This window comes from Quercus lobata, chromosome 2 (assembly GCF_001633185.2).
Source record: "Quercus lobata isolate SW786 chromosome 2, ValleyOak3.0 Primary Assembly, whole genome shotgun sequence".
Lineage (NCBI taxonomy): Eukaryota > Viridiplantae > Streptophyta > Magnoliopsida > Fagales > Fagaceae > Quercus > Quercus lobata.
In genome coordinates, this window is record NC_044905.1 from 103,062,012 (window position 1) to 103,206,190 (window position 144,179).

Genomic DNA, 144,179 nt, shown 5'->3' on the forward strand with positions numbered 1-144,179 from the left:
TGCCTTGGTGGCTGAAACCTGTTTTATAGGCGGGTAATTCATGCTTCTTAGCTGTTGATGTTAGGTTTTGATTCTAGCTTATGCTAATCAAAACACCAAAAGAAAGTTCTCCAAGAATCCCCTTTTCCCTGTCTTTAGTCTGATATTAAAATTATAATCCAATATTAAGTATATAAATTGCATGATCAGCTATTTTGGCTTGCTTAGAGGTTAAAAATGTTTAGATGTGGGTTACCAATTAGTGGGATAAACTATGGCCTGGTGGCTTTTTTCTAAGATTTATATAGTAGCATTCATCTCCTAGATCAAGTCCTTCTTCATACTCTTACATGGAAGATAACAGAATGAACTGAATATAATGCTTTAATGGAAAATGATAGAATCATAGAAGTATTATTTATTTTACTACTGCCTTACAAAATGACTTGGCAACTTATATGTTGTTTAAAAGGCTTGAATGGAGAATCTCACGGATTAAATGAATTTAGGAATTATTAGACAGCTTTGATTTTATATATTTTTTTGACAAACAAAAGGTCAAATCTCACTAACTCATGAGATTATAAGAAATAAACAAATATTTGAACTGGCGAACTCACAAACTTCAAAGTTAAGTGAGTATTTGGGTATCCATAGTTTTCGATGGTTTATTTTTACTCTTTTTATAAATAAAAAATATATAGTTTTTAGGATGAATGTGTGGCAAAAAGTTAAAAAATAGCTTATTTAAAATAAAATAAAATAAAACTAATTTTGATGTATTTTAAAATAATAATAAAATTGAGACAAAGAAACAAACTAAAATTTAATACTTGTTGTCTTCTTACATAAAATTAAACTAGACCAATTCGATCGAGTCTACGAGATCTTTGTTTCCTATTAGCTATGAATTGAGCACAATACAGTACTGCTATTCTTTCACTCAAGATGTACTCTAGTTTAGTTGTTATTTGATATTTCACTACACACAAGATTAATCATTAACACATCTTTAAATTTGAAAGACAGAATTGTATTAGCTGTCTTTGGGTATGCTTAACCTGATGTCTCAGTTATTTAAGGAGCATTTTGCATAAAAAAAATTATAGGCATGCTTTGCTTTGAATTAATCAAATGGGAATATATATATATATAAGCATATTACTCTTGAAATTATTATTTGCTTTCTTTGACTTACAAAATATTTCTATTGGCGAGTTCAGCTCTACTAACTTACCTAGTGATACTATCCATCTGATGCAAACAAATCATCTATACAACTACACCCAGAAAAAATTAATGGCTATCATGTAGATGGTCGTCAATCGGTGAGGTAATCCACAACATTGATTTCTGTAATTATGGCATTGTATATCTTACTCAAGAAACCAAAATCAATTATAATTTGTCTGGATATATATATGACCCAGAGTTCTCAGCTTCTTCTACAGCAGAGGGCATTAATTAAGGAATAGATGGAATTGGTCTCACTTCCATTTTGTTACAAGGTCTTGTTCTAATTTGCAGTTGTCTCCTTTTGTACCCCAATTCTCTTTGACATCTATATCGGTTTGGATAGATGCTTCAAAGGAAATTATTTATTATGTTCAGCTATTGAATTTCTCTGCAGTTGATTCTCTAAGACATGTTTGTACCAAGAGGCCAATACGCCCAAAGGCTCTCTTATAAAACATACTTGGATTTTGATAAGGTTCTTATAGAAAATTTCACTATTGAGGATTGGGACGTAAACTACTGCTGAAGAAAGAATGAATATCCATAATACATTAATACATACAGAACAAGAAGGCCAAAATGGATAAACAGGGGCACCCTAACAAGTATAGAAAAGAATGCTTATCGAATTTTATCAAGCCAACAACAACGATTATTCCAAAGACTAAAACTTGACCAAACCACAATATATACAAGATTAATTGCTTAAAAAAACTAGTGTTAAAAAAACAAAAACAAAACAAAAGATATTTTCAGTTAACGATGTATATTACAATAGGAATAACAATAAATCGTCCAATAGTTAAGGAAAGAAAAGATGAATCTAATATGTTTTTTTCCTAGCAAGATTAATGTGCCGTTTGCAGAACACAAAAATTGAACTTCGAATGGCATGGATCCCAGTAAAGCCCAATGATATCTCCTACCTTCAATTTCCTCCTAGCCACAAAATCCTCGTGCCACTTTCCATTGAAAACATAGCTCTTAGATGAAGGCCACTTCTTGAAAACCAACTCGTAATCGGACTTTGAATCTTGATCGAAAACTGTTACACTCAATCCGTTACTCTCGATCTTCTTAACCGAGTCTGCACTAAAGAATGCCATAATATGGGTGCGGACAAGACTTTGATGCAGTAAGAGCCGGCTCGAACTACCAATATCACTCTTCGTGAGCGTCTTCGTGATTTTCCAGGGAGAAACAGCGCTCAGCGCCGTCATGGACGACGTACCCTCCTCTTCTTGTGCGTTGGAGGCCACTATGATATTGTGAGAAACGGAAGTAGCAGTAGCAGTAGCGTATTCGTCTTTTTGCGTGCTTTTCCTCTTATTATTGGAAGAAACCCATGATTTATCAAACAGCGTCAGTGCCGTCGAAACCGCTTTTTGTTCTCGTTTGGTGCGAAACTCACAAGAGAGCGTTTGGGTGTTTTGGTTTTGGAGAGTTTGTAGCAGATTCTGAGTGCCGTCGTCGTCAGGTATCATGGCTTCTTCTTCTTCTTCTTCTTCTTCTTCGTTGCACTTGTTGGCGTTGAGTTCGGTGTGAAGCTCACAAGAAAGCGTTAAGTCGGTGGAATTCTGAGTGTTCTGGTTTTCCAGAGTTTGCAGCAGATTCTGAGTGATGGGTATCATGGCTGCTTCTTCTTCTTCTTCTGCTAGTGGTCGTGCGGTCTTGGGTTTAGAGAAAAAAAAAATCAATGAATGAATAAAAAGACGATAGAGATAGAAGAAAATCTTAAAACAGAAAACAAAGAGCACTCTTTAATTGGTGTAGTGAGAAAAAAGAAAAGAAAGGGAAAGATTGTATATATAGAAAAAATAGAATTTCTAAACCTCGTCGGACTCGGTTTATTTATTTATTTTGTTTTTACGTAAATCTTGTTTGAGAAAGCAGTCCGAATTGCTAAGGAAAACGCAACCTCAACTTTCTCTTCTCAAATAATTACGTTTTTCTGATAGGAACGAACAAGCCGCGGTTACCGCACGTGTGTGTGTGTGTGTGGTTGTGGACTGCGGAGCGTTAGTACGGTGCCGCTTTTGTGGCAGAAGAAACTGGTTGGGATATCTGTGGGCCTTAAGTTCCAATGTGGACCATAACTTGAAAACTAAACTTGGATTTTGTTTTTTTTAAAGTGTGGACCAAGACTAACGAATCGTTTTCGAACAAAAACAAGTTTTTGGTCCAGTGAGGTCTAAATGGTTTTTCTTACATCCTACCATATACCATGTAAGTTGGTTGTTTTTTTTTTTTTTTTTTTAGATGTTTTATTAGTTGTATTAGTATGTAAGTTTATAATAATTTTTAAAAATTACTTCTTATAAACTATTTAAAAAATTGTTTTATGTAATAAGGGTATGAAAGTAAATTTATATAAATTACATATTCTATCCTTTAATTTTTCTTTTCAACTAAACAAAAGAGTTTACAATTTATTCATTTTTCCATTCTCCCAACCAAATACACATGAAGGAAAACTAAATATATTTTATTTTATTTTTATCTTAGCAATTTCCATCCTTCCACTGTTCTATCCTTCAACCAAACAGAGTATAAGGTTTTGTTGATATTGTTGTTGTGTTTGTGATAGATGGTGTAAATGATAGTACTAAAAAATTTAACAATTTCTGAAAAAAATATGATAAGGTGAAATGATTGAAATATAACAATAATTTGGAGGAATGACTAAATACATGCATGCAAAATAAGAGTTTGTACAAAGTAATTAAATTAAATGGTTTAAAAATGAACACAAAAAATAATAATGATACTGAGTAACAAAGCTTGTTGATTATGATCATCCCCTTGCTTCAACTCATTTGTGCTTTCAACTCTTTGTCTTCTTTGTTTGACTGCAATAATGGAATTGGATAAAATATTTCTATTTGTTTTATAACAAATAGTGGCAGCTCTATAATTTTTTTAGAGGGGTCAATAAGAAGATGTATCTTGGGTAGGAGATATATCTTGTGGTCTACTTGGGTAGGATAAACTATAAGTTCTCTAGGCATATTGTTTCTTAGTACAATGAACATACTAATTATTGCTTCTAAGATTAAATATTGGAAATCATCTAATGTTTCTAAATACAATAAACATGTTAAGTATTGTTGTTAAGTGAATTTTAATTATTAAAACTTAGAATGTTTTTATTTATTAGTTTATGTCTATACTCTTACAATTATTTTATTTAACAATTCAACTTCACATTGATAACAATTGGTCATTGTAATTGTATTAAGAAAATTTTTGTTGTGTTAACATTTGCTTTTATTTTCACCCAATCAACTCCTATCCCATACCCCTTGTCTATTTTTATTTTTTTTTTTTTTTATTTAAAGAATCACCATCTATCTAATTGTTTGATTCTCTTTTAGTGTTAACATTTGTTACCTACTAACTGATTGTCTCACGCCCCCAGTCCCCACTCAAGAAATAACAAATTAAAAGTAAATTCAAATTCAGCCACTCTAGTTACATATTTGGTCAAAAGTATAAATTACCTGAGAATTGTTATGTCCACAACATTTTTATAATAAATCCTAGGTGCTAAGTTGTTACTGATTATAATTTGAACCACCACTGAAATTACTTTTTTACCCAATAGTAATAGCTAGTAACAACATGTCACTTAAAATTTGTTGTAAATGTGCTGTGAAAATGTTGTGAATATAGAATTTCTCAAATTAATTATAACGCTATTTGCAAGAATAGATCATTAATAGGGTTATTTTCAAGCTTATATCAGTTGAGCCTAAAAAAAATTAGAGTCAACGTGTTCAAAATTTTATTTTAGAAAGTCAAAAGTCACTCAAAACAAATTTTTAAAAAATATATATATTATATATAAAAAAGTAAAGTGGCCATCTTAGGGGTTCATTTGAACCTCTGAACTAAAGGTGGTGCCGCCATTGATAACAAAACATGATGTTGAGCATTTAGAAATATGTTATTGTATATAACTTATTGTCATTAGTGTCAAGATTTATATCACATGCTTCAACCTCAAATTTTTTTAACATATATTTGGAAAAGTTAGAAGAAAGCATGAACTTATCATAAACAGTTAGTAATATTCTTGACATTGAGACCAATAAACTGTACCCCATCACATTGTTTGAAGACAATATTTCTGGCTATTCGACGGATATTGGTTGGTTGAAGTCTTTGTGCTACGTACCTCAATGTTAATTGATTCAGTCGATTCACTTGTCAATATGATTTGTAACAATTAAAATTTGGAATAAATGTGAATATGTTTTTGTTTTTCCAAACATGTTTTAAATGGATTCAAATGATGTAAACAAAATTTTTTGATTCAATAAATTCCAACCAATTAATGAAGTCTAGTTAAAGATATGAAACTATATATTCTCACCATTACTATATATGTTGTATAGCCTTTTGCTCAATTGACGTATTTCGAGCCAAATGATGGGCATGTTGGTGGTATTAGTAATGGGCATGTTGTTGTAGCATTAGAATGCAAAGTAGTGAAACTGAAACTCCAAAATGTATCTATCTCTGTCGTTTTAAAAATTTGATGAAGGAAAAGAGATGTTGGTAAGGATGGTGAGATGTGTTTTTGTGGGATGTTTTGGATTTGTTCACGTTGAAGGATGGGATCATGGGAACGGATGAATTCATCCGTTCCCAGAGCTATTGCTTTTTGAGTGATATTTTTATTTATTCATATTTGTACACGCATTTGGTATACAATAATTTTTAATTTTTAATTTTTAATTTTTTAAAGATGAAGAGGCATATAATATAATTTTATTTTAATGATAAATCCATAAAAATGAGATTGCACTATTGAAGATTATTAGATTATGATCTGAGATATTTTTTAATAAATAATAATAATCCCTTAAATTAAAATTTGATAGGTTTTTTACAAGAAAAATTAGAAAGGGATAATGATAAGTTAATGAATAATAATCGTAACCTAAAAAATAAAACTAGGCAAAAAAATTAATGAACTTTGTAGAGAAAAAGTAATGAATAATTTCATTCCAAATTATATAGATATGATCAATTTCAAATTAAAATGTTACCAAAAATGACAACCTTGGGAGATTTAAAAAATATAGTGGTTGAGAATTTGAAATATATAGTTGCTAGAAATGAAAAAATGAAAAAAAAAATTACAAAAGAAAAAAAAAAATTATTCAGTACTTGATTTCTTGAAAGTAAAGTACCATACAAAAAGAAAAAAAAAAAAAGATAAAGATAAATCATTCCATAGTCTACACTCTAAATATTAATTACTATTTTAAATATTTACTAGCCTCTAAGTACGCGCTCACGCACGTGCTCAAAGGTTCTTCTATTTTTTTAGATAAAATTTAAGAATTTGCATCAATTATAATTTTAATATTTGGTATAAACGTTTAACACTTATCACACTCCTAAGTTTTTTTATGATTGGAGAATGTAGTAATCCCAAATTAAAATTGGCGCAAATTATTAAATTTTACCCAAAAAATAGTAACTTTTTAAAGTGGGTTTCTAAAATAAATAATTAAAAAAAAAAACTTTTTAACATGTGTCTAAAAAAAAATTTGGCCAATTAAAAAAAATAAAGAAAGAGAAAAGTTTATACGTGAAGTTTGTTTCTAAATAAGTGGATTAGTGGGAGAGTGATCCTATTTTGTAGGCAATGTTTCAGTGAGAGTTAAAGATGTATTTTTACTTTGTTGTCCTTTAATTCTGTCTCTACTTAAATCTAGGAAAATAGGGGTATTTTGGAAAAAACAAATCTGGTCCAAACAAGAAAAGCCCCTTAAATAATAGTATAGATAGATAATCCACTTAAAAATATAAAATTTACAAAAGAAAAAAAAAGACCCAATACTTGATTTCTTGAAAGTAGAGTATCATACAAAAAGAAAAAATTAAAGATAAAGATAAATCACTCCACAGTCCACAATCTAAATACTAATTATTATCTTAAATATTTATAATCCACTTAATAATATAAAATTTACAAAAGAAAAAAAAAGTGAAAAAAATACCTAGTACTTGATTTCTTGAAAGTAAAGTACCAAAAAAAAAAAAAGAAAAAAAAAGAGAGAATAAGATAAAGGTAAATCACTCCACAATCTAAATACTAATTTCTATATTGAATATTTATAATCCACTTAATAATATAAAATTTACAAAAGAAAAAAAAAAAGTGAAAAAAATTACACAGTACTTGATTTCTTGAAAGTAAAGTACTATACAAAAAGAAAAAAAGAAGATAAAGATAAATCAGTCCACAGTTCACACTCTAAATATTAATTATTATCTTAAATATTTATAATCCACTTAATAATATAAAATTTACAAAAGAAAATAAAAGTGAAAAAAATTACATAGTACTTGATTTCTTGAGAGTAAAGTACCATACAAAAAGGGAAAAAAAAAAAAGATAAAGGTAAATCACTCCAAAGTCCACACTCTAAATACTAATTACTATCTTAAATATTTATAATTCACTTAATAATATAAAAGTTACAAAAGAAAAAAAAAAGTGAAAAAAAAATACTCAATACTTGATTTCTTAAAAGTAAAGTACCATACAAAAAGAAAAAATATATATAAATAAATTACTCCACACTTCACAGTCCACAATCTAAATACAAATTATTATCTTAAATATTTATAATTCACTTAATAATTTAAAATTTACAAAAAAAAAAAAAGTGAAAAAAAAAAATTACACAGTACTTGATTTCTTGAAAGTAAAGTACTATACAAAAAGAAAAAAAAAAGATAAAAATAAATCACTCCATAGCCCACATTTTAAATACTAATTAATATTCTAAATATTTATAATCCACTTAATAATATAAAATTTATAAATAAAAAAAGTGAAAAAAATACTCAGTACTTGATTTCTTGAAAGTAAAGTATCATATAAAAAGAAAAAGAAAAAGAAAAAGATAAATTACTCGATACTCCATAGTCTACAATCTAAATACTAATTATTATCTTAAATATTTATAATCTACTTAATAATATAAAATTTACAAAAGAAAAAAAAGTGAAAAAAATTACACAGTATTTGATTTCTTGAAAGTAAAGTACCATACAAAAAGGATAAAAAAAGAAAAAAGATAAAGATAAATTACTCCATACTCCATAGTCTACACTCTAAATACTAATTACTATCTTAAATATTTATAATCCACTTAATAATATAAAATCTACAAAAGAAAAAAAAATGAAAAAAATATCTAATACTTGATTTCTTAAAAGTAAAGTATCATACTAAAAAAAAAAAAAAAAAAAAGATAAATCACTCCACAGTTTACAATCTAAATAAAGATAAATCACTCCACAATCTACAATCTAAATACTAATTATTATCTTAAATATTTATAATCCGCTTAATAATATTGAATGGTGAGATGTTGGTTACCAATTAGTGGCCGGGATAAACTATGGCATGGTAGCTTCTTTCTAAGATTAATATAGTAGCATTCATCTCCTAGATCAAGTCCTTCTTAATACTCTTACATGGAAGATGACAGAATGAACTGAATATAATGCTTTAATGGAAAATGATAGAATCATAGAAGTAGTATTTATTTTACTACTGCCTTACAAAATGACTTGGCAACTTATATGTTGTCTAAAAGGCTTGAAGGGAGAATCTCACGTATTAAATGAATTTAGGAAAAGACAACTTTTTTTTATATTTTTTTGACAAACAAAAGGACAAATCTTACTAACTCATGAGATTATAAGAAATAAACAAATAAAAAGAATTATGATAAGGCAATTTCTTTTTTTCTTTTTTTTTTTTCTTTTTTTTTGATAGAATAAGGCAATTTCTTATTAGGATCGTTTCTATTTGAAATTTTACTATTGTTGTGGGTTTGGTTAATTTAATTGATAATGTTGATTTGGAATTGAATTTCATCCATAACACTACAACATAATAGTTTAGCGGTACTTCTTAAATTGCCTCACGTTTATATTTATGGAGGTGGACTTTATTGTTAGGATATACCATATGCCTTAAATATGAATGATAAATAGCTATATAGCTATTTTAGCTCCACCGAAACACTAAAACATAAAACAGCGGAGCTAAAGGTATGTTTTTTTTTTTTAACTTCATTGCTACAATGCACAGTTATCTATGGTTGTGCATTGTAGCTAAGAGCTAAAAAAAAATTAATTTTTTAATCCCAGCCTAGATTAAAATAATAAAAGTTGGTTCATCTCTCTCTCTCAGTCACTCACACACCGTGCCTCTCTCTCTTAGTCACCCTCATCTCATTTGAAGCTCTCATCTCCCAAAACTCTCTCAAGCTCACTCTTTCACCGCCATCGGCCTAACTCATCCTCAACGTCGCTGCCATCGAAGCTTGACATCACCGACCCACTAGCCAACCCACGCTGCCATCAGCCTTAAACCCACAACGCCATCCGCCTCAGACCCCCGTTTTGTCCTTTTCTCACACGCTCTCTCTCTTTATGTCATTTCTGATACGTTTCGTTTTCTCTCTCTCTCTCTCTCTTTCTCTCTCTGTTTTTAGCTCCGATCAGGTCCCACATTACCCGACTCACCTTAAATCAAAGCATTCATTTTCGCTTTGCACTCATCATCACTGTCTATGATCACTGATTGATGATCGGCGCAAGTCTCGTCAGCCAGTACTGAATCGGACAAAGTATCAAGCATGGGTTTTTGTTTGGCTATATTGATTTTTTTGGGTTTTTGTTTTGTTCTTTTTCACTGGTTTTGATGGGCACGGTGGGGCTGTGGCTATGCAGTGATTTTAATGGGTTTGATGATGGTTGAATAAAATATTATTTTATTATAGTGTTTATATTATTTTATTATGTTAAAAACTAAAATAGCTCCACTGTTGTAGGATGTGAGAAGGTAAAATAGATAATATGACTTTTTGTGTAGTTAAAAAGCTAAAAATTTAGCTCCACTTTTGTAGATGCTCTAAGTTGGTAACAGTTTAGGATGGGGAAGAAAAAAGTCTTTCCAATCCCAAGCTTAATTTATATCATTAACTCGACCCTTTTTCCCCCACTTAATTAAGTTATATTATAAGAGAGAAACAAAGGCACACTTACTTCTATTAAACGTACCCTACTTTTTAGTGTAAAGAAAATTACAAATGGAGCTATTCTGGTCATTTAAAATTTAAATTAATAAGCGAGCTAGATTCAGGTATCTAAGATACAAAATCATTCCCAAACCTTTGCAAGTTTACAAATGTGAACCCAAATTTATCCTAAAGTCATTTAAAAAACACCAACTCATTACCTAGTGATACTATCCATCTGATGCAAACAAATCATCTATACAACTACACCCAGAAAAAAATTAACGGCTATCATGTAGATGGTCGTCAATCGGTGAGATAATCCACAAATTGATTTCTGTAATTATGGCATTGTATATCTTACTCAAGAAACCAAAATCAATTATAATTTGTCTGGATGTATATATGACCCAGAGTTCTCAGCTTCTTCTACAGCAGAGGGCATTAATTAAGGAATAGATGGAATTGGTCTCACTTCCATTTTGTTACAAGGTCTTGTTCTAATTTGCAGTTGTCTCCTTTTGTACCCCAATTCTCTTTGACATCTATATCGGTTTGGATAGATACTTCAAAGGAAATTATTTATTATGTTCAGCTATTGAATTTCTCTGCAGTTGATTCTCTAAGACATGTTTGTACCAAGAGGCCAATACGCCCAAAGGTTCTCTTATAAAACATACTTGGATTTTGATAAGGTTCTTATAGAAAGTTTCACTTTAGAGGATTGGGACGCGAACTACTGCTGATGAAAGAATGAATATCCATAATACATTAATACATACAGAACAAGAAGGCCAAAATTGATAAACAGGGGCACCCTAACAAGTATAGAAAAGAATGCTTATCGAATTTTATCAAGCCAACAACAACGATTATTCCAAAGACTAAAACTAGGGGTGGCAATGTTCGACCCAACCCGCGAACACGACACGAACCCAACACGGGTTTTTTCGGGTTAGGGTTGGGCCTTAATGGGTTTGGGTCATAAACGAGTTGACTCGAAAGCGACACGATAAGAAACGTGTCATAAGCGGGTCAACCCGCGTAACCCGTAATAGACACGTTTAATACACCAATTTATTTGTGTCAACCCGAAATGATCCACTTAACACAACCCGTTTAACTCGTATAACAAATAAATATTTATTTTATTTTAGATTTGTCAAATAACTTTTATATCCAGCATATATTTTAAATTTAGAAAGAAAAGTGAGTAATTATAAAAATTTACAAAGGATATAATTGGAAATTGAAACTTTCAAACCCTAGAACTACTAATACTTTTTTTTTTTTTGGCATAAAACTCGCACAAATAAAATTGGATGAGCTTGTGGAAGATGTTATGAATTTGGACATCAACAAAGAATCTATGGATTATAATCGTGGTCATAGTCAGGATTAGTCTACCATTTGCTCAAATTCTTTCAAAATTGATACTTAACATTTGACGAGTTTCAAGGATATTATATTTTTGTTAAACTTTGTTATTTTGAATTTGGATTGAAGTGTATGCACTTTTTTTGGAGTGTGAAGAACTTATTTCTAGATGAATGTTATAATTCTGTTGAACTATATTATTTTGAATGTGGGTTGAAGACTTGAAGTGTATGCATTTCTCTTTAGGATGTAAAAAAAAATTATTCCTAGATAGATGTTATATTTAATATTATGCAAGTTGAAATGGGTTGTGTTACATTCGTGTCAACCTAACACGACTTGTTTATTAAGTGTGTCAAATGGATTCGGTCAGGTTAACTCGTCTTATTAACAAATCGGGTTAGGGTTGAAGGATCATGACACGATTATTAAATAGGTCGGGTTAGGGTTGAGTCATTTAGTCGAATACACCTACCTCGACAAGACACGAACCCAACACGCTAACCTGAATTGACACCCCTAACTAAAACCACAATATATACAAGATTAATTGCTTAAAAAAACTAGTGTTAAAAAAACAAAAACAATACCTTGGTTCTGTCCAAAACTCAAATATTTTCTTTAAGTAGTTGGTTTCCCCATAGGTTTGAGTCCGAGGACCATACAATACCTTAGTTTTGTCCAAAACTTAGCTTTTTGAGTAGTTGGTTTCCCCATAGGTTTGAGTCCGAGGACCATACAATACCTTGGTTCTGTCCAAAACTTAGCTTTTTGAGTAGTTGGTTTCCCCATAGGTTTAAGTCCGAGGACCATACAATACCTTGGTTCTGTCCAAAACTTAGCTTTTTGAGTAGTTGGTTTCCCCATAGGTTTAAGTCCGAGGACCATACAATACCTTGGTTCTGTCCAAAACTCAGATATTTTCTTTAAGTAGTTGGTTTCCCCATAGGTTTGAGTCCGAGGACCATACAATACCTTGGTTCTGTCCAAAACTTAGATATTTTCTTTAAGTGGGGGGGAGATTAGCCCCTCGGCCAAGCCCCTAAAACCATCTGCGCTACTGACGCTTCGAAGCGTAGCCCCTAATGGAACAGCGTAGCCCCTAATGGAACTTTATTTTAGAACACTACAACGAGCTGTTGGAAGTGATGGGGGGACTTTCTCGACCCACCGCCTGTGCCAACACACAAGCCTTCCCACAGACGGCGCCAATTGTAAGGACTCGATTCGTAATGACCCCAAACTGATGTTGGGTTCATACGTTAAAAGGCCCAAACAATATAATTTGTAGAGCGTGGGTTTGAAAGGTTAGACCTTGGTCACCGAACGGTGGTTAATCAGGGTTTCGATAGCGATTTGCACAAGGATGAACCTGACGTGTTTAATAATAGTCTATTCCGGTACACCATGAGTGGCTCCGATTCTTAGACCCCGTCCAAGGAGCTTCATCTCCTTATTATTCTTTCTTTTCTTTTAGAACAGGACTCCAGCCTCTGGGAGCCCCCCCCCCCCCTTTTTGGCGCATAAGTCCTCACATTATATAGTCCTTCTCGGTTGATCCTATCCCTCCACTTGTTTATCAGACAGGTACCTATTTAAATAGCTATCCCATCAGCTGCCTCCCCCTGCCTTTTGTTAGTTGCACTAACCGAAACCACACTGTTCAGGCGTCTTTTCTCATTAATATAGTTAGAACGTTTGTGGGCGCATTCAATACGGAGGTGATGTGTTTACCTTGAACCACCCCCACTCCGTACCCCCATGTGGGTCCCATTCTACTCGCCTCTTCTTCTGGGGGCATTTTGGAGGTTGCCTTTGGCGACATGCCGCTCTTCTTTTTGAAGTTTTGGGATGCCGAGGACAGGATCGTCATCGGCTGCCTCTATAGGCTATTTGGTCTTTCCCTACTCGTCCTCGGCAACTACTCTCCTCAGCACGGGCCCTGGGCCCTAGTGGAAAGTGGGTCAGGTCGTAAGTTCTCTAGCCCCACAGTGGGTTTCTAAAATAAATAATAATAAAAACTTTTTAACATGTGTCTAAAAAAAAAATTTGGCCAATTAAAAAAATAAAGAAAGAGAAAAGTTTATACGTGAAGTTTGTTTCTAAATAAGTGGATTAGTGGGAGAGTGATCCTATTTTGTAGGCAATGTTTTAGTGGGAGTTAAAGATGTATTTTTACTTTGTTGTCCTTTAATTCTGTCTCTACTTAAATCTAGGAAAATAGGGATATTTTGGAAAAAAAAAAAATCTGGTCCAAACAAGAGAAGCCCCTTAAATAATAGTATAGATAGATAATCCACTTAATAATATAAAATTTACAAAAGAAAAAAAAAATGAAAAAAATGACCCAATACTTGATTTCTTGAAAGTAAAGTATTATACAAAAAGAAAAAATTAAAGATAAAGATAAATCACTCCACAATTCACAATCTAAATACTATTTACTATCTTAAATATTTATAATCCACTTAATAATATAAAATTTACAAAAGAAAAAAAATACTATAAGGACTCGATTCGTAATGACCCCAAACTGATGTTGGGTTCATACGTTAAAAGGCCCAAACAATATAATTTGTAGAGCATGGGTTTGAAAGGCTAAACCTTAGTCATCGAACGGTGGTTGGTCATGGTGTTCATGCAGAATTAAACCATGTTCGTTCGAAGAGTCTTTCTCCTCGATACGGTCTGGGAGGCTCTGGTTCTTGGCCTTTTTTCCCAGCCCCTTTTCTGGATTGCTTACTTTTCCTTTTATATTAGCCTGTACCCCTTATCCAACGTCCACGTGTGGGTTCGACTTTCCAGGAATGATACTTATCCTATCAGCCCATACCCAGAGTGGTTGGGGGTGGTTGTAAAAGCTGAAGAGTATGGTCCTGTCAGGTGCAGAGTGCTTTATTGCAGTACTAGCAGCCTTTTACTTGGGCCGCTCCTGCACTGTGCTCGCCCTTTCTTTTTAGGAGCGCTCGGGGATGCCGAGGACGAGCGCTCTGGGATGCCGAGGACAAAATCGTCCTCGGCTATATCCATAGGCCATTTGGACTTTCATTGTACGTCCTCGACAATGCCTCTTCTCGGCTCAGGCCTTAGGCCTTAATATAAAATAGGCCGGGGTCATAAATTCTCTGACCCCACAAATACTTAGTACTTGATTTCTTGAAAGTAAAGTACCATACAAAACGGAAAAAGAAAAAAAAAAAAAAAAAGGTAAATCACTCCACAATCTAAATACTAATTTCTATATTGAATATTTATAATCCATTTAATATCATAAAATTTACAAAAGAAAAAAGAAAGTGAAAAAAATTACACAGTACTTGATTTCTTGAAAGTAAAGTACCATACAAAAAGAAAAAATATATATAAAGATCAATCACTCTACAGTCTACACTCTAAATATTAATTACTATCTTAAATATTTATAATCCACTTAATAATATAAAATTTACAAAAAAAAAAAATTACATTGTACTTGATTTCTTGATAGTAAAGTACCATACAAAAAGGGAAAGAAAAAAAAAAGATAAAGATAAATCACTCCACAGTCCACACTCTAAATACTAATTACTATCTTAAATATTTATAATTCACTTAATAATATAAAAGTTACAAAAGAAAAAAAAAAGTGAAAAAAAAAATACCCAGTACTTGATTTTTTAAAAGTAAAGTACCATACAAAAAAAAAAAAGATACAAATAAATTACTCCACACTTCACAGTCCATAATCTAAATGCTAATTACTATCTTAAATATTTATAATTTATTTAATGATATAAAATTTACAAAAAAAAAAAGTGAAAAAAAATTACACAGTACTTGATTTCTTGAAAGTAAAGTACCATACAAAAAGAAAAGAAAAAGATAAAGATAAATCATTCCACAGCCCACACTTTAAATATTAATTAATATCCTAAATATTTATAATCCACTTAATAATATAATTTTTTTTTTTTTAAAAAGTGAAAAAAATACCTAGTACTTGATTTCTTGAAAGTAAAATACCATATAAAAAGGAAAAAAAAAAAAAAAAGATAAAAGAAAAATCACTCCATACTCCATAGTCTACAATCTAAATACTAATTACTATCTTAATATTTATAATCCACTTAATAATATAAAATTTACAAAAAAAAAAAAAAAAAAAAAGCGAAAAAATATTACATAGTATTTGATTTCTTGAAAGTAAAGTACCATAAAAAAAAAAAGATAAAGATAAATCACTTCACAATTCACACTCTAAATACTAATTACTATCTTAAATATTTATAATCCACTTAATACTATAAAATTTACAAAAGAAAAAAAAAAGTGAAAAAAATATCTAGTACTTGATTTCTTAAAAGTAAAGTATCATATTATAATCCGCTTAATAATATTGAATGTTGAGATGTTGGTTACCAATTAGTGGGATAAACTATGACATGGTAGCTTCTTTCTAAGATTTATATAGTAGCATTCATCTCCTAGATCAAGTCCTTGATACTCTTACATGGAAGATAACAGAATGAACTGAATATAATGCTTTAATGGAAAATGATAGAATCATAGAAGTACTATTTATTTTACTACTGCCTTACAAAATGACATGGCAACTTATATGTTGTCTAAAAGGCTTGAAGGGAGAATCTCACGGATTAAATGAATTTAGGAAAAGACAACTTTTTTTTTTTTTTTTTTTGACGAACGAAAGGTCAAATCTTACTAACTCATGAGATTATAAGAAATAAACAAATAAAAAGAATTATGATAAGGCAATTTCTTATTAGGATCGTTTCTATTTGAAATTTTACTATTGTTGTGGGTTTGGTTAATTTAATTGATAATGTTGATTTGGAATTGAATTTCATCCATAACGCTACAACATAATAGTTTAGTGGTACTTCTTAAATTGCCGCACGTTTATATTTATGGAGGTGGACTTTATTGTTACGATATTCCATATGCCTTAAATATGAATGATAAATAGCTATATAGCTATTTTAACTCCATCAAAACACTAAAAATAGTTATATAGCAGCGGAGTTAAAGGTATTTTTTTTAGCTTCATTGCTACTTTGCACAGCTATGCACTGTAGCTAAGAGCTAAAAAAAACTAATTTTTTAATCCCAGCCCAGATTAAAATAATACAAGTTAGTTCATCTCTCTCTCTCAGTCACTCACACACCGTGCCTTTCTCTCTTAGTCACTCTCATCTCAACTGAAGCTCTCATCTCTCAAAACTCTCTCAAGCTCACTCTTTCAACGTCACTCTCTCAAGCTCACTCTTTCACCGTCGCCGGCCCAACTCATTCTCAACATCGCCGCCATTGAAGCTCGACGTCACCAACCTACCAGCCGTTCCAAGCCACCGATCAGCCTTAGACCCACGCCGCCATCCGCCTCAGACCCTTGTTTTGTCCTTTTCACACACACTCTCTCTCTTTATGTCATTTCCGATACGTTTCGTTTTCTCTCTCTCTCTCTCCGTTTTTAGCTCCAATCAGATCCCACATTACCCGACTCACCTCAAATTAGAGCATTCATTTTCGCTTTGCACTCATCATCACTGTCTATGATCACTGATCGATGATCGGCGCAGGTCTTGTCGGCCAGTACCGAATTGGACAGAGTATCGGGCATGGGTTTCTGTTTGGCTATGTTGATTTTTTTGGGTTTTTGTTTTGTTCTTCTTCACTGGTTTTGATGGGCATGGTGGGGTTGTGGCTGTGCAGTGATTTTAATGGATTTGATGGTGGTTGAATAAAATATTATTTTATTGTAGTGTTTATATTATTTTATTATGTTAAAAACTAAAATAGCTCCACTGCTGTAAGATATAAGAAGATAAAATAAATAAAATGACATTTTGTGTAGTTAAAAAGCTAAAAATTTAGCTCCACTTTTGTGAATGCTCTAAGTTGGTAAAGTTAGTTTACAAATGTGAACCCAAATTTATCCTAAAGTCATTTAAAAAACACCAACTCATCACCTAGTGATACTATCCATCTGATGCAAACAAATCATCTATACAACTACACCCAGAAAAAATTAATGGCTATCATGTAGATGGTCGTCAATCGGTGAGGTAATCCACAACATTGATTTCTGTAATTATGGCATTGTATATCTTACTCAAGAAACCAAAATCAATTATAATTTGTCTGGATATATATATGACCCAGAGTTCTCAGCTTCTTCTACAGCAGAGGGCATTAATTAAGGAATAGATGGAATTGGTCTCACTTCCATTTTGTTACAAGGTCTTGTTCTAATTTGCAGTTGTCTCCTTTTGTACCCCAATTCTCTTTGACATCTATATCGGTTTGGATAGATGCTTCAAAGGAAATTATTTATTATGTTCAGCTATTGAATTTCTCTGCAGTTGATTCTCTAAGACATGTTTGTACCAAGAGGCCAATACGCCCAAAGGCTCTCTTATAAAACATACTTGGATTTTGATAAGGTTCTTATAGAAAATTTCACTATTGAGGATTGGGACGTAAACTACTGCTGAAGAAAGAATGAATATCCATAATACATTAATACATACAGAACAAGAAGGCCAAAATGGATAAACAGGGGCACCCTAACAAGTATAGAAAAGAATGCTTATCGAATTTTATCAAGCCAACAACAACGATTATTCCAAAGACTAAAACTTGACCAAACCACAATATATACAAGATTAATTGCTTAAAAAAACTAGTGTTAAAAAAACAAAAACAAAACAAAAGATATTTTCAGTTAACGATGTATATTACAATAGGAATAACAATAAATCGTCCAATAGTTAAGGAAAGAAAAGATGAATCTAATATGTTTTTTTCCTAGCAAGATTAATGTGCCGTTTGCAGAACACAAAAATTGAACTTCGAATGGCATGGATCCCAGTAAAGCCCAATGATATCTCCTACCTTCAATTTCCTCCTAGCCACAAAATCCTCGTGCCACTTTCCATTGAAAACATAGCTCTTAGATGAAGGCCACTTCTTGAAAACCAACTCGTAATCGGACTTTGAATCTTGATCGAAAACTGTTACACTCAATCCGTTACTCTCGATCTTCTTAACCGAGTCTGCACTAAAGAATGCCATAATATGGGTGCGGACAAGACTTTGATGCAGTAAGAGCCGGCTCGAACTACCAATATCACTCTTCGTGAGCGTCTTCGTGATTTTCCAGGGAGAAACAGCGCTCAGCGCCGTCATGGACGACGTACCCTCCTCTTCTTGTGCGTTGGAGGCCACTATGATATTGTGAGAAACGGAAGTAGCAGTAGCAGTAGCGTATTCGTCTTTTTGCGTGCTTTTCCTCTTATTATTGGAAGAAACCCATGATTTATCAAACAGCGTCAGTGCCGTCGAAACCGCTTTTTGTTCTCGTTTGGTGCGAAACTCACAAGAGAGCGTTTGGGTGTTTTGGTTTTGGAGAGTTTGTAGCAGATTCTGAGTGCCGTCGTCGTCAGGTATCATGGCTTCTTCTTCTTCTTCTTCTTCTTCTTCGTTGCACTTGTTGGCGTTGAGTTCGGTGTGAAGCTCACAAGAAAGCGTTAAGTCGGTGGAATTCTGAGTGTTCTGGTTTTCCAGAGTTTGCAGCAGATTCTGAGTGATGGGTATCATGGCTGCTTCTTCTTCTTCTTCTGCTAGTGGTCGTGCGGTCTTGGGTTTAGAGAAAAAAAAAATCAATGAATGAATAAAAAGACGATAGAGATAGAAGAAAATCTTAAAACAGAAAACAAAGAGCACTCTTTAATTGGTGTAGTGAGAAAAAAGAAAAGAAAGGGAAAGATTGTATATATAGAAAAAATAGAATTTCTAAACCTCGTCGGACTCGGTTTATTTATTTATTTTGTTTTTACGTAAATCTTGTTTGAGAAAGCAGTCCGAATTGCTAAGGAAAACGCAACCTCAACTTTCTCTTCTCAAATAATTACGTTTTTCTGATAGGAACGACTGCGTTACGCACCTGTGCATGTTGTGGACTATGGACGGTGCCGTTTTGGGGCAAGAAGAGAATGGGTTGGGAGTATTGTGGGCCGGGCCCGGACCCGGGGCCTAAGTTCAATGGTGGACCAGAACAAAGACAAGATTTTTGGTCCAGTGAGGTCTAAGTGGTTTTTTCTTACAATCCTACAATATACTATGTAAGTTGGTTGGTTGTTTTGTTTTGTTTTTTTTTTTTTTTTTTTAATATTGAAAGACAAGTTTTTTTTTTTTTTTTTTGCCTTTTCTTTTGCTAGATGTTTTATTAGTTGTATTAGTATGTGTAGGGACCAGATTCGGCTCTTAGCTCAAATGATATATGGACTGAAGCCCAAAAAACCCAAAATAATGAATTTGTAGAGAGTGGGTTAGAAAACTGGGCTTAAGCGAGTTGGATGACAAATAAAGTGGGTTCTAATGAAATAAGACAAATTGATTCAACTAAACAAAATCGTCCTCAGCACTGTCCGAGGAGATCAGTTCTTATGTATTTCTCTTAAATTTGATTACAAGTTTGTTTCTTGATTGCTACAGTATTTTTCTCTTCATTCCGAAACCTCTCTCTCACTGCTTGCTTCCCTTTCTATACTCTCTTCCTCTTTCATCCTTACCCTCCACGTGCAGACCAAATGGTTAGTGCTTGATACTTGTTTCATCAGTACCTTCCTAAAATCTTTAGGTAGTAGCTGTAAGGCTGAAAACTACTGTTCAGGTATCACTTACACATTAATGCGGCCAAAGAGTTAGCTGTAGAACATTTAATGTGATGGTAGCAGCTTTTTCCTTAGATATTTTAGGACTCCCCTTTGTCCTTTGTTTCTGCAATATTTATCCGTGCCAACAGAACTTCCTAGGACATTCCTTTAGACAGCAGACCACCTCTACTACCCTCGACTTTGGTTGGTTGAGGAGGCATTCATCTCAGCCCAACCTCTTGGGCCATTATGATCAAAACTAACTTCTTCATTTACCAGCACCAGCTTCCTTGACAATATTTACCTGCTCAGACGACCCCTTATTCTCGGATTGGGCCTCAGACACAATATAAACACTGATAATGAGCTCCTGGGTCCAACACCCCTACAGTATGTAAGTTTATAATTATTTTTAAAAATTTCTTCTTATAAACTATTTAAAAATTTGTTTTATGTAATAAGAGTATGAAAGTAAATTTATATAAATTATATATTCTATTTTTCAATTTTTCTTCTCAACCAAATAAAAGAGTTTTTCATTCATTCTCAAAACCAAACACACATGAAAGAAAAATAAATATAGTATATTTTATTTTTATCCCACCAATTTCCATTCTTCCACTTTTCTATTCTTCAACCAAACAGAGTATAAGGTTTTGTTGATATTGTTGTTGTATTTGTGATAGATGGTGTAAATGATAGTACTAAAAATTTTAACAATTTCCGAAAAAATATGATAATGTGAAATGATTGAAATCTAACAATAATTTGGAGGAATGACTAAATACATGCATGCAAAATAAGAGTTTGCACAAAGTAATTAAATTATATGGTTTAAAAATGATCACAAACAAAAATAATGATATTGAGTAACAAACCTTGTTGATTATGATCATCCCCTTGCTTCAACATCATTTGTGCTTTCAACTCTTTGTCTTCTTTGTTTGACTGCAATAATGGAATTGGATAAAATATTTCTATTTGTTTTATAACAAAACATGATGTTGAGCGTTTAGAAATATGTTATTGTATATAACTTATTGTCATTAGTGTCATGATTTATATCACATGCCTCAACCTCAACATTTTTTAACATTATATTTGAAAAAGTTAGAAGAAAGCATGAACAAACTTGCTATGTAGCATAAAGATGATGGATGGTTTAATATATTAGTATACCAATAAATTGTCCCATCACATTGTTCGAAGACAAAATATTTCTGGCAATTCGACGGATATTGGTTAGTCGAAGTCTTGATGCTACCTCAATGTTAATTGATTCAGTCGATTCACCTGTCAATATGATTTGTAACAGTTAAAATTTGGAATAAATGTGAATATTTTTTTGTTTTTCCAAACATGTTTTAAATGGATTCAAATGATACAAACAAAATTTTTTGATTCAATAAAATTCCAACCAATGAAGACTAGTTAAAGATATGAAACTATATTCTCACCATTACTATGTTGTATAGTCTTTTGCTTAATTGACGTATTTCGAGCCAAATGATGAACCTCGCCATTTGGTTGCATTAGTAATGGGCATGTTTTGTTGTAGCATTAGAATGCAAAATATATTCATTTAAATTTGCTTGATTTCCCACTAAAATATTTTTGCCTTGCTCAATTTTTTGTCTTTGTCTTGCATAATTGGCACGATGTCTTGCCAAGCGTTCTTCTTTCTGATCATTTCCTTCTCTTTCTCTTCTAAGTTGCGCATAAAGCCCATGTTGTTTTTGTCGGTGTTCTCTCTCATTGATGATTGATATGATCTGTTGGTGTATTTGCAAAACTCATCCCTACATTAAAATATTACACAATTTCAAGTTTTTGTAACATATTTGTGTAGGGTTTTTGAAAAATTTCTTCGTTATTAAACTAAACACTTCAATTTTCCAATGAACACATTTTTCTTTCCACTTTTACTTTTTTACCTAATAATAATTAAATCAATCTAAACAATAAAAATTTATGTAAAGTTTCTCATTAGATTTTGCCATGTTATTAAATAAGGATTAGAGAAGACACCAAAAGTACTTTATATTTTGGATTAATTTGGTTTGCTTTCGAGAACAATATAAGTCTTTTGTTATTTTTTTACATGAATATCTGTGTTTAAGCTCTTAGTTGGAATACAATTATTTCTTGCATAAATTAGCTAGACGTGTGAAAAATATAATTTACATTTTGTTTATGAAATATTAAATGTAGTTTATTTTTTTTTGATAAATACAATAGAATTTCAACATATGGCATCTACAGACTCCATGATGATTACTCTTTATCATCAGATAAATATACTAATTAATTTGTGGTGAAACGACAAAAGAGTAAGAGACTTTACTACTTAATAGTTGATTTTTTTTTTTTTTTTTTTTTGAGAAACTATTAATTGAGCTAATTGAAATCTACATATTTACTAGTTCATGAAATACATATTTTTCGGAAAACGTTTTACAGCAACCAAACACAGCCTTAGTTCATGAAATTTCAATAATTATGGACCTACACATGATAAAGATCATGGACTAACAATATTAATATGTAGATGTGTGAGTAATTGAAGCCACTTTTTTGTGATGCCTATGTTTTTTTTTTTTTTTTTTTAAATGACTCTTAGTCTTAGCACGATCGGGTGTGTGTGAATAGGCTAGTCTAGGTATATTTCAATTTTACGTTGGCACTGTGGCTGTGCTAGGCTAGCTGAACCATATCTCAAGTGTCATTTCATTTTCACATCACCATCTAAATCAACCACAATTAAATAATGATGACCCATATTATACTCTTGTAAATTTCATTTAATATTTATTATTTCTTATAATGATTCTTAACATGGGAAACACCCATTTACTGGAATGACCCACTTATTCATTTTTTATGTGTACCTTTCTTGTTTCCAATCCTTTATATAGGAAACGTACCTAATTTTATGCATGTGTTGGCATTAGCGAGAACATGGGGAATAGATTTACGAGATATGAGTTTTTCTCTGTGTCAAAAATATGAGTAGTAAACTTTTTCAAATTATATTTTAATTATGGGTTAATTTTGTGTTATGTGTCCACTTAAATTTAATATTTGTACAAAATGAGTTAATGAGCACAAAATACTAAAAGTCCTAATACATATTAAAGTTAATACATATTAACTTTTTTTTTTTATGGGAACTATTTTTTTTTTACTTTATATTATTAAAAAAAGCTTTTATTTTTGAAGAAAAAAATAATACTTTTACTTTATTATTAGGAAATAGATGGTGTAGGATAAATGTTTATCCAAAAAAAAAAAAAAATTACTAACATAAGCATAAGAGTAAAATTGTTACTTTATAAAATTAAAAAAGAAGAAGAAGAAGCTAATACAAACACTAATTGTCACTTTATCCAAAGAAGTTGATAAGATCATTTTTTTTTTTTTTTTGGTTTTTACCTAAAAACTTACTGCAATTGGGTGGAACTACTTGGCACAACCAATTATATATAAATATATATTTATTTAATTTTAAAAAAAATTTTGCAATTTAGTGAAGTCACTTGGTGTAACCATAGTTTTTAAGCCTAACTTTTACCCAACTTTTATTATATAATGTAAGGACACGATTCGTAACGAACCGTAACAGCGTTGGGTTCGCACGTAAAAAGGCCCAAACAATATCATTTGTAGAGCGTGGGTTTGAAAGACTAGGCCTTGGTCACCAGGCGGTGGGTTTTTCGTGGAGTTCATACATGGTTCAGTTTTCTTCACCCCTGGAGTCTTTCTTCTGGAGGTGGGCTGGGAGGCTCTGGTTTTTAGCCATTTTTCCCAGCCTCTTCCCTAGATTACTTACTTTTCCTTTTATACTAGCCTTCGTTAACTGTCCTTCGTCCACGCGTAGGGTCAAACTTTCCAAGACTGATACTTGTCCCATCAGCCCATACCCAAAGTCGTTGGGGGGTGATTGTAAAAGCCGAAGAATACGGCTCTGTCAGGTGCAGAGTATTAAATGGCAGTAAGGGCAGCTTTCCCTGAATATTTTAGATTTTCTTTCAAGCTTAGTCCTATACCGTTTTTGCCCCTCTTTCTGGTAAGACTTTGGGTCTGCCAAGGACTGGGCGATCCCCGGCTGTATCCCAAGGCTATCTTGTGCTTTATATTATTGAGTTAGGGCCATGGCCCTCCTCGGCTTGGGCCATCGGACTTTCCACGAGTAAATGGGCCTATCCCATAAAATATTGGGCCCCACAATAGCCCCTCAAAACCCTGCTGTCCGACCTCCTGGTTGGAAAGGGGGGTTTTGGTAATACCGAGCCTTTATCATGGCTCATTTAATTCAGCCTTCCATTGATGTTGGCGGTTCTCCACCTGCCCAGGAAATGTTCCGGTCTACGAGATGTTCCTCTTAATTTACTCACGACGCGCTCATGCCGTTTGGCTATCCAAAGCGTGTCTTTAATAGTTTCCCTTTACGAGACCTTTCAGATCTAACGGTTATTGATGATGTGGGGAAGCAGAACGGTCATATTCTCGTTTGCAAATTTCCTTGGAGGTCTGAACGCATTAAGTTCCTTCCGCTTCGCCCCTCATATAAAAAGAAAAGGCGAGGGTTGTTTCTTCCATACACGAACCCCTTTAATCCCCCCAAAATCTGAAACCCTTAGACTCTTCCCAGAGTTTACTTTCACCCTCTGGTTATACCTTAAATTATGATACGTTCACCATAATAATAAGCAATGAAGGAACCACACCCCTCCCAAAAGCACCATGTTCTAATAAAACTCGAAATGGCTCGGTCAGGGCAAGGATGGCGGAGACTCAAGATTTGTCTCACCTTCCTTTCAGTCAAAATCCGAAGCAGGGACTCGTCACGTCAAACTTTCGGTGTGACTGAGTCGAGGACACCCATTATCAGTACTAACCGCTCTCTCATGAGCATACCTAACATGGCACTAGTGTGTTAGGAGTTAGGACTGAGGCAGGGACTAAGTGCCCCTGCTTCTTCCTCTCTTCGTTTACTGGTGCCTCCTTTTGCCTCTCTTTCTTCTTCTTTCCACCACCAGATCCATCCTGGTGCTTTTCCTTCTCCCTCTTTTGCTTCTTTTTCTTTCTTTTCATCTCTTCCCTCTTCTTCTCCTCCTTCTTTTCATTCATCTCCTCCATCTTCTTCATTCATCTCCTCCATCTTCTTCTGAAGAAGGTCCTTCTCTCGATATGGGCGCTACTGAGGCAGAGTTTGGAAGGACTTCGGAGACGAGTTTAAAAAGAGATCCGATTGTCTACTTAATGTATTGTTGTGTGTGTGTGTTTTTTTTTTTTTTGGCAATCTACCTTTTGTATAGGCTTGTTTAAGCCCCTCTTTGTACGTTGTAATACATCTTTATATTAATAAAAATTGGTATCACTTTACTTCACATGTTCTATCTCTATATTTTCGAAATGATAGCGCAATGCATAGACATACAATCTTGTAAATTCTTTTTATTTTTAAACCGTGACCGATGTCTAGGACCAAAGTCCCAGTTAATAAAAAGATCTTGCTCTGTGTTTATAAAAACAATCCGACTTAATAATACTGAATCGAACAAATGATACTTAGGATTGAAACTCCTATTAGGCAGGAAAAGAAAGGACATTATGATGAGCTTACTGAGTCGGCCTGGCATAATACCACCGACCTTAGAGTACAATACCTGGGGCCCTAATCCTTTATCAAAGAGAAGGACGCTATTATGAATTTGCAAGTGCTGTTCAGCACAATAATATTGCATTTGAATCAATGACACTTAGGGCCAAAATGCTTGCTAAGAAAAAGATATCACCATAACTTTAATAGAGTTGTTTGGCACAACAATGCCGACCTGTGAAAAACGATACTTACCCCAAAACTAGCCGAGATGATAGCTCAATGCTCGATGCGGTGTAGGAAGTAACCATCCGAGAACATATCACCCACAAAATGAATAGCCCCCCTAGGCTATTGAATAGTGGGGCGTTTCACCATCTTCTTAACACTCCTATTAGCATTGACCTTTTACAGTATTTGAGCCGAGGATTGAGTAACTTTAGAATTGTTATTAAGTAGCCAACCTTACAAAACTCAATCTTTTTCTCATCTAAGTAGTTGGTTTCCCCATAGGCTTGAGTCCGAGGACCATGCAATGCCCTGGTTCTGTCCAAAACCCAGTTTTCTCATCCAAGTAGTTGGTTTCCCCATAGGCTTGAGTCCGAGGACCATGCAATGCCTTAGTTCTGTCCAAAACCCAGTTTTCTCATCCAAGTAGTTGGTTTCCCCATAGGCTTGAGTCCGAGGACCATGCAATGCCTTGGTTCTGTCCAAAACCCAGTTTCTCATCCAAGTAGTTGGTTTCCCCATAGGCTTGAGTCCGAGGACCATGCAATGTGGTTCTGTCCAAAACCCAGTTTTCTTATCCAAGTAGTTGGTTTCCCCATAGGCTTGAGTCCGAGGACCATGCAATGCCTTGGTTCTGTCCAAAACCCAGTTTTCTCATCCAAGTAGTTGGTTTCCCCATAGGCTTGAGTCCGAGACCATGCAATGCCTTGGTTCTGTCCAAAACCCAGTTTTCTCATCCAAGTAGTTGGTTCCCTATAGGCTTGAGTCCGAGGACCATGCAATGCCTTAGTTCTGTCCAAAACCCAGTTTTCTCATCCAAGTAGTTGGTTTCCCCATAGGCTTGAGTCCGAGGACCATGCAATGCCTTGGTTCTGTCCAAAATCCAGTTTTCTCTTTGCGTGGGACCTTGGCTTTAGGGGAGTTAACTCCTCGGCCAAGCCCCTAGAGTTATCCATGCGATTAACGCTACCTAGCGTAGCCCCTAGTCAAGAAGCGTAGCCCCTAGCGGAACTTTACACCAAAACTCTATAACCAGTTGTTAGAAATGACAAAGGAACTCTCTCGACCTATCGCCTATGCCAACACACAAGCCTTTCCCACAGACGGCGCCAATTGTAAGGACACGATTCGTAACGAACCATAACAACGTTGGGTTCGCACATAAAAAGGCCCAAACAATATCATTTGTAGAGCGTGGGTTTGAAAGGCTAGGCCTTGGTCACCAGGCGGTGGGTTTTTCGTGGAGTTCATACATGGTTCAGTTTTCTTCACCCCTGGAGTCTTTCTCCTGGAGGTGGGCTGGGAGGCTCTGGTTTTTGGCCATTTTTCCCAGCCTCTTCCCTAGATTACTTACTTTTCCTTTTATACTAGCCTTCGTTCACTGTCCTTCGTCCACGCGTAGGGTCAAACTTTCCAAGACTGATACTTGTCCCATCAGCCCATACCCAAAGTCGTTGGGGGGTGGTTGTAAAAGCCGAAGAATACGGCTCTGTCAGGTGCAGAGTATTAAATGGCAGTAAGGGCAGCTTTCCCTGGATATTTTAGATTTTCTTTCAAGCTTAGTCCTATACCGTTTTTGCCCCTCTTTCTAGTAAGACTTTGGGTCTGCCGAGGACTGGGCGATCCCCGGCTGTATCCCAAGGCTATCTTGTGCTTTATATTATTGAGCTAGGGCCATGGCCCTCCTCGGCTTGGGCCATCGGACTTCCCACGAGTAAATGGGCCTGGCCCATAAATATTGGGCCCCACATATAATATATTAGTTGTTAACCAGTGCAATGCATGGGAAAGCTATTGTGTATGAAGATGTAAACTATTTTTTTTTTCTCTTCTTATTTGATTATATATTAGGATTCTAGTCTTATAATTTCCAATCCTTGATATGAAATATTTGAAACATTAATTTACATAATAAAAAATAGATCAATTTAGTTTAGATATAAATAAATAAATAAATAAATCTTTCTATTTAAATATTGATTGGCAACACATGCAATAACTCTAAAATTGAGACCTAATTATTCAAAGAAGCATCACTTACTCTTACCAACGAAGATGATTCACTCCTCTAAGTCTTGCTTTAACAACCAGCTTGAAATAAAATAAAAATTATACATATATATAAATATATATAAAACCATCAAACAAAAAAAATTACATATTTACAGCTCTATACACAGCCACCTTGAAGATTCAAGACAAACTGACATTAACAAAACCTTTCCAGTTGGAGCGAATGCTTCAAATCCCAAAAAGAATATTACTCTTGGTTCTTGAAATATATATATATATATATATATTAACAACCAATGTTTTCATTATATTTTCAATAAGATATATATATATATATATATGTTAAGTTGTTAACCATCAAAATAACTAAAAATTGTTTACCAAACATAAGAGAAGCCATAACCTTGATATTCTTCTGTATTTTCAATAAAAAGAGAGTGTAAACTCTAAACCCAAATTGAATAACTATTTTGATAAAATCATAGAACACACTAATCAGTTTATATTGACTTAGGCTAAAAGAGTTCTATCATACTACTACTACTACATTTTTTTTTTAATTTGAGTTTATTAGGATTTGGATATTTGAGTCCTATACTGACTTAGTTTTAATTTTTTTAAAGAATCTTATTTAAATATTTTTTATGTGTAAAAATGTGGGAACTTTAAAAAAAAGTCAAAAATTAAATTAAAGGTTTCAGTTAGAGAGAGAGAGAGAGAGAGGGAGGTTGTGTTAACGGGTAAGGTTCCTGTCAACAACAACCTTTTACAGATTTTTATAGCATTAATTTACTTTTTACAGCTTTTTATTCATTTTGATAATTTTTTAATAATTTTTTTTATCTTTTTTGGTAACATTTTTATTAACTTTTTGTCCTTTTTATTAACACAACCCATTAAGAGAAATCTTAACAAACACTGCATCACAGTCGTTAACATTTCCAATACGTATATATATATATATATATATTTTTTTTTTTTTTGGGTTAAACAAAAAAAGAAGAAAACTACCAAATATAAATAATAATAAAAAAACAAAAAACAAGACCAAAGAAAAAAAAAAAAAAAATCATGAAGGTTCATTTCAGCCAGTTCACCCTTCAAAGTCTATTTGTTTCGCTGTTGTCCTAAGTCCCAATTCCCAAACCTCCCATCCCCTGTCTCCTAGGGTTTAAGCCCACATTTCATTTCTCTGTGCTTCACACACAGAGATCACCATGTCTCTCTATCGTCTCCTCCTCCGTTCTCTCCGCCGCCCTTCCACCACCACATCCCAAACTCTAACCCCACTCCTCCTCCTCCAAACCAACCAACCCTCCCGCCGTGGCTTCGCCTTCTCCTCCGCCGAAGAAGCTGCGGCCGAACGACGCCGTCGCAAGCGCCGCCTCCGCATCGAGCCGCCTCTCCATGCACTTCGCCGTGACCCCTCCCAACCGCCACCGCAGCGAGACCCGAACGCTCCTCGGCTTCCGGACTCCACCTCAGCTCTGGTGGGTCCCAGGCTGAACCTCCACAACAGGGTGCAGTCTCTGATCAGAGCCGGTGACCTGGATGCTGCTTCGGCGGTGGCGAGACACTCTGTGTTTTCGAATACGAGGCCTACTGTCTTCACTTGCAATGCTATCATCGCCGCCATGTACCGTGCCAAGAGGTTGAAGCTTACTCTTTTTTCAGTTTCTTCTTCCCTTTTTGCCCTTCGTGTTTTCGTGTTTTTATGATTCTGCCACTGGCTCTTTTGGGTTTTTTTAGCTGATTACTATATCTTTCACTTTGGTGATTTTCTGAAACATATATGTTTGTCTGTGTGTGTGTTCTGATTGTAGATTTTAACGAAATACCCAATATTGGTTTCTTAGAATAGCTTGGTTAATTAAGGTAAATGTGTGTGTGTGTGTGAGAGAGAGTGAACATTGATTGTAGATTCTAACAAAAGACCCATGATTGTTTCTTAATTGGATACTGTAAATTTTAAAATTTGGAGTTTTTGTGTGAGGGAGTGTGTGTGTGTGTGTGTGTGTGTACACGTGCACTCTCATTGTAGATTTTAACAAAAAGACCAGGATTGTTTCTTACAGTATCTTGATTAGATATGGTCTAGGAAGCATAGACACTTCATTTAGGTTAGGGTGTTGTACCCATGTCATACAGGTGTTGTACCTGCCGTGTTATGTTATAATTTTCAGAAAAATTTCTTGTGCCACCATGTTGTACTGTACCCGTGTCCGTGCTTCCTAGGATACGGTACAGTGAGTGTGTGTGTGCAAGTGCAAGAGAGAGAGTGGGTTTCTCCTCTCCCTAGTTTTACTTAATGTTGTGTCTCTGAGAGAGAGAGAGAGAGAGAGAGAGAGAGAGAGGTCATACATGCTTGTTCATTGTAGATGTTATCAAAAGATCCAAGATCATTTCTTTCTATAGCTTGATTAGATAAGGTACAGATTGAGTGAGTGTGCACACATGCTCTGATTGTAGATTTTGATGAAAGACCCAAATTTGGTTCTTTGTAGATTTTAATGGAACACCCTAATGTTGGAACTTAGAAAAAGTTTGGTTTTTGATGCTATTTTTCTCTTCTAATTCTTGTTTAACCAATCCAGCATATTGCCAAACGAGTCACTGTTTTAGATTCAATTACATCTGTTTTCTATTAGCCGATTCTTAAGTTTTATTTAATAACCCAATTAGTTTTAGGGAAATTTGAAACACTGTTTTGTTTCTGATGATATGATTGATACAGGTACAATGATGCTGTTGCCCTCTTCCACTTCTTCTTCAACCAATCAAATATTGTTCCTAATGTTGTATCTTATAATAATTTGATTAATACTCATTGTGATGAGGGGAGGGTTGATCAGGGGTTGGAAGTGTATCGCCATATTATTGCGAGTGCACCATTTAGTCCATCGTCGGTTACATACCGGCATTTGACAAAAGGGTTGATTGATGCAGGGCGGATTCAAGAGGCGGTGGATCTCTTGAGGGAAATGTTGAATAAGGGGCACGGTGCAGACTCATTGGTTTATAACAATGTGATCAAGGGGTTTCTAGATTTGGAAAATTTGGAGAAGGCTAATGAGCTTTTTGATGAGCTGAAGGAGCGGTGTCTGGTGTATGATGGGGTTGTGAATGCGACATTTATGAACTGGTTTTTTAATCAGGGGAAAGATAAGGAGGCAATGGAGTCATATAAGTCCTTGCTTGATCGCCAGTTTAAGATGGTGCCTGCGACTTGCAATGTTCTTTTGGAGGTATTGCTTAAGCACGGGAAGAAGAAGGAAGCTTTGGCATTGTTTGATTCAATGTTGGATAATCACACCCCGCCAACTTTCCAAGCAGTGAATTCAGAAACATTTAACATAATGGTTAATGAATGCTTTAAGCTTGGCAAGTTTGAGGAGGTAATTCCCACATTTAAGAAAGTTGGGACAAAATCAAATTCAAAGGCTTTTCAAATGGATGTTGCAGGTTATAATAATATCATTGCTCGGTTTTGTGAGAATGAGATGTTATCAGAGGCAGAGATGCTGTTTACAGAATTATCCTCAAAGTCATTGTCCCCTGATGTCACTACTCATAGGACTTTGATTGATGCATTTTTGAAAGCGAACAGGATTGATGATGCATTGAAGGTGTTGAACAAAATGGTGGATGCTGGTTTGAGGGTAGTTGCCAGTTTTGGTAATAGGGTGTTCGATGAATTGATCAAGAATGGCAAGGCAGCAGACTGTGCCCAGATTTTGTCTAAAATGGGAGAAAAAGAACCTAAACCAGACCCTACTTGTTATGAGGTTGTGATTAAGGGACTTTGCAATGAAGGTGCATTGGACAGGAGCTGGGATCTAATGGGCGAGGTGATGAGGTATGGTGTTGGTGTTACTCCTGCATTGCAGGAAACTGTAAATGAGGCATTTACAAAAGCTGGTCGGGGTGAAGAGATTGAAAGACTGTTGGGCATGAATAGGTGGGGATATGCACACATGCCATCAAGACCACCTCCTCGAATGGCAGGACCTTCTCACCCACCATCCGGACCCCCTCAAATGGTAAGGCCACAATACCCACCATCTGGATACCCTCAAATGGCCAGACCCCAGCAGACACCATCAGGGCCCACACAAATGGGTTGGCAGCAGTACCAACCATCTGGACCCTCTCAAATGTCCGGACCACAGTACCCACCATCTGGATCCCCTCAAATGGCTGGACCACATTACCCACCGTCTGGATCCCCTCAAGTGGCATGGCAGCAGCACACACCATCTGGACTTGCTCAAATTGCCAGACCACCACAGCCACCATCAGGAATCAACCCACAGTCTCAAATGACCGGACCCCAGCAGACACCATCGGGGCCCACACAAATGGGATGGCAACAGCACCCACCATCTGGACCCTCTCAAATGTCCGGACCACAGTACCCACCATCTGGATCCCCTCAAATTGCCGGACCACATTACCCATCATCTGGATCCTCTCAAATGTCATGGCAGCAGCACACGCCATCTGGACTTGCTCAAATGGCCAGACCACCGCAACCACCATCTCCCCCTCCAATGACAGGATTCCATCACCCACCATCTGGCCCATCTCAAACAGAAGGGCTGCAGCACCCACCACCAGGATCTCAAACAAATGAATCACATAACTCACCCTCAGCACTTCCTCAAACAACGGAACAGGTAGCAACGGGTTAGTTTGATTCTTTGATACCAGGTCATTGATAGAGATGCTGGTTCTCTCTTGTTCTGATTTTGAATTGGGCAAGGAGAGTGCTACCTCATTCTTATAAGCTGAGTGTCTCTTTGTGCTACAAGTCTCTGTATTGGTTAGTTTCACTTGAGTATAATAATGACGTAGTTTTTGGTAGGGGTGTCTTAATATTATACGGAACTGTTGTGACCCTCAATGTGTTAGCTGATATGATGAGCCAATTAATTTTGTATTCAGACATATACATATTTATTCAAGACATTTTTAATCTGAATAATCTTGACGCTCATATTGCTTGTGTTAGAAACCTACAATATGTGAAAAATCTAGAGGGCACATCCGATGCAGATATTTTTGGAAAAAGTAGCTTTCAAAGAAGCCACATAGCATTGATTATATATAATATATTACTTAGGTTGCATGGTGTTTTAGATTTTGTATGATTATGCAGGTTCTTTACCTGCAATATAAGTTCAAAATAATAGAGGTCCAAAAGCAACTTGGAGGTGACATAAGAGCTATGAAGCACGGGTGCGTTTCGGGACTCGGGTGCGGGTGCGGGTGCGGGTGCGGGACTCGGCAATTTTTGAAAAAGTAGGGTGCGGGTGCGGCGGGACTCGGCGATTAAAAAATTATTAAAAATATTTTTATTTATATTTTCTATATATTTTTACTATTAAAATATTCTTAAAAAACACATTAATATACTTGATTCATAAAACAAAGAAAGAAGAAGGCAAAAAAACACATCTGAGGTCAGAATTTCGGCTTCTCCGGCGAGTTTTAAGGCCAATTTCGGCCGATTTCGGCCTGTTTCGGCCTATTTCGGCCGATTTCGGCCGTATCGGCCGTATCGGTCGCCGGCCGATACGACCCGATATTGCCGATACGGCCCGATTCTGGCCGAAATCGGCCCGATTCGGCGCGAATCGAAGCCGATTCGGCGCGAATCGAGCCGCGTCGGCGCGAATCCAGCCGATTCGGCTCGAATCCGAGAAAAAAAAAAAAAAAAAAAACTCAGACGCGGCCGGACTCGCGGTCAACCGCGTCGGACGCCGCGTCCCGCGTCGCGCCGCGTCGGACTCGGGTGCGCCACCCTCCCAGCCGCGTCCGTGCTTTCTAGCATAAGAGTGAGAAACAAATTAAAAAGAACTCATATCTACTATTGAATTTGCTAACCTTTTTCTTGTAGGTCTCAGTCTGAGTTTTGATAACGTGGTACTGTGTAAAGGATACACGAAGATTTATAATGTTAGCTTAACGAAAGACTTTTATAAATTGTATCCGTTTTAAGTTTAGAGTGTTCACCATTGTGAACATGATGTCCTTTTTTTATGCAATAAATTTTTGATTACCTATCCAAAAAAAAAAAAAACTGTCTGAAGTGACTGTTGGTTTAACAATATATATGCTGCATTTGTCTTGAATAAGTGCACAGTTTCTAGAAAATTTCCATGCGCTATGGACCCCATGCCTTTGATTGTAAAATCAAAGTGCTTTTCATGCCCACCATCAACTTGATATTTTATTTTGTGGTTTTACAAGCTGGTTTTCCTTTATGTAGATTTATAAATTTACAGTTTTTGCATGAAGGTGTTGTTGTGTGTGTCTGTGTGTGTTGCACACCACAAATGTGAGGAAACAATCAAGAAAGAAAAAAGATTTTGCTTTGATACATTTTAATTATGTTTCTTTAATTAAATAATATATTTGTGCACCCTAGGACAAAAAAAAAAAAGTAGTAGCAATGGATAAATATTTTATCAAAAAAGGGGGGCGGGGGGGGGGGGGGGGGTGGTGTGGGGGGTTGTGACACTTCTCACCACTTTGAAGAGCGGTCGTGTGTGTTTGTATTTATTGTGTGGTTTTCATACAAGTCTTTCACGAGGTGTGGATGCTACATCATAGACGTCTGAGATGAGTATAACTTCTGGCCTTTTCTTTTTTTGGCATAATTTTACGAATAGGAACATCTTTTGGAGTCATCTGCATGCTAGTTTTTATCATGCCCTGCTGTCAGTGGTTTGTTTTGGGATAATCTAGGTTTGTCAGGATTATTTTTATGTCAGGTTAGTTCATTAGATTCTCTTAGTTTTTTGCTTTGGATCCATGCATATGGGTTTATGTAAGATATGCAGGAAACTTTTGTATCAATGCTTAGAGTTCAGGATACCTAGACATGAGTTTCCACTAATAATTGTAATGCATCCCATAAAGCTTGTGCAATTTTGGATACATTACTTATGATTGCAATAAATCTGCATTGAAGAGGATATTTTGCTTATACCTAATTTCAACGTTTGTGCATGTTTGTCTGAATCCTGAAGTCAATTTGTTTTGATGTTTGATCTTTCGATGCAGAATGTGCTAAATTAAAACATGATTTTGACTGCCTTGGTAACTTTGTTTGATGTGGTTATGTTTGTTCTGATGTTAGTAGCAGTATGCTGCCAGTAGGGAGGGAAAAATAGTCAAGTACTGTTTCCTTTCCAATACTCTCTCTCTCTCTCTCTCTCTCCAATTTTGCAATTATATTCGAATCCTCCATTTTAGTGCTTGAGTTTGTCCTACACTCCTACTGCATAATTCTTATTCATGGTCTTTGTTCAAAATTAATATCTCCATAAAGATTGAAAATAAAATTGACATCTCATTAATATTAATATTAATGCTTTGGCTGTTTCGATGGAAAATACTTTTTAAAAAATGATATGTTTTAGGAAGTGTAAGAAAATGGACTCTTTTTTTGTGTTTAGTTGCGACCCTCAAAATATTATGCATATGAATCATTAAAAAGAAAATCCATTTTTTGGCCATTAGAAGCCTCAAATATATAAATAAATAAAACATCTTTAATTTAGATTAAGTGGAAAAGCAATTGGTTTAAGTAAAAATGAGTGTGCGTGTGTTATCCTAAAAATGTGCTCCAAAAAATTCTATTGTTCGGCTTATAGGGATTTTTTTTTTTTTTTTTGAGTCATTTGGGAGTGCCTCAAATTTGGAGTTAGGTGAAAATTCTATTGTTCGGCTTATAGGGATTTTTTTTTTTTTTTTTTGAGTCATTTGGGAGTGCCTCAAATTTGGAGTTAGGTGAAAAATTAAGTGGGAAAGCAAATGGTTTGGGTAGAAAAATGTCATTTTGAAAAAAGTCAATGGCCGGTCAATGGTTGTTACAACCCAAAAAAAGTGCTAGTCATGTACTACACCTCAAAAAGAAAAAAAAAAAATGAAGTTACAATTAAAGCTTATTGTAATGATTCACGATCTTATTCGACCAAGCACATATCCGACATGTGACTCAACAAATGTTTATGCAAAAAATAACTACACGCTCATACAATCTAATGAAATCCAAACAATTTGAGTTACTACAACTTTTCTCACTTAAATCCCCGACGTTCTCATCATAGTTTGTGATGTGTTGCAATGCATTGCAATGCGTCTCTCTAGTAACATTTGTCATGACTGGAGAAAAGCACATAAGATTAAAATATGATATTTTATATTGGATGGGAGGACTACTAAACCTTACTCGGGCATCGAATAATTTCTCATTTTTCAAGGAGACAAGCAATGTTCATACCATCTAACATAATCTTTTGTTCTAGCAAAAAGGGGTTGTGCTTAATAGGAAGACTGTAATTTTTTAAGCCACCCCCCCACCCCCTTCTCTTCCTCCTCTTTGATGCTCTCTCTAATTTTTAAAGCTTTGATGCTTCTAGGTTTTTTTTTTTTTTTTTTTTTTTTGAGAAACCCCCTTTGTTGATCTCTCTAATTTTTTAAGCTTTGATGCTTCTATTTTGTTCTTTCATAGGCTTTCTTCAGCTATGCCCTCTGTTTTGGCTAGTTAGCTTTGTTATGCAACTTCCCTCTAACCAAAAAAGAAAAGATTATGTTAGCGAGTCCGCCCAGAGCAACTAACCAAGAAATGGTCAGCTTTCGTGATGGTCAAGTGGGGCCTTTTAGCCCAACCTGTATTTTTTGCCCACCCAAACCGACCAGCTTACTTGCCAGTTGCCACCTCTACAAAGAATAAAATATAGAGTGGACTAGAGGCGCAAGCAAGTTGAAATGGAAAGCTAAAATAAAATTGAAAGCCACTTCTCACAACATCATGAAGTTCGAGCATTTAATGCTTGTTTTGACTTCAGATAAGGGTTACCATACCCTCTCTTCTTTTTTTTCATTTTTTTTTTTTTTTTTTTTTGAGCAAGGTACTATACCCTTAACACCTAACAAATTTCACCTATAATTAGTAATTAAGGGTATGTTTAGATATCGTTTATTTTATTGAAACTGAAAACTTATTACTAAAATTACTGTAAATAAAGGTAAAAAATAGTTGAAATAATACAGTGAAACTCATGAATAGTATCAAAAAGTACAATGGAACCCATGAATAATAGTAAAAATAAACTAAATAATGAAATAATTTATAATTTTAATTACAATCTAAACGCACGCTAATAACAGAAGTAATTTCATGCCCAATGAACATAAACAAAAAATAAATAAATGCTAACATTAATTTGTAAAATTAATGCTTTCTTTCCAAAATGGACCTGATAATTCTCCTCTCAAAATATGTGCAACAATAATCTCTCAATGGTAGAGAACCCAATTTCTCTAACAAAACTACCTGTACATCTGTACCAGAATAAAAATCAATGAGCCAAACAGTACTACAATTGGCAAACTAAGAATAATGTCCTAACAAAATGTAAAAAAAATGTCAAAATTTCTAAAAGAATCTCGTCTCTGCTGAATCAAAATTTTCAAAATTCCATTACTGTTGAGCTAAGGTCAAGCAAAGGCCCCAGTGCACTTGGAGCAAACTTCCGGGCAAAGAGGTAACAAACAGATGTCATCTCAGAATTATATTGACAAAGTGTGTGGTTATTCCTTATAGACTGGATAAAATCCTTGGTAATATTAGCTTCTCCATACATTGCCGGGTGTGGACCTCCCAGCGACCAGTCAACCCAAGTCACAGTCCGATTTGAATTCTGTGAACCATGGAACATGTTCAGGAAAGTTGGAATGTAATGTTCATCTGGGTAGCAAGCAGGCGTGCAATATTTCCTGAAGAGAGTGTAGTACTGGGTGTCACCAACTATATAAACAGCTAGTTCACGGTTAACTTCAAACCACTGGGACCCTTTCCGCCAATGATAGAGCTTTATATGAGGATGCATATGGCGGCTGTAGCGGCCACGTCCATATCGAGAGGGGTCATCATATGACTCAACAAAACTGTAGGTAGAATCGGTGAGATATTTGTAAACTTTTCGGAAGTTATAGACTGGGATGCAGCTCTCAGAAAGAAGTACAAATCGCTCATTTGAAAAGTCAAGCAGAGCATTGGCTAGAAGGCGCCTCTCAGCATCAGACAGTTTCACGGATCCCCACGAAACACTCTGAAGAAGAAAAAAGAAACGGTTCATGTGGATAATACATGCAATTAAATACTTAATTTTTAAAGTAAAGGTAAATTCTATATTGCATTAGAGAATAATCTGGAAACTGCTTTTTACTGATATGAAAAAACAAAAACAAAAATACAAGAGGCCTTATATATTATCTCATTACGCAGTAGAAAAAAATCATATTTCCTGTGTGTTGGTGTGGATGTGGGTGTGGGTGTGTTTCTCAGAGAGAGATGCTTCTGCCTAGAGAAAATAGGTAGACATCACTTCTAAGTTTTCACTCCAAAGGCACAAAATTTATTAAAACTGCATACAATTTATTTTACAGATGACAATATAAATTCTGAAACTTCTGCCTATCAATGGTTTTATGATGCATAGATAAAAATGTACCATGCAGTTGTCATGAATTTTGGCAAAAGGACCTTTCTTTTGAACTATTACAAGAAACCATTGAGTTCTGTAATTCCAAAGCAAAAGTATTAGATAAAAAATGCATGTTACAGGTTAATTTGTAACAACACAAAGGGGCCTCTTCTATTACTATCCATGATTCCAATAGTGCATAAAAAACTCATGCATATTATGTGTTTAAGAAAAGTGTGTGTGTATGTGTGTGTGTGAGAGAGAGAGAGAGAGGTTGCAAGGAAGAGTGTCTATGAATGAAGCAACAATAGCCATTCCTAGATAATTAGCATCTCAATAAAATGTAAAGTCCTACGCATAATGATACACACGCACACACAGTAGAATGTAGATAATTTCAAATCTTTTGGTACTCTTTGCTAACTTAAACCCTTGCGATCTAAAAAGGACTTCCAAAGTAGTATCATATAAAGGAATGTCCAATGGAAAGCTAAATGAAGACTAAGGCTCTCATGAAATCTTGCTCTTTATAATTTAAATCCTTTACTGCAGGAAATCAACATTTCTTGTCATATCCACAAAGTATTTGAGCCAATGTTTGCCACATGTTGGCCATCCCTTCTTTTTCTTTTTCTTTTTCTTCATGGTCTGGATGCCATGAGTGGTGGTGGTAAATGGTGATCTACTAGTATGAACACCATATACACGGAATAAAACTTGTCTGAACACCGTAAATATTGGTCGGTCAAAATGGGACACCACCTTTTTCTAGCACCCCTAGTTCATGCTACATTAAAATCAAGCTGTCACCAAGGCTCCCAAACAACTTACTGCATACCTTCATTCCTAGGTATCAAATGGTATCTAGAGAATGACAGTTTTTAGTCCAAGTGATCACCTAGTATATTTTTTATTAAAGCTTGCATGGGTAGTCCAACACTCTGCCTGGACTCTGACATATGGTAACATCAATTTGTGCTGATGCTGCCTTGAACCTTAATATATATGTTGATTTGAAAAATGACTTCTCCATATTTGTACAATTCAATTTGCTCTAAATCTTCTCCACATGGATGGCATTGGCATTCTTTGTCGATGTCTAATTATGCAAATCAGTGCCCTCCAATTTATTGTCACAAATCTTCTGGTTTCAGCAACACACTCAGTTTCAATCTCAAGCCAAGCACTTCTACCATGATTGTCCACTCAGCATGTCATTTCCTTGGAAGTTTAACTTTCCATTCCAAATCCCTACCATTATTATCTACCACACTTAAGGTTTCTCCAATGCACTTAGCAACTGTAAAGAAACATTTTTTACAGGATTGAAGGAAACTCAACCACCACATAATACTTCAGAATCAGATGTCCAACTTCAGCTTTCAATATCAATAATTGACCATCCCCACACACCAGAAGCAGTTGGAGGCATCCTATTTCGTTCAAAAATTAACCATTGCTAACTGTTAATCCTCAGTCTTAAAAAACTGAATTTTAGTACTTTGCATAGCCCACCCCCCCCCCCCCCCCCCCCCCAACCCTACTATTTCATTCATCCTTTGTCAAGCTTTATGACCAACAAATAGCAGTAAAAGATGACTTTTTTAAGCAACAATTCAATATAGGCTTCATATTACTAAACGTACCCCATATTTCCATGCCATAAACCACATCAAATATAAGCTTCTCTTGACATTCCTTTTCCTGATAGATAACTTGTCCTGCTTTTATGGCCCCCAATCAATTCCAATCTCATGAACTCTCTAAATCAATTTAATCGCAAGACAAATCCGGTGACACTTTCTTTTTCCCCAATTTTTTTACTTGCAAAAGCTTTCATGATCCTATAAGAAATACATAGACAAGTTTCATGTTTTCTACTTCCATCCTCAAATCCAAGAATCATTGATTCCATTTCCAACCCTATAGATTTCCCATACCTAAAGCAACTTCAAAAGCCAGCAATCTCATCACTGTCAAACCCCACCAACTTCTACATCAAACTAAACCAAACCACATTACAATAACACCTCAACTAACACACAAAAAAACAAAACTCAACTATTAAACATTACAACTAACATAAAGCAACGCAACATAACATAAACAGCAATAAAACAAAGCCAAGTACCAAACTACACACCTTGCTGGGGATTTCCCGATGATAAAAAGGCGAATCCTTAGACACATTGAGGTCAAACCCGGGAGGAGCATGGACATAAACGGAGAACAAGTCTGGATCCTGTCCATCAAAGAACTTCTCCCACAAAGGCAACATGGGTAAGGGCCCTCTAGTCAAGAACATGAAAGCCACTTTAGGGACTCTCTTGTAAGGGTACTCCTCTTTCTTGGGCATCAAGGAAGCTCTCCACAGCAACTCCTCATCCGACATCGAATGACTCACGTTTTTGGTCCTCAAATACCCCTTCAAGCTCCCACAAAAACACTCCTCGTTAACATTGTTGTTGTCGCATGATTTGCGGACAGGCACGAAGGAAGAAGAGAAGGATTGGCGGTTGTTGATGAAGTGGCGGTTTATGTTCGAGGTTGTCACCAATCCGATCACGATTCCGGCCACGAAAACTACGAGGAACGAGAGGATTTGTACTAGTTTGTGTAAACATGTGAAGTTTTTCTCTGTTGTTGTTGTTGTTGTTGTTTCGTCTTTGTTGCACCAACGAGCCATTGCTGATTCAATCAAATCATTGAGACAAAGAAGAAAACCAATATATCTGTGTGAGTTTTTTTTTTGTTTTCTTGAATTTGAATTTGAAATCTTGGGAAAAAAAAAAGATTGAATTTCAAAGGTGGGAAATTTATGAGAGAGATGGGAATTGATTTTGAAGAAATGGGAAAATGGGATCTGTCGGAGAATTGAAGAACCAGGGTTGTGGAAAAGTGGGGGAGGTGAGAATGAAGGACGAAACGTTTTTTAGATCAGAGCGATAGTCGAAACGCGATAAGAGTGGTGATGAAGAGGGGAGAGGAGGTGGAGGTGAGAAGGAAATTAGGAACGAAACGTTTCGCGGGGGGAGTTTGATAGAAAAAGGCTTTTCGGATTATTCGGAGAGGGAGAGAGAGAAGTGGGGTAGTTGACGATGTTGAATGAATCGTGTGTGTTTGATAGAAAACAAAGTGGGAGATTTGGAGAGAGAAAGCGAAAGACAGAGAGAGAGAGAGAGAGCAAAGAGCAAACTGCGAGTGCAAGAAATGGCACACGGAAAGCAAAGAACCAGAATCACCGACCAGTGTTACACAACAACACACATCTCATTGGATCTTTGCTAAAACTACCGTCCATGACACAAATGTGTGTGTGTGTTTTTTTTTTAATAACTGAAAAATAAGGGGCTCGCAAGTATGTACAAAAAACCACTTCAACCGCACCTAAACTAATAGCAAAATGTGGTTTTGTGGACCGCGGATGTGCAAAAATTGCACCTACTCATGGCACAATTTGTATGGTGCGGTGCAGATTGCGATTCTATTTTTAAGAAAACCGAACATATTAATATATATAAGTTTTATTTTATATTTAATATATATGAAAACTGAGCGCACCGTAAGATGATTATCTATTAAGGTGAGATATGGTAAGAGTTTTGGAACACTCATTAACTGGAACTATTATTTAATACTCATGGCACAATTTGTTTATTGACTTTTTGAAAAGATCTACATGTTGAGATATTACAAAATAATAAATAAATAAAAGACCAACCATTTGGAACGGAGAAGAATATTAAGTTACAAATTGAGTTTTTATATAGGCAGATATATAATAATATATAATTATTATGATATAATATTTTTTAATATTTTTATAGACATAATACAATAGGGTAAAACTTAGATATAATAAAGTAACAAAGAGTGTCATCATGTTTAAGGACAATTCATTTTAATGCAATTATGAGTTTGTATCTAATTAGGAAATTTAATGTTTTGTATGATTGCGATTACCACATTGTATTTAAGAGCCATGCCATACTCTATTTGGCCACATCATTGAAGAAATATGGAGCGGTACTACATCTCTAGTGACATGTAATTTCCAACATGTGAGAAGGGAGGGAAATAAGTTGGCACATGCCTTAGCCAGAAGAGCAATTGTATCTGCAGACACTGATGTATGGGTAGAAGAACTACCCTCGGACTTGGATGATGTATTCAATTTTGACTTAGTTTAATAAAGTTTCACTTACTTGTTCCTCCAAAAAAAAAAAAAAAAAAAGTTTTATCAATTAATACACTTTTTTTTTCACCCTCAAAAAAAAATTATTACACTTTTTTTTTTCTTGGATGAAACACCAATATGGTATTAGCTGATTGGTTTGTATACTATTAGTTGGTCAGTTGGTCGTCTTCTTCTTCTTCTTCTTTATTTATTTTATTTTATTTTATTTTCTTGGAAGGAGGAGTGAAGGAGACATATAGTGGATATAATATAAACACTATTGGACCGTTGGTTTTAAGTTTTAACTAAGCTAGGTGCTAACTGTTAGACTTAAATAGAATATACCTTTCCCTCAAAAAAAAAAAAAAAAAAAAGATTTTACCTATGAACCTGTCTATGGGAGGTGGGAACTGGGGTTGTATCATGTATGTGTTATGTGATGGCGACGAGCATTATAGATTTATGGGCTTTGTGATAATTGTTTTAAGGACTTCAAGCCAACTGATACAGAGATTCAGATAACATGTTGTCATTTTCGATGACATCCATGTAATAGATCCAATATATTTATAGAGATTCATATTTTTAAATTTCAAGCACTGCAAATACTTATTGCATAGAAGAATACTATAATCCAACTTTGGCCTAACTAAAGTCGAACTCTTTTTCATTTTATAGATTTACCATTTGTCGGGGGCGGAAAAGTATTCTTTCCAACAAAGGAGATTTATGTTGGGTTAGGGGCCTAGACCGAAACTCGACGATGGGTTTGAAGCACGGCCCAAAAGCTATTGGTGAAGATTTGAAAAATTCGTCTTATTTTATGCCTTGGGCTTAGGATGAGACTGACAAGGGTTATGAGATAGCCCAAAAAACACTTCCTACAGCAGACACGTTAGCTCAATAAAAATATACTGCAATAAAGAAATAGCCCAGCAGTAAAATAATTCAGCAGTAAATATTCCAGCGGTAAAATGAAACAAAGCAGAATGAACTTTCAGCCGTTAATTATTTTACAGATTGTTGACACCCTATTTTGCAACCAGTATTTAACCTCACATGAAGGGTAAAAGGATAATTTCACATTGGAAATATGCATCTTGATTCTGGTCATTAGATCCTTAATCTTATTTCACCAAAATGATCTTGATGTTGTAACGATCAAATCGACTGGTCATAAGCCCTAATCGGACCATTAGATTGAAAGTTATCATCAAATCAAGTTTTAATGACTGAGATGCACTATTACAAATTGAGTCTGACTATATATGATTATGAACAATTGATTTCAATTGTTTATAAATATAATCAATTTGAGATCGTTGATGTGTCATAATTTGATTGGTTAGGACTACATTTTATGGTAGAGTTGCATACACCTAATTAACTAGATAGTTAAACATTAATTATTCAATGAGTAATTTGTACAATTATCTTTTAATTAGAGTAAATTTAGAGCCAATTAAGTCTGAAATGGGAGTGATTGGAGCCATTTAATGTTAATTGGGAGCTAATTTGGGGACCTATTAATGTTAATTGTGCTGAAACCATTTTCTAACAAATGACATCTGCTTACCATTTCATTGATATCTCTCAGAATATTTTGAATTTGTGAATGAGGTTATTTTTCCTAGAAACTAGACATCCGGGGCTTCAATTTGAGCACAAGAATGAGATAATTTCGATCAGAATTGGGGCAGATATGATTTTTCAAAGTTGGCTCTATAGGCTGTGACAACAGCTACAGGAAAACCGAATTTTGGCTTACTCCTCACTCCCACCAATCTTTCCATTTAATGCACCAGATTTTCCCAAAGGCTAAAATGAGGTCTAGGTTCATGATTCCTTGTCAACTCTCATTAAATGGCCTTCCATTCATATTTTCTCCACCACTACTATATAAACCCCCCTCTCCTTCATTCCAAAGACACAAAAAAAAAAATCCCCCTCTCTTCTCTTCTCTTGAGTTCTAGTGAAGTTGAGTAGTCTTGTTATATCTTGGTCTTCCTAAGACTCAAGGTATTGAGTGAGACTCACTCTCCCTCTCTTAGTTCTTATTTTCCTCCACCCTTAGGACCTCCATCAAGAATCTCCTTCTCCATTACATGGATCTTGCATGAAGGTATAATCCCCTTCCCTAACTGTTTGCTTATATTGTCATGATGAGAATTTAAGATTAAAGCATGATAATTCTCTTGAATATGTTTGAATTTTCTTAATTGTTCTTATGTGTTCTTCACATGTTCTTAGTTGTTCATCACATGTTCATGCATATCACTAGATTTAATCTTAAATCCACATCAAAAATATAAAAAACATGTTTGTTTAGTAATTCTTTCAAATCCTTGAATCTAGGTTATCACTATCCACACACATTCACTAGAGTTCATTTTTTAATCCAAACGTCATGCTTAATAAATTGAATTAGGGTTTATCACATGCACACACATTAAATTCAACATACAAATTGATTGATATATTGGATGATGCGATATGAAGGTTGGCCATCATAGTCTAGCAGACCAGTTTCACCGGGCAAGGTGGGTGCCTAACACCTTCCCATCTTGTAACATAGCCTCCGAGCTTAGATCAAGGGTTAGTAGATCAAATACTTATCCATGTAATTTTTTATTTTTAGATTGTAACTAGGAAATAAAGCCATGTACTTTATCTTAGATTGTATCTAGGACCAAAGCCATGTAATTTTCCTATGATCAATGTAAATTCAATTTCAAATTAATAAAATGAGGAATTTTTCATTCATGGTTTTCTTATTTTTCCAATAATTAAATAAGTGGCGACTCCATTATAAAACCCTTAATCTAAAGGGAAAAATATAACTAGTCGAATCTCCATTTTGAGAGACAATAACATGACTCCACCCATTCACGTGGATTTGGCCCAACATCCTATAAAAACGAGCCGAGGGCGCGGTCTCTCACACAGATTAAGGAAAGTATCTGCATCTTCAGAATTATCATCCACTAGTTATGGAGAAGAGTCCTCTAATACAATAACATGAGGGAAAATTCTATAGTGACAATTACATCATAGCTTTCAATAGTAAACGAATAAACAAACAACATGGGCTCCATTATAACAAATAATGAAGAAACTTAATGTAAGATGAAGGGAGAGAGAGAGAGATTCCAGCTAGCATAGCAAGATCATCATGATGCCAGGGTATGCTCATTGATATGGTATATGTAGTGAATAGTAAGGGTCATTTTGGGTAGTATGAGTAGTGAGAGAGAGTGTTTAGTAAAGCTACTAGGGCTTTCTGTTGGGGATAAATAAGAGCTTATAAGTGGAGATGTGAGGAGTATTTGTGAGCTTAGGGTTGAAGAACTCAGTTTCTAAGTTTGAAACTAAGACTTCAAAGACTTAAAACCTCACTAAGTACTTAAAGAAGATTAGAGATGGAGATAACAGAGAAGTTTAAGGGAGAGTTCTTCTCTATTAGTGTGTCTATTGGTCTATATTGAAGTATTAGTGGAGAGTTTCATTTATAGTTGAGTTTGAGGGGGTAATTAGCAAATAATCTCTACTAAATCATCCTCAATCTTTCAGAAAATCATTGGAGATTCGTTCCTAGGATTTGGTCAAGAGTGGTAAGTTCAGCTTTAGAATGTTCTTTATTGTTTTGGGTAATGGCAGCTGGAGTTCTGACTTAGCATTAAATGCTGATTGTCCTCAGTTAATGGGATTAGAGCATGTATTAGGTTAATGATCTTGGTTTTGCTGTTGCTAGAATCAGAGCTCCCTAGGGCAAATTGTATCACCCCAAGCCAGGTGTCAATATTGAAGTCCTTTGCTGAGAACTCTGCTGAGATCCCTTTGGTGCCCTCCAAATCACATTTTCCTAAGTTTCCCCATTTGGATTCATGTGGTTGGTCCATGAACCAGAAAGTACACATTTTGGCATGATAATGAGTTATTTTCAAGTTATTTTAGAAACTTTCAGGGTCTGGTTATGGCTGCCCTTAGTCCTTGACCAAATGGGTTGGAGAAGAAAGGGAAGATAGCTAGTTGAAACTTCCTACCTTTATGTCATGTCATCCCAAGTTTGTGTCACATGAGAAATGATGAAAATTAGCTTGGCAAGGAAGGATTTAACCCCTGTTAGACATATGTCCTCTTTTGATCTGATTTGACAAGTTGGAACTGATGATAATGGGCCCCAGCTATCAGGTTGTGCTGGAACTTGACTTGACAGCTCACATAAGCTTCATCTGCTGCGATTTGCATGTGAGCTGGGCTGGCTTAGCTAGGCCTTGTAGTTGAGTTTCTTTGGGCTTGTTCATTTCTACAAAATGAATAGTTTTGCTATGGGTGATATACATGGGCTTTTGTAGTTAGTTGATTATGGAAAAACTAAGCATAATTCCCATAAATTTTGTAAAAGAAGTATTTTTGAGGGATGAGTAATTTATATTTCCCAAGAGTTAGGGACTTTAGTATATGAAAATATGTTTTTGCCAATGAATAGTTTTGGGCTTTGTAAATATGTACCAAAATAATATTGGGCTTTATATGAAATTATTTTTGCCAAAATAGTATTTGGGATTTTATAAATAGAAGCCGAAGTATTATTGGGCTTTATGAGTAGTTGCCAAAATAATATTTGGGTTTTGTAAATATATGTTAAAATAGTATTTGGGCTTTTTAAGTAGTTGCCAAAATAATATTTGGGCTTTGTAAATATGTGCCAAAATAGTATTTGGGCCTTGTAAATATGTGCCAAAATAGTATTTGGGCTTTTTGAGATTTTGTAAAAATATTGCCGTGTACGGGCTTTTAGAGGTGCTGTGTAGTAACGAGTTTTAAAAGGTGTCATGTAGCAACGAGCTTTAGGGAGCTGTGTAGCAACGAGCTTTAGAGGTGTTGTGTAGCAACGGGCTTTAGGGGTTTCATGTAGCAACGGGTTTTGTAACAAGGTTTTGTTGGGCTTTTTGGGTTTTGCCCACAAGGTAAATGAGTTTGAGCCTTTTTGTGGAGATAGTTTAACTTTGTGGCCCAATTTTGGTAGTAGCGTGATATGTATTTTTGTGAAAACCCAAGTTGGATAATATATGGGATGTAATGGGTAATATTTGTGAGAGCCCAAGTTAGGTAATAATATGGAGAATATTTGGGTAATATGTGTGTGTAAGAAATATTTACGTGGGCCCAAAATAGTTTATGGGCTTGTATGAGTATTTTTTAGTGAGTGGGCTAATGAGATTGGGGCCCGAAAATTTGTACCTCAACACCATTTAAGCCCAATCCTTATATAATGCTTATGATAAATTCAATTCATACTCCCTGATATTTGGGTTAATGCCAACTAGGTCCAATATTTTTCAAAACTAACCAATTTGGTCCTTAAAACCAATTTAGTTCCTAAAACAGTTGAGAAAAAATAACTAACTGGTTAGAGACTAAATTGGCTTTAGGAACTAGATTGGCTAGTTTTGAAAAGTCTTGGTCTTAGTTGGTATTAACCTAAATCTCAAGATATGTTAGTAGAATTTACCCTAATACTTATTATTCAAGTTGGGCATAATTAATGTCAAGTCTTTTTTCGCCCACTAGATTTAAGTCCAATCTTACTCGCTCCAATTTGGTGGTGGGCAACAGTTTTAGCAGCTGCATTGATGAGGAAATGACCTGAATAGTGCAAGTTATAGCTAAGCAAGCTCCTTCCACCATCTTCTTTAGATGTAAAAAAAGACAAGTGTCATGAGAGGAAGCTAGTTAGGTAGGAATGGATGGTTGAGATATAAAGAAATGAGAAGTATATAAGAAAATGGGGGTTTACAGAAAAAGAGATCTGAAACACAAGTATCTAAAAATAGAAGTACTAAAGAAAAACAAGAAGAACATAGAAAGAGGAGAGTGAATAGTGTAACTTTTTGTACAATCTTAGCCTCCTCGAGCAAGCTTGTGGAGGGATATATGCTCTTCTATTCTATAAAATTAACCTTTTCTTCTCTATCTTCATCCTCGGGCAGAGCCCCCTCTTGTTGTTCGTCTCCCTCTCTTACAAATTTTATTGATTTGGGCCAAGATTGAACTGTATAACTCACTGTTCTAAGTGGGCTTGGACTGCAAGATCTTTTAGTCCTTACAAGAACGATCAAACTCATTCCATATTTCATATTAAGAAATTAACACAAAATCCAAAGAGAATTTTAAAATATAAAAATAGATAAACATTGATAAAGTCTAAACTCTAAACAATCAAAACTTAAAGTAGTTTTTTTATTAAAATTATTTACTAATTTGATAATTTATTATTACTATTTATTTAATAATTCAATTTTAATTATTTAAAATTTTTGACCTTACATATGAATCCTTATCAAGCTGTGCATCACATGGAAATAATACTAATTTGAAACAAAAGTTAAACATTAAATTTCTGTATTTTTATTATGGATCAATCAATTGTTTCCACCGTAAAACAAGAGAATAGAGATGAGATTTAGTATTTGCTTGTTTCAAAAGAGTATACGCTAACGTCCTTCTCCAAGCGGATGCGTAAGAGATGGACTCAACTTTAAATCGATAATCTTTAAGAGAGATTCCTTGGTTTTCCTCAAAGCGATAAGAAACCAAGCCCAAGAAATGCACTAGAGAATCAAAAACAAAATCCTAGAGATAATTACTTCGGCTAAGCTAACTCCTAATCCTTCGTTCAGTAGGATTTCGAGAAGAGCAAAACAAAAAGATAAAGTTTAGCTACAAACTTTTTTTTTTTAAATTTTTTTATACAAGATAGAATTTTTATTTTAGCCAAATCTAAGTGTAAATGTACTTTAAGATTATAACTCCCACTAAAAAAACTAATATAATTACATTTTTTGAAAACCTAACTGTTAAATTACATATTTTTTCATGTTTTAACATATATGTCAAATTTCACACAAATTGGATGTTATTTACTATTTGATCCATAAAATTAATTTTTATGCATAATTTTAGACTACAAAAATTTGAAATTTAAACATGTGATTGATAACATAGCTATTGATATTTGATTTTTTGGAAATTTTGTAAGTATGAAGGATATAAGGAGAAAATATAATCCAATGGTAGATTTGCTAAAAATCACATCTAACAAAAATATAGTTAGTAAAGTTGTAAGTTACAATTAAGTTTGTAATCAAATTTTGTCAACAAAGAAAAAAAAAGTTTGATACATAGGAGGACACCTCCCATTACCTAGTTTATAGGATGGAAATACAACGAAATGCCGCCACACAAAATAAAGCTCTTGATTGGTAGATTTTATGGATTAGTTTTTAGCCTTTTTTTTTTCCTTTGGTAGGGGATGTTTGAGACAAATTAAACCTACAATACAAAGACTATAAATGCTCATTTGGATTGAAGGAGAGGGATGGAGAGTGAAAAAGAATAGATTAGAGTTGACAAGAAATTAACCTTATTTTTGGCCAACTCTAGTCCACTTCTCATCTCCCATCCCTCAATTCAAACAGGCCATAAATGGGGTAGGTGCTAATTGGGCTCACATCAATGGGACAAATCAAACCCACAATTTGAAGACTAGGGAGTGGGGTAAGTGCTAATTGGGCTTGTTGGCGATCTTATGGAATTCACTATGATAGTGCTTTATTGCTATTGTTTGTTGTTTCCACATGACCAAAAATAAAAAAGTTTCTATGATTTCTAATGTTGGAATTTTAGAGTTAACTAGTTAATGATAATATTAATTAAGAAGTAATTTTACAAATTTTACTACATAAACTTTATAAATAATGTGTCACTAATTATTAAAAATGTAATTCACCTATATTTATTATGTTATTGAAATGGTATCAAATTTATTTATTTTTGTAAAGTTGTGATTTACAACTATGTTTTTGTTGGTTTTTAATTCTGTGTCAAATTTGATTGTAATTCTGTTCAATCATTTCCCTATATTTTTTTTGGGATTTAATGTAAGAGTTTAATGTGAGAGTTTGGTGAAAATTTGTAAAGAAGAAGAATTCGTGACTGGCTCGCAACTGGCTCGTGAGTGACAGCCCGTGAAAGGCCACGTGAGAAGCAAATGCTAAAATCTGAACAGTCTCATGTCAGACTGGATTTCACGAGTCACTTCATAACTCAAGTCAAGTTGCGAGTGACCCACGAAACTCACTACTTGAACTTTTTAAGTGTGCTTTTTCTCATTCCTTTATCAACGCTATATAAACCCACATTACCCACGAAATTGTAAAGAGTTTTTCTAAGAAACTTTTGAGTGAGAAAACCCTAGATATACAGTTGAGAGTCAGAAATTGTAAACCCAAAATCATCTACACCATTTTTCTAAAATTTTCCTCTACTCCTACCTCTCCATTTACACATCCTTGAGAGGTTCTTAGCATAAACATTTACCTCACCCATTCTAAGTGTTGAGAGAAGTTTTGATGCGTATGAGAATATTGGAAGAAGCCATTGATTGGTAGATGGAATTTGGAGCTAATTGTGGGATTTGGATAACTAGTGAAGACATGGCTCCGTGAAGCCTATTGGTAGTTGGAACTTGGAGGGTTCAAGTATATTGGGTAGATTAGGCTTGGAGGGTCTTTTTGATATTCGTGTACTCCAACTTTATTCACTAGTGGATCGATTTCGGCTTGAAAGGCTGCAGAGAGGTTTTTCGCCGAGTACTTCGGTTTTCTCTTCGATAACACATCTTAGTATTATCTTGTGTTTGCATCTCTCTTCCCTTACTTTTTAAGCTTTATATTTGTTATTACTTGCTTGTGGTTATAGCTTAGAGAGTAGTTTTGGTTATTGTGTATCATTTACTCTTGTTCCACACTTCGATAAGTTAGAGTAAAAGCAATTAGGCCATAATTTAAAATTGGGGTCTAAACAAGTTTAAGTGTTTTATACTATTTGAGCTTTCAATTTTCACAACTCATATTTATTGTTATATCAATTTTTTTTTTTTTTTGAGAAACAAGACTTCCATGATTATTTAAACCAAGTTAGCTTTATCCATGATAAATAGGTGGTAGAATATCCTCCATCCATACGACACAATCTAAAAAATTAATTGACAATTTAGTCAAAATGTGAGCTACCTTGTTACATCAATTTTCGAAAGTAATACTATAACATTTTTCTTGATTAATTGCTGATGTGAAATAGGACATTACCGAAGTGTAAAATCACAACAAACAACAACGGGCTTGGTGCTCAGGGTTAAACCTTAAGAATGGTCCCTGAAAGCCCATATTTGCTTATGTGGGCTTTTTTGGTTGCTGGTTGCGAATAGTATACTTCAAGTTGGACCTGCCCCAAGTATTCTATCCAAGCCGAGTCAGTCATTTGTGATTGTGGGCCATTTCAGGCCATTAAAACAAATGTTTCGTTTGGATTAAATGGGAGTGAGGGTCTGTCAACTGTGATTAGAGTTATCAGAAAATTAGTTTATTTCTCGTTAATTTTACTTTACTCTTCTCTATTTTTCATCCCTTCTTCTTAATCTAAACAGACTATTTTGGGGGCATTTGGTTCACTATGATGTTATATTACGCCGTAACATTATGTTATTGTAATTTTATATTAATATAATCTTAATACAAGAATACAACATTACATTATTTAGATATGTGATGATATTAAAATTATGTGATATATTTTATAATATTAAATTATGGTAATGTTAGAAAAAATAAAATAAACCAAAAATCTTAATATCACATTATTGTAATGTGTGTCACATAAAAAACACATCACAATAAACTGAACCTAAAAGTGATAAAAGCCAGCAATTTTGTGTCTTGTTTTAGTAGTTGTTATGGTTTTGGGACTAGAGTTTTGGTGCAGTAAATTGTAAGAGTAGATTATGGTTTCAGATTCTTAAAAAAAAGTTATTATTATTTCAATTCCCATGACGATAAAAAATTATATAATACGTGTACATCTAATATGTTTTGCTTACAATAGCAAGGGGAAAGGGAAATTCGAAACCACGTAATATTCCATTAAAAAGTGGAACAATGCCCTGCACCATAAAACTCTTGATTTTTGACAACTACGATATAAATATTGGAATTTAAAGTTCTCCATTACATCATGATAATATTTATTTATTTACTGATATAAACACAGAAAACATTACACACTAGCGAAGTATTCTTACACAGTAAATTAGAATGGGCAGAGTGTGTTTCCATGATCAATAATATATAATTATATTCATTAATTAAAAATTTGAAGAAATAATGCTAGGCCTAGAAGGTTGCATGGTGACGTAAAGCTAAGTGGTTGGTAGATAATTGGTGTTGGGGTATTTTCGCATAAGACATATCTGTAATCATGATCTCTACCGTGTATAGCCCAACAATGGTTATTCGCCTCCATGATTGGTGTTGGTTCTTTGGAACTTAATTTTCTCTTTTGAGTTCTATCGAATCAAGAGGTCGTAACTCTTCTTTGAATTTGTTCTCAACATTCTTTTGCAATGTTGAAACCTCTTCTTTCATAGCCTTGACTTTTTTTGAAAATTCATCAACCATCTGCTGTAATTCTTTCAAGATTTCTCGTTGATCACAATATTTTTCCATCTTAAGATCGACAGCTCTAATACCAAATGATGAGAACCTGCTAGAATATGAATATGAATTGTGGAAGAGTAAGAATGGTAAATGGGAATAATAGTTATTGTAGGCCACTTTAAGGAGACCTAGACCTCCATAGAGAAAGAGAGAGATTAAGAGAGAGATGCACAAAGTAATTGGTTTATTTTTTAATATCTAACGTTGAATTACAATCATATATTTATAAGAGACTATTTCTAATCTTATTGGTCCACATGGTTCAAGATAATTGGCTAATTAATTTAACACGTGCTTTATGAGTTAAGCCATAAGTTAACTCAAATTTTAACTAACTTATCCTAATCTCAACTAACTAACTAACTAACTTACTAACTAAAGGGATTACAACAATTGTTTCCTATTCCTAACATTCATTGTGATGAAAATCAACAACCTTAAGTAAGACACTGCTAAAATTTTATGAAAAATAGATAAATAAATAAAATCAACAATCTTCAAAATCAGTGTTTTGATGAAACTAACCTGAAACATCCATCCCAAAACTTTTCTTAAATATATATATATACACAGTCAACAATCTTCAATATCATGATGTTTTATGAAACTAATCTGACATATCCAACGTCCCAAAATCATACACAAATGAATAATCACACAACACGAAATCCAAATTGTTCAATAAACTTCTTTCTAAAATAAATAAAAATTGTCCATTCCAAATATTGAAGGTGTGTTCAATCTTCAATGTACTTGAAAACCGTACCGTAAATCCTAAGATCTTAGGTTTTATCCATTTTGTGGGATGTCTTATGAATAGAAAGTGAATTAATTTGGTTCATCAAAAAAAAAAAAAAAAGTGAATTAATTTAGCAACGTCACTTTGTTGTCTAAAAAAGAAAAATAGACAATAAAAGATAAAATTGATGACTATAATTAAAAATTAACTAAAATACAAAACTTATCATTTCATTAGAATTTATTTAAATTCTCTAATTTTCAAGTTTATCCAATTAAAGTATCTTCATCAACTATTGTATGATGTTAAAATTAACTCTCCAAATTTTTACCTATTTTTTCAAAAAATTTTAAATTAAAAAAAAAAATCCAATTAATGATTGAATAATATTTTTCAGATTAAAAAAAAAAAGAATTTAAAGGAATTTGACTAAGATATACTACATGAATAACAAAGTTAGATAACTAAAACGAATTCGGTTCAAATATAAGGTAAATTTTACATTTTATCCTTAAAAAATAAACCACAACCCAAAAAAAAAGCAAAAACAGAACACAAAACTCTCACGTTCACTGGATATTAAAAGTAAAGCCTTTCCAAAACGGTCAGAATCCAACGAAGCATTTAACAACAACAACAACAACAAACAAACAATCCTCACCTTTCCATTGCTCCTCCACAGTACTGGAGAGAAAAATGGAATGAAATGAGAGTAGTGTTTTAGAGAGAGAGAGAAATAGAGAGATGGGAGAGAGAGAAGAGGTCCAGAATAATACTGATATAGAGATAGGTGTGGAGAGAAGGGGACCATCATCGTCGTCATCATCATCAAGAAGTGCATCACCTGAGTCGAGAAGAATCACGTCGTCTTCACTGAAAGAACCGCTGCTTCTTCCTCATGATGCCAAGAGAATCAACCAGACCTCTCACCTCGCCATTATTGGCGCCAATGTCTGTCCCATTGAAAGCCTCGACTACGAGTACCATTCTACTCTCTCTTATCAACCCCGTTTCTTATATATATACACATATACAGAGAGAGATATTTCACCTTGTGTAGCTTTTACTTTTACGTAATATTGCATTACTTAGGGTATGTTTGGATAGAACTTATTTTGCTGAAACTGAAAACTTAAAACTGAAAACACTGTAGCAAAATAATTTTTAAATGTGTGAATAGTGCTGTGGGACCCATTTTTAATGAAAAAGTTGATAAAAAGTGGAGTTTGTGAGACCCGTGAACAGTGCACTTGTGCACTGTTCACAGAGGACCGGTCAACAATTGCTGCTGGGGAGAATAAAAAAAAAAAAAAAAAAAACGCAGAAAACGTGAAACGTAGACGCGCAACGCTCTATACAAACACACACTTAATATAATAACTTTTTATTAAAATGGTATCTGTTATAGTTTTTGGGTTCTTAACAAGCATGTTAAATTTTGTGTTAATGGGGTGATATATATTATATGATCGTTAAACTCATGTTTGATTTATATAATTTTACAATTCAAAGAATTTAAATAAAAACATTTTTTGGATGGCATGTTATATATTCATCTTTGATTATTTTAATATTTTGTGAGTATGTAGGGTATATGAAGAAAATATAATTAATTCAATGGTGGGTTTAAAAAAAAAAGAAAAAGAAATCAATTAGAAAGTTATTGATGGGTGTAAGTTATAACATTGATAAAAGTTATACCTATTCCAAGTGTAATTTGGATCTTTAAAAGGTTAAGCATCTCTTTTATACAATACTTGCATATATGCATCTACATATACATATGTATATATATACATGTATGTCAGTGTGTGTACATAGTTTTCTTTGCATAGGAATAAATTGCCTTTTTGTTGAATGTGTGATATGGTTGGCTGGGGAGAAAATGAAGGAAAAAAGAAGAAAGTTTTGACTTTTGGCTGCCATTATCTATTATTTTAGCGAGTCTTTGGGTGCCTACCTAGGAAGTGAAGATGTGTAAAAGAAACATAATTGAGTCTACTGTGTTATCATGGTATTTTGGTTTTTAAAGACCAAGCTAAGAAGAAGTTGTGTAAGGTTCAGTTAAGAAGAGTTCTCAAAATAAGTGAATTCCAAACAAACTCATAATGTTTGGTTTTTGATGGAGGGAGACCAAAAGGGAGGGAAACCGTTCTGCCACCAAAAAATAAAAATAAGAAGAAGGAAATTGTGAGGAAAGTATGATGGCGTTATCCTTTTATTGTGGCATTTTCTTTATCTTTCAGCATCTTTTCTGTTGGTTACAATACAGACAATAAGAAGAGTTACAAAATTTAGGTAATTAATCATATTAGGCTCAATGGAATTGAGTTTTGTGCTTTTTAGTATTGTTTTCCTCTATTATTATTATTTTTTTAATACAATTACTTTCATTACCCTTTGGTTGAGAAGGAATGGGAGAAGTAACGATATGTTGTGTTGGGTAATTGGGTTTCCGAAATGATGAAATATGTTGTGCATTATGTGTAGAACCTTGTTTGCAAAGAAAATGCTGAAAAAGGATTTAGATTAGATTCTTAATCCTGTATTTTCATCAAGATGTACCTTCAAAGGCTAGTGTTTGATGTCAGTATATCTTCTAGTAATTAGGACTAAATCCATATAAATTAAGGGAGTACTGTATTTTTCAGTTGTTGTTGTTGTTGTTTTTGAAAAACTTTGAAGTATGTATGTTGTACATGGGTGTGCATGTGCGCGAAGATGACGAATATGAGTCCTGCAATTCAGAAGAAGCATGATTTTCATAACAAATAATGTTGTTAAAAGTACATTGGTATTGATGTTTTTTTTGCTCATTTTACTATCTATTTTAGCCTTTGGGTTGGTCAGGACTATGCTTTGGGATTTGGGAAAATATTCCAGTTGAATTTTTGTTTGTGATTTGCTCTGGGGTACCGAAATTTTTAGAATCTACTTTGCATTTTAGCTAGCTCCCTACTTATATGCTCTTCAACGTTTATACTGACCTGAAACATCTATTCTTTTTCCCTCATTCCTCCTAGAGCAAAAGGCTATATTCGCTTTGCTGCTTCTTTTTTGGTTAAAAATTTTTTTTTAATGGAATTCAAGTTCAAAGGCATGCTAATCACTTTAACAAAGGCCAGTTAAAATGTAGCGCATCTATGTTTCTAGGATTGCATGGGTTACTTCATTTAAAAATGAGAAAATAAATGAAGTATCACCTCAACCTTGGATTGTCAGGGAAATGAATTGATAAATTATGTTCTGTGACATAACAATCATTTCATTAGCAATTGCTGTTAGGATGAGTCTTTTGATGCTATCTTGTTGAACACAATCTCTTTCTCAAGTTTATAATCCCATATGCATTTTGATGTTTTGGTTTAGAGAACTCCAGCATGCTACAGATCTCTCTAAGAGTACTCCTTTTTTTTTTTTAAAACAAAAAAAAAAAAAAGGATTGTTAACTATTGTCCAGGTTCTGTCTCTGTCTCACTGGTTTTTGTGTGTGTTGTGCAGGATTATCGAGAATGATCTTTTTAAGCAGGATTGGAGGTCTAGAACAAAAAATGAGACACTTCAATATGTTTTTTTTAAATGGACCCTTGTACTCATTATCGGTTTAGGTACAGGGTTCGTTGCCTTCTTCAATAACCTTGCTGTTGAGAATATAGCTGGTTTCAAACTTTTGTTCACCAACAGCCTCATGCTTAAGGATAAGTAAGTCTACCTATCATCGCCTAAATATTATCAAAGTTTCATAGTGTAATCAAGTCTTTACTTGCTTTACTATATCCTTCAATTTATTTTGCTTAAGTGCTGTTATTTTTGGTTTCTTGTTTGCTTGGATGAAGTTGTTGTAGTATTTCCTGTAATTCTGTAGGCGTAACATAATAGTTATATTTGTGTGGTTAGTCCTTTGTACTAAATCTTAAAAATTTTGAATTTTGAATGCATTTGTGACAACTATAAGAACATCCTTTTTTGAACCAAGGCCCTCTTTAGTGTTAAATTTCTGACTTTAATTGCATACTGGCCTGTGGTCTGATGGCATGCATCTAGAATAACATTACTGAAAATAGAAGGGTACATTTATGATGCTTTTAACCCCACAGGCATACCCCCCCGTGTTGATGTTTGAGTTTATGTTTAGCTATGACCATTTTGCAAGACTGAGATTGCCAATGAGCCTTAGCTCAAATGACACTTCTTCCTCTCACAAGTGTGGGTGGAGGTTGATATTGTGGGTTCAAAACCCGTTGGGTGCATGTGTGACTTAATAATTAAAAAAAAATGTTTCAAGACTGAGATAGGAGTTTAGGATTGCAGCTGGAAACCAGTAACCAAAAATGAGATATTGCAACCTTAAGCACATGGTACTTGATGCAAAGGGCCTTTGCTTAATATTTTATGTCTTTTTCTTAGACGTTTTTTAAAAAAAAAAAAAAAAAAAAAAAAAGTTTCTTCTAGGTTCTCTTGGATGTACTAGAAGGAGTTTCATGTGCAATGGATGTTAAATGTTTTTGCTTGAAAACAGATGAAGTTCTTTGCTCAAATTGTTTACTGTACTACATTTTTTAAATTCCTGGAGTGTAATTTTTTTTTTCTGGTTACCAACTAATAGCATTTGTTCCTCAAACAAATTTCATGGTCGGGGAATCCCCATACCATAAAGTTGTAATACTTGTCATATATTCAGTAACTATTGCATGATCTTAAACTCCAGTGCAGGTATTTTCAGGCATTTGCAGCATATGCTGGTTGTAACATGGTTTTGGCCATTGCAGCTGCTGGACTCTGTGCCTACATTTCTCCCGCAGCAGCAGGATCTGGCATACCTGAGGTGAAAGCTTACCTCAATGGAATAGATGCTCATTCTATATTGGCTCCAAGCACCCTTTTTGTGAAGGTGAGTAACAAACGGAAACTCTCTCTCTCTCTGATATGTGGACACACCTAGGATTTATTGATCATCCACTTAATTAGAAGATCAGAAACTTCATGGAATTCAAAATGTTATCACTATCAGAAATAGTAGTTCTCATTCTCCAACTCTGGAACCAAAAGTTAGAAAGAGAGATCAATATAAAGCCTTCATTATCATAACAACACAAATGTCAAGCTGTTATCTGCTAAAGGCTTATAAAGATTGTGTGCCAACTGCCAACTAGAAGTTATTATGAAAATAAGCTTGTAATAATTGCTTCATCCAAACATGGCAGATTTTTGGTTCCATTTTTGGAGTGGCTGCTGGATTTGTTGTGGGGAAGGAAGGACCTATGGTACACACTGGTGCCTGCATAGCCTCTTTACTTGGGCAGGGTGGTTCTTGCAAGTATGGTTTGACTTGGAAGTGGCTCAGATACTTCAAAAATGATTTGGACCGGCGGGATTTAATCACCTGTGGTGCTGCTGCCGGTGTAGCAGCTGCCTTCCGTGCCCCAGTTGGCGGGGTCCTCTTTGCATTAGAAGAAATAGCTTCCTGGTCTCTCTCTCTCTCTCTCTCTTTGTGTCATATAACTTATTTTTCCGGATGCTAGATTTTCTACATAAACTGTAAATAGACATATGAGTTGTTAGATTTACTTGGTAAGTTTTTTTTTTGGTGGAATGATACATACAGATATATAAATTAAAAAGATGCCAGCTTAAAGTTTGGAACAAAAATAATATGAAAGGGAAAGGCAACCACGTCATGGCCTCCTCAAATTATATTAGAGTTTTTTTTTTTTTTGGCTTAAATAATTGAATTTTTGGCCCCAAAGGAAGGGGGAAGGGGAGATTCAAAATAGAGGGGAAAAAAAAAAGGAAAGAAAAGAAAAGGAAACTGTTTCTTGTTTTTTTTCCTCTCATTTCCTCTTTTTCAATTCATATTGGCTATTTCATTGAGAGTCCTGGACCCTAACTTGCTAGGCATGTTTCTTTGTCATGCAATTGATGTACAAAATTGGCAAAATGCTGTACTTGAGCAAAAACAAATAGGGGCTAATTTGAATAATGAACCGCTTGCAAACATCGTGTAATTGGTCCATAACTCCTTTTAACTTACTGATCTAATTTGATCTCTCTTGAAACCTTATAGAACTTTTAGCATTCAAAAATCAGTTGCCTTGCTTTGTAGCAATTCCAATATTTTAATGCAGAAAGTTTAGTTTTATACTTTACCAGGTTGAGGTAAATTCACTGATTCTGTTGATATTTTGATGAGCATAGACTTAAAAGGTTCTCTTTTCCCTTTTTTCTGGAGGTAATTAGTATCCTGTCTCTTCTATTTAAATTTTAGGTGGAGGAGTGCTCTTCTTTGGAGGACTTTTTTTACAACAGCAGTAGTAGCAGTGGTGTTGAGGACTTTCATTGTTTTTTGCCGGGGTGGACAATGTGGACTATTTGGGGAAGGAGGCCTCATCATGTTTGATGTCAACTCAGTGAATCCCACTTACAGCATTGCAGATCTACTGGCTGTAATATTCCTTGGAATGATTGGAGGCATTTTCGGGAGCCTTTACAATTATCTTGTGGACAAGGTCCTTCGCACTTACAGCATCATCAATGAGTATGTTCTAGAAATTCCCTTTATGTTGATGAGTTTAAGACTGGTTATATTCGTCCCTGTATTATCCTCTGTATCACACACGCACATGCACATAATTATAAATACATACATACATATGCACACAAGCACACTGCATTAATAGCTACAACCAAGCCTTATTCCCAATTTTTTTTGGGGGCTGGCTAGTGATCCTGAACAGATTAGTTAAGGTCGGCTATTAATGCATACGAAACAGATTTGGGATACTACATTAATTGCTCTCTAAGTTAAATGCTAATATGAGTACTAAACTAAATCTTGGCTGTACAGAATTTCTATAGCTTTGCTGTTGCTGATTGTTGGGAATGAATTGCAGGAGAGGTCCTGTTTTTAAAATCCTTCTTGCCATCATCATCTCCCTTTTGACCTCCTGTTGTTCTTATGGCCTTCCCTGGTTATCAAAGTGCATTCCTTGTCCTACTTCCTTGGGGGATCAGTGCCCCACTGTAGGTCGCTATGGAAACTTCAAAAGTTTCCAATGTCCACCTAACCATTACAATGATCTTGCTTCCCTGTTTATGACTACCAATGATGATGCTATCCGCAACCTATTTAGCTCTGGTTTTGACAAGGAATTTCAGCTCTCTACTCTTATAGTTTTCTTTGCTGCTATATACTGCTTAGGCATTATTACCTATGGAATTGCCGTTCCCTCTGGGCTCTTCATCCCTGTCATACTTGCCGGGGCTTCTTATGGACGCCTTGTTGGGACTCTCCTCGGTTCTCTCTCTGATCTTGATGTGGGCTTCTTTGCCTTACTTGGAGCCGCATCCTTCTTGGGGGGCACCATGAGAATGACTGTTTCTCTCTGTGTGATACTTCTTGAACTTACTAATAGTCTACTAATGCTCCCATTGGTAATGCTAGTTCTCCTTATTTCAAAAACTGTGGCTGATTGTTTCAACAAGGGTGTCTATGACCAAATTGTGGAAATGAAGGGGTTTCCATTTTTGGAAGCCCATGCCGAACCATACATGAGGAACTTGACTGCAAGTGATGTTGTTTCTGGTCCATTAGTCACATTTTCTGGGGTTGAAAAAGTGGCCAATATATTATATGCTCTAAAAATAACAAAGCATAATGGGTTCCCTGTGATTGATGAGCCACCATTCTCAGATGCTCCCCAGTTGTGTGGACTTGTTCTGAGGTCTCATCTGCTGGTGTTGCTTAAAGGAAAGAAGTTCACAAAGCGGAGGATGGCAATTGGATCTAACATGTTGAGGACGTTCAATGCACAAGATTTTGATAAGGCAGGATCAGGCAAGGGGGTCAAGCTGGAGGATTTAGACATCAAGAAAGAGGAACTTGAGATGTATGTTGATCTCCATCCCATCGTTAATACATCCCCATACGCAGTAGTTGAGACAATGTCTCTTGCAAAAGCTGCAGTTCTCTTTCGACAGCTTGGCCTCAGGCACATGTTGGTTACGCCAAAGATGCCCGGGGTAAGATCTCTCTCTCATGCAATTATACATGTCTAGTAGATGCACATTCATGTTAAGCTTGTAAGCATGTGTGTCTGTATGTGTGCATATTCAATTACTCAAGGCTATTTTTGTAATAAAAATTTGTGATTTCGAGAATCAGCCTCTCCAATAAATATTTTTTTGGGGGGTAAGACTATCTATCAATCACCTCTCTTAGACCCCATAGAAGTGCGAGTAACTATTCGGGGTATGACTTTTATAAGCTTAAGTACAAAAGAGTCGCCAATTTTTGTGAATATGGCATGTGGAACCTGTAATAGGTGGGTACATGTTGTCTTTCTAATTGATCTATTTGCCTTGGGGATCTCAAACTTCTTGCAGTAACTCAATTTTCCAATTTTCAATAAGGAGTTAAAAAGTTGTGAATAGAAACTGCTGCAGTAATACACACACATGCATTTTGTGGTGTTATTTTCAAATGGACATTGCATCTTTTGTCCCTTTGTCAACCTTTTAGAATTTCCCACCAAAATATGTTTGAAGTTCACACAAATAGTAATATCCACTGTGAAATATTTGTATTTTGCAGAGGCCTCCAGTTGTTGGAATCTTGACGCGGCATGACTTCATGTCAGAGCATGTATTGGGACTTTACCCACAATTTCAGCCTAAGAATTAGAGTGAGCAATTTACACAATGGATCTGTATCATCACTTTAAAAGCTATTATCATTTTTTTATAATTGTTATTGCCATTTCTCGGAAATGGAAGACTCGTGTAACAAAAAAGAAGAAGTATTTAAAAATTAAAATATGTGCAAGGATTAGCTGCGTTTCTGTTGTTGCTGCTATGACCATTAGCTTTCTTCTTCTTTTTCTAGGAAGTATCAGTTGATATATAGGTCATTGGCTGCATAATTGGTATTAAGCAAACAGTTAAAAAGAGAGAGAACTTTTGTCTCATTTTTTGTTTTTAATTGAACTGAAAAGAGGAGGGAGTGTTTGAGTTTAATTTTTTTTTTTTATTTGATTTGGTTTGAGTTTAATTATAACATACAAGATACTAATTTGATCATTAGTCATAAGTACAAAGTAGTAGTGATTATTATTATTTTTTTTTTCTGTGGATAATTTGATCAATGAGTTGAAAGATTTGAACTTTAAACGTTTTTGTTGAAAACACTAAAAAACTTTAGTTGAACTATAAAGTTTTTTGCATAATTGTTTAGTGAATCACATATTGTTGGGATACACAATTTTTTTTTTTTTTTTTTGAAACTGGATACGCAATTTCTTACAAACTTATCATGAGAGTAGTTTAATCATAAAATATGTGTTTTTATGTTTCACTTCGCAATATTACGATGTGACCACTAATATATATATATATATATGTATGTATGTATGTATATATATTTTGAGAAATAGTTTTAATTTATGGTCTGCCTTTAATGGTTGTTTTTTATCATTAGTCCAAGACATCAATTGGTTTGTTAGTGTAAGTGAAGATTTTTTATTGAACTAAAAATGTCTTATTTGACTACAGGAAACTTAACTAATTTATTTTGTTTTATACTATTTTTTTATGAAAAAATTTTACCAATTGAATTAATTAGAATCCACAAGTATGACCACTAAGCGATCATATTTTACCAATTTATTTCTGTTTCTATTTGATCAATAGCGTCGAAGATCATAAAAGAAAGTACCAACATTGTGTGGTGGTCATGCATAATAATGTGAATGCACGGCTGGCCTTATTAGTAAATGACAAAGGGCAAACAGGAGTTAGCCCAAATTGAAGAAACTGTTCATCAATAAATAAATAAAAATAAAGAAGCCAAGCTGTAAACTGTGCTCTATTTTATTGCAAATTGGGATTCAAAAATAAATTATTAGAGAGAAAGTCTGTGAATTTCTGTTGAACTACAATTTTTGTGATTACAACTTGTTCTAAATTTGATTTTTTTTTTTTTTTATCATTCAAATTAAAAAAGTTTCAATTTTAAAGGCATATATTTTGTTCATTACAGCTAAAGGCTAATGTGACATTAAATAAATTTAATAGAAAATATATGAAATGATGAAGTTGCTAACATTAAAATATTCCAAATATGCAATTGTAATTTTGAAATTTTTGGGATGGAAGTCTAATTTTGAATCAAATTTAAATACAAAAAGTACTTATAAAAATTATAAAAAATATTACTTCCATCTTTAGAGTTTGGTTGAACTTCGTTTTTCTTTCGTAACTATTAAACACGTTACACTTTTTGTCCTTCGTCTTTCATCAACTTTATATCTATGTTTATGGGAATGTCATTGTGACATTATTTGATGATTAATTTATATCTATTTTTGAATTCCTTTGGGTGTCAGGCTCATGAAGCACTAAAATGTTGTGAGATTGGGCATTTTAGTTTTGATTAGAGTTATCATTGCAAGGTACTTGATGAGTTTGAGTATGCATATCCAGCATAAATATTGGAGCTATTAGTATAAAAAGGACTTTAGTTTTTGGATGTTGAATACGGGAAATGCTATTTATTTTTTTGAAGTTAAAATTTAGATTAATTAGTTTGGCATGAGAACTTGGAAGCTCAAAGTTACCACATAACACATTTACACCATATGAGATCCACTTGCACAATAACAATCAAATTCGCACAATTTATAGTATTGTAATCTTCTTCCTCATTTAAATTGTTGATATTCTTGGAAGAGTCATGTTATAATATAATGCGCCGAGTCACATGGTGTTATTATTTGTAACGAATTATGGTTAACACTTATAACAAAAAAAAAAAGAGCTACTTATTATTATGGAAAGTGTTAGCACTTATACCTAAAAAAACTACTTATTAAACTTGTAAAAGTTAATACGCGTATCATTAAGACAATTGTTAATAAATTATTTTAGAAAAATTTTGACACTATTATTATGGAGGATAATCAAAATATAGAAAATCGCCAATAAAATTAATTGTTTTTTTTTAATAAAATTTTTTTAAAATATTTCTTAAACTAATGATCCATCCATTAACTTTTTCCAATTTGTAATTGGGAGATTCTTGCATGTTGCACAACACACACAAGTTCAAAATTCAATCTTACATAATTTGAGGTGTTAATGTGGACAAAAAGTACAATAGTATGGTTTAGGTATGATTTCTATTTTATATTTTATATACTCCATTTTTTATGATATGAAACTTCAAAGTTCAAATATTTTTTTTTTTGGATCAAAACAATATTTTTGTAAAAGAAAAACAATAAAAAAAGAAGAAAAGGACACACATTGAGGAGAGAGAGAGAGAGAGAGTTTGAAATTGAAATTGAAATTTAATTTTAGTAACTTCTCTCTCTTCCTCTCTTGTGAAAGTTTGGTTAAAAGAGAGTTCCTGTTCCATCACCCCACAAACCAGTCACAACTCTCACACAACCAACCTAACCACAACAGCAACAACAGAAAACCATCTCTCTCTCTCTCTCTCTCTCTCTCTCTCATTTCATTTCCCAAACTTTCCATTTTGAATCTCATCATCAAACCCTAATTCCCCCCTCCCCAACTTCGACCCCAATCTTCTCATTTCAATCTCTCCCTCTCTGAGAAAATTTTCAATTCCAATTTTCATTCACTGTCTCTGAATCTCCGATCTCTCTCTCTGAATTTGTATTGCTTTGAGAAAATCAGTCTGAGAAAATGGAGGCCATCGAAGAATTGGCTCAGCTCTCCGACTCTATGCGCCAAGCCTCTGCGCTCCTCGCCGACGAAGATGTCGATGAATCCTCATCCTCATCGTCTTCATCCTCATCCAAACGCCCTTCCTCTTTCCTCAACGTCGTCGTTCTCGGCAATGTCGTATGTACCTTCCTCTCTCTCTCTCTCTCTCTCTCTCTCTCTCTCTAACTACGTATAGGTTTTGCGTATATAAGGTTATATATGTGTTTGTGATGTGAGGAATGGATCCCTGGATCCAATGGCCTTCTGAACAAAACTAGTTGGGGAAATCTTAGAGTGGAATTCTCGTAAAAAGCGTACATGGATTGTGAATTTTGTAATGTGTGTGTGTGAAGGGAATGGATCTTTGTGATCCAGTGGCTTTTTGAAGCTTTATGTGTGTGTGTGCGCGCGCGCCCATGTTTGTTGTAAGCTAGTAGAGATTGCGATATGGAAATGTTTTGGAATCTTTAGTGTGAGAGTAAAGATTTCAAAATGTAAAATGGATTTTTATACAACCAACATTAAATTTGTAATATCATTAGCTCGGTTTTTCGTTTTGTTTTTGAGAGAATTATTATATTGGTGAGGGAGGAGCAGAAAGGTTAAAAAGGGAGGCCGAGAACGATATTGGTCAAAGTTGTAAGTAAAGACATGGTTGTGAGAAAGGTGAATGATGAGTATGACATGATCCTAGAGAGGGCTGAGTGGTATAAAAAGATCTATATAGTGAGTTGGGATTTATGCTTTGTTGGGTCGAGTTTGTTTCTTAGAGGAGCCTAACTTGGTACGTTCATGCTTAAATTTTTTTTTTGATAGGTAAGAAACATGTATATTCAATAAACTGCTAAATGCAAAGAAGCACTACCATATCAAACGTACAAGAAAAGAAAGAAAAGTACAAACATAAGAGAATAAGAACACTAAGAACAAAGAAGAAGAGAGCTAAGGAAGAACGGAAGAGAATCACTAGACGTGAGTCCCCAAGCCCTAGCCCAATAAAAAAGAGAACCAGAAAAAAGAGCGAGCATTTGGTCATCGGATCTATCCAAATCCTCAAAAGTCCGCCGATTGCGTTCCCTCCAAATACACCACATTAGACACAATGGAACTAACTTCCAAATGTGAGATGAACGCTTCCCCAACCAATTCCACCAGCTAAAAAGAAGATCTGACACCGTACTAGAGGGGACCCATGAAATCCCAAAAATTCTATAGAATGAAACTTCACGATGTTAGATTTGTTACTTATATATGGCGAAGGCTTATCATTATAATTTTGGTTCTTGATTTTTGCCCCCACAGTACATCCCCAATGTACTCAAGTTGGCTTTTTCTTTATTAATAAATTTTTTCGTTATCTATCAGATAAAAAAAAAAAATGGCGAAGGCTATTTCTAATCCTAGTTCTCTATATCTTGGACTAAAGTGGCTAAATCTAGCCAATAGTGAGATTTTTCTCTTTTAGTGATTAATGTATACCTTCCTTTCCTTTCCTTATCTGTCATAAACAGACTTGTGACCTAACTTGTTCCTCCTTAAGTCAGCCTTCCCTTTATTTTCTCTATTAATAGATAGGGCGAGGATTTATATAAATCTCTTCTGGAAGCTAGATAACCAATGCCTTAAAAAGATGCTCCAAATATGTCAATGTCTTTGGGCCAAATGGCATATTTGCTCTTCATAAATAACATGTGTAGGGTGAATTTACATGTTCTATCTTGTATGGGTGCATGAGTCTAGAGGCATGGGACTTGTAACTTATTGGGAGAAAGAAAAAAAATGACGGAGAAAGTATTACAGTGTGTGATGTTTATTTTTTTATTTTTTTACCCTTTTGAAAGTCATTACTTTTGGAATTTTAATATATGCTTTCCCGTGGACACATTGGTCAGGGTGCTGGTAAATCTGCAGTTTTGAACAGTTTAATAGGACATCCTGTTTTGGTAAGTCATATTTGGTTTGAGTGTCATGACAATTTTATCTTTATTTGATGGACTTCTACTAATGTGAGTATTTTTTTTTATCCTTATTATTGGTTTATTTGCTGTAACATATGATCAACAGCCAACCGGTGAAAATGGTGCTACTAGGGCTCCCATAAGCATTGATTTAAACAGGGATAGCTCTTTAAGCAGCAAATCAATCGTCTTGCAGATTGACAATAAATCTCAACAGGTTTCTGCGGGTAAGTTCTTTCAATAAACTGCTACTTTGTTGTTTGTCTGTTGTTATGTATTTTGGATGTACTTTGTTATGTTGTGAATGCATGTCAATGGTACTGTTTTTATGTTTCATATTTATGACCTTAGAAGAGACTCATGGATTGGTCTTGTGCTGCCTCTGATAATTTTAAGTTTTTCAATTTGATGGATTGTAGGTGCTATTCGGCATTCTCTACAGGATAGGCTAAGCAAGAGTTCATCGGGCAGGAGTCGTGATGAAATATACCTGAAACTCCGTACTAGTACAGGTTGGTCCTTGCTTTTATTATGATATTGTCCTCCCACACCCCCCACCCCCTTCCCTTGATACTGTAATTTGTGAGAACCTACTATAAGTCAGAACTAAAAGAGAAACATGGAATAACTTTAAAAAGGTTTGACATTACTTTGACCAACTTTTTATTTATTTACAACTTCATTAGCTTTATTGTACAACTATAAAGCATAGCTTTATCAGACATTACTTTGATTTGTTCATCTTAAAAGAAAGGAAACATTTGTCCTTTAGTCAAAACGGTAAGGACAGATCTAAGCGATTAAAGTTTTTGGGTCAAAACAGAAGCTTTGAACATCCTGGGACCGCTCAAACCTCAATACCATCATTTATACTCCTGGTAAAATGACTGTAGTTGCAATGAGATTGTTGAGATGTACAAATGGAAAAACATAGAAGGATTGGATTCGAAATAAGGAAATTCGCTTAAAGATAGGGGTGACCTCTATTGACGATAAGAGTTGCTTGAGATGGTTTTTCATTTTTAGAGGAGAGTGGTTAATGCATTAGTGAAAAAGAGTGAGGTATTTAAGTTGAGGGAACGAAAAAGATAGAGAAAAGCGAAAAATAATATTAATAGAAGTAGTAAAAAAAGATATGTTAATTAAGGAAGTAACAGAGACTAACTTCGGATAGAATAGAATGACTGAAAAGAACTCATGTGGTCAATCTTGACTCGTGTATTGAGGATCTCTTGTTGACCCCAAAAATCTTGGGACTGAGGCTTGGTTGTTATTATTGTTTTTGTTGTTATGAGTGTGCCACTAGGGTAATTATTTTCTGAATCTGGTTGAATAGTTGACTGCTCTCTGTCGCATTGAGTTAGATATTGTGACCACTCTTCACTCTTGGTTAGAACCAGAGTATTCCCTCGTTGAAGCGCATAGCTCATTTGGGATGAATGCTGTTTGTGTACACACACACATGTACATCCTATGCATATGTAACACATGTATATCTATAGGTAAGCATGTAGTATGTACTTACATATATCTGACTGTATGACTCTTTATGTATGTGTATGTGGGTACTTATGCGTGCAAATGTACTTGTATCACAACACATTGCACTCTTTAATAAGTTTCTTTTATATGCTCAGCTCCACCATTGAAATTGATTGACTTACCGGGATTGGATCAACGAATTATGGATGATTCAATGGTGAGTGGCTGTAAGTGGTCTTCTCTTTTGTTTCAAATTTAGTAGAAGGTATTTTCTTTTTTGGGTCCTTGCTAATTCTTCTTGGAGTAGATTGGACACGGTATAGTTGTTTTTAATAATGCTTCTGATGAATATTCAATTTTTAAGGTTCTCTTGGAACTTCATTTAAATAATTATTACTTTTCTACTTATTTTATGCAGATCAGCGAATATGTTGAACACAATGATGCTATTTTGCTAGTTGTAATTCCTGCAACTCAGGCGCCAGAAATTTCATCGTCTCGAGCCCTTAAAATAGTGAAGGAATTTGATGCAGACAGTGGGTTTTTCATTGTTAAGCTTGCATTTTCTAATTTCCTTAAAAGACATTCTTCATTTATTTCAAGTTTGTTATCTTTTGCACATCCTTTTTTAATGATATTTTATTAGTTTTTATTTTTATCCCCTTTTATTTTTGGGTTGACTGTAGGCACTAGAACGGTTGGCATTATTAGTAAAATTGATCAAGCAGCTTCAGAACCGAAAGCTCTTGCAGCTGTTCAAGGTCTCCTACTGAATCAGGGACCACCAAAGACGTCTGATATACCTTGGGTTGCTTTAATTGGTCAATCTGTTTCTATAGCTTCAGCACAGTCTGGTGCTGGTTCTGAGAATTCTTTAGAAACTGCTTGGCGAGCTGAAAGTGAAAGTTTAAAGTCTATTTTGACTGGAGCTCCTCAAAGCAAGCTGGGTAGAGTAGCTTTGGTGGAGGCCCTTGCTGGCCAGATTCGTAACCGTATGAAACTCAGACTGCCAAATCTTCTTTCTGGGTAAGTTTTTCCCCTTCATCTGCTCTTGATCTTCTGGTTATGAAGTTAAAGTTCTGTTAAGATAGAAGTTTGTCGTAACTGTTCTATCTGTTCTTTTTTTTCATTGCTGCATACAATTTTGTAGCTAAGTTTATTTTTCTTATTGATACTTTTCCTTTTCTGGAAATGAATAGATTATTTTGAATAACTATTAATAATTGCTAGATTGGGGCGAGGATTGTTCAGTACTTCAGTTTATTATAGTTGTGCTGCTTTTTCTAAAATCTGTTACATTGATAAAGTATGTCTACTTTGTTTTTGTTTCCTTTTGCTTTTGTTTCTCCGGGAAGACTGTCTTGGAAGAATAGTGGTGAGAATTTTATGGATGATCTTTGTGGTAAATAACATTCTATTAATGTTATCCAGCATGTCCAGACTAGTACTGTTGTGCCAGTTTGAAGTCCATGCTATTGCATATATTACAATATGCAGATGACCAGATTGAAGTTGGGTTTCAATTATGATTTGTCGATAGTTGTCTGTTTTCATTAGCTCATATGTTACTAAATGCAAGCTGAACTAGGATTTATTACTTATTTATTTATCATCATTGTTTACAACGGGCAAGCTAACCTAGTTGAGAGGTGAGTTATCAAATTTGAAGTTCTTTCCTGCTTCTCAGAGTCTTTTCTCAGATACTTCCTAGATATTTGGGTCAGCAAGCTTAATGACAAAGCACATGGAATTATTTCTTTTTCTATGTACCCTTAAACCTTTTATGAGACAGGTCTGTTATGAAGAGCTAATTTTTGTTCTGTAGTTGCATAGTTACACTGCCACTTTCTCTTCCTTTTTAAAGTTTGGGGATCTGGATCATTCTCATTCAAAAACCAATCTAGTTAAAAAGCTTATGAATGGGTGTACTTTGGTGGGGTCTTATTGTCTATAGTTTTTATTTGTAACGGGAGTTTTGGAACCTTCATTACTTTATTGATACTTTCATCCTTTTGACAATACTGCAGTCTTCAGGGGAAGTCTCAAATTGTTCAGGATGAATTAGTTAGACTTGGTGAACAAATGGTTAATAGTGCTGAAGGTACAAGAGCTATAGCCTTGCAACTGTGCCGTGAATTTGAGGACAAATTTCTCCTACATATCACAGGTGGTGAGGTCAGTAATTTCTTTCAAATGTAGCTCATTATAATCTTATGTCAGTAATGCAAAATATTTGAATGACACATAAGGAAGAATGTATATATCTCCAACTGGTTGTCATGCCAAAGGCCTAGTATATGTGTCTAAAATTGAGAAGTATGCATCCCCCTTGTTAGATATTTTTACAGCCTAATAAGAGTGCCTGGTCAAATATCAAAGTGCTATTCAAGTTAACGTTTGGTTGCCATTTGAATTCCTATAGGCCTAACAGTAATCCTGGCATTGCATTATTTTAATTGGTACAAATCTGTTATCCTGATTCCTACTGTGCATAGGGATGGTTGTTTGATTTGTTGTTTTTCTGCCACTTCTTTGTAGTCATGATCTTGAAATTTAATGTTCAATTTCACAAATACACTGCCGCTGATGTGTACTGTTGCAAGAATTGTGTCCTACCACAAATACTTAGTTCTGTTCACAAATTTTCTTTGCAGGGTAGTGGTTGGAAAGTTGTTGCTAGTTTTGAGGGAAATTTTCCTAACAGGATCAAGCAGCTTCCCTTGGACAGGCATTTTGACATAAACAACGTCAAAAGGGTAGAGTCTCTTTTTCTTATTTCATTCTCCTTATGTTTTGTTTTTGACTTGTAATGTTTTCAGGTGCTTTGCTTTTGATATGGCACTTTTCAATTTTATTAGATTGTCCTAGAAGCAGATGGTTATCAACCTTATCTTATATCTCCAGAGAAAGGTTTGAGGTCGTTAATAAAAGGCGTCCTAGAACTGGCAAAGGAACCATCTCGTTTATGTGTTGAGGAGGTACTCTGATGTACTTTGGGGTTTATTCTTGTTTCTACTCTATCCCTAGCTGTATTCTTCTTGTATACTTGGGTGGCTCCTTTTTATGATATGGATAATATTTACATTACTTATCAAAAAAAAAAAAAAAGTTTTGTTAATGTTTGCAAATGTTAGGCTTATGTTTGTGGTCTTTCATTTTTTTAGGCATGTAACTCAGTCTTTGGTTCAAAGGAAGCTCTATTTGGTAGTGATTTTTAATTAAAATTTAACAGGAAATACAAGGGCTTGCAGATATGAATAAATGTTTATATTCACTAAGAGCATGTGATTATGGCATGTGTACATGTGATTAAATTTTTATTTGGTATAACAAGAATGGCCTAACTTGAATTTATATCAATTTGTGTCTATTTCATTAAACAGCCTATGGCTTTTAAAAAAAAAAAAAAAAAAAAAATTTATTCCTTTGGTGCAATTCAAACCAAAAGAAAAAAAACACTAAAAACATACAAATTTGGGACCCACCATCTGGTTGCAGTGGGGTCTGCTTTGATTCCATTTTGTCACACCCTAACTCATCATTGGCAAGAAATTGTCCTCTTTGGGAGTGACACATAGCCTTATTCCTCAAGTTCTTAAAAGGACTCTTACCAAGTAGAGTCCAAGGCCTCTATATAAGGCGCGGGTTCCCCCCTTACTTGGGCGATGTGCGACTTAGGATTTGATTGTCCCTCATCTCATGCCACTTAAAAGGTTTTTTTGGACTTTTGTGTCCTCTTAGGAATCTTACTTGATTATGCTTGATGTAGAGGAGTGTCTCTTTATGAACGAAATAGTGAAGAGTATGCACTGTATAATTGATCATTAGACCCTAGCTAAACTATCTAGAAGAGAATGAGGTTTTTTTTGTTTTGTTTTTTTAACAGAGAGCATTCCATAAGTTGCTAACTTGTAATGAGATTGATCATTTCCCAAAAACGTCATCTTTTGATTTTTGTTTTCCTCCAATGCTCATCAGGGAACATTTTCTGAGGGAGAAAGCGTACTAGAGGTAGAGGAAGGCCAAAATCTCAAAAATAACAATAATAGAAGTAATAAAAAAGGACATGTAGATTATGGAAGTAACAGAAACTATGACTTTATATAGAATAGAATGGAAGAAAAGAGTACATGTGGCTAGAAAATAACATTTTGTTTTTGTTTTTGTTTGCTATTATCAAGCAAATATATATATATATATATAAATATATCTTTTTTTCTTTCTTTTTATTGGTATTTTTATAGTAATTATAATACATTTTTTTTTTGGGTGCAAGGTAAACATTCTATTTATATTTCAGTTTTACTATTTAATCTAATTTGTGGGTGACTACTAAAATAGGTGCATCGAGTACTTGTGGAAATAGTTTCTGCTGCTGCAAGTGCGACGCCTGGGCTTGGAAGATATCCTCCTTTTAAGAGAGAGGTAATAGTTTCTTACAGCTGTTTGCATATACTTTTTGAGTACTTAGAAAAAAAGCAGAAGCTTTTTGTGTAGCTACATTATTGGATGTTTCATCTGTTGTGAAATTTAAAAATCAGGTTGTGGCAGTTGCAAGTGCTGCACTTGATGAGTTTAAGAATGAGGCAAAAAAAATGGTGATAGCACTAGTGGATATGGAGCGTGCTTTTGTTCCACCTCAGCACTTCATCCGTCTGGTTCAAAGGCGGTATGCTCAATGAGAAATCCTTTTATTTTATTTTAACAAGTAAAGAAATCCTTATTGATATGAGGAGAAACCTAAAAAATACAGGAAGTGGATCAAGCTAATTCTAAAAGGTTACAATTTGTCAATTTTTTTGTTAAATAACATTTATTAAAAAAGAATCCCAATTACACAGAGAGTATATTATGTGAACAACACAATCAATCTCTTAAATTACAATAATCAATCAGATCTAAGAGTGGAGTAAAAGAAAAAGAGCCCAAAAAATCGCTGCCTAGGACAGACATCTATTCTTTAACACCACTCAAGATACAGCAAATGTTGAAAATGCTAATGGCCAAATATCTCTTATCACCGAGCAATGTAGTAGAAGATGATCAATTGATTCCCCCAATACATTTGCAAATACAACGCCAATCAACAATCACTATGTTCTGCTTTGGAAGATTATCCACAGCTAGAATCTGTTCTAAAGCTGCTGTCCATTATAGAAAAGCAACCTTCTGGGGCACCTTAGCAGTCCAAGTACTCTTCCAAGGAGACTTTACTCGTAGATCCTCTCAAAGCATCATAAAACAGTTGAACTTTAAAATTTTCAGATTGTATTAATCTCGAAGACATTTGATCTGCACCTTCACTCAAAGGAAAATGAGAATATAGCATATCAAAAAGCTTAACCGCATTTTCCAATTCCAATTTGGGAAAGCACGAGTATTCCAAATTTGATCCCTCTTGATTCCAAACCTCCACAACCATTTCTAGAAGGCTTAATGGCTTGATAAAAAATGACAATTTGTTGGTAGACTAGTTCATGTACTCTTGATATGGGCAATCCTTTCTCTTTATAAATATGACTAATTATGCCATTTACTGGAGTATGGGGTTGGGTGACACGGCACATTTTTTATAAGGAAGAAATTTTATTGTTAGTGATGTAAAAAACCTTGCAAGTAGATGGGAAATGTAGCCATCCAATCATGCATAGAGTGTTAGAATATCAACTTAAGTTCCAAAGGTGATCGTTCATTCCCTTCAGCTGTGTGGTGTAATTGGATGTTTGCTGACGTCATGGTAGTGAGTTATGGTGGTTGAGAGGCTAACTCACATGGTATTTTTTGCTGACTGGTATATATTTAATTCTGGAAAGGTGCCACATCATCAAAAATTGACTCATCAACAAATTCCGTCACTTAAATAGATGACATAAGGGAAAAGATTAAAATGAATCTTTTTGAAAAATACAGTGACCAACTTCACATAATTTTTTGGGGATGAACAGAGATTTGAGTGATTTTTATTGATGAAAGATATACTGTAACGAACAGATTATTAATGCACGTGTCATTGCTGTAGTATAATTGCTAATTACTGTACTTCAAAGAGTTCCTCTGTTTTTATGTTTGGGCTTCTGTGTTGTTTGGCATTATGTCATCTGATCCATTGGTATCTAACTTGATCAGAATGGATAGGCAACGCCGTGAAGAAGAGCTGAAAAACCGACCTTCCAAAAAGGCACCTGATGCAGAGCAGTCAATTTTGAATAGGGTGTGGGCTTATTGACTTTCTTTATAATAAATTGGAGGCTTATAAGTTATGATATTTCACATAAGTGCTTTGATGATTTTATATCCATCAAATGCATGATGAAAATTCCTTTTATTTGGATTTATGGATTATGTCTTCTTGGTTTCCATGGATAGGCCACCAGTCCTCAAACAGGGGAACAAACTGGTGGAAGCTTAAAATCAATGAAAGAGAAATCTGGTCAGCAAGAGAAGGATGTACAAGAGGGATCAGCCTTGAAGACTGCTGGACCTGGTGGCGAGATAACAGCAGGTATGAGTATAATCAGTTTGAAAAATGTAACTTTTGATCTAAAAAGTTTTGCATTTTCTTAATTATATGTTAAATTATACATAATTAGTTGTCAAGCGTTGACATCGGTGACTCTCAGAAACTTCTGACTACTGTACCTGCATGAACATAAATCAATGATGACTGAAAAACCCACAAACTCATTGCCATTCAAATCATAAACCACTTTGACTGTTGAAACTGCTGTGAACCTTCACAAATCTAATAGAAATCTCCAGACAATGCTGATAAACTAGGAGTGACATTCAGAGTATCAAGAAGCAACGAACACAGTAACCCAGGACATGGTTTTATTGTTGACGGTGACAATGGTGATGAAGACTGAAGTCCTTTGCAATGTCTTCATACCCTTACCAACACCAGACAAATCAACAAACATTTTAACCCAAATCAACCAACAGAGCAGTCTGAAGAAAAAGGAACAATAAATGGAAAAGAAAGAAAGGAAAGAGAAAATGAGAAGGAGACAAAAATGAGAACCAGAGGCAAGGGAACAATTCAAATCACTTGTTCTGATACCTCTACCAGTTAATAAATTTGAGAAGAGAAGATAATAACAGAAAATATGAATAGGAACTTTTTTTCTATATTGCACCCTCACCCAATCGATCTCCATTATTAGGAGCATTTACAAATATGACAGAATACTATGTTACTGACAAGTGGTAGGGACACCTCACCAATGGTATCTTTTAGAAGAATACAAGAGAGTATTCTCTCTAACACGCTTAATTTGTTGCACATGTTGATTCCAAGGATGTAGGACTAAGGAATTTTAATTTATTAGTTTCTTCTAAGGCCTAAGGGTTTACCCTCCGACCTTCTCTTGATTATGGAGATCCTGCTTCTTGTAATTGATACTTGCTCTGTATTTTCAGGATTTTTATTGAAGAAAAGTGCCAAAACAAATGGGTGGAGTAGACGGTGGTTTGTTTTTAATGAGAAAACTGGAAAGGTTAGTGGTCTAATCTGTTTGGTTTATTACCTTGCTTAATATTGCATGGATATTTTGCAATTTTTCTTCCTGTTTCTTATGTAATCTTTGATTCTCCCACGCTTATTTTATCCTTATTCATGTATATTAACAAAAACCTTACAGTAAATCTCTGTGGCATGGTATGATTAGAATTGTTTTTAATACTGACAAAAGAAAAGCATGTGAATAGATTGTCTCATGTTTATTTGTTCTTTTAAGACACTTGACAAAGGTGCATATAGACATGGTTTGAAGCTGAAGGTAAAACAAGGTTCATCTATTTCTATTCAACTCTTGGGCACCTTTAATGAAGAACACTTGTGATATCCTTGTATTTATTAATAAAAATTTAAGATCAAATTTGTAAGGAATGGTATGATTAGAATTGTATTTAATTCTGACAACCAAAGAATAGATTGTCTCCTCGGTGCAGGAAGTGCAACGAAATATGATTTTAATTAGTTTTATTTAATTGTGGAAGCCAATTGTATTTTGATTTGGAGTCTTAGTAGTCAATAGTTGGGATTCCTCAAATCAACAAGAATTAGGTTTTCTTAAGTCAACTAGAATTAGGGATAAGCCTTAGTCTATATAAGTACAGTATTGTACTCCTATGGAGAAAGTTTACAATTTGATTGATTATTGAAAGTTCTCTAGGAATTTTCTAATGCTTTTTTTGCAACTCCAAGCCAAGTCCTACATATTGACTCCTAGGTTTGTTCTCTCTTACTTGATGCTAATTCCAAGCAAGCCTAGGTGTGTTAGGAATGCTATAAATAATAATTGTTGTATTGAGATTTAGTTAGTTAGTTAGTTACAATTCCAAGCATGTTAATCACATTTAGCACATGTTGGAATTATTAATACACATGGGGAATAATAGAACCTAGTTAGTTAGTTAGTTAGTTACAATTCCAAGCATGTTAATCTCATTTAACACATGTTGGAATTACTAATACACATGGGGAATAATAGAACCATTAGGATGAGGCCATGTGGACCAATGAGATTAGAGCTAGTCTCCTATAAATACATGATTGTAATCCAATATGAGGAATCAATGAAGAATAAACCAATTTGTTAGTGCATTAGTGCATCTCTCTCTCTTAATCTCTCTCTTTCTCTATGGAGGGTGACTACCTCGAATTAAGTCAATTTCCCTACAATCCCCATCCATTCCCCTATAATTCCCATAAATCTCCATTAGGAACCACCGGGTTCCTAACAAGGTGCTGACTCCTGGGTTATCTATCCCCTACTCTTGTGTTTATTAATTATTTTGTTTCATCCTTTTGCCAAGAGCCTTGTAGCTCAATTGGTTGACACCTTTTGGTGTTGCATCCTTTTGGTTTTTTCATGTGACAGTCATGTTAATGGGGTTCTTTTAAAAAACTTATCCAAAGTGCACATAGACAATTGTTGAGGCCTAAGGAAAAATAAGGCTCTCATATTGCCACTCAAAGCTTGGGCACCTTCAATGAGGCATTCTTTATGCACACGGGGATGCATGTGTTTGCAAAAGGTCAAGGTGCAAATACTTGCACACATTTTTGTTTTCTGTTGACTAATACTTGTATAACTCTGTTGTAACCATATTGGTTGTAGTTAACCATTTCACTATGACATGCATTATATTTATTTAATCAATTTTATGATGATTGTTGTTAGACTTTATAGAATTAATGTAAATGAAATGAATCCTAAACCCTGATTTTCTTTCTACTAACCCTATCTCTACTCTGCATCATGCTGTTCACATAGTTTTAAATTTCAAATGTCTGAATTGTTGGATTTTTTAGTTCATTTTGAATCTGAACACATTAGAGAGCGAGGCACTTGAGTAATTTAAATTGATTTCGTTTAGTTTGGAATATAAGTGTTTGGATCATTGCATTTGTTAAGTTAAACTGTTCCTCTCCTTCTGTCATTATTTAGTTTTATGCCTGCAAACTGCACTTCATTTAGCTCTGGCTTATGCCTTTGCGTTTTGTTAGGCTCTGAAAGACCTTAGTGCTTAGGCACACTTTTAGACTTCAATTAAAAATGTGTCATCTTCCTTATTAGGACTCTGAATTCAATTGTTCTTATCTCTATCATTTCCATTGTTTTGTAATATCGTGAAATTTTTTTAGTTGATGTAATATGTTTTAATTTAGCTTTATATTGCAGCTTGGATACACTAAAAAACAAGAGGAAAGACATTTTCGTGGAGTCATCACCTTGGAGGTATGAATTTCTTGTTAGTTTCTTGGGATGCTTGCAGCAATGGATTCTGATGTTGGACAGCATATTCAAAGACTTTGTTTTACTGTTTACTTCTCTTCTGGCTATTTCTTGACCCACCCCCACCCCCATCCCCATCCCCAGAAAAAGACACAAAAATTTTTAGAAATTTTTTTCTTCTTTTAGTTTCCCCTTTTTGTTATATGATATTCTTGTTCTGAACATGTTGGGCCGAATATATCATATATTTGTGTAAATTTCTGGTTTTGCAAGTACATATTAATATAAAATTGGTGGTTTCGTTTACTTAAATGAGGTTATATTGCAGACTCGCAGTTCTGTGTGTCCATAGTAGGTTCTCAGTATTCATTGCAAATTGGTAGTTTCATCTCTATTCCTGTTTTTGTAAATACTGTAGCAAGTACTGGTTCTATCAAGTTCATATATAGAAGTTTCATGGTTCTCAAGATTTATGCGACTATTTTAATGATCCACATATTTGTTAGATAGATCCCTGTTATTGGAAGAAAATGTGATAGACAAAAAGAAAATTCCAGCCTACACTAAAATCAATATTTAAACATTACAACACCTCACATGCAAAAAGTGTATAATCTTGTTGCAAACCTGGGGTATGTGGTGTCTGATTTTTAATACCTGAAAAAACAATGTACCTTTGACATGGATTGGAACAAATAGTCCCAGTTATTTATTTATTTATTTTTACAAATTTTTTTTGCTAGGTAATTGTTTATGCAGGTGCAGGGGCTCGAACCCCTGAGCTGAAGGTCACTAAGGAGACCGGGTACCACTTGGGCCAACAGGCTCGGTATTATTTTTACAAATTAAACTACTTATCCTTTTAAAAATAAACTAGGTATATTAAAATGAGGTTGATTCAAATCAGAGTCATACCCAAGAACAACCATCTTTGCTCCTCAATTGGTGCCACCAATCCAAAATTAAATTTTAATCAGTGTTTTTATCTACCCGAGAATAGAGAGAGGGAAAGAGAAACTTGGATAGGGTTGTTAATGTTTCCATAGGGTTATTAGGATTGGAAAAAAATATATCCTTGTGGGACCAGTTGGTAAAATCTTTGCTTCTCTTGCTCTTGTTCTTGCATATGATTGCAATTGAGGATAAAATGAGGCAGAGTCGTTTGAAATGGTTTGGACATGTGCAATGAAGATTTGCACTTGCACCAATGCGATGAGTAGAAAGGACAAATAGGTAGCTAAAAATGATGTGGAATATAATGAAAACAATATGGTTATTAGATATGTAAGTGGGCACATGGCCCTAGTTAGGGTCAAGGTGCATAGAAGGATCGATATAGATGATCCTAATTAATTGGGTTTAAGGCTTAACTAAGTTGAATATGAGTTAAAGTGGGTTTATTTATGTGGACATGTCCATAATAAGAGAGTTATTTTTACTGAATTTTATTTTTCAACTTCAATGCCAATAGGGTAAATTTTCTATGAATATAGTTTTTGATAAGTAAGAAGTTCTTAAAAAACAGAACAAAGTACAAGTAGGTATACAAGATCTCCAAATGTTACAATCTAAGAACAAGGAGATCAATAAGATGAAGAAATGACAACCATTTGATCATGATTCATACGATCAACTTGTCTTAATAGCATGGATTTAAGTGAATTTAAATGTAGTTCAGCACTTTTGAAGTTGTGATTCTTCTGTTCTCTCAATTTCTTACTATTTATAATAGAAATATAGCTTGAATTGGATCCTATGAAAGCCATTGATTTTCCCACAATTAACTCATATTCAATGAATTTTTAGTTATTTGACTTTCACTCACTTCTTCCCCAACTATGAGTTTGAATTTGATGAGCATATTGGTGTCATTTAGCATGCGTTGCACTTTAATGCCTTTGTCTCTGAATATTTCAATGAATCACTCAGGAATGCAATATAGAGGAAATTTCTGATGAAGAGGAAGCACCTTCAAAAGGTTCCAAGAACAAAAAAGCCAATGGACCAGATTCTAAAGTACCTAGTCTTGTTTTCAAGTTAACTAGCAAGATTCCATATAAGACTGTTTTGAAAGGTAGTAATATTTATCTTTAAATTGCTTCCTAGTACTGTTCGCAGAAAAATTCCTCTCCAATGAAGTTGTGTGCCAATACATGCTTCAATTAATATGTATTTTTGCAGCTCACAGTGCTGTTGTGTTAAAGGCTGAGAGTGTCGCAGATAAGGTTGAGTGGTTAAATAGGTTAAGAAAAGTTGCTGGGCCTTATAAAGGAGGTGAAGCAAAGGGTGAATCTGGTTTTCCCATGCGGCATAGTTTTTCTGATGGTTCTCTTGTGAGTTACTGAACAATGTTGATTATTTTTATCCAATATCATAGCATATTTGATCTTGCAGTTGTTTTAGTTTCTTGTAGTTTCCTTTAGATTTTTGGAGTCCACGAATTTGTTAGTTATGTGATACATTAGGGATTTGAAAATCAAAGAGGTCCTTGTTTTTGACTTCATTTAAAGAGTATCCATATTTATGTTTGAACTCTCTTCAGCAATTTGTCCTCTTGACATGTTTTGAACATGGAAATCTGTGGTTTATATAAATATATATATATATATATATTTATTTCAGCCTCCTTGTGGAGTGAAAATAGTTCTTTAAATAATTTTTAACTTGTTTGTGGTCTTTCCTGGTTTTTCTTGCTGGCCAAGAGAGCTTGTTTCACATGTCTTTGGACATATGTCTGATGTGTTCACTTGTTTTAGGATTCAATGGTGAGGAAACCAGCTGATCCAGAGGAAGAGCTTCGATGGATGTCCCAAGAAGTACGCGGTTATGTTGAAGCTGTTCTTAACAGCCTTGCTGCGAATGTTCCAAAAGTCAGTTTTTTTCTCTGTGCCAGTCATCCTTTCTGTAACTGTTTATCTATAGTTCTCTAATGTATGTCAGTAACTGTTCTGGCTGAGCAGGCAGTTGTTCTTTGCCAAGTAGAGAAAGCCAAGGAAGACATGCTTAATCAGTTATACAGTTCTATCAGGTTAGCAACATATCAATCTCTTTGGTGACATACTGATGATACTGTTTCCCATGTATGGATGCATAATATTTTTTCCCAATTCTGTTATGAAAGTATTCTAATTTTTAATGGTATATATTTCTGATGTTTGTTCCTTTATGTGTGAAGATTTATACAAAATTTCACCGGAAGAGAACAATTCTTAGTTGTAATAAAAATTCTTATGTGTGCTTCCTTTCATGTTTTTAAATGCATTTCTAGTTGGATGTTTCCTTGAGATATAATACAATATTACACTCTGCAATTAAAGTATGAACATTTGCAACTTTAAGACATGCATGTGTCATCCAAATACAACCTCTGGTTTCTTTCTTCCAATATATTTCTTGTTAAATTGTTTCTTAATCATGAAATTTTTTTTATTACTCCTTGGTTGATAGTGCCCTAAGCACAGCAAGGATTGAAGAACTGATCCAGGAAGATCAGAATGTAAAGCATAGGAGGGAGCGAATCCAGAGGCAGTCCTCTCTTCTTTCAAAACTCACCAGGCAACTTAGCATTCATGACAATCGAGCAGCTGCTGCCTCTAGTTGGTCCAATGGTGGGGGTGGAGCAGGTAAATATAATTGCATATGTTGCAGACTGCCATTTTTACTGTGTTTTGGGTATCTCAACTGGACAGATAATAATGCATGCAGAATAAAAAACTCACTTTTCACGTTTGTGAAGTAATGACACAAAATTCTTATTCCATTTCGTTACCATTGTGTTTCCCCTTGTTACTCATTTAAATGTGGCCAGCTGAACTTTAACTTGTAGAAAGAATTTAAAATTATTGGCACATTCTATTATCGAGTTGAACTTACTCAAGAGATTTCTGCAAGTTGTTCACACTAGTTGCTGAATCATCTCTCTCTTTTTGTATATCGTCAAAATGTTGTTGAATCATGACTGTGATTTTAAGGAAATGAATTTATTTAAAAACTGATGGATCTTATAGATGATGATTTTGAACTTGAAAATGTGTTCTTCAACTGTATGGAGTATTTAATGTGATCTTAGAGATTTGATTTTTGGGACATTTCCTTATTTAGACCTTCCCATTAGAAATGCACTCTCCCAATATGTTGTCCGTCCTTAGAGCACTTTACGTGGTGAGTGCAAAATGTTTAATAAGAAATTTCAACATTTTCCTATCCAAAAAAAAAAAAAAAGAAAAAAAAAAAGAAGAAGAAATTTCAACATTTTGATTTGGAAGAATTACTTTTTACTAAGAAGAATTTAAATTGTTAGTTTCTATCTAATAGTTCTCATTTTATTACTAGGTACTGATTTCTGACAGTTCATTGTACAGAGAACAGCCCAAGAACCACTGCACCCCCAACAGGTGATGACTGGAGGTCAGCATTTGATGCTGCTGCAAATGGATCTGTTGACTCATATGATGACTCATCTAGGTTCAGCAGGGGTCACAGTCGACGGTACAGTGATCCAGCTCAGAATGGTGATTCAAACTCAAGCTCAAACTCCGGCAGTCGCCGCACACCTAACAGGTTGCCGCCCACTCCGCCACAGTCAGGTTATAAATAACAACAATCTATTCAGTTGGTGTGTGTTGCTCCTGCTCAGATTGAGCTTTTGCCAAGCTCACATTAAGTTAGGGTGGTTTTGTAGAAGTGGAATAGGTTTGTAGATAAATCTTGCTATTACATCTGTGATTTTTTCAGTGTATTTTCTCTATGCTAAGTAAAATTTTCTTTCTCCCATATGGGTGGACTGGCAAGGGGAAAGAGGGGAAGGGAGAGAGAGAAGGGGGGAGGGGGAGGAGGCATGGAGTGTCTCTCTAACATTTGGTGGGCCCCACAAACCTGTGGGACTCATATGTTGTGAGAGGGATGCTTCATGAGACGGTCAGTCTCATAAGAGAATTTTTAATGAGGGTGGGGTACCCTTATCCCATTTTCACCCTCAGATGCTACAATTGTAATTGGTTGTACTGAATCTGATTAAATTTGTAAAATTTTATATAGCAGGTATAGTATCTGTGGTTAGATACAATCTGCCTCAATTTCCCTCCCTAGAAATGATGAAATATTGTGCTTTCTTGTAAAATTTGACGTGGTTTAGACATATCTAAATGCCATTTTTTGTTGGCACGCTCCAATTGAGTGAACCATAGAGCTTAACTTTTGGCCTTAAAAATAAAACAAGGTATTGCACAAGCAAATAAGATAGTGCAACCATCAGCATCTGCTCAAGCGTGAAAGAAGATCAAGAAGAGAGTATTTGAGCGCAAATCCTATCCAACATGTCTTTGTCTAGCCCACCTCAGAATGTTAAAAGATTAAGGATACCAAAATAATGAATGTTTTGCGTTTTGATTTATCTTAAGAGACTCAAAATTTGGTGCTTTGTGATACTAGACTACTGGTATTGTCCCAAACTCACAGTTAAGCACAGTCAATATTACGTCATACACTTCAATGACTTCATATCAAATTTAACCTTCGATGCAAAACGAATAAAGTAGAACGGAACTCTCGTTGTTTATAAAGGTTTCAAAGTGCCCCCAAATCAGGGACTGATAAAAAGTTTAAAGTTTTAGCGAGTAACTAGTAGCTGAACAGTGAATGCTAAAAAAATTTGATGATCTGTTTTTTTGTTAAAGTGAAAAATAAAAGTATTATATGAGATTTGTAAGTGTTGGTCCCAAACTCTTTTTAAAATGATATGATGTGAATATTTTATAACAAAGTATAGTCAATATAATATATTAAAATTTATAAATTAAGCTATCTATATTTGTTATTTGAAAGTGTTTAAAATTTTGTAAGTTTGTTTTTGTTTTTTTGAGAAAACTATTTTACATTATATTATTACATAAGGCGAGATATTTTGTAAATAATGTAACGTGTAGTTGGAATTTGTTTTTAGTACTCTCTACAAATGGTTTATCCTCTATCGACTTGAATGACTTGAAGAGAAATTAGAAGAAGAAAAAAAATACAAAAATTTAATAACATAAGAAAAATGTAATTTTATTAAAAACCTACCAACATTACATTGAGGAGGTAACATAATTGTCAATGAAGCAGCTCTTTTTTTACACAAACCTCTCTTCCCAAATTATTATTGAAGTAGACTAAGTAGATCAAACGGACTGAATAAACTGAAATGAACTGAAATGGACTAAAGTGAACTGAACGGGATCAAAGCGGTCCAAATAGACTGAGTGTATCGAGATGGGTCAAAATGCCATGCGGTTATAGCTCAACAAGAGAGTTTCAACAAACAAGGTACATCTTTGGATGAAATAATCACCATTTATGGTAATAATAACTTGCAATTGATAGACGGGAAAAAAATGAATTTCTTTACATTTTTCAAATTTATTCTTTTAAGGAAGGAATTATTTACTGTTTCCGTAATATCCCAAAAAGCCATAAAATTATTAAAGAGCTTCCATTGTTTGTATGTACATATATTTCAATGATTAAAGGCATTAGTCCAAGCACCCTCCCTTTTCTCCAAAAGAGTCATCACTCATCAGCACTGCTTCTGGCGGTGTAATACAACTTACATAAAGAGCATTTTCTTCTTTTCTTGATAGGCTCTTATATATAGGACTTTCTGCTGAATAGATGAGCGAATTTTCAACTTATGAATTATACAGTCTGCATTTATAGCGAGATGATTCCTTCTAGACATTTACAGGAGTTTTTATAGATATCAGGGCATGATTTATATGGGTTTAAACGAGTCCAGAGCTAGCATTTGATATCTCAGCTAGCTGGTTGCCTACTAGAGAGAAATATGATACAATGATGAATGTTCCACTAGTGATTGCTGTCAATGAAACTATTTACACACTCCTGATTCTTGAAGCAAAAGATCATAACTATGATTATCTCAAAATGATGAAAAATACATTTACAGGTATAAAAACACAAACATTTTCCTTCAAGTTAGGGCCTCGTTTTCCTCTATCTGCTGTATACCTTCCTTAAAGGGACCAGACTCATGCAAGAGTTTCGTAACAAGCCTGACCTGCAAACAGAATAACTAATTAGATACTGGAAAATCATTCAAGGCATGTATGTAAGAATACTAAATCTTCTATTTCAGCAAAAAGAAAACTTAATCTTCTATGCAGACAAATATTATCAGCATTTTTTCTTCCCTTATAGACAACTTATTTCACTAAAATTTCACTCCTCAGAAGAGAGAGGGAGGGGAATGAGGGAGAGGTTGAAGGAGCATTGGAAGAGGATAAGATATTAGAGTAAAAATGAAATAAAAAACCTCCTATGGAGAAGCCGGGTCACTTAGATTATTATGCATGTGACAGAAGAAACTACACCACCACTCATGCACAAAAACTATGCTGTATGTATATGTAGTCTTACATCCACTATAAAAATCGTTGCCAGTTTGGATTATGCGTATCCATGTACCCAATTTCCTGATATTCAACCCTCCTACGCATAATGGTGTACATGCAATTGTTTCCGTGCATAAATAAATTGGGCATAAGATGGAGCTCTGTTGCCTTGAAAGGATGAAATTCTCATACTGATGGCCGATTAATAATTCCTCATTCCTCAAAAATAAAGTTTCTGCCTAAAATGCAGCAATATAACACTAATCACCTGAGTTGATTCGCGGACTAGAAAATCCTCTATGGCCTTCCCGAAACTTTTATTAATAAGGTAATGGCAACTGTAAGTTGTCACAGGCATATAACCCCGCTGAATCTTGTGCTCACCCTGAGCTCCTGCCTCAACTGTGTTCAAATTGAGTTCAATGGCTGCTTCTATTGCCTGTTATATCAAATCAAAGCACCCATAAGACACAAACAAATAATAAGCATTTCTTCGCAGGATGATGTTCTTTACACACTGGAATTCTTGGCATAATGAACTCCAAAAGAAATAATTTATAAATTCTAGGCACTCATGGTTGCCTGTAAGCTTGAGCTTTGTGATTAAGTGGGAGAACAATCACCCTGGGCTCAAGGGTTCTAAAGTGCACTATCACATTCATAGTTATTTTTTGTTTTTTGACATGTAAATAGTTTTATTGAAACAAGAGCAAAGAGGAGTGCAGCCCTAATACACAGGACATGTAATATCATTTTCAATAGTTATAGCCTAACATTATCATAGATATAGCTGTTGTTTCAGAGCATGGAAAATATTATAGATTGTTACTCTGGTTATAGAACTGAAGGTGAGGAGTTGAGAATTGTAGATTGTTTAGGTTCACAATCAGACATAAACCTGGTAATAGCATGCTTCAAAATGCAAACTTGGATAGTAAGCTCGTGGTTGACATCCCCATAGCCGCCCAAATAAAGTATCTCCTCCTATAAGGTTAAGAGCTCCAGCAACAAGTTCTTCCCCTTCTTCAGCAACAACAAGTAGTACTTGATCCCCCATCTTTGATCCCATATTGTGGAAGAACTCTCTTGTTAGATAAGGAGTACCCCACCTATGGATGAATCAACAGCATATCTAAGATGCAGCATCTCAAGATTTTCGTATAATTCAACAAATCTTTGACAAAATAAGGTACAAAAAGTATATTGAAAATGGTTTTGTAAATTATATACTTTCACTAAAAAGCCAAAAAAAAGGGGCCAATGTTAAGGACCAAACTTGTTATCGGTGGTGCTCCTGTAAAAATTATAAAAAGAATCCCAGTGCCTCGCCTGCCAACAGAACCATAAAATAATTAGGATAAGAAGTCCCAACTCATGACACCAACAATTTTTCAACTATAATATCTGAATAGGAGAGAAATAAATGTGATTACTATAAAACTGGCCACACCATTATCGATGGGAATCAATATGGAGAACTTGGAGCACCAGATCATTTTGGCCTAAAGGGAAGTTTTTGTTGGATTTATCCGTTTGGCACCATTTACCTCCCTAGTCTATGTTACAGGAAGGAAATTTATAGAAGAAGCAAACCATATGTAATTGCTTTACAAACTATGCAACATTTTGCAATCTTTGGAGTTTTACCCAACAAATTATGAAGATGATGTATCCCATCTTTAAATGAGTATACAAATATACTGTTTGATAATTAAATAAAAACAAATTCATGTTTTTTATTTCTTTGATTTCATGTTTAGGTAGTTTATGTTAGTCATCATTAAATTTTGGCTTGTTACAACATTTCTAAACAAAAGCCATACTACTATGGGTGAAAAGACATTGAAACATTCCACAATTCAGAGAGGTAGATTGGCACCATAGTACACACAAAAACATGCAAATTTTAGATTATAGAGAGGTGAAAAAACTCTTTCTTGGATAAATTTTAGATTTTTAACCAAAAACATGCAAATTTATGTATACAGTTCATTTTGAAATTTTATCTAACCATATATAAATATTTGAACAAATACGGGCCGTTAAATTACCGATTGTCCCAAAAGCTTAAACTATTGGGATATGACAAATTTAATCATTTAATCACACAATTCTAACACTTCCCCTCATGTGTGGGCAAAAACTACCTTTTAATAAATGAGGCCCAACATGTGAGAATTTAAATGGGAGGTAGAGTGGAGGAGACAATGATCGAACTCAGGATCTCATGCTTTGATACCATGTTAAATTACCGATTGTTCCAAGAGCTTAAACTATTGGGATATGGTAAATTTAATAATTTAACCACACAATTCTAATACAGACAAAGTAAATGTGAAGTAGGATAAACAAATATGCTTCAGACATAAGTTATCATACTCAAAACAGTAAAATGACAATGAACAGAGCACATAATTACATAATAACTTGAAGTTATCCCTATTATCCATTACCTTTATCTCATAACCCCGAAGCCGTTTCATAGTCAGATTTTGCACAGAAATCTGCACCATAGAAAATTCAATGAGAAAACATACAACTTGCATGTCCAAAAGCATGTCAACTGATATCCTAGTCTGATTGACAGTATACCAAGTGAGAGGCAAAGGCAATCATTTTTAGAAAATTGGCATTGGCTTCTACTTATGTGTGTGTGTGTGTGTGGAGAGAGAGAGAGAGAGAGAGATTCTAAATTGTATGAAAACAGGAAACAAAATATAATTGGGTTAAGATGCACAAGAGGATTCATGACCAATATCCTACGTGGGCCCCTAATTCTGGATAGTTCTTCCATTAGTTGTAGAAGACAACTAAATCCGCAAACTCTATAACAATTTACATCTTTTGTCTGTTTTCAATCCATGATTTTATTTTCAGATTTTCAACTGATTCCTTAGAGTATCATAAAAAGTTTCCTTCAGTATTTTAGTGTTGTCTAAATTGATTATGTATCTTTGTACCATTCCAATCACATCCGTGCACTCTTTCTATAGTCATCCATCGCCATCAATCTCCAATTCAGATGATTATTACCAAGATTCAGCTTAACGCTAATCTTAACCAGTATTGATGAAAGTCAATTAAATCAGTACAAACAAATCACCAGCTCCTCTTTTGCTTGAAGATGAATTTTCTCATGACCATTAAGTCTCTCATAATATGTGTCTGTATAAAATAATGTTTTGGAGGGACCAAACCAACCTTTTTGCGTTCCTGACGAATATTTTTTCTCTTACTTTGTTTCATGTCCATCAAAAACTCATCAAAACTGCAGCACACAAGGAGATTCATTCATTTTATATTATTTGTGCATACAACACAGCAGAGCAAAAATAAAGAAATACTGAATCATGCAGCAACTAATAAGTTGAGGCATTTCAGGGATTTACTACTGCAACTTGTTCTAATTATACAATGCTTATACTTATGTTGACATTTAAGAGCAGAAGAGCTAATAATGTTATGCTTAAAAAATTCGCCCCTTCTGTGGTCAGGTATTTTTTTTTTTGAAAATTTGATTTTAACCTTGAGGACAGAATAAATATGAAAGGACCAGAAATCAGAAGGGATGCATTAAACCCAAATACTATAACAACAGAATATGTGCTTAAAAATTCCAGGAATACTCAACAAGATGGAAACCTTAGAGAGAGAGAGGGAGAGGATAAAAATTTATATGACCGATGCATCTTGCCTTAAAGGGTGGCCAAAATCATAAGGATTGGACAAATAAGCTCAGGAGTTGCTTAACCAGGGTCATGTAGGTCCACAATGTTGCTAATAGTGGAGTAAATCAATGCAAGCAAGCCTAGACTTAATCATTACCTTCCTTGATGCTACACTTGGTTGCATATATGAAGAAAATGACAATCACCACATAATCTTCAAGGGAAGTGTCATGATGCAACAATGGAGTGCCATATAAAATAAATAGACTGTATTATAAAAGTCATTTTACTATGAAAAAAAAACTGTTTAGTATCACTCACTTCTTATAGTTACGATTTTTCCAGTGGTACTGCATTCCAATCCTCTGCAGAAAACCTCCTTCCTTCAGTTTCTGCCACTCATTTTTAGACGGGAAGGTAATATGCAATGATGAAAGCTGAGACTGTAAAAGATATAAGGTAACCTTAAGTGACCCAGCAGTCAATTCTTGCGTGTCATCATAAATGAATATAGAAACACCATAAGTGCTCTTTAGATTATCTAAAACATTGTACCAAAACAAAAAAGATTATCTAAAATGTTGAATCACAAGAACGTAGCCAATCTCATGAATTAGGAAAAGGTAATAATCACAATATAACTAGAATAAGCGCCATACTACAAATTAACTTAAAGCCTGCATTAAACAAATGTTAAATATTACTCTATTTAAATGTGGAAGTGTGTTCTAAGACCAAAGATGGAAAATGCAGTTATAAGATTTCCTCACTTAAATAGCAGATATTTTCCTCATCAGTTATCTTTTTCCATCCACTGTTAAGTAGAGACCAATATCACAAGAAACCTTTACTCATCTCAGCACCAACTATGAAGCATTTCAGTTTCTTCTCTCCTAGCTGACTTAAGCAATAACAAACACACACACACACACACAAAATTTTATACATATATATATATATATAATATAAGGAAAATGTTACACACATAGATACGTAGCATACATATTTGTGTGTGCATACACTTAGGAAATACAATGCACAAGAAGTATGCACACAAAGAAAAATTATATAATTATTCTATTCATCTGTATGAACTTTTTAGAAAACTACTAAGAAGATTTTATTCCTTGTGATGATATGCAGTCAATACCTTTTTCCCAAATTTTCCTTTTCTGTATATATTATTGGCTAGTTTCTAAATTTCTAGGGGTCTAACATTGTAGCACTATAATATACATACTCCCACTAGACATGGTTCCACAGGCACGAGGAAAATTCCACATAAGCCATGCAATTCAATTTTGCTCTCTTATTCTTCTTTATTATTTTATTTAATTTTCTAAGTAAATGATTCATTAAATACGTGTAAAAGAGGCTTAAATTAATTCTTTTCCCCTCATATACGGAGTATATTTGCTTAAATTAAATCTTTTGTGAGCAGAGATCAGCCTGGTCTTGGCAAAGCCTCTAATTCTTAACAAGATATCTGAACTGAGCTACAACACTAGGTGCCTTGATGTAGTACAAGGTTGCTTCAGCACAAACTTTGGTAATCATCAATCTCCAAAAGTTCAAAGAGTTTTTGTTGCAAAGCAGTTCACCATTCTCATTCACTCATTCTGACCTTCCTAAAACTCTACCTGTACTTATTGTGGCTTGACCAAGTGATATGTCAATTAACCTCATAAAGAGGCAAAAACGGATACTAAAATTCAATATCTACAAAGATATTTGACTAGAAATACAAACAATTTTTCATCAACAAAAATATGTGAGGGAAGCTTCCAAAAGGCACTTAAGTAAAGATAGTATATACACATCAAATTTGAGTTTTCATATGAAGATACTGTTCCCCTCAATATTCAAATTATATAAAAATGTACAAGTGCAGGTGCATCTTCAGCAGTACTAATCCAGAAAAGAGAGGAAACTGACGCCTGATTTAGACACAATATAATATGTCACATCATCTATCTCACATCAATACAAACAGAGGAATTTTTCAGTTAACCCAAGTAATAAAATATGTCTCCTTGTTTCTCACATTGACAGAGAAACAACAGCTGTACTCAAAATAAATTTGGAATAGATATATGAAAAAAATACAAACAGTAGGTATAGAAATAGCTTAACATAAACAAACTAACGCATGAAAATAAAGAGCCATTGGATTCATCCAATACCTTGGCTGCCAGCTCCTTAAGAGCAGAGACCATAATGTCAAAAACTTGATCCTTGAAAGATGTATTGCGAATTAAAATTCTTGGACCAGTTACTGGAGTAAAAGGTACACAACATTGCAACTTTGGATAATATCTTGCCCCAAAATTGTAGTATGCATCGGCCCAAGAATGATCAAAAACAAATTCACCATAGGAATGGCTGCAAATGTAAATAAAACAATATTATCAGCAGGGACAATATAAAGTTTAAGCATTTTATGGAATTGTAGAAGAAAGTACATGAAAAATTTCTGTGTGGACAACATAGCAGATGGTAAACCTTTTAAGATAGAGTGGAACAACACCTAAAATATTTTCACATTCATCCTTCACAATCATGTGGCGTGGCATCCATCCTGTTTCCTGAAAGAAAAATTAAGCTAATAATTGATTTAACACAGGAATTTTCATGTTCATTCACATCAACGCATGACCTCACCTCCACCTTGCTCTTACAAGAGGAGCAAGTCCCATTTGAGCTAGATCTCATTGGCCCTGATGATCCAGACCCATTGATGTTTATTGGGAAAGTTACGATTTCTCATAAAGTTTCCAAGTGGGAATGATTTGTTTTGAACATGAAATGTGTTGGTGTAGCACCATGGATTTGCTCAATCAGGGATCCACAAAAGTGAGTGAGTTGAACAAAAGATTCATTTATGCTTACAGAAATTATAGACAGTGATTATTTAGGTCCAGAATTTTATGTATTATATTTGAGGTATACAAGCTTTCCACCAATAAATACTACAATATTCATTAAGGAAGTAAATAAGGGAGCAATTCTTAATGAAAAGTGGAAATTCGAAGAAAGCAGAACTAATTACTTGGAGTAATAATCATGGCAAAGCCTCTGTTATACTCTTTAGCAAAATAAAATATCAAAGGACATTCATTTTCTAGTGCTAGATAAGCTGAAAAGCGAGATACTAAAATGGCACTAGGAGAAATAGATAACATTACAAATTATAGAGGTCCGATATGAAGCAATGATTCCTAACCTTCACTGCACAGTTAGACTCCTCTAAGCTTGAAAGAAAACCATGTGTAAGAAATGGATTATATTTTTCAGGACCCGTAGCATCCAAAGCGCACGCATCCCAGTCGTTAGGTGAAACCTCTAAGATTGAAGAAACAACTGAAACTGATACCCTTTTAGATTTCACTTCATTTGCTGAAATGCCCTGAATTGAGAATCAGTACAATGCCATTAGCTACAGCAACTAAAAACAACAAATAGATAAATATGCAATCAACAATCCAAAGCAGAGGGAGGACCTCTGGCGTTGACCCTGTCAAAGTGAAATCTCCAAGTGAAAAGTCCACTTCCTGTGGTGGTGCTACAGACTTCTTAGATCCCCAAAATAGTGCACTAATTCTAGGCACCTGAACTGAAGTTCCTGTTATATGCCTACATTGTGCTTTTCCCTACAAAGTCAACAGAGAAAAAAAAAGGACTTTTTTTTTTTTTCAGTTCATCTATCAGTTTATGCCCAATTTGTGAAAAGTAAACATTGAGTGAAACTTGAAACACATCTCAATCCTCTTATTGTCATGGCCCTGATTGAACTACCAAGCAATAGTCAGAACATAAGGAATATCATTTTTCTTTGTCTAGACCATTCCTAATTCTCCATATTTAAAAGATATATATATTTTTTTTTTCAAAAAGCAAACTATCCAATTCATTGTACCATTATTCCTAAACATAGCAAGTAATCATAACATGACCCAGAGAAAAAAAAAGGGAAGAAAAGAAGGAAAAAAGAGGCGTATAAGTCCAAAATAGATGACAATAACCAATACCCATATCATAAAATGAATTTTTAAGAAAGTTTGAGAACCAAATCCAACCAAATAATCACTTTTCACACAACTTTAGAACACCAGTTGGTATATACACAGCAATATGTAAACTCAGAGAGAGACAGAGAGAGAGTTGCTTACGAAATTAGATGGGAATTGGCCTAGAAAAGGAGAAGACTTGCAGTAGCTCACTGCTACTGCCATGGCCACCACTCTCTCTCACTCTCTCTCTCTCCCTCTCTTCAAATTGCATGCAACGTGGCAAACTCTAATGCCAGGTCTTATTTTGATAGATATAATATAATATTGTAGCGACGATTTTTAAGGTCGTTAAAACAGTCTCTCTTTTTGACTTAACAATCACTCGCAGTAACGATGAATGTACATCTCGTTAAGAAAGTCCGTTATTAAGGCGACTTTTTTCAGCTGTTAGATCGCTATCTTCGCCGTAATAAGTTACAAGAGAATTAATTTGCACTCAATTTCACTTTCGCTTACAAGTGTATTAAGTCAATATTTTATAGTTCAGTATATTGTTTACACATGTCGTACAAGTGCACTCAATTTCACTTTGGCGTGTTTAGTCCATATATATTTTATAGTTCTGTGTATTGTTTACGCAAGTTGTGTATATATAAGTGTACAAAATTCTTGCTTTTGATGAGTCTGAGAGAAGTTATAAGGAGTTTTTCCTACAATTTATAGGAGGGGCTGATTCCTACTCTAGGTTCAAACCCGCGACCAAGACTTGCCATCAAACCAATACTACCTCTTGTTTACACAAACTGCCAAATGAAAAATTATGATTTAGAGGAAATTAAGATGAAAAAATATAGATAAATATTCTTGAACTTTTAGAGTCTTAGGGAGTATGAATAAAATCCTTTACTCCATTTTGAGTATTCGAATATATTCCTTTAATCATAACTTAGTACTCTATATTATTTATTGTTTTTTTTCTTATAAAATAATTAAAGTTTAAAATGAAAAAAAAAAAATGACATAAGACATATATCAATTGGTGGAGGCCTAGAACATAAAATGAAATACTAAAAGAGTGGAGCATAAGGAATCATGAACACCTAGCCCATCATGCAAAAAATAATTCAAATTTAGTAATTTGGATGAAGTGTCAAGCTTCCTAGATCACCAGATGCTTGTTGATGTAACTCCTTGATATTTTTAATTCTTTGATGAAAGTTTATATTTGGTTGAAAAAAGAAAGAAAGAGTGGGATAGAGGATTTATATTCATTTGATATGTATACCTTTGAGGCATATGAAAAGAATATATCTTTATGGCATGACAATTGGCAGCAAGTTTCATAGAAACAAAAGCTTGCAACCTCTGAGGCACTAGTAGATGAACAAAGTGCACTACAGAAATTTAAGATTGGTGTGATTGACTAGAAGATACATGATATATTTTCTTGTAATTGACATACGTATTTGGATTCATGTGTACTTTCTGTAGAAGGTGTATTGAGATTAGAGACTGTCTTTTTATTTATTTTTTATTTTTTTTTGGAGTGTGAGATTTCTAAAAGAATTTGTAGAGAGGTAATGAGGAAATACTTCATTTGCAATCCTGTGTTTGAATGGTACAAATGGGTCATTTTAAGATTGAAAAGAAAAAAATATTGAAAGTTTACAAAGACAAAAGCGATCACTGAAATCAAACTATCTCTAATGTTTACAAAAGGGACATAAACAAGACCATTCGAAATAAAAAAAAGACGCAAGAATTTCTTCATCAAAAAGAGTTCACTTCCATGTTTAGCCTCTGATGGGAAGTGATGTAGTCCATTTATGCCGATATAGTGGTTTAGAACTTTTGGTGGAGCAAAATGATCATGCATACTTGTTTTTTTAGCTCGAATTTTATTATGGCTATGAGCCTGTGACTATTATGTGTCATTCTACCACCATCACCAGAAAATGACTACCAAGTTGATGAAACCAGGTTTGGTAGAATCATTTTCAAAATCTTCACCATAAAGCTCGGTTGGGTTGGGTTGGTTATGTTAAGGAAATGTTTAATTTGATTGTATTAAGGTTGGCAGATGGATTCGAATAAGAGATCCAAAAGAATTACAAATATGGAAGTGCAGTTAGAGAATATGGTGTACAAAGAGATTAGTATGACCAAAAATGGAAGCAATGGATCTTAAAAAGACTACAAAGAATCACTTTGGAAGTTTTTCTAGTGATCAGATCGCATTTTGTCCTATTATTTTACTCTATTTTGTAGAAGATTTTGTGATTGCATTCTTTCCAACCTTGGTTCAAACCTTTAATTTTGTGTGATTCACTTAAATAGTTAATTTCTTATTTTCTTCGCAAAAAGTAGTTGGGCGTTACCATAACGTGTAACTCAAAAAATATATTATGATATTACTATATTACCAAAAATGTTTAGAACATAGTTTTATAGAATATTATAAGCTATTGTAGTTTTGTAAAACCATGTACTGGTTTTAGGATTACCATCTAAGCCTAATGTATATTTATATATATAGTTTACAATTGGTTCATTGTAACATACAATTTAGAATAACAAAGATTTAGCTGTTAAAGACCTTTTGTTGCAGACGGAGATCATCAAGCAGAGCCAGGTTAATTATTCTCTACCCTTTTGCTTTCTTTACATCATTTGATTTTATTTCTTTTATATTTTATCACATTAGATTGCATGATTAAGATTAGAAAACATTTCTTTCTCAAAAAAAAAAAAAAAAAAAAAGATTAGAAAACATTTGTGACAGCAGGTTCCCATGATATTGGCGTTAGTGGCAAAGTTAAGATTTGACTTCCAGGAGAAAAATTTATGTATTTGCAAACATATATAGTTATATACACACATATATAATACTTAAGATTAATTTGACCAATAATATGTCACTCATATGACTATTGAGTAGTATTTTATTGCCCTGTATAAAAAAAGAAGAGAGTAGTATTTCAATGTTAGAAAATCCATAAAATGATAGCTTTATTTATTTATACTAATAGGCCATGTTTAATTTCCATAGTCAAAGTTCCACTTATAATTCTTATATAATGATTTATAATCTTAGATAAATCTCAAGCACTTCTTAAGTGATTTTTTATGCTTATATTAAAATGAAAAAACTATTACAATTTAAAATGATATGGTAATCATTTGTGCATATTCTTTACAGTTTAACTTGAAAAAGATACCAAATTATGAAGTGTATTTTATAATTTTTTTTTCAAATTTTATAAGTTTCATGGAAAAAAAAATATTATTTAAAGAATTTTTTTTTTGATTGAAATGGTAGAATTTATTTAAAGAATTTGAATTCTTAACACTTGTGATAGGTAATTTTTTTTTTTTTTTTTGCTTTAATTAAGACTTCTACTTCAATATTTTCTTTTATAAATTTTGAACCTTAAAAAATTCGATAAGATAAGAACTATTTATTATTTTTTAAGGAATTTTGATATTTATATATATAAAAGAGTTATACCAAAAAAAAAAAAAATGGAATAGGGAGAGTGCTTAGTATGCCTTTTTTTTTTGGGGGGGGGGGGGGGTGGGGGTAGAAAAAAAATTGTGTAGTGGGGACAAGGCAACCCTTATACACACATGAGAGAGGTAGATAGATACCAACGCACTCACTGATAAGAGAGGGGTGACTCGCACGCAAGACGCACCGCAAGTGAAGTCTTGTTAGCCCAAAGATCCCGATTGCTTAGTAAGTTAGTAGCATGCCCTTCTGTCTTTCAGTGTCTCAAAAATAGGTGCTTAGATGTAAATACATGCATACTTATAGACATACATACATAAATATGAAAAACCAAGATATATGTATACAGCTTTCATTAATAATTGTAGTTTGATCTCTATTTTTCTCTTTTTATAGCTTTGCACCTCTTTCGATGGATGGCAATTTAATTCATATAGCCATTAATATTTGTCATTTTTTTGTCCCAGTTTAAGTCAGATGCAAAAAATTTGCCCCTTATTCCCATTTGGCTCCTGCTAAAGGAACTCATATGTTTGTAACTTTGTATCATTATAGACTTGACCTATTTCTTTTTGCTGTTCTCTTTCTTTATAATAACTATATATACTTGTTGTATCTCTTATAGTCATCATTTATCTGTTTGGATTGAATGTACGGTTTTCTTCCCAGCTAACTAAATATTTTGCTTTTGGGATAAGAAAACAGACTAATAATAATTCAAAGGTTGCACCTTCTGGTGTGGCTAAAGCAGATTGCAATGCTTTAATGGCCCCCAAACCTAAGTGGCTGAAGAGAAATAGATGAAAAAGTTTTTAGTTCCCCAAAAGTACCAAATTGAGGTGTTGCATGCTCTGATTTTAAGGATAAATTATCTATTTGTTCATATGAGAAATGGTTTTGTTGTTAATACTTAAAAGAATGCCATTGTAGAAAATGAGATTGTAGCCATAGGCTTGACATTTGGTTTGGATGATCCTCGACCAAATAGAAGGCTTAAAGATTTTACGTTCCACAATGATAATGGAAAGCCACACCCTATGAAAATGTTGGAAATTAATAATATGTTCATTTCAGGCATTATCTTGTCTTTGAGAGAATGTTCTAAAAAAGGAAAGGAAAAGGCTTTGAGATATGAAGGTTTTGGGCAAATTGAATTCTATGCAATATCTAGATATGAAGAAAGCATACTAGTCATTTGGATCTTTGTTAATATTGCAGATTATGATTGTGTAAACTTGCAAATGACTACCAAAGCCTATATAGTCTAGTTCCTTTAAGATGGCCAATGCATGTGTACAGGTCTAACAAAAATTGTCAAGGACTTTTGGAGGTGACCCTAATATATATGACCCTAAATGAATTACTTACAAGAATTGTTCTCTCGATGAGCACTAGTAAGACCTTCTGTTTGAGACCTATTATAAAATTGATTTTTTCTCAAGGTGAATTTATATAGAATCAACTAATTGGTTTAGATGACACATCTAAGAAGAATGAGCAGATTTTTAGGGCCTTGCATATGTTGACTGCTCCTAGGGATGTGAGAAGGAAGCAAGGTGTTTTTGTGCCTCCTAAGGGTAGTAGGCTAGTGGCTTTGGTGGGGTGATGGGCATGAGTTTAAAAGTCAGTGTTGGACAGAAACAAATTAGTTTGGTTCACGGTTCACCTAGTACTCGTAGAGCTCAGCAAGATTAGAATATGGAATTGGCTTGCTTGTTGCATAAGGAGGAAAACTGGCAAACAAAACAAAATAAAACTATGTGTCAGGTTGCTTCAACAAACAAGTAGGCGGCAAAATAAATAAACTATCAAGAAATTGTTTGATGATGCAACCGAGTGCCTAGTTTTCATTTGTTTTCTTTGCCGGTTTTCCTCCTCCTGCAGCAACCAAGCCAATTTCATATCATCTTCTTGACCTCCACAAGTACTGGATGAACTAGACTGATTAGTTTTCTGTCCACCACTGATTTTCATATTCCCACCATAGCTACTATCCTCAAGAGGCACTAAATTTCCTTGTTTCTTGTTCTCATCCCTGAGAGCTGTCAACACAGGCAAGTCTCTAAAAGTTTGCTCATTTTCTTTAGATGTGTTGTCTAAACCCATTAGTTGGTTGTATATGAATTCACCTTGAGAAACAATAAATTCTCTAATATTCTCAAGTGAGAATGTCTTAGTAGTACTTATGGAGCGTACAACCCTTGCAAGCAATTCCTCCAGGGTCAAATTGGGGCCACCACCAGGAGTCCTTGACAGTTTTTGGTAGACCTGCACACATGCATTGGCCTTTTCAAGGAATAGACTATACAGACTTTTGTAGCCATTTGCCGGCTTAACACAATTATAATCTGCTATGATAGTGGAGACCCAAATCATTGGTGTGCCTTCTTCATATCCTGATACTGCCCAGGATTCGATCCACCCAAAGCCTTCACATCTCACACCCTTTTCCTTCCCTTTTCCGGAATTTTCTTCCAAAAGCAGGATGGTACCTGAACTGAATAAATCATCAACTTGCACCATTTCTACAAACTCTGGTTTTCCATTAGAATTGTAGAGGGTAAAATCCGCAAGCCTTCTATTTGGTCGGGGATCATTAGGCCCAGATGTCAAGGCACTGCAACCTCATCTTCTACAATATCATTTTGTTTATTTTTAACAATAGAGAATTTCTCATATAAACGAAGAGATTTATCCTTAAAATTGGAACATGCAATAACTTGCTTTGGTATTTTTATTTTGAGGACGACAAACTCTTTCACTACTATCAGACCTATTCCTCATCAGCTACTTTGGTTTGGCGGTCATTGAAGCATTGCAATCTACTTTAGCAACACCAGAAGGTGCAGATGCAGACTTTGAATTATTATTATTTTTGGTAATAATAATCTCTTTGTACCGGTGGTGGCTCTATAATTTTTTTTTTAGCGTGGTCATTAAAAAAATTAAATTAAAAAAATTCAATAAAAATAAAAGATTTTTTTTAGAATAATAAAAATAAAACTTGAATATATTGACATCACAAAAAAAACGCTCAAATATATATAAAGTTTTAAATTTTGTTTTACAAATTTTCATATTTTGAAATCATTTTATGATAGGTTTATTATCAATTCTATCAACTACATATTTTTCAATGTACACAACCAATCAATCATTAAATTACTGATCTTTCATTGCAACAATATAAACAAAGTGCATAATCTTTTTTTTTTCTTTTTTTTTTTTTTATAATTTGTTCTAACTAATTTTTGTATTTGGTAAACTAATTAGGACTAAATCGATGCAACACTCCACTAATTTCATTTTTAGGAAAATCGTGCATGGTCAAGAGGTTGTTGTTAGGTTCTAAAGATTTAGGATTAAATATTTAGATCTCTATTTTGTGTATGTTGGCAAACCGAGAACAAAAACATGTCTAGATTAGGTGTTAGACATTGCTCAAGATTGTACAAATCAATATTCAAGAACATTCAAGCTGTAGAAAGGAGAGTTTAAGTTCAGTGAAGCTCGACAGATCGAAAATTAGATCCAACCGATTGAAAATCGTAGTAAATCAAATTCTGCAGAATTTAAATTAGGCCTAAGCCTGCGAAAACATTTAGGGTTTCAGTCCAACACTTCTAAGCATAAAAGGAAAACCTTAACCACGTTTTGAAGACTCTTGGAAAACTCGTGAGTTACTCCTATAAGATCAAAGAGGTTCTATAACCTTCTAACTCTACAAGTGTCTACCGGAATGAGATCTATAATTAAGTGCTGGTGGAATCTAGTTGCTGCTACAAGATCAACAATGACTGGTGATTTGAAACCTTTGAGTGAGATCTCAAAGTCATAAGCGTGGGAGCTTGTGTGCTGCAAATCCAAGAGAGAAGAGTCCATGGAGTTGGAGTTGCACATGATCGTGTTAGTAAGTTCTATTGGAGGTAACATCAGATTTAGGGTTAAATCTTTTGTAAACTTTGATCCTATCACAGTGGATTTATTTACCTTGAGGATAGTTAGGTTAAATCATCTCCAGGTTTTTATCTTGAAACTTTTGGTTTCATTGGTTTTCCTAGATAATCATATCGTTGTGTTATTTACTTTTCTGTAGTGATATGATATTTTGCAGTTTAACCTAGATCTAATAATTAACCAAAATAACTACTTGGCTAATTCATTAGGTTAAACTAATCTGCTTTTTAAGGGGTCTAAACAAACAAATAGTTGCCAATAACCTCTTCGAAAATATTTTATTTTTATTTCGTTATGGTCATTAGGATGAAAATATGAGATCTTTTATCATAGCTTAGGATCTAAAAGAAGATTATTTAAGTCATTACAAATTTGTTTAGAAGATGAATATTGCAATAGCAATTCATCTTCTAAACAAAAGAATAAATGTTAAGTGTTTTTTCCCTTTTTTTTTTTTAAATAGCGATTTTAAAATATGCCATTTGAAAACACAAAATTACTGTATAAGAAAGAAATAAAAGGACAGTGCAAGATAAAATGGGTAGTAGATAAAAAATAAAAGAGAAAGACTAAAATTTAAAACATACCATGGATCAAACTGAGGAATAGGCTTGTCTTGATAGAAAATTACCTAATGTATAAAGTGGGTTTTGAAGATATGACCTTAACCTTCACAGTTTTTTTATGGGAGGATAGTTTCTTTTAAAGAGAATTATACTTCTTTTGATGCATAAAGAAACAGTCTCACCTTAACTTTGAGATAAGCAAAAAGGATGCGCTAAAATCTCAATTTTTTGTCCAAGTTACTTCAATAATTGATTCAATTGAACTAAATTTTAAGTAAACCAAATAACTTAATCTCAAGGGGTTGACTTAGTGTTTCCTAAGATCTCATGATATCTATGATATCCTGAGTTCGAAATCTCTTGTCAATATTCTGGGGCCATTCTAAGGGATTCATTCCTATAATAATTTGGTGTGTGCACATGCCCAAAGAAATAGTCAGATACTTAAAGAGGTCTGAACACTTTTGTTTGTCCAAAAAAAGTAAACCAAATAGCTCAAATGCAAAATAGAGATGTCATCAATTTATCAAGGTATAATTAAGGGCAGGTTAGTCAATAAAAAAACAATATTGATACCAGTGGCAAAAATTTGGCTCCAAAATGGTTTGAAGAAATCTTTAATTTCCAACACATTATTAGAAAATTTATAAGACTATCCATGTTTATTATTCAAAAAGTCACATGACTCATTAAAAAGTTATGTGACTAAAACTACATATAGATGGTATCTTCAATCACCCCATCATAGGTAGACATGGCAAACGGATGGGTCAGGTCGGGTTCAGGTTGGGTCAAACTGGTTGCGGGTTGGGTTGGGTCGACCATATTTTTCACATGAATTTTTTTTTTTTTTTTTTTTTAATAAAGAAAACATGTATTTGCCATTTGGAAAGTCATGCAACAAATTACTTGATGTAAAATGCATTACTTTGAATTCGTTTTTTATTTTATTTTATTGTGTAGATATATTATTTTAATATATTGTATGGTAAAATAAAAGTTGGGATGTTAAGCGAATTATAAAATAGTATATTATAATAGATAAAATAATTTTTAAGATGGTAAAATAGGAGGTTTTCTAAAACAGTTGCTAATGAGAGGTTTTCTAAACACCGAATGCTAATGCTTTTAAGCAATTGATTGTACACACGGAAAATCATAAATCAGATGATTAATGGAATTACAAAGCCAATGATGCAGGTAAATTCCTCTCAAGGTCTAAGTAACAACTAACAAGACTTTTTGAAGAAGAAAGAAACCCCGTGGGCTATCACTAATCAATAGGTCGTTGTAAAGATAATAGTTATCTGATATAATTTGCAAACCCAATCCAGTCTGATTTGGGACTTATCATTTATAGAGGGCGAAAATGGGTAATTATCCATAAAAAACTAACTATTCAGTTAGTAGGGCCGGTTTACAAAGTATTTGGAATTTTAGCAACTCGAGCCTCAAAGGCTCGATTTTGGGCCTCTAAATCGAGCCTCTAAGGAATGGTTTAGGTAGTTTGATGTGGCAAAAATGTAGGCGGCGTCTACGTGGAACTCGAGTTTCTGAGACTCGAGTTCCACGTAGATGCCATGTCGACACCCTTCAAACTCGAGTCTCTGAGACTCGGTTTAGGAAAAGTGAAACCGAGTTGTAGAGGCTCGAGTTTCAAAGATGTATATTGTCTGGCGGGACGCCACTATTCTTTAAACTCGAGTCTCTGAGACTCGGTTTACTAAAAGTAAAACCGAGTCTTAGAGACTTGAGTTTTAAAGCCCTATGCTCTTCTCTGGTCATGTCTGGTTGTCTGGTCATGTCAACCAGTCTTTGTTGCTTGTCTGGTCATGTCAACAGTCTTTGTTGCTTGTGCTTGTGCTAGTCTATTAATTGAGTACATTGCTGAAGGACATGTCAAATGCTTTGTCTGTTTTGAGACATATTTAGAGAATATATTAGACTAGCACAAGCACCAAAAACTTCTCTCAGACCATTTTGAACCAGTTTTGTCTGTTTAGGAACGTACTCAATGAATATTAGACTAACAATAAAAAACTCTCACACTACTCTCAGATGCAGAGAATATTTTGACTAAACACAACTCTCACACCTTCAACAACTTGAATCACAGAACCTCAACAACTCTCACACCTTCAGCAACTTCAATCACAGAACCTCTCTCAACAACTCTCACAGAAACTCAAACTCTCATACATATTTAGCAGCAAAACATTACTCCTCTCACTCTCATACAATCTCAGCAGTACATTTGCACATCATTATGTCAAGTAAGGGTCTCCTCACTCTCTAATTAGTTGTTTAGTGTATATAGCTGCTTTAAAAAGCGTTGCTTGCATTGAATTTGTCATGCCATTTCCTAATAAATATTTGTTTGTATTAGGCAAATATATTTGTTTCCTGATAAGATATTTGTTTGTATTAAAATATGTATATATATTTATATTTATATTTATACAACTATATAATTAAATATTTAATTATATAGTTGTATAAATAGGCTAAATATAAATATATTTATATAAATATATAAATATTTAATTATATAGTTGTATAAATAGGCTAAATATAAATATATTTATATATATATATATATATATTATAGAGAAAGATACAGGAATCCACAAATAATCCATCCACATAGAAATATGGAGTAGACATGCATAGGTTCCAAATATGGAGAAAGATTTTCTTCTTTTTCTCTCTTATTCAATCTTGCACACAAATTCTTCTACCCAATAATGGATATGTGAATCCAATTTATAGAATTTGGCATGAATAATTGCGTATAAAACAGTAAAAGAGATAACTTTGGGTTATATATTAAGTGAACCTGGCGGCTGGCTACTTCGCCCATTGTGGACAAATGTTTAAAAATTTAAAAACTTAGGCATATAGTTCGAAAGCTGTTAAAAGATGCTGAGTCTATCAAAATATGACAAGTTGATGATTTTTTGTTCATAGCTTTTTCTCCATCTATATATAATGAATTTTGCAGTGAAAATTATTTCATTGAAAAGTAGGCATATAGGACTTCAAAACAAATATAATTTGATTGAATGGTGATTTTAAATAAGTGAAATGCGACCGTTTGAAATTGGCACAACTATATTATCTTCAATATTTTCACTTGAGTAAAATGTTCTTGTTCCTATGCAAATTTTTAGGTTGTGAATTCTCATTTATAGAAAATGTAAAAAACGTATACAAGGCACAATAACAACAACTTTTTGGTCAAAGAGGGCAGTCACGAAATGAAGATCTTGAAGCTTTTCTCTTACTTAATTTAGAAACAAAAAATAAAATAAAAAACTTGGGAAAAAAAATAAAAAAACTCATCTATGTGCTGTGATCCAAAAAAACAAGTTATTAGAATTCTTGACAACACCTTAAGCCTTAAACCTTTAGAAGTTAAATCCCTAAAGTTGTTTTTCCTTTCAAGATTTAGTGTTTTACCTTAGTTACCAAATCTTGTGCTGCATAATTAGGCTTTATCATTATTGCTTTAGATTTTGAAGTTATCTGCTTCCTTTCTCCATAATTTGGATGAAATTTGAGTTTGTATATCACATCTGGTATATTTGATTGTATATTAATGCCTTGATTTTGAAATTAGATGATATGTCTAATTTGATTGATCATGATTATATTCACATTAGTGTTTTTTTTTTTTTTTTTTTTTTTTTTTTTTTTTTGTTTTGTTTGTCTGATGAACCTTGCTCCATGTTATTTCATTAATAGTAGTGTAATAGGGTATGCCATTAATTTAAAATTACTTGAATGATGTTGTTACATAATTGCACTCATTCATTTGCACATCCTCATGACTTTTGTTGTTTGGTTTGATATTTTTATTTATATTTTTGTTAGAGCTGAGTTTCAATTTTGTAATGGGGGTGAGTTTTGTCTTTAGTTTTTTTATTTGTTTGAGTACGAAATTATAATGATTGAGTGTGTTTGTATGTGATGTGGGGTGAGTATATGCAATTGTTACACTTTTAGAAGTTGTGATTCTTGTACTTTGAGTAGATAGAAAAGGTTTTGTAATTGATGTTAAATAAAAGAGATCAAATATGTCACTAACATAAATTTACTTGGCTCTCTAATAGGTTCACAATCTTTGAAGAATATTGACATAAATGTATACTTCGGTGGACCCCTTTACAATCCTGAAGGGATTGACGAATTCCCATTTAGAGGGGAGGGTATCGAATGCTACAACATGATGTTACATCGTAAGTTGAAGACGTTGACTGATTTGAAGAGGAAAATAATGGACAAATTGAAATTGAACCCTGCTTGGTATGACATCAAGATTATTTATCATTACCTACAAGAAGTCCTTCATGAACGGATAAATTACGGGTATATGGTGATTAAAGAAGATAAACATGTAAAGATAATGTTTAATAGGATCCAGAAAATGCCCCAAGTAAATGTTGCTAAGTTGTATGTAAATTTGGAGGCGGGTGTAGACAACACTACTGAGGTGGTGCAACAAACAACTACGGGTTTACAATTTACAGCCCTAGATGATAGATGCACTACAATGGGAGGGTATGCAATGGGAGGTTATACCCTCCCATTTCAAGATTATGTTACGAATACTAGTGAAACCCTCTACTCTCAAGAGACACATTTAGAGGAGGAAGACGAAGATGAAGATCATGCTGCGAATGATGGTGAAAATAATGATGATATGGATCAGTACGAAGAGAGGATTGAGCAAGGTGACTTTGAGAACGATGTGGATGAGCATGAAGTCGTTCCTAATTTTGAAGAGGAAAATATGGAGTACCATGATGAAGGTGATGCAGATGATGATGATATTGGTGTCTAGCATGATACAGATACGACCACTGGCTACAGACCTCCTGCGGACTCATTCTACGCAAATACTTGGAAAGATATGGTTGATCCTTCACGTCTTTAGATCCCTCTCTCAAGTGAAACTTAGATCTCTCCATAGAAATGGATTCCAGTCTATCCCTCACATTCTTCAGTTTATGTGCCATCTTTATGCGAAATATAAGTCGGTTTTGAAGAGAAAAGAAGCTACTTACTTGGCTTTTCAAACCTTTCTCTTTCTCCGCCTCTTGTATTAGAGCTTCAGTTACAAACTCATCCAGAACATCATCTGCATCATAAGCTCCTTCTTTGAGATTTCTTAGCCAATTACTGATAGGCTTACTCTTCCACTGCTTCTCCTCTGCGTCTTGCAGAACAGCTTGGATGGTGGAAAGTGTGCTCTCAAGGTTGTCAAGCTCATCTCTCAGGCCCAAAGCAATTCCCAATTCTTGAAGTGCTGAAGTATTCAAGTTACCCACCATAGAGCTCACCAGGGCAGATAGAAGTATGTCCACCATACCGTCTCTTTCTCTCTCTCTTTCTCTCTCTGTCTCTCTTTCTCACTCACTCACTCTAGCAACAAAATGCTATTGGAATACAGGATAGCTCAGGAGAAGTGAATTGCCAAAAGGGAATTGCTTAGTTACTTTACGTGTAAAAGCCTTTCTAGCTTTGGCTCCACGCGGTTTGGACTTGACTTAGGCAGCATATTCTGCTTTGGATGCTAAATTGTTAATGTCCTTTGATTGGCTAGAGAGTCTACATCTGGCTCCACACAGTATTGACTTTACGACTGTTAAGGATAAGATTGCCAGCCAAAATAGTGGTGCCGTGTAGCTGTAATGTAGCTGCATAAAATTCAAATTTAAAACAGATCTGTGCAGCAGCTATAGATAGATATTTAGCTCTTGATTTGAATTGTAACAGAGTTCAGATTAAGATATGATAAAATCAGATAGGGCATAGTTATTTATATTTTGAACTTCCTTGTATTTGAATTTTTGTATAGCTGCATAACTCTAAGGAGAAAATGGGTAACTAGCATTAAAAAACTAACTATTCAGTTAGTAGGGCCGGTTTACGAAGTATTTGGATTTTTAGCAACTCGAGCCTCAAAGGCTCGATTTTGGGCTCTAAATCGAGCCTCTAAGGCTCGGTTTCTACGACCTGATATCGCCAAATTCCACGTGACATGTCCACGTGGAACTCGAGTTTTTAAATCTTGAGTTCTATGTGGACACGCCACGTGGAATTTGGCCAAGTAGATCTTGAGGCTCAGAGACTCGGTTTACTTAAAGTGAAACCGAGTCTCAAAAACTCAATTTCAAATAAAGCATTTTCAAAAATAACGCCTCACACAATTCAATCTCCACTGTCACTCACCCTCACCCTCACCCTCTCTCTCACACAGAGCAGACGCGCACTCTCACGCTCTCACTCACTGTCTCACCCTCTCACACACTGATCTGTCACTCACTTTCTCCACTCACGCTCTCACTCACCTGCTTCTCCATCTCATTGTTCTCTCAGTTAGTCTCAGTCTCAGTCAGCCTTCGCCAAAAGCTTTGATCAAGCCACAGCAAGCTTTGAGTCTACGCGGTCTCTCAAAACTAAAGAAAAATGTGAGTTGCTTTGTACCCACTGTTCACTGTTTGGTTGCTGAGAAACATGCATGAAAAATTAAAGAAAGTTTGGTTTCACGAAGTTGTTTTCTATTTTGGTTTCTGTATTGAATTTGTAATAAAACTGTTAAACCTGCTAAAAAAGAGCGAAACTTTATTGTGTTTTGAGATTGAATTGGTTTATGGGTTTGATTTTTTTTTTTTTTTGGTTTTGTTTTGTGCTTTGTTCTGTTCGTGGGTTAAACTATTGATATGAGGGAAATTTCATACTCAAATCTTGAACTATGCATTGTTTTGCAGTGATGATGTTAGGGTTTGTTAACTGGGTCTTTGTTAAATTAAATTGTTGATGTTAGGGTTTGTTAAAGTTGATGATAGGGTTTGTTAAAGTTGATGATTTAGTGTTTAATTCGATCCAAGTTACTGAAAGTTTGATGACTTTCTTCTTGCTAAATTTGATAATGTCTTAAACCCCTTTTTATTTTTCTAATTTTGTGAATTCTGCATCTGTGCTCCTTTAAATTTTATTTACATTTAAATATTTCAATTGGGTTGTCATTTTAAATTTTTTTCGCATTTAGTAATTTTAAATTTTCCATATGTTCAATGACATCCAAGAACAAAATCCACATAAAAGAGTAATTGGTGTTTCATGCGTATTGGGCATATCAAATGGAAACTGAGGAGCTAAGTGTTGTTTAAAGTACTTGCAGACTTGCTGCGAACAGTTTTCCTCTTAAAGATAGGGGTGTCAATGTTCGACCCAACCCGTGAACACGACACGAACCCAACACGGTTTTTTTCGGGTTAGGGTTGGGCCTTAATGGGTTTGGGTCATAAATGGGTCGACCCGAAAGCGACACGATTAGAAACGTGTCATAAGCGGGTCAACCTGCGTAACCCGTAATAGACACGTTTGACACGCCAATTTATTTGTGTCAAACCCAAAATGACCCACTTAACACTACCTGTTTAACTCGTATAACAAATAAATAATTATTTTATTTTAAATTTTTCAAATACCTTTTATATCCAACATATATTTTAAATTTAAAAAGAAAAGTAAGTAATTACAAATGAGAAAGGTAATCTTATTTGTTTCATTAGTTATTATTACTCTTACATTATTATTATTTAGTTCTTGTCAAACTGTTGAGGCATGATCATATTTTGTAACTACTAATACTTTTTTTTGGCATAGAACTTGTACAAATGAAATTGGATGAGCTTGTGGAAGATGTTATGAACTTGGACATCAACAAAGAATCTATGGATAATAATCGTGGTCATAGTCAGGATTAGTCTACTATTTGCTCAAATTCTTTCAATATTGATACTTAGCATTTAGCGAGTTCCAAGGATATTATATTTTTGTTGAACTATGTTATTTTATTTTTGTTAAACTATGTTATTTTGAATTTGGGTTGAAGTGTTGCACTTCTTTTGGAGTGTAAAGAACTTATTTCTAGATGAATGTTATATTTTTATTGAATTATATTATTTTGAATGTGGGTCGAAGACATAAAGTGTATGCACTGGTTTTTGGGATATAAAAAATAATAATTTATAGATGGATGTTATATTTAATATTATGTAGGTTGAAATGGGTTGTGTTACATTCGTGTCAACCCAACACGATTCGTTTATTAAACGTGTCAAATGGGTTGGGTCAGGTCAACCCACCTTATTAACAGGTCGGGTTAGGGTTGAAGGATCCTGACACGATTATTAAATGGGTCGGGTTAGGGTTGAGCCATTTAGTCTAATACCCCTACCTCGATACGACACGAACCCGACCCGCTAACCCGAATTGACACCCCTACTTAAAGAAGACTTAAAGTTATTTTTCCTTGCATATGATGTAATGAAAAAAAGTCACATGGCAATCATTCTGCATTACTATACTTGATATTTTCTATATGTTCTTAAGTTGGTAGTAGCTTGCATAAGTGACTGCATGACTGCTTTGCAGCATACAATCACACAGTATGTTGGCAAGTTGTAGAGTACATGATCATGTGGCTAGCTACAAATGCTTTCAGGTACATCTGGGCAGGTTTTAGAATGAGTCCTTATGGGCCATAACTTTTGATTTCAATTGCATCACTTTTTGTTGTTATTCATCATTTACGTTTCAACCTTGTCTTCAATCTTGATGGAATTTTTTAGGTCTTGGGTTGTATGGAAGCAACTAAATAGGATAATGACTCTAGTGGTGCTTAATTAGTATCTTTGGCACATTTCCTTAGGACTTTGTTTTCTATATAAAATGTGAGAGTTGATTAGCCAAATGGGGGTTTGTTTGGCTGATTGAGATGCATGATACTCCAATCCTCAAGCAGCAGGTCTTGCTCAGCATTAGGTGATGTCCCAACGTACCACTTGCAGTTGTCATCAACGCATGTGGCGCACAATTGAGTTGTGGTCGACCTTTGGATGGAGAAATTTCTATTATTCTTTGCTGCGTATATTATCAATGCATGCTTCACCGCAGCTTTATTTACAAAAGTCAACCCTTTACAAAAATGCATCCCATCAAGATTGAAAGTGAGATTTATGGAAGAGGTGAAGAGAAAGAAAAAATCCTTCAAGTATTGCTCACTGATGTGTCTGATCAAGATAATCTTGCTATTTATGCCGTATGGGGCATGGGGGGCTTGGGGAAAACAACACTTGCACAGTTGATCTACAATGATGCAAGGGTACAGAGGCATTATGATATGAGAATTTGGGTGTGTGTATCCGATGATTTCCATATAAGAAAATTGGTGAGAGCAATCATAGAGTCCATTGATGGTAGTTCATGTGATCTTTCAGAGTTGGACCCATTACAGCAACGCTTGCAGGAAAAATTGCGTGGGAGGAAATTTTTGCTTGTTTTGGACGATGTTTGGAACGAATGCCATGACAAATGGAATGGCTTAAAAGATGTGTTGAGGTGTGGGTCGAACGGAAGTAAGGTTACAGTGACAACCCGGATTGAGAATGTAGCGCTTATGATGGCCACACTACCTATACACCACATAGGATGCTTGTCAGAGAATGATTCTTGGTCCTTGTTTACAAGATGTGCATTTGGGATGGGAAGGCTAAAGGAGAGATCAGAATTGGAATCAATTGGCAAGGAAATAGTGAAGAAGTGTGGAGGGGTACCTCTAGCAATAAAGACTCTTGGAAGCCTCATGAGCTTAAAAAGTACGGAAAGTGAGTGGTTATCTGTGAAAGAAAGTCAAATTTGGGAATTACCAGAAGATGAAAATTCCATCTTGCCTGCGTTGAGGTTGAGTTACCACCATTTACCCCCACATCTAAGGCAATGTTTTGCTTTCTGCTGTATATTCCCCAAAGATCATGAGCTTAAAAGGGATAAGTTGATACAATTGTGGATGGCTAATGGTTTTATTCCCTTTAAAGAACCATTGGAGCCTCATGATGTTGGCATTATTATCTTCAATGAATTAGTGCGGAGATCTTTCTTTCAAGATGTTGTGGAGGATTCTCCTATTAACATAACATGTAAAATGCATGATCTTATGCATGACCTTGCTCAGTCTATTATGGAGCTTGAATGCGTTGTGGTGGAATCTGGTAAAGGGGTGAAAGTTCCAAAAATGATTCGTCACTTGTCTTATACTCGAGGCACTTCTTGGGATGTTGAAGTATGCAAAGTCCGCTCTCTACGCTCGTGCATTGCGTTACCAAATTATTATGGTGAGTATAAATCACCTCAATCCATCTTTTTGAAACAAAAGTATCTTCGGGTGTGCGACCTAAAAAACGCACCAAGATCAATCACTAGTTTAAAACACTTGAGGTATCTCGACATGTCTTGTTCCAACTTCAAAGTTTTACCTGAATCAATAACTTGCCTCTTGAACCTGCAAACGCTGAAACTAGATTATTGTTCGTCTCTTCATAAGTTGCCCAATGGTATGAGGCACATGAAAAACCTTATCTATCTTGGGCTTAGATATTGTGATTCTCTTACTTGTATGCCTGAAGGGATGGGACAACTAACGTGCCTCCAATCATTAAGCATCTTCATCGTTGGGAAGGAAAATGGTTATCAAATAAGTGAGCTGAAAGGACTACACCTTCGAAATGAGTTGTCAATAAAGGAACTTGATAATGTAAGAAATTTTGCGGAGGCAAAAAATGCAAATTTGATTGTGAAACAAAATCTTCATTCGCTAAGTCTGGTTTGGCAGAACAAAAGTCAGTGCCCTGTACCAGAACAGGTTGAAGATGTTCTTGATGGTCTCCAACCTCATTCAAATCTGAAAGTGTTGCACATTCATAACTATTTGGGTTCAAAATTTCCAACATGGATGCAAGATTTACTCCTTCATGATCTGGTTGAAATTTCTCTAATTAAGTGTGAAAGATGTGAACATCTGCCACCTCTTGACAAACTACCATTCCTCAAGGTTCTTACAACAAGTGACATGGATTCTATGAAGTATCTTGGCAATGAGTTACATGGAGATAGTGCAAGTTCGTTCCCATCATTGGAGATACTGCACTTAGATATGATGGCTAATTTGGAGGAATGGCGAACAATGGATGGAAGAGAAAATTTTCCCCGCCTAAGCGAATTAAATATCTGGCGTTGTCCAAAGTTAGTTGAAATGCCTATTATTCCTTCCATTACAAGCTTGAGTATCCGTGAGAGCAATGCAATGTTAATTAAGTCAGTGATGAATCTCACTTCACTTTCTTCCCTTCAAATTGGAAGTATGCATGAATCGACACTTATTCACTTTCTTCCGGATGGATTGTTTCAAAATCTTACTGCAATGAAATGCTTACGATTTGATTATTGTAAGGGACTCGAAAGTCTGCCAGAAGGACTCCAGTACCTACATTCTTTACGGGAACTCTATATATCGTTCTGTACAAATATTTTGTCCTTTCCGGTAAATGGATTGCGGGGCTTATCTTCACTACAGAGGTTACGGATTCAGAACTGCGACAAATTCTGCTCTTTATCTGAAGGAATTCAATATTTAACTAGCCTTGAGGACTTACATATTAACTACTGTCCGGAGTTAGTTTCCTTGCCGAAGCAGATAGGATGCCTCTCTCCTCTTTATCTCGCTCTCTCTATTTTTGCACAGTTTATAATAGAAGGAGATGCAAAGGAGATTTTTCAAAGCTTACTAATGGAATCAAATGATGCTTTGCAATTGGCTAAGAGACATGTTGATGGCCAAATTTAATTTGATTGAGAGGAAGCACATTTAATTTAATAGAGTAACTTTTTCTGTTTTTTTTTTTTTTTTGGGTGTGTTTCGTATTCTGTAACTTTTTATGTTAAAGAAAAAAACGGCTTGCAAAAGTTTGTTCAAAGCATGAATAAATAGATGATTATGTGCATAATTGTGTGTTGATATGTGAATTACAAAATATCTAGAAGACATTAGCTTTAAAGACTGACGATTTTTTTTTTAATTTTATTTCATGAGATAGTCTACCAGGAACCTGGTGTTGCCAATGACTGTGCTCTATCTTTTAGGTTCTAAATTCCCGAGGTAGAACTTCGAATTAGGAGGGTTCTTTTGCTGGCTACCTGCGGTGACATTAGCATTCGGCTCTACTGCTGCTTAGCTGGTAAGGGTTTTCTTTTTTAATTATTATTATTTTTTATTTTTTTAATGTGTGTCTGCCTCTAGTTAAGGAAAAAATTATTTGTTTAAAATTTTTTATTGGGCTGGATTGTTTGTTTTGGATAAAATTTGTTGGATGGACTTAATTTTTTTTAGTTTTACTATTGATAAATTTTATCATGATTTTTTTGGTTATAAATTTTTAGATTTTAGACTTATAAATTTTTTTATGGACTTTAAAATGAGGAAAATGTTGAAGTTATAAACTTGTTTATAAATTGCTGATGCGTTGAGTGATTATTAGTAAGTAAAAAAATTATTTAAGTAATGAGCCCAGATGCGAATTAATAAGAATTTACTATATCAATAATTTATAAAAATGTTATAGAAAAGTTTGTGGCTATAATATTAATTTTAAAAGAATCAATGCTATTGTTAAGAGGACAAAGTGTAATTTTATGTAACAAAATCACTAAAATTAATACTTATATATATACTAATATTTTTTTTAAAAAAATGGTCAAGCTTAGTCCTTTGCTTGCTTTGGGCCTTTTCAGATTTTCTTTTTATTTCCCTCACTCCGAATGAAAAATTAACAGGATTTGTGACAAACTTTTTGAAATTATTTGTGGTCATTTAAAGTTGTTATGAAGAATTCAGGAATTTAATATTAAAGATTGCATGTGAATTAGACATTTGAATTGTGAACTGTAACTTCATCTACAAGGTAACTTTTGCTTCCTTGAATCACCCCACTCTTAAGTATTAGAATTTAAGAAATCTAAACTTGCTTTTTTTAGTGCAGGTAGAGTTCATAATTTTTGACATCTTTGGAGATTACCAATTGAGAATTGGTTGGTGTGAAAATTATAGCCAAGCGTTTGATAGTTAAGTATTTGATACAAGAAAAATTAGAAGAAAGGAGGGAAATGCAGAATCGTAGAGCCGAGAGTATGAGAGAAAGTAAAACTTGTATTATTCCACTCTAACCTCTGAATTACTGTACAAGAGACTATTTATAATGGATTAACTGAACAGTAACTCAACTATGCTAACAGACATCTAACAACTTAACCACACCTCTCACAGGCAATAATTAAATTAACCAATGGATTGTTACACAGATGACAGAACTAAAGCCAGAATGACTAAAATGTTATGACTACAATCTACAATATAAAATAACATGTAGTTGTTAGTATCTTTTCCAAATTGCATGCCATTTAGCTGCAGAATCTGTAAAAGAACTCAAACTACAGGTAGGCTTGATCTGTAAGTTGACTGTAAACACTCAAGAGAAATTACTTATTGATAAATGATTATATTTTCCTTAAACTAGGAGAAAGTTTTTAAGAGAGACCTTGGACATTTACATGGGTTGCAGCTGTGTTGTACAATATTCAAACTATAGAATACGATCACTTTCTCATTCTAATTATGCAATGCAACACTTTTGGAGACATTGTGGATTAATTTTGATCCAGACCATCTATCATAAAAAATAAAAGGACTTGAACCAAACCATAAATAACATCAAGGGTCTAAATCCAAAATTTTAATTATTTTGGGAAAAAATAAAATGAACTCAAACTTTAAGAGTGTAAATTGCAATTTAGTCTAGTTTGGTGACCTTATTAAAGCCAAACTTGGTTAGCACATCCAACAAGAAGTCTCATTCAATATTGTCATATGCCCTCTGCAGGCCCTATTTCACTCCCAACATGTCGTTCCCTTTCTTTCTCATTTTGAATTTCTAAACTCTCCTGAAATATTATGGAATTCTTGGATATATATTTGCAAGGAAGAAAAGCAGGTCGATAGGGAGAGCTCACTTTTCATACATGGTGCACAACCATGAAGCAATGATCTTGTAGAAGAAGCTGCATAAAAGTTAATAGGCCTAAATTGGAAAAATATTGTGCACCATCAATCAATGCCCGAAGCTTTAAATGGGTTTATTTCCCACGCAATGCTTTTTATTTATTTTGCTGTAAGTATCCAACATATCTTCATTGTCAATACCTTTAAAAAATGGTTTGGGTGATGCCCTCCAATTCCTTTGGCAATCGAGATTTGCTGGACTCATATAATGCTCCAAAGTTGGAAATGAAGTACTACTTTATGTCATTAGGATCCTTAATTCAAAGGTTATCATCCACCTTGATACTGTAACTGTCCACATAATTCCTTCTCCTCCTAATAATCATGGAGAGATGAAAGAACTGTGTTTCTATCCCCCTCCTCCAACCAAATTAAGCTCTTGCAATTTCGGCTCCTGAATCGCTTCCTATCTTATCTTCCATTCATCCATATTTTTGTTGCACAAAGTCTATCACAATAAGGTTCTACATTGAGGGTTCCAATTGCTGAAGATCAAGTCATCTCTATTCAAGGGCTTTGAACTTTGAAGTTTAATTTTTAGAAACAAAACAAATTTTAAAATTTGAAGTTTTTTAAAAACGCATATTTGATAAAGGAATTAGACCCTATGAATTGTGCCTTTGTTATCAGTCATACTCTCATACATGATCAAATATTTCAAGAAAGTGAAACTATGGGTGTAATTACTGTGAGGAGGCTTATGCTAATGACAATGATGTTCATTGTACTTGTGCCTGATATAGTACAGGGTGACCCTCCTGCTGCTGCTGGGAATTATGTCGTGGGTGGTGGTTGTGGATTACTTGTTTTGTATACACAGAGCGCACAGTTTATCCAAATATTGAATTTGATTTATACAGACGTTGTGCAAAAGCAGTAAGGGAGTATTGCGAGAACAATCACCTCTAAGATCATTTCAATGATTGTCTGCAAGGAGGCTAATCAATATGCAGATATCTTGGCTAAAAATGGATCCTTGCAATCAATGAACTACTATACTTTTGAGTCTTGACTACTTACTGCTTGTGGTAGAGTCATTGCCTACTTTAGATAAAGTTGAGCTTTATTGTAATAGACTTACTTGTGCTTAATATATTAATATTTCGTCAAAAAAGAAAAAAGAAAAAAGAAAAAAGAAAAAAAAAGTGATTGCCTTGTTAATGGAGCCTAGAAGCAGAAATATCAATTTTGGTATGATGTTTCTCTCTCTCTCTCTGACATACACACATCTATTAATTTTATAGAGTTATTTTGAGATGGAAATAAGATATTAATTTTATTGAATTTTTTATATGACATAAATTGTGTTGTCCACTTCTTGAATAATATATGAGGAGCAGACTCAGCAGCGTCCAGATTTTTGTGTCAATTTGCAAAGATATCTACTATCTCATATTCCTAGTAATCCCTCCTGGGGCATATCAAATCACCAAAGTTCAAAGGAATAAATTATCAACATTGAAGAACAATTCATTAGTTCTAAAATGTCACCCAACTAAGAAGCATATATCACCATTGATGAACACAACAAGAGGTGGATCATGGATATTTTGTTAGATCATATGGAGAAGTGACATCTTCATGAGCATCATCACCAATACTATCAACTGGAAAGCCAACTGATGGTAGTGGAGACAATCAAACTGAACATGAATTTCAATTAAAATCAAACATAAAAAATCTAAGTCTACCAATTCTACAATTGTGAATATTTCATATATAAAACATAAAGAACCAGCCGAGGTTTAAATTTAGAAAAGCCAAGATATATAAGAGGGCCTGATACTATCACTAAATCCACATCTCCACATTCACAAACATTGAAATTACTTCACCAAAAGCATGTTCAAGTTACAGAATAAAAATAAGAAAAACCAAAGCACATGCTAATGGTTCCAAAATTTTCACACGAAGAAAGCGGCAGAACAAAGCCTCACTTTTGCCTGCTTAAAATCATGAGCTTTATCTATACAAGAGCAAAATATGGGATAGGCGAAACAAATATAGATTTCTACTTTAAGATTGTAGAAACCATCGCCAGTATAAATGGAGATCTTTCTAGATGTCTAGCTCTCATAAAGGTTGAAATTCAAGTAATGAAAAACTAAATTCATAAACAAAAAAATTCCATGACTTGCTATTTAACCCACACAAAAAAGGAATTTATCAAAAATTTTATGATTAAACACTTGAAGCTTAGTTTTCTTTTGGCCTTGACTATTAACCAAACTAGTCGTTAATCCGTGTGATGCTTTGTGTTACATCTAGAGTTTCATATCTAAGTTACTACAATACTACTTGTAGCAACTGAACCTCACAATATAAGTATATTATACGAGGCCAAAACTTATATTATCTTCAAGTACCCCTTAGCCTTATAGAGTCTCTAACAAAATTTCTTTTGTATTGAATTTGATTTCAAAGGATTTATTCAAAATTATTTGAATTAAATCTCACAAATTAGAAAGAAAAAATAAATAACATTACAACATTGTATCTGATTAATATACAAATAAACTACCAATTTAACATGATAAATCACTATTAGCAATTTAGAAAGCAAAAATTAACAAAATTAAAGTTGTTACCCATTTAACCTAAAACTTTGCATATTCTAAAGTTATCAGACACCTATTAACAAATAACTATTGATATAAAATATTCAGTAATTACTTTAATACTGCAAGTTGTTTATGCTGTAAAAAATTTGAGAGAATAACACAGCAAGCATCTTAAACTCTTTCTTGCTTGGATCCTACAAAACAATATATATATATATATGGAGATAGAACATGCCATTAAAGAGACAACCAATTACGATAGTGTTGGAGGCAAAGTAAAAGATTAAAAACACTGAAGAAGCAAGGGGTTTGGCTAGCATACCTACTAGTTAATTTATATCAAAAGACATAAAAATCTTACAATCAAATAGAATCCATAAGTAAATAAATACATGTGTTACAATCAAATAAATAAAAGGTTTGTCAAGATGATCAAGTTTGGTAATGAAGAAGACGCAGCAGCTATTGATAAGGGTAATCTCTATCTTAAACTTGTGATAATGATAAAGATGCAACAACTACTAATTATGTAGATCTAGCATTATCTTTTTTTTATTCAACTACAACAAAAATGACTATAATTACCATAGAAAGATTATATCAAAAAACAGTCTTTTATGATATAGCCAAGAGTGCAATCAAAGCTAATAGAAGGAATTTTAAATCGATTTCAATGATGAATGAGGGATTCACTTAAATGAGGAGACCAAGAAATAAGGAGAAGTATCATGTTCTAAGTATAGTATTGAATTTTAAACTCTATAATTCAATTTGCTAACTACTAAAATTCCTTAGCAAATTGAATTTCTACAGGCATATATTACATCATTTAATTGAATTTCTGCAGGCACGGATACTACTAAAACTCTATCATTCAATTTTATACTACTAAAACTTTATCACACGGATTACACAGTATAAACCAATAATGTTACCGTCTTAAACATTAAAAAAAAAAAAAAAAAAAAAAAAAAAAAACCAAATCAATTTTAAACATAGAAACAAACAATCATATATCAGTACAAATACCCAACCTAAATACATAAAATCTCATATATGACTCACAACACAAAAGAGGTAGTAATAAAATTAAAAAAGAAAAAAAAAGCAATAAAAAAGAACAACACCATTAATCTAATCCTTACATTGAACTATTATGCAAGCAGCCACAAGAATAGAGGTCAAGAGCAATTGGGATTTAAAGATATCTAAATTGAATCATCTAGCTTTTCAGTATTAATATAGTGTAAGGAGAGGAAGAGATGAAGGAGTTAGAAAGCCAAAGTCTGCCGTTAGGAAGCTGAAGGGATGCCATTTGAGATTGTAACCGTGGAACACAAAGGATTGCTATTTAAAATTGTAACTGTGGAACACAAAGGGTTGAGAATTATTTTCTTTTTATTAGTATTTTTAAGTTTAAGAAAACTAATTTTAAATTGTTGGACAAATTCAGGAAAGAGAATGATAATGACATGGCAATTGATGTGACTCAACCTAAGCGTAGCAACATTAAATGCTACGCTTCAGTTTTTAGTAATATATAAATTTAAGAAAACTAATTTTAAATTGTAAGACAAATTCAAGAAAAAGAATAGTAATGACATGGCAGTTGATGTGGCTCAATCTGAGTGTAGCAACATTAAATGCTACGCTCCATCTTCCTTTGAGATAAAAGAAAAAAAAAAGTTTCTAAGGCATAAAAATAGATGAGAGAGATCAACTCCTCACGAGGTTTACAATTCCAAATACAATGACCATTATGTGTGTTGGCGTTGCTGCTATGAGTTAAAGAGGTTTAAAGTCTATGTTGTGTATCCAAGAGTTAGACACTTTTGGATATACCTCATTATTAGTTTCTTTAAAACTTTCTTCCATTTTTCCATGTGTGTAAAAATATTTAATATTCTCATTTAAGAAAGAAAAAAAAGAAAAAAAGTGCTACATGATAACATCAAGGGACGAAACCATAATTCCACTTGTTGCACTACCTTTTTTTTTTTGGGTAATCAGGCATTAAACATTAAACAAAACTAACAGAAACAACAGAGCAGAAACGCTCATACAATGTTCCAGCTGCATCAAGACTAGCCAACAAGGCCACATCAGCTGGAGGAAATTGAAAAACAACAAAATCATGTGGACTAAGTGACTAACAACCTCTTCTAGCAAGCGCGTCGGCTCATTTATTTGCTTCTCTAAAGCAGTGTTGGATTCTAACCCACGGTATCCTCTTCAAACCTTACTTGCAGTTAGCAATAATAACTTCATTACCATTAGAACTTCTCTCATCTTTCATAAGCAGATCCACCACAAGCTTGGCATCAAGTTCAATTATAACATTCTCCAAATTTAAATCAACGCATAAATTAATCCCATCCAAACTCCATACACCAAATGGAAATAAGGTACCCCAGCTTATGCTCGATGTGAAACTTAGATTCGAAGCACAATTGAGACGAAGCCAATCCCCGAGATTCATGTTGCACTACCTTTTAACTTTAGAATCTGTCCTAATCTTTAACGCTTGTACTTTTGGTAATACATTGTTTGACTGTAAACTCATAAGAAAATTAAACATATTGCCAAAACTACTCCAATTCCAGATCTTTTGCATTTATAATTATGGTTCTCTTTTAATAAGATACTTTAATAAGAGCACTGTTCTTATCCAAGAAATAATGTCTCGTCACATGTTGCTTAAAAAAGAAAAAGAAAAAAACTAAATTATGACGAATATTGATGTTAATTTGAAGTAAAATAGAAAATAAAATCCAACTGCACATTTGAGATCAACCTATCCAAAATCACCATTTTGTTTGTTGGATGAGAAATGATAATTGGATCCCTTAATGTGCAAAAAAGAAGAAAAAGAAAGCTAACCAAAGTATAGAAAATCATAGTATTTAAGTATACATTACATCTTATTGAAAAAAAGAAAAGTATACATTACACATTTGTTAGTTATGGATCAGAACAAATAAAGTGCATTCTTAATTTAATGACAAAATGTCAAAATAAAAATAAAAATGAAGCTCGTAGTAGAGCTCATACATACATACATATATATATATATATATATATATAAAAGCGGGGTCAAGAAAAATATAACAAATTTTTTTAAGTAATAGAAAAAAACTTCATTTCATAAATTAACTACAAGTGATCAGCGTAATTTGTGCCCTTGGTTCTTTCATGGTCCTAAATAATTTATAATTGATTCCATACTAAATTTCTTAGAATTCTCCCCCGAAAAGTGTAAACTTTTATTTATACGCTATTAGACAAAACCAATCACTTGAGGTGTAAATTTTTCTTCATCGTAATGCCTCATTAAAATTATTACACATGCTACTTAATCAAATATAATTATATAGTAGACAAGGATATAAAGATAACTTAATTTAATTACTCAAACCACTATTATCAAATATAAACATCATATAAACAATTACAAATCACTATTAATTATCAAATTTAACTATAAAAACAAAATAGTATATCATTAAAAAAAGTGTAAGCTGCTGATCACTTGTTTATATTAGACATGAACTACTTAATTTGGTCCACAAATTGCTGTCATGTTTCTTACTGATTCATAAAAAAAGAGAAAATTATACTTTACCATCCTAAATTATATTCTAAGGTGCAAAGTGTAATATGGAATATAGTTTAAGGTGATAAAATGTAATTTTTCAAAAAAGAAAATGATGTGATGTATAAGAATAACCAAATAAACATCAACTAGTACCAAACGCAGAAGCACAAATTTGAGAGAGAGAGAGAGAGAGAGAGAGAGAGAGAGAGAGAGAGAGAGAGAGAGAGAGAGAGAGAGAGAGAGAGAGAGAGAGAGAGATGGCTTGTGTCTGGTGATTTAAGTTGGACTATGAATAAGGCAGTGACTTGGGGTGGCGAAATAATGACTTTTGGAGGCCGCATTACAAAGTGGAGGCTGTGGTGAGTTAGGAGAGTTTTTATTTTATTTTTTATTTTTTAAAATTTTTTTATAATAATTGATTTCTTAAGATTATAAAAAATTTAATTATCCAAGCTGAATAGGAAGTATAAACACTATTAAATATCTTTTTTTTAAGATTAAAAAGTTTAACCAATCTTATAATTGAGAAGTATAACCCACGTAAATGGTACTAAGCAAGAAATCAAGTTGATTGATCATTTGATTTTATCTACCAAAATTCGTTATGACCGTTAGAAGTTACAATCAATTAATCTTATATAAAAAGAAAACGCTACAATTGCCAAAATTTAACTATAACCAACAAGCTAATAACTATATATATTTATAGAAAACCTTTCAAGTTCCTACTTCAACTCAACGAATTATTGGTCAATAGCCATGTAGTTTAACTAGTACTTTTTGGTGTTTTCAACAGAGATGTTTAGAATTCAAATTCCCTTCTACCAACTATTAGATTATTTGGAAAAAAAAAGAAAAAAGAAGGAACCAAAATTCTATTTAAATGTAAGTTCTTATTCCCTATAGTATGGAAAACTTTGAGAATTTTGGTAAGAACACATCAGCAACAACATCGGGGGCAAAACGGTAACTAAAATTGTCAAACTGCCATTTTATCTTTAAAATTTGTCATAATCTTTTTTTTTTTTTTTTTTTGAGAAGCAAATTTGTCATAATCTAAGATCCCATGTTTGGTAATACATTGATGGCCTATAGACATAGAAGAAAATTAAAGATGTTGCCAAAAGTTTCCCCAATTCCATATCCTTCACATTTATTATTTGGCTCATAGTTTTCTTTTCACACTTCAATTGTAACGTTGTTTTTTTTCCAAAATAATTTCCCGCCCCATATGTTACTTTGAAATAGGCCACAGCACGAAATTAAGCCCCAGTCACACCCTGAGAGCACTATATATGTAATGGTGGGCTTGTTTGTTGTGTAGAAACTCAATACAAAACAAAAGCAGTAACTGAAACAGCAACACCGAGGTGAGAATCTGAGTCTCTTTCTTTTCTTTCTTTTTTGTATAATTATGTAGCCATGCACATCTAGAAAGGGAGAGAGAAAGGTGTGAATGATCAAGGTGGATGGTCAGTTTAGAGGATATTTGTTTTTGTGTGTGTATTTTTAAAAATGACTTTATAATTGGTGACGTTGGGAGAAAAAGAGTAAGGTTCTCTCTCTCTCTCTCTTCTTTTGTTTAATTTTTTATTTATTTTTCATAGTTTTTATGTACACAAATCTTGAATAATGGTGTACATTCTTATGTTTCAGAGTGAAATATAGACTCAAAACAGAAAGGAAAAAAAAAAGTGAAATAGAGACTATGAATACCTACAAGTGCTCTCTCTCTCTCTCTCTCTCTCTCAATACATAGATCTATATATATATATATATATATATATATGCTTAATTAATTGGTAAATTGAGTTCCTGCAAATTTTGCTGTTGATATAGGTATGTACGAGAGATTTCTTATTTACTCTTTGATGACAAAAGAAGATGGATTTCCTCAATTGGTTGTTACGCTTTTACATTTTCTAAATGTTTGTTTTCATTTCATAATTATGGATTACTCTTTTTTTTTTCCTCCTTACCGTTGATCAATTGTTTACTTAGTAAATAATAGCCTAGTAATATGTAAAGCTTTTCATGCTTTTGCTTTTAAGTTTTCTTTTCATCTCATTTGGCAAAGCATAGTCTAATTACTGTTGCGATTTTGCAAAAGACACTATTATAATTATTTCCCTGTCATATTTTTCTTGATTTCTTATGCAGTGTTGGATGTTCTTAATTTGTTACAAAGATTTCACAAAAAATCTCCTCGTGTTTTCTAGGGTTGATTATAGAGTCACTACAATTTATATGAAAAATATAAAATTGTCTCTCCTCTCTCTCACAAGAAATACCCAAAAGCAATATCGGTGATTTAAAAAGTTTTATTCATAAACATCTAGCTACTTTTGTTTTTATTTTGATTAATATATTATATATTTTATTTTATTTTTTATATCAATTTATTCTTAAATATTCAAATTATAAGTTTAATTATCTTATATTTTAATTAATATATTAATGATTATAAGTATATTTAGATTATTTGGTCCAACTAAATCCTAAATGAACTTATATTATTGCCTTGTATATATTTTTAATTTTTCCATGAATCCTTACTTCAAATTTTTTTTAAAAAAAAAATTCATATCTCAATTACAGTTTTCACTTATATTATATTTTTTATATAAAAATTAAAAATTTATTTATTTTTTACTTCTATTATTATTTCAAATTAATTTTAATTTCCAACATTTTCTTTAATCTTGTCCCCAAACTAAAATCCTGGTTTTGCCATTGTAAATATATAAATATATATTTTCTATTTTTTATATTATATAATCATAAAAGTTTGGGTTTTTAGCCGTTAATGCTACAATTAAAGTGTTTCTGTGAGATGTTTTGCATGAACAATTTCTCTTCTGCATTGAAATACTTTTTTCTCTTTGAATTTGGGGGCGGCACTCGTCATCTTGATTATATACCTTTGAGCAATATAGACGGAAGGTCTTGTATGCATTTCATCCATCAAGTACTACTTTATCACTTCGATGAATAGAATAAAATGCTAGACTTATGAATCCATTTGATGCTAGACTTATTAATTAATCCATTTGATTTGTCTATTTACTTTGGAAGCTATATACATTACTTTTTGGATGGTTCAAGTCACTTATGTCTTAAACCTACTACAAGCAATGGGTTAAAGAAATAAAAATATGTACCAAGAGCCGTGTAGCTTAATTAGTAGCTTCCCATATATATAGTATTTGGAGGTTAAGGGGAGAAAGGGTTCGAATTGCAAAGTTAACAACATATTATAACTATCTCAAAAAACAAAAACAAAAACAAAAAAATAGATATATGCTATTGTAGGGTCACAATTTGGAGCCCAGGCCTAACAGGTATGGGGTTCTGGTCCAAGGAGCCCAGATACAATGAATTTTTAGAGAGTGGGCTATAGAACTAGGCCTTAACGAAGTGTGTTCTAACCAAAACTGGACCCTACACCAATTGAAATCAAGAAAACCCCCTTTACACCTACAGTTTCTTAGTCCGAGAAGGCGTGGGGAATGTATATAAGCCCCTGTTTATAGACTATGGTTCTTGCCTTGTTTTTCTGTCCTAACCTCTCTTTTTCTTCGTCCCCTCCTCCATGGGGGCTCCCTTTTCTTATATAGTCTTCTTAAAGCCATCAAGGCCTTACACTTGTTGATTATCCGGACTCTCACTTGAGTGCTTGTCCCATTAGACATCCCTCCCCATCTTTCTGTGAGTTGTGGTAGTTAAAGCAGCACTGTTCACAGATCCTCTCCACATTAATGCGGCCAGAAAAGTAGCTGCAATGCATTTAATGTAGCAGCTTCAACCTCTCCTTGGACACCCTACACTTCCTTCTTTCCTACGGGCCTATGGGATTCATCCTTGTTACTAATGCCCATTAGGGTGGGTCCTCCTAGCTGGCAGAGTGCATGTTTGAGACATATTTGTTTACATCCGAGGAGACATTCCTTCTCGAACCGCCTTTTAGACGTCCTCAGGCTCGCAAGAGCTGGGTTGGGAGTCCTTTTGACACTCACATCTCCTCCTCGGACGTGGTCAATCTTCCCATACAGGGCCCAAGGTCCATTGTATGACCTTGGGCCTCTGCTCCTACAGCTATCGTGGTGTATAAGTATCATAGTTGTATTTTATAGCTCTATTTCCCTACATTTCTCATACGTCGTAGTTGCATGCATAATGTTTTTTTCGTCGTGAACACTATAGCATTAATTAGCAAGTTATTTATCAAAGTTTGTACAAAAATTTAGGCAAAGTCATCTAATGAATTGCTAAGTAGTTTGTCATAAATTAAGTGTAATAAATTACTATACCGATCTAGATACGCTAATGCCTTTGGAAAGATTTTTATATTATATTGATGAAGAACTTGCAGTTGTTTATTATTAGTTCTTTTTTATTCTTTTGCAGGAACAGTTCGATACATTTTGAGGCTTAAAGGGCATCATATAAGTAAGGTCTTTACTTATGATTAAATATCAATAAATAATATTTATTTGATTTTCTATATTATATATTTTTATTTAAAATGCATCTTCTTTTCAATTTTTAATATGAATAATCCACTTAATATATCTTATAAAGCCGTTGATGTTAGGATATTTTATCAATTTTTAATTTATAAAAGTTAAAAAAAAAGAAAAAGAATTGTGATTAGTATTATCAATAAAATTCTGGCTATTTTTATTTTATATAAAAAAATTTATGTCAAATTTGAAGTTCTTTTCTTCTCCTTATAATATATATATATATATATATATATATATATTTTTAAGTTTTGAAAATTAATTTACATCATCAATATCAGAATGAATATTGTGTTTAAGAAAACATTCAAGATTTAAAAAAAATACTTTTTCAAACTAACATTGTCTAATGAGAGACTAGGACCAAAATGGTGGAACCTCTTCAATTTGGGAACTATAGACTATTGCTTAAGTAGCCTAGCTAGTGGAAGGGCTGACAATGTAAACTCTTGTATACTTGGCTGACATTGCCTTGGTAACCTTTTAATGATTTAATTTACCATATATGTGACAAAATAAAAGATGAATAACTTGCAGTTTGCTTAGCTTTTGGGATTAATAGACACTCGTACTCATGCACATACATGGCATAACATGCACAATATGTAGCTTTCTTTGCCAGTATTTTGGATCAGTGACCAGAAACATGTGATCTGATGTGTTAGCATTACTAGTAGCTCGATATTTAAAATTTTTTGTTGTTTGGAAGTATTTAGCCTTTGGATTGCAATAAGCATAGGGTGAGAAAGGTTTGTTCAGTCTATATTGTTTAGGGCTATAACCTAGGTTTCAAAATCAGATGTATAAATGTGTCTTTGATCTGTGTGATTGAGAAAGCTACACTTGCAGCCTCATTCAATTCATTTCTTCCAGCATCCTTTATGTGTCTAGAACATTTGGATACTATTAGAATCTACTAAACTTTGATTATAGTAGCATATCGAATTATATCAAAAGTTGATCAAGTTGTTTAGAAACTATTTATATTTGTTAGACGTGTTAAATGTCGCCATTCCCTGTATAATCTGCACATGTTTCCATTGGAACAATCCGCTATTGCATAATCTGCAGAAGATAGATGTGCTGATTTAGTGGTTTAGATGGAGCAAAATGATCAGACATCTAGTTAAGCTGAAATCTTGTTATGGCTAGGAGGATCATGTGTCACACTACACTGTCAACACCATTACCAGTAAAATGACCATCAAGTTGAAAATAGGTTATAGATGGGAATCATTTTAAGAGAATCTTCACCATAAAGCTAGGTTGTGTGATAAGTGGGGGTGTGGGACTTGATCAGAGTGATGTAATGGAAGGGTATATCATATTTGGTTCTATTAAGGCAATGAATAAATGTGATACTGTGCTTTAGGGGTGTAAGCTATATTAATTGATCATCTCGTATTTTTGGTGTGATGGTCATTCTACAAGTACTTATTTTTGTAGGGTGAAAGGAAGGGTCAGGGTTCTAATTTTTAGGAGAAACCTTCATAGACATATACACTTAGATTATACTAGAGTAAAATTCTATCTTAAATTAAAAAAAAATAAATAAAACAAAATAAAACGCTATATTGATTGACTTTTTGTGTGAAATAATTTCCACTTTGAAGAATAAGAAATCCTATAGAATTACAAATATGGTTATGCATTATACCACAATTAGGGGAGCAAAAAGTGGGAACACAAAAAAGTGGGGGTTGGAAGATTTGCATTTCTCTGAGAGAATATGGTATGCAAAAAGAGATTATTATTACCAAAAGTGGAAGCATTGAATCTGTGTTTGGTAAGACTCACCCTTGTATTTTTTTCTAGCAATGAGAATGCATGTTGCTTTTTTTTAAACTATTAGTTAATTCAATTTTGTAACGAATACCTTTTTTCCAACCTTTACAAATAATTCAGAATCAGAAAATTTTATTTAGTTATTGGATGATTTAATCAGAAATTTTCAAATTCTTAATTTTGTGTAATTAATGAAGGATAGTTAGCTTCCTATTTTCTGCCTAGAATGTACATAGATTTTGCTTAAGTTGAATAGTTAACGTGGCATTGTATTAGGCCAAATCACTTGTAGCTCAACTTAATACTTTTTAGTGTTTTCAATAGTGACGTTGAGCATTCGAACCCCCCTCCTCCCACTATCAATTTTTTTTTTTTTTTTTTTATAAAAAAATTGCACTTTGTTAGAATATACTAGAATATAACCATAAATATGTAGTCCATAAAATATATTAAGATATTACCATATATGTATAGATTACAATTTTGTAGGATACTATGAGCTACCGTTGTTTTATAATACTATGGACGGCCATAGTTTTAAGGTTACCATCCCAAAGATAATAGATTCCTATATAAGTCCTACATTGGATGTCCATTGTAACACACAACTTAGAATAGCAAAAATGAGGCTCTTAAGGACTTTTAGTTGTAGACATAGGTAAATGAAGTGCTCTCGCGCCTTTTGGCACGTAGAAGCAGTGTGAGTCCCACAGTTTTTTCTACACTTGTGGGAGTTCAGTGACCTCTTCCTAGTTCTCTGGGTGGTGAGGTCAGGTGAGGTTTTCTTGCTCAGAGTTTCGTTTTGTCGGGAAACATGGCGGAGGAGTTAGAAATACTTTGGCAAAAGCTAACAGTCACTGATGAGGAGGAAGAAAGTGTAATACTGGGTAGGGAGTGTATGAGAGCAACAAAAGAAAGGGGGAAAAACTATCTAGTCATGAAGGTGCTCTCTCGGAGAGGGGTTATGCTAGATGCTCTAAGAAAAAATACTAGAATGTTATGGAAACCAAATAAGAGCATCCAGATCTCGGCAATAGAAGAGGAAGTTTATCTAGTGGAGTTTGATGATGAAAGAGATAAGAAGAGAGTTCTTGAGATGAGTCCTTGGCACTACGAGAAACAACTGGTGCTGCTGCAGCAGTTTGAAGGGGATAAAGAGCCAAAGGATCTTGTTTTCAAGTGGTGCCCGTTCTAGGTTCAAATTTACAATCTACCTCTCAAACACAGGACAAGAGAGACAGGTTTGGCTATTGGGGCTAGTCTTGGAGAGGTTTTGGAGGTGGATGTGGCTGACTCAGGGGTACAATGGGGGAAATGTCTGCGTGTTCGAGTGAAGATAGACGTGACAAGAAAACTGATACGTGGAAGAAAAACAAAGGTTGAGGAGGGGGTGGACAGGAGGGTGCTCTTCAAATACGAGCGTCTACCGAATTTTTGTTATCGATGTGGTCTTTTGGAGCATGACTTGAAGGAGTGCCCACAGAATAGGGGAGCAGATAAAGAAGGCAAAACAGAGGAGCTCCAATACGGGGCATGGATGAGGGGAGATCCGGTGAAGAAGTCGGGTTGGGAACCTCACTTCATAAAGAATAACGACGGCGGAGACATCCGGGGAAAAAGGCCTGGCAGCGGGGACAGGAGTCCGATGGTCCAAACGCCGAGGAGTAAAGCGAGGGGGTCTGAAAAGGAAGCGCCTGTGGTGCAGATCCTCGGGGAGAGTTCTGAGGAGAAGTCGACAAAAAAGTCAGAGAGAGGGGAGCGAAACAAGGTGGAGCTTCACCAAAATGGAATGCTCAGTAAAACCAGAGAAATCCCAAAAGACACTCCATCCATTTTGGTGAAAGTTGGTGAGGTGAGTGTACAGGCTACCAACGTAAAAGAAGGGGATGGGCATGAGGAGATAGTGGCGGGAAATAAGGAGGCCCCACCCTTTAAATTTGAGCATGGGCCAAAGGATGGGGAAATGGGGCCGAATGTGGGCTTGGAAAGAAATAATGCTGAGGGCCCTATGGCTATGAACTATGAGATGAATGTGGGCTGGATTGCGGAGTCTTTAAGCCCAACCAGCGGCCACTGGAAACGAAGGGCTAAAGCAGGCCAAACAAAAGGGAAGGAAAAGGTTGAAAGCCCAGCTGAAAAGAAAAGAGGGTGTTTGACTCCTTTAGGTGAGATTGACTAGAACGTTCTGGTGAGAAAACGAAGAAAGGTGGAGAAACAGGGAGATGGCGAAGCAGGAAAAGAAAATGAAAAGGATGGCGGTGAGGCGGTTGCTGCTGCGCAGCACCGCCGAGCATAATGAGCATCTTGGCATGGAACTGCCGTGGCTTTAGGTCAGCTGCGGCGGTGCGGTCTCTCACCGATCTGGTGAAAGAAATAGATCCATTCTTGGTTTTCTTATCAGAGACCAAGGCAAAACAGATAAGAATAAAGGGCCTTCAGAGGAAGCTCCAGCTAACCCAGGGAATCACGGTGCCTTGCGACGGTCGAAGTGGAGGGCTGGTGTTGATGTGGAAGGAAGGGGCGGAGGTGTGTCTCCAAAGCTGCTTAAACTCCCATATTGACGTGGTGGTTCGCGAAGGAAACGGAGCGCTGCCATGGCGAGCAACGGGTTTCTACGGTCACCCTGATGCAGGTATGAGATTTATTTCATGGGAGTTAATTAGATCTCTTAAGAGGCAGTGTGATCTTCCGTGGGTTTTTTTTAGGGATTTCAATGAAATTGTTCATTCGGATGAGAAATTAGGGTGGTTAGATAGGGATGCAAGACAAATGGAGGGGTTTAGAGAATGCTTATTGGATTGTGGTCTGGTTGATCTGGGTTTTGTGGGGCAACGCTATACTTGGTGTAATGGAAGAATTGGGGAGCAACGAACTCTAGTTAGACTAGACAGGATGGTAGCAAATGAAAGGTGGTTGAATATGTTTAGAGAGGCAAAGGTGTATCATAGAGCAATGGCGGCGTCCGACCACTGTTTGCTCAATTTGTCCCTTAGGCGCCAAGTTAGTAGAAGGGGAGGAAGAAAACGCTTCATGTTCGAAGCAATGTGGACTAGGGAGGAGGGGTGTAGGAAGGTGATTGAAGAGGCCTGGGATCCGTTAAATTGCAACCCGTACGTGCAGATTCAGGATAGGCTAAAGTGCTGCCAAGATAGGTTGCAGACTTGGAACATGAGGGTTTTTGGCAATGTAAATAAGACCCTGAAACTAAAGCAGAACCGCCTTCAACAATTGGAAATGTTGAACTTACTTCATGAACCAGCGGAGGAAATTAAAGCACTAAAAAAGGAGATAAACGAAGTCACACTCCGGGAAGAGATGATGTGGAACCAAAGATCTAGGGCATTGTGGGTCAAGTGTGGGGACCGAAACACAAAGTTCTTTCATGCTTCGGCTAGCAATAGACGTCGGAAAAATAGGATTGAGGGCTTATATGATTATGAAGGTAGGTGGAAGGAGGATAAAGAAGAAGTGGAAGGCATAATTCTGAATTATTTTCAGGAAATCTTCAGTACTAGCCTTCTAGTTGAGTTCGGCTGTAGTCTTGGAGCAATAGAAAGGAGGGTTTCCGATGATATGAATGATGATCTCCTACAAGAGTTCCGAGAAGAGGAGGTTAGGCGTGCCCTGAAGCAAATGCATCTGACAAAGTCTCCAGGACCGGACGGTATGTCCCCTATCTTCTTTCAATCTTATTGGGATGTTATGGGTCCTCAGGTGGTAGATTGTGTTCTTAATACTCTTAAAACGGGTGTTATGCCAAATGGTTTAAATGATACATTTATCTGCCTAATCCCTAAAGTAAATTGTCCCTAAAAGATGTCGGAATTTCGTCCGATAAGTTTATATAATGTTATATATAAAATTGTATCAAAAGTATTAGCTAATAGGTTAAAGAAAGTCCTACCAGCAGTTATCTATGAGGCCCAAAGTGCTTTTGTACCAGGGCGGCAGATTACAAACAATGTCCTGGTGGCTTTCGAAACCATGCACTACATAAATCAGAAAAGAATGGGAAAGAAGAGGCTGATGGCAATCAAACTGGACATGAGCAAGGCTTATGACCGGGTTGAATGGGCATACTTGGAGGCGATTATGCGCAGATTGGGTTTTCAAGAAAGATGGATCTCTTTGATGATGATGTGTGTGAATTCAGTGTCATACTCTGTGCTCTTGAATGGGGAGCCAAAGGGCAGAATTCTCCCTACTCGAGGCCTAAGACAAGGGGATCCTATTTCCCCGTACCTCTTCCTGTTGTGTGCTGAGGGCCTCTCGGCCATGCTTCGGTTGGGTGAAGTTAGGGGGATACCAAGAGGCATTTCAGTATGTAGGCAAGCTCCAGTGGTCTCTCATTTGTTATTTGCAGATGACTGTATAGTCTTTTGTAATGCGTTTATAGAGGAAGGAGCTAGAGTAACGAAAATTCTTGAGGTGTATGAAAGGGAGTCAGGGCAGAAGCCAAATAGAGAGAAGACTTCTCTCTTTTTCAGCAAGAACACAAGCGAGGAGGTTAAAGAGGAAGTAAAGGACATGTTTGGGGCCCAGGTCATCCACCAACATGAGCGCTACTTGGGGCTGCCCCCTCTGGTGGGGAGGGGAAAAAAGAAAGCCTTCCAACGTATCCTGGACCAGGTTGGTCGTAAAGTTGCGGGTTGGAAGGGGAAGTTGCTAACTATGGCTGGCCGGGAAATTCTAATTAAGGCGGTTGCCCAAGCTACTCCTATGTACACTATGAACTGTTTTAAACTCCCGGATTCTTTGTGTAATGAGCTCAATTCCTTGATTAGAAACTTTTGGTGGGGTCAACGGGATAAATAAAGAAAACTAGCTTGGCTAGCTTGGGAGAAGATGTGTACACCCAAAGCTGAGGGGGGGATGGGTTTCAAGGATCTTAAAGCTTTTAACCTTGCTTTGCTTGCAAAACAAGGGTGGAGGCTCATTCAAAACACGGAGTCCCTTGCCCATAGAGTTTTGAAAGCTATGTATTTTCCAAACTCCAATTTTCTAGAGGCCCAAATTGGTAAGAAACCGTCGTATACTTGGAGGAGTTTGATGGATGCAAAAGAAGTTCTTCGGAGAGGTTTGAAGTGGAATATTGGGAATGGGCAAAAAACGAAAATATGGGCAGATAGGTGGATTCCAATCCCAAATTCCTTCATGGCTGTAAGCCCTAAACCCCAAAACTTTGAGGGCGAGCTAGTGGAGACCCTCCTTGACCGTGACGTAGGGGGCTGGGATATCAATGTTGTGAAGAATATTTTCTTACCTCATGAAGCGGAGGCAATCTTAAGTATTCCAATAAGTCCTAGTTTCCCGGAGGATGCTTTGATTTGGGCTTGGTCGAAAAAAGGTGACTTCTTGGTTAAAAGTGCTTATCAGGTAGCATTAAGGTGGCTGATTGCAAACAGAGGTAGGGGAGCAGGGGGTGAGGTGTCAAACCCGAGTAGAAAGAAGGAGTTTTGGAAGACTATTTGGGGCTTAAACTGTCCAAGCAAAGTTAAACTCTTTATGTGGAGGGCCTGTAAAAACATTCTTCCTACAAACTACTGTCTCAGGAGGCGAAAGGTGACTACGGAGGATAAATGTATTTTCTGTGGCCTGAGTGAATCTTCGGGACATGCTCTATGGGATTGTTGGATAGCAAAGGCTGTTTGGAAGGAAACAATGCTGGTTTTGCCAAAGGTGAGTAATCCTTATAAAGACTTTATTGATGTTATATGGAAAATTTGGGTGGACGGGAAGGAGATAGAGTGGGAGCGATTAGCGTGTACAGCATGGGGTATATGGAAGAATAGAAATGCTGCAAAGTTTGAAGGCAAGACAAAGCAAGCAAAGGAGATAGTCTCTGAAGTAAGTGTTCTGGTTGAGGAGTTTAAGGGGCAGCAGGATGTTCCAAGACAGAGAGCACCGCCGAGATTAGTAGGATGGAGTCCTCCTCGTGAAGGGTGGTTTAAAGTAAATGTTGACGGAGCAGTGTTTAAAGAGTTGGGCAGCTGCGGAATAGGGGTTGTGATCAGAAATGAAAGAGGTCTTCTAATGGGAGCTATGAGTAAGAAGCTGGAGTTACCCTTGGGAGCACTGGAAGTGGAGGCAAAGGCTTTTGAGGAGGGCATTCAGCTGGCAGGAGATCTTGGTTTGAGGAATATTATAGTGGAAGGCGATGCGAAGACAATGACAGATGCTCTGGCGGGTCGCTGTGCCCCTCCAAGCTCGATTCAGATGATTATAGAAGGATCATGGAGGTGGAGTCATAATGTCCAGGAGTGGCAGATTTCTCATGTATGCAGGACCGGCAATTGTGCTGCCCATTTGATGGCAAGAAATGCCAAACTTGTAAACGACAGTATTGTGTGGGTGGAGGACACTCCACCCATCCTATAATGTCAATTGTTCAAAGATGTATCTGGTTTGGACTTAGTGTCCTTTTAATGAAAGTTACTGAATGTTTGAATATCAAAAAAAAAAGTTGTAGACATAGGTCGCTATGCCGTATCAGGTTATATTCTCTTACTTTCACTTTCCTTACATCATTTTTTTTTTTCTTCCCATTTTTTCATTTGGATGGTATACTTAAGATTCCCATGGCCTTAATGTCTATCTGGCTGCTTAGTAGCCAAGGTTGACTCGATATGGTTTTTGAGTCTTAATGAATTAATTTAAGTATGGTTTTTTTTTTTATAATTAAAATATCAATTAAAGACTATATATTAACTTCTTATATTATAATATTTATATTTTATTTATAATTTTATTTCATTTTTAGATGAAAAAATAATAATTTTGTTTTTGTATTGAAGTTTTGCTAACATCTCTTTTCAATTGATAATATGACACTTCTACAAAAAAAAAAAAAAAAAAAAAAAAAAAAAAATTGATAATATGACTAAATACATAAAATTTTCTTGTGACATAGTCTAGGCAGAATTTTGTTAAGTTTAGTTTTGAAAGAAATTCTTTCTATAGCAGCAACTTAACATTACTGTCAATAAATTTATACAGGTAATATAGGCATTTGGAAAATAATCTACACTTTTTATATAATTTAATTCATTAATAGGACATAATTTCTCAATTATATACAGTATATAGCTTTACTTTACAAAATCGAAGTACCCAAAAGCCCCTACCCTTTAAAAGAAAATACGAATGCACTTAAAATCAAATTCATACAAAATTTTCATATACATGGTATGTAAAGCATAAAATATATAAAAGAAAATAAAGTTGACTTTCTTTAAATGTAACTCTTGAAAATAAATTTAGCGGTGAAAGAGAAAAAGAGTATGTTTGACTGTGAAAATAAATTTAGCGGTGAAAGAGAAAAAGAGTATGTTTGACTGTCAATGTTGTCAACAGATAGTTCTAGAGAATTAGATAAGGAATGTTAGCGTTTCTTCCCTCCTTTTTTTTTTTTTTTTTTTCTTAAGAACCCTTACATTTTAGAGAAATGCTATATCAACAACATTTTCACAACAAATCTTAAGTGGCAGGTTGTTACTGGTTGTTATTATTGGGGCAAAAAAGTAATCTCAATAGTAGATTCAAATTTGAACCAATAACAACTAATCACTTATGATTTGTTGTGAAAATTTTATGAAAATGTTGTGAACTTTTAGCTATACATTGGATAATTTTCCCAAAAAAAAGGCAATGAATATGAATTATGAGGTATATCTTATTTTAAATTAGTATAAAATATGATATAATATTATATTTATAAGATCAAAATTATGGGATTTTTTTCTCTCTCTATCTTGGGAACTATATTTGGAGTTGAACTAGTAAGTATCATGTCTTTTGTCTTCCTTTCTCTATGTTCCATTTGGATTGAGGAGAGGGAGAGGGAGAGGGAGTAGAGTAGAGTAGAATTGGTCCAAAATTAGCATTTTTTCAGCCAATTCTACTCCACTTCCACTCCCCCTCCCTCCCCCCTCAATCCAAATAGGTTAGAATTTGCAAAATATGGCATACAAAAATATTTGCAAATATATATATATATATATATATGTGTGTGTGTGTGCGCGTGTGCGCGTGTTTTTGTTTGTTTAGCTTCCACTAATGCTTGAGGTTAAATCTCTTTTTTCCTTTTTACGTGTGCACTTCTTCTGGTTATAATAAAATAAGTGATTGTTGGGGATAATGGGATAAATAATGAAAGAACATAAGAAATTTAAAGGCCTAGAGGTATGAATGAATTGCTATCTTTAAGACAATATTTGCCTTCAGTCAAAGAGTTTGCTCAAGGGTTATAGACAAATCTAACTACAGGATACAACTAAGCTAGAATTCTTTCAAGAAGTTAACTTGGTAAATTATGTGAACATCTCTCTAATAGTGTATAAACCTGTGAAATATTGAATATAGAGTCTGTATTTATAAACATTGAGGATTTGCCTTAGAAAGGTGCTTTGGAAAGTAAGTCACTTTGGTTGATACAAGTCTCCAAAATTGTGCCCTAGATGTTACTAGCCATTATAGACAGGACAATGTCTTATTTCCTCATTTTTCTGCAAAATTCTGTAGATACTGTACCAATTGTAACTGTCTTGCTTGAACGAGATTGAGTGAGCTTTATGATCTCACTTGAGCGGCTATGAAGCGGACATTGAGCTGGCACACGCTTTATGATCGCTCATACTTGCTCGAGTGGGCTCATAGCCAACTGGCCCAAGAGCTTTGGCACCATTTTTTTTTTTTTGATAAGTAAAAAGTTTATTGACATCAAAAAAAAGGAAACACCCTAAGAAATCAAGAAAAGATAAAAATGATTGGTTCCGCAAAGCAGCCAATCAATCCATTAAAGTTCTAAAGAAAAATAGCTTCAAGTCTGATATGGATCTCTCCTTATCTTCAAAGCACCAAATATTTCTCTCCCTCCAAAGGCACCACAATAAGCAATGGGGAACCATCAACCATATATACCCATTTCGATGACGGCCAAAACTACCTTTCCAACATGCTAGAAACCCCACTACAGATTGCGGCATAACCCAACTCACTCCAAGCAACCCAAACACCATAGCCCACATATCCATTGCAACCGAACAATGAAGAAAAAGATGATAAACCAATTCACCATTACACCTGCACATATGGCACCCATCCAATATCCAAACCTTCCTTTTTCGTAAATTGTCAATCGTTAAGCATTTTTTTAAAGCAACAGTTCAAACAAAGAAAGCTACTCTAGAGGGAATCTTCTATTTCCAAATGTTTTTCCAAGGAAAGCAATAGTCATTAAAGCCCACTAAGATTGTAATAATCCTGAACCATGAAGCCCTTCTCTCTATCAGATTTCAAGCACATCTTATCCTCACAAACCCTCTCACCAAAGCACCATATATGGTATATATGAAACTGGCCAATGCCTCTAACCTCTTGTACTCCTCAATATGCTTCATTAATTGCCTCATATCCTCGGGAGGCTTCCTTGCCAGTGAATCTTGTAATTTAGAATCCTCGGGCAATCCCAACCGAAAGGTGCTTGCTGCAATTTTTTTCATTACCCCCATCGATCTTGTTATACAGTTCCCAATACCTGCTAGTGTAACTGCGAAGAGTTTCCCCGGCTCCCATCTTCATAGATAGCAACGCGTCCACTAGTTGTGGTACCCGGCTACAGGTCGTAAACCAAACCCCGAACTCTTGAATCAGCTCAGCAAAACTATGAATCGAGCCCTTCCTCAACCCATTGAACCACCTCAAAACTGTGGGCCCGAGACTTGAAGGAAACACCTTACACATCAGTGCGTCGTTATGACTATGCAAAGACATCATCTGGACAAAATGGCTTACATGCTCTACCGGATCTGTCTTCCTATCATAAGAGTTAAATGGAGGTCTAGTAAATCTGCTCGACATCGGTGCCCATTCGATATCTCCCGGGAACGGTGATCGAGCAGCTCTGCGTAATGCTTGGCTCATAGCATCCATTGCAGCATTCTTGGGTTGTCACCCCTCTGGGGAAATTGAGTCTCTATCTACATACTCCTGAGATCAATCCCGGTGTTAATGGGAACCGGATTGATGGGACGCCTTTCCATGACTACTCCCCACACTTGCTGACCCCTCTGCGTGCTCTTCGCAGTTTCTTCTCTGACGCCTACCTCTTGCCTCCAACTCCAAATCTCTTACCGACCTACGCAAGCGTTCGAGTTCCTCATCCCTCCTGTCAAAACGTTCATGTCCGGAGGTGCCTAACATTGATCAATACATTTGAAACGACCCCTCCCCTGAGCCAGAATGTTCTTCTTCTTACTCATATCTCCGGTGCTATGTAGGAGATTCCCACAAACGGCGCCAATTATGCGTGCCCAATTTTCCTCACTGGATTGGGCCTAGTGTTGGGCTCACAATTTATTTATATGGTGGGTTTTGAGTTTCCTACTATGGGTAGCTCCCAACCGAACTACTTAGCTACACTCCTTTGCATTCGCGAAACTCCCCCCTCTCCTCTAAGCTCCTCTTAGTGGTTAGTATTATCTCTCTTTAGCTCTCTCTTTTCCTCCGAATGACCAACCCTCTCTCTCTACTCGCTTCCCATATTGGTGGAGTGTTCATGATTATATTCTGGTCTCACTCATGTGAGTGGGGTACAATTTGATTATTCCTGACATGGAATATGCTTCTTTGGAAATGGTGGAGATGACTTTGGAATTGGTTCCTGCCTCCAAAAGGTCGTTCGGCAGCGATATTTCCCAAGGCATTACCGGGCTGCCAAGGTCATGGGTTGTTCTAGGTAAATTCAGCCCCTAATCAACCTATACATGATCGGTATAGGCCTATCTATCTTGTGATTAGCTGAATGAGTCCACCATTGGATTTGGGCTTGAGAATGTCTTAGTAGTACACTTGGGCCAAGGCCCAATGCTCAATGGGCTCGAAGCCTTATGCCGTACATATTCCATGCACCGGTTTGATCCATGCAATAATCATGAAGGCCTGAGCCAAAGTCATGTCAACAATAGTCAGCCAAATACTACAAGTCAGTATGGTTTTTTTTCCCTCTCCGAAAGCTAGTAATTAAGTTTTTTCATGAAAATATATGTTTACAGTCAAATGGCCTATGTATGTTATGGTACGAAACTGGTCGGAGGTTCTACCAAATAAAAGAAAAAACTGGTCGGAAGCATCCTATAACGTGTACAGCTCATGACCTAGATTAAGATGTTTGCCTCATTAGTCATTAGGACTCTGTGAAGTCTCCCGCCAATAAGGAACTTTTGCTTCATAAAGTGCATGTGATTTTTGGTCAATACTAAAGTGATAAAATATCATTGTCCCAAAAAGTGTAACCCAACATATGGTCCAACTATTATTTCAATCCTTTCCCCCAAGTGTGGGTTTAGATTTCTCCTTAAAAATTAGAGTAATATATGATATTTTTAACTTTTTAAATGGGAGATACGGTAGATGTAGAATTCAAACTCAATATTGCATACTCTGATACTATGAGAAAATAATCCAAAATCTTAAACTATGAATTTAATCATTCACTCATTGTTCTAACAATAACTCCATAAAAATAAGGAGGCAAACCTCCCATCAAGGCCTCTAGGATCAAGGGAGCTAACCCTAGAAAGTTCCTCTTTTAATAGCATCCTCATTTGCCTCTCTATAGCAGCCTCGCTCAAGTACTTGTCAGAAAGTTGGAACCTCTTCATGTAGAATTGAATTTTTTTTAATGTGTACAGTTTAATTTGAAACCACCCAAAATTATGGGGTTTTTTTTTTTTAAAAGAATTATCGGGTTTAAAATGTAATATATCTTTTACTTCTTAATAAGTAATAGTGTGATATCACTAACGATTTAAAGGCTAATAGTTTTATAAAGATATATATTAGTTAAACCACTAAATTTATTAATAATATCACTTGTCAAAAAAACCTAAACATATGAAAAGTGATAAACATAATCATTTAACAACACTAACAAGCATAATATTATTGAAAATCAAATGATATGATTGATTATATATATTAGTATAACACCTATAGGTTACAAAAAAATCAACTTAATATATAAAACTTAAAAGAAGAAGCTTCAATATATATTCCATGCACCATTTAATCCACGCAATACTAATCATGAAGGCCTGAGCCAAAGTCATGTTAACAATTGCCAGCCAAATACTACAAAGTCAGTATGGTTTTTTTTTCCTCTCTGAAAGCTAGTAAGTATTTTCAATAAGTTCCTAAATATATATGTTTACACTTAACAGTCAAATGGCCTATATATTTTAGGGTACGAAACTGGTCGGAGGTTCTACCAAAAAAAGTAAAAGAAAAAACTGGTCGGAAGTATCCGATAACGTGTACAGCTCAAGACCTAGGATTAAGATGTTTGCCTCATTAGTCATTAGGACTCTGAAGTCTCCGGGCGGCCAGGTCATTCAGCGTCAAACCGAGAACGATGACATTAATTGCTTGTTTATTGGTCTTCTTTGTGACACCAGCTTCAAGTTTTGGGTCCACAAATGCCACAAACACAATGATCTTGATTCTTAATGGCGTTATCAAAAAAAAAATCTTAATGGCCTGGAGACCGGCCTATTGGTCCTCTAAGGCGGCATGTGAGGTATCAATCTACCTTAAATTTGATGTTAGTCATTAGTCATTACTTACTACGATCATTTTTCTCTTAAACTTAAAGACAAAGGGGATCAAAATCATATTGGTCCTCTAAGGCGGCATGTGAGGTATCAATCTACCTTAAATTTGATGTTATTCATTAGTCATTACTTACTATGATCATTTTTCTCTTAAACTTAAAGACAAAAGGGATCAAAATCAAAATCAAATCCTTACCTAAACCACCAAGAAGGTACGATTTCCACTTAGCCTTAAAACTATTGGGCCAACAATCATATACGTTCGTGTTAATGACCAACAATATATTTTAGTTAACTCAATTAATAAAATCTCTTATCGTCAAATACAAAATATGAGATTCAAACCCGCTTATTCCCAAAATCTATTGATGTCCTAACATAATAATAAAGAGCAATCATCATGAAGCACCGTAAGTTGAATTACTATCAAATCTTAAAAAAAGATAGTTAATGATGGACTAGGTATTCAATAAATTGGTCTAAATTTTTTGAATAAATTGTGCTACTAATATCCACACACAAAATGAATTAAATAAATGATTAGTTTTTTTTTTTTTTTGAGAAATTTTTTTTTTAATTAGTCTAACTTCGTTGAATAAATTCTTCTATTTATTTTTCAAAAAAAAAAATTCAAAATCATGAGGAAAATAAATAGTAAAAATCAAAGGTCTAAATTCAATAAGGTAATCAATATGTCACCGCGTGTAATGTAATTAGTAATAAGATACGTAGGCAATTAAGGGTTTCCATGTCACCTTATAAATGCTTAAATTACCTTGAGTATTAAAAAACTAAGGTAAATACTAGAGTTACATATTAACTATTTTATAACATTTTTTACAAACGGTTGAAAAGAGATAATGTTAGCGGTAGGCCCAAATGAAAACTAGTAAAAAATTGTCACATTAACAGCTTATAAAATATTGTAAAATAATTTGTTGCTATAATATTACTCAAAACTAATTTTGAAATATATGTGCGTTTTATGGTTGTGAGTCTCAAAAACACTCATCTCCTTCTCTTATATGGCAAAAGAGATTAACAAAAAATTACACCCACATTTGCAAAAAACCAAGTCAATCAAACAAAGCTCTTATTATTCTCGCGCCCAAAGTCACCATTTATGTAAATGTTAGGCCAAAGGCCAAAGTTGTAGGGAAATTAGAAATACATATTAATTGTATCAAAAAAAGAAAAAGAAATACATATTAATGTTTTAGTTTAGAGAAATGTTATGTTCATAATATTTTTACAACAATTAAGTGGTAAATCGATTTAAATTAAATCTGGTATTAATAGTTTGTCATTTAGGATTTTTTTATGAAAATGTTATAGATGTAACACTTCTCTTTTTTTTTTTTTGAGAAGCAAAAAAAAAAAATGCAATACTTAGGTGATTAGGATTGGAATTTTTTTATAAACTGTCACAAAAGGTGATTAGGATTGGCATTTTTTTTCTAAGTCCTTTTCATCAACTACTTATCATAATCACTTTCATTCCTCCAAATCTCAATTATAAGTATATTCTACTTTATATTTTATCAATTATGTTAATAAATGCAAATAATTTAATAAATAAAAAAGACAGACTCAAAAAATAATATGAAAAACTTAATTATGATACTATATGTGTGCGTTTGGCATAGATTATTTTTGCTAATTTCTTTTACTATTCAGTTTATTTTTGCTACTATTTATGGATCCCGCTGCACTTTTTGGTGCTATTCATGAGTCCTACTGTACTATTTTAACTAACTTTTACCTTTATCTATAGTCCTTTCAACAAAAAGTTTTCAGTTTCAGCAAAATAAGCAGATTTCAAACGGACACTATTTGTTTGTTTGGTAAATATTATTTTTGTCAGCTTATTTTACTATTCAGCTTATTTTTGCTACTATTCATGGGTCCCACTGCACTTTTTGGTACTATTTATGGGTTCCACTATACTATTTCAACTAACTTTTACCTTTATCTACCGTACTTTCATCAAAAAGTTTTCAGTTTCAGCAAAATAAGCAAATTTCAAATAAACCCTATGTGTCTTAAATTTATGAGAATAAATTCAATAAGAACTTGGTGCAAACTCTGTTGTTTATGCACTCTAATGCTAACATGTCACATGCAATCCTCCTTATTCTACATTACATAAAATCAAAACCCCGTTAGCTCTCACAACAGAAGCCTCGAACAGCTAGAAACGCTGCCAAGAAGAGTAGCCACCACCAAAGACACTGTCAGAATCTAGAAAGAGATACCGGAGCTACCATTTGTGTGGTGGTCGTGACCTACAAGTTTGATTTTTTTCTTGATTTGTATTTTCTGAAGTATGGTGTATTGGGAGAGAATAGGAACCCCAAAGAAGCTTGCCCTAATTTTCCTATCAATTTTTATGAGTTTTGGTTCCCTTTATTAATATCAATATTAGTTGCTTATGTCGTTTTGTTAAAAATGCTTTTTTTTTTATCTATTTAGATTTTGTTGTGATTGGAAAATATATGCCCCTTGATCCACATCTCAAATGTCCATTTGTTTAAGGGACAACTCATTGAATATGACTTTAAAGGCTATGTATGTGCCACATCTATAAAAAATAAGCCTCATTTGCATAAAACTGGAATGACACATAGAACAACAGTCTCCTAAAAATTTAAGATTGGAATTGATTTATCAAATTGTGAGGAAATTTTCAGGGCTTTGATGAAAGTAAACAGTTCAACAAACAAAGAGAACTATTGAGAAAACATTCTACTATTCTCGAAATACCTAATAATTATCAATACCTTCGGACAAGAGATCTTGAAGCATGGAGTTGCATGGCATTAATTCTCATCTAAAATATTATATCATACTTTTCATCTAAACTATTATACACTTCCAACATAAACAAAACAAAACGAAAGAAAAAGCTGGGTGGACAAGATGATGATTACTTTATTGACGTCCAAACAAATACATACATAACCATGCAGTAGTAACTGAAATTGAAAATCCCAAACCATAGAAATAAGACTACCTACCATCATCTCC

At 34.5% G+C, this 144,179-nt stretch overlaps 11 protein-coding genes across 12 annotated transcripts in view; 4 read left to right on the forward strand and 7 right to left on the reverse strand.

The window, feature by feature from the left end:
* Positions 1-2,063: 2,063 nt before the first annotated feature.
* LOC115974100 (B3 domain-containing protein At2g33720-like) lies at positions 2,064-2,846 on the reverse strand. The gene has a single exon (XM_031094316.1). It carries the CDS (start codon positions 2,844-2,846, stop codon positions 2,064-2,066), a length of 783 nt encoding a protein of 260 aa, XP_030950176.1.
* A 15,618-nt stretch (positions 2,847-18,464) lies between these two features.
* Positions 18,465-19,247, reverse strand: LOC115974101 (B3 domain-containing protein At2g33720-like). Its single transcript, XM_031094317.1, has one exon. It carries the CDS (start codon positions 19,245-19,247, stop codon positions 18,465-18,467), a length of 783 nt encoding a protein of 260 aa, XP_030950177.1.
* A 10,010-nt stretch (positions 19,248-29,257) lies between these two features.
* Positions 29,258-33,144, forward strand: LOC115977633 (pentatricopeptide repeat-containing protein At1g10270-like). The gene is made up of 2 exons (XM_031099621.1): positions 29,258-29,799; positions 30,883-33,144. The coding sequence occupies exons 1-2, from the start codon at positions 29,366-29,368 to the stop codon at positions 32,837-32,839; spliced, it is 2,391 nt and encodes a 796-aa protein (XP_030955481.1). The 5' UTR covers positions 29,258-29,365; the 3' UTR covers positions 32,840-33,144.
* A 4,220-nt stretch (positions 33,145-37,364) lies between these two features.
* LOC115977635 (glycosyltransferase BC10-like) lies at positions 37,365-42,127 on the reverse strand. The gene is made up of 2 exons (XM_031099622.1): positions 40,791-42,127; positions 37,365-38,272 (listed from the first exon to the last, which is right to left on the reverse strand). The coding sequence occupies exons 1-2, from the start codon at positions 41,331-41,333 to the stop codon at positions 37,631-37,633; spliced, it is 1,185 nt and encodes a 394-aa protein (XP_030955482.1). The 5' UTR covers positions 41,334-42,127; the 3' UTR covers positions 37,365-37,630.
* Positions 42,128-54,754: 12,627 nt separating this feature from the next.
* LOC115965284 (chloride channel protein CLC-c-like) lies at positions 54,755-62,935 on the forward strand. The gene is made up of 7 exons (XM_031084465.1): positions 54,755-55,099; positions 57,621-57,821; positions 58,833-59,010; positions 59,324-59,586; positions 60,385-60,654; positions 61,010-62,138; positions 62,710-62,935. Exons 1-7 carry the CDS (start codon positions 54,864-54,866, stop codon positions 62,797-62,799), a joined length of 2,367 nt encoding a protein of 788 aa, XP_030940325.1. The 5' UTR covers positions 54,755-54,863; the 3' UTR covers positions 62,800-62,935.
* A 2,546-nt stretch (positions 62,936-65,481) lies between these two features.
* On the forward strand, positions 65,482-84,142 carry LOC115977636 (dynamin-2A). Of its 2 annotated transcripts, none has more exons than XM_031099624.1 (22): positions 65,482-65,981; positions 67,736-67,786; positions 67,908-68,028; positions 68,221-68,313; positions 69,439-69,500; positions 69,702-69,819; positions 69,970-70,309; positions 71,311-71,458; positions 71,938-72,039; positions 72,142-72,261; positions 73,625-73,708; positions 73,825-73,952; positions 75,410-75,494; positions 75,650-75,785; positions 76,703-76,779; positions 78,970-79,026; positions 80,953-81,097; positions 81,205-81,356; positions 81,780-81,893; positions 81,984-82,051; positions 82,471-82,646; positions 83,356-84,142. In XM_031099624.1, the coding sequence occupies exons 1-22, from the start codon at positions 65,823-65,825 to the stop codon at positions 83,367-83,369; spliced, it is 2,550 nt and encodes an 849-aa protein (XP_030955484.1). In that variant the 5' UTR covers positions 65,482-65,822; the 3' UTR covers positions 83,370-84,142. The 2 variants fall into 2 exon arrangements, with proteins under 2 accessions (XP_030955484.1, XP_030955483.1); XM_031099623.1 differs by having other exon boundaries at positions 65,484-65,981; positions 83,385-84,142.
* A 1,538-nt stretch (positions 84,143-85,680) lies between these two features.
* On the reverse strand, positions 85,681-94,387 carry LOC115977637. Its single transcript, XM_031099626.1, has 12 exons — positions 94,249-94,387; positions 93,580-93,729; positions 93,303-93,485; positions 92,582-92,664; positions 92,263-92,461; positions 90,401-90,522; positions 89,613-89,679; positions 88,865-88,915; positions 87,688-87,740; positions 87,310-87,520; positions 86,680-86,850; positions 85,681-86,077 (listed from the first exon to the last, which is right to left on the reverse strand). Exons 1-12 carry the CDS (start codon positions 94,309-94,311, stop codon positions 85,991-85,993), a joined length of 1,440 nt encoding a protein of 479 aa, XP_030955486.1. The 5' UTR covers positions 94,312-94,387; the 3' UTR covers positions 85,681-85,990.
* A 12,689-nt stretch (positions 94,388-107,076) lies between these two features.
* On the reverse strand, positions 107,077-107,489 carry LOC115974102 (disease resistance protein RGA2-like). Its single transcript, XM_031094318.1, has 2 exons — positions 107,187-107,489; positions 107,077-107,106 (listed from the first exon to the last, which is right to left on the reverse strand). Exons 1-2 carry the CDS (start codon positions 107,487-107,489, stop codon positions 107,077-107,079), a joined length of 333 nt encoding a protein of 110 aa, XP_030950178.1.
* Positions 107,490-111,118: 3,629 nt separating this feature from the next.
* LOC115974103 (putative disease resistance protein RGA3) lies at positions 111,119-113,812 on the forward strand. The gene has a single exon (XM_031094319.1). It carries the CDS (start codon positions 111,119-111,121, stop codon positions 113,810-113,812), a length of 2,694 nt encoding a protein of 897 aa, XP_030950179.1.
* A 24,179-nt stretch (positions 113,813-137,991) lies between these two features.
* LOC115974105 lies at positions 137,992-138,474 on the reverse strand. Its single transcript, XM_031094320.1, has one exon. It carries the CDS (start codon positions 138,472-138,474, stop codon positions 137,992-137,994), a length of 483 nt encoding a protein of 160 aa, XP_030950180.1.
* Positions 138,475-144,097: 5,623 nt separating this feature from the next.
* Positions 144,098-144,179, reverse strand: part of LOC115965303 (L-type lectin-domain containing receptor kinase S.4-like) — a 2,083-nt gene continuing 2,001 nt past the window's right edge. The window contains exon 1 of the mRNA XM_031084499.1: positions 144,098-144,179. This exon is cut by the window's right edge and continues 2,001 nt beyond it. Within this exon, the coding sequence (XP_030940359.1) occupies positions 144,162-144,179 (18 nt within the window). The 3' untranslated portion in view covers positions 144,098-144,161.

Coding starts and splice junctions, on each gene's coding strand:
- LOC115974103 (XM_031094319.1), top strand. CDS start 111,119: ATGCATCCCATCAAGATTGAAAGTGAGATTTATGGAAGAGGTGAAGAG.
- LOC115977637 (XM_031099626.1), bottom strand. CDS start 94,311: ATGGCAGTAGCAGTGAGCTACTGCAAGTCTTCTCCTTTTCTAGGCCAA. Junction 90,523..92,262: donor TTAAGGAGCTGGCAGCCAAG/GTATTGGATGAA, acceptor TATCTTTTACAG/TCTCAGCTTTCATCATTGCA. Junction 87,741..88,864: donor TTCGGGGTTATGAGATAAAG/GTAATGGATAAT, acceptor TTCTGTTGGCAG/GCGAGGCACTGGGATTCTTT.
- LOC115965284 (XM_031084465.1), top strand. CDS start 54,864: ATGGGAGAGAGAGAAGAGGTCCAGAATAATACTGATATAGAGATAGGT. Junction 57,822..58,832: donor AGCCTCATGCTTAAGGATAA/GTAAGTCTACCT, acceptor ACTCCAGTGCAG/GTATTTTCAGGCATTTGCAG. Junction 59,011..59,323: donor CAAGCACCCTTTTTGTGAAG/GTGAGTAACAAA, acceptor CAAACATGGCAG/ATTTTTGGTTCCATTTTTGG.
- LOC115977635 (XM_031099622.1), bottom strand. CDS start 41,333: ATGGCTCGTTGGTGCAACAAAGACGAAACAACAACAACAACAACAACA. Junction 38,273..40,790: donor ATCGGGAAATCCCCAGCAAG/GTGTGTAGTTTG, acceptor TTTCTTCTTCAG/AGTGTTTCGTGGGGATCCGT.
- LOC115974100 (XM_031094316.1), bottom strand. CDS start 2,846: ATGATACCCATCACTCAGAATCTGCTGCAAACTCTGGAAAACCAGAAC.
- LOC115974101 (XM_031094317.1), bottom strand. CDS start 19,247: ATGATACCCATCACTCAGAATCTGCTGCAAACTCTGGAAAACCAGAAC.
- LOC115974102 (XM_031094318.1), bottom strand. CDS start 107,489: ATGGTGGACATACTTCTATCTGCCCTGGTGAGCTCTATGGTGGGTAAC. Junction 107,107..107,186: donor AGAAAGGTTTGAAAAGCCAA/GTAAGTAGCTTC, acceptor TGTGAGGGATAG/ACTGGAATCCATTTCTATGG.
- LOC115977636 (XM_031099623.1), top strand. CDS start 65,823: ATGGAGGCCATCGAAGAATTGGCTCAGCTCTCCGACTCTATGCGCCAA. Junction 65,982..67,735: donor TCGTCGTTCTCGGCAATGTC/GTATGTACCTTC, acceptor CACATTGGTCAG/GGTGCTGGTAAATCTGCAGT. Junction 82,647..83,384: donor CAATGGTGGGGGTGGAGCAG/GTAAATATAATT, acceptor TTCATTGTACAG/AGAACAGCCCAAGAACCACT.
- LOC115977633 (XM_031099621.1), top strand. CDS start 29,366: ATGTCTCTCTATCGTCTCCTCCTCCGTTCTCTCCGCCGCCCTTCCACC. Junction 29,800..30,882: donor GCCATGTACCGTGCCAAGAG/GTTGAAGCTTAC, acceptor TGATTGATACAG/GTACAATGATGCTGTTGCCC.
- LOC115974105 (XM_031094320.1), bottom strand. CDS start 138,474: ATGGATGCTATGAGCCAAGCATTACGCAGAGCTGCTCGATCACCGTTC.